This window comes from Sebastes fasciatus, chromosome 1, assembly GCF_043250625.1.
Source record: "Sebastes fasciatus isolate fSebFas1 chromosome 1, fSebFas1.pri, whole genome shotgun sequence".
NCBI classification, from domain to species: Eukaryota; Metazoa; Chordata; class Actinopteri; order Perciformes; family Sebastidae; genus Sebastes; species Sebastes fasciatus.
The window spans coordinates 37,271,230-37,415,408 of NC_133795.1; the positions used below are offsets into that span (position 1 = coordinate 37,271,230).

A 144,179-nucleotide genomic window follows, 5' to 3' on the forward strand; every position below is an offset into this window, starting at 1 on the left:
TATTTTAACCAGGAGTAGTTGTTTCCGTACATGTTTTACTTAGTTAACTTACTTATTTTAACCAGGAGTAGTTGTTTCCGTACATGTTTTACTTAGTTAACTTACTTATTTTAACCAGGAGTAGTTGTTTCCGTAGTTGTTTCCGTACGTGTTTTACTTAGTTTACTTATTTATTTTAACCAGGAGCAGTAGTTTCCGTAGTTTTTTCCGTACGTGTTTTAGTTAGTGTACGTACTTATTTTAAGCGCAACCGTGACATTTTTCCCTTACCCTAACTAAATGGTTTTCTTGCCTGAAGCTAACTGCGGACGTTTGCGTGGTGTACAAATGACACGCGAAAATGCTAAAATGCATACTCATGACGCGCGGAATGTCCGTGTAACGTCGTGGTATTTATACGCCTTCCCGTGAGACCGGGTTGAGTAGCCTAATCTTCATGGTTCTTTAGATGTGGTGGAAATGCTAACAGGAATGAGCAAAAGGAACTTTTAGTTCCTGAGATCAGTTCCTTTGGCTCCATAGTTCCTGGAACTTTTTAGTCGAAAATGTGTTAATGTTACGTCACACAGATGTAGAGCGTCATCCCTGCAAGGTGATAACACGGTATAAGATGCCTTCATGGCAACAAAAACAATCTAAACAAAACAGAAACAAACAAAATCCACTACAACAAACACATGTACGGTTGCTTTCCTCTTTGATGTCTGCGATTCATCACTCAAGCTGAGACTTCAGCTTTTACTTGTAAATGTTCTTCCCACCAGCAGGTTGTAAATAACTAATACATCACAATGAATCACAGCCAGTCTTTATAAACACCAATCAACTCTGCATGTGTGTGTTTGTTCTACAAACCCCTTAAACGTATAATATCTCTATCTTATCTGTGTTTTCTTTCCAGATTGGCTGGCAGTCCCACCGATCACCAACACACACTCATAAACCACAAAAACACACTCAGCTATTGTTCCATGTTTCACTTGGAGCAGATGACAAACGTTATCAAACCCACATTAGGGTTTCGTGAAAGAAGGCGGGTGTCCCTCCCAGTTCACACAGCCAAGATACCCGGAGAGGACTGTCAGGAACAATGATCTGTGTGATTAGTACTGAGAGATGAACTTAAATTACAGCTTTAAACACAACCGAATCAATCTGATGCTGTGTGGAGGTCAGCGTGAGGACGTTCTGGTACCAACTCATCACAGACTGTATATAAAGGTGGACGACGCATCTCCACTTCCTCCCACTGCACTAAAGTGAAGCCAAAATATTCCGGATATGGGAGCTGCCACCTTGAGATTTTGACGTCATTTGGAGCCAGAAGGTGCGTTCCGATCGCCTAGCAGTTCCCTGCGAAGTGGACTGATCAGGGCATTTGGCCACGTTAAGTAAGATTTCAAACCGTCGGGTGTAAATATGCTCAGTTCAAAGAGAACTGTGAACTGTGTCGGGAAGAACTGAACAACGGCTCTTCACTTCACCATAAACTGACAAGCAAGTTAATCTAGGATTGTTTTCAGGCTCCTGCTGGCTCTGTTGCATGTTTGGGCTGATACAGAGTTCCTCTGCATCTGAGTTTGTTGACACTTGCTGACACAGCTCCTCACAACTTGAGTGTTTGTGACTCTCAAAATTGATAATTTTTCAGCCGTTTCTTTTGTAATAAAATTGAATGGAAACAAAAAATTTGGCCTAGTGTGAGTCAACATCACCTCACAGGTTAGAACTAAGGCTGGCAATCGATTAATCGCATATTTTTTTCTGTTCAAAATGTATTATAAAGGGAGATTTAAAGCAGCATTAGGCGAGATAAGAGCAAATATGATTTAAAAAAGTTATTTTTATAAAACGGTCGCTATATCCTGACAGTGCATGTGCAGGTAACCTGAAAACAATCATGTGCCTCTGTGTCCTCCGGTGCTCCTAACGGCATCTGCAAGATTTCACAGACTGGAGGAAAACAACCAATCAGAGCCGATCTGGAGCCTTGCCTCTCTGAGCAGCTGTCAATCACTCACCAACTCCGACCAAACGGTCAAACTAGGCAGCGCTGATCAAATATGAATCAATATGCTGTTGCTGTAATGCCTATTTCTCTCCTCAAATGTTTTCAGAAACATCTTGTAGTGTACTGTTTAGCTGTGAAATGAGGAAGTCTGTGACCCGACAGCCATGTTGAGATCAGCTGAGGAAATACCAAGCACCGCCCACCAGCCGGAGCAAACTTTCTCATTTTACAGCTAAACAGTACACTACAAGATGATTCTGAAAACATTTGAGGAGAGACATAGGCATTACAGTTTGCGAGTGATTGACAGCTGCCTCCGTTGAATGAACAGCCAATAGGAACGCTCTCTCTCTGAAAAGACCTGTGATTGGTCAAAGTCTCCCGTCAAGGGCTAAATTTTTTAAAGCCTGTAAACAGAGCCATGATGAGGTGCAGAAGTCTAGTTTTCTTTCAGAACACTTGAATTACAATATGCTGAAATGTTATTATGGAATTTTTGCACATTGATGCCAAAAATATTCTGCATACTGAAGCTTTATCAAGTACTTAATACTCTTATCAACATGGGAGTGGACAAATATGCTGCTTTAGGCAAATGTATGTATATATTTATTAATTGAAATCAATTAACAACACAAAACAATGACAGATATTGTCCAGAAACCCTCACAGGTACTGCATTTAGCATAAAACAATATGCTCAAATCATAACATGGCAAACTGCAGCCCAACAGGCAACAACAGCTGTCAGTGTGTCAGTGTGCTGACTTGACTATGACTTGCCCCAAACTGCATGTGATTATCATAAAGTGGGCATGTCTGTAAAGGGGAGACTAGTGGGTACCCATAGAACCCATTTACATTCACACATCTGGAGGTCAGAGGTCAAGGGACCCCTTTGAAAATGGTGACAGTTTTTCCTCGCAAAAATGTAACGCAAGTAAGGAGCGTAATTTAACCTCCTTCATGACAAGCTAGTATGACATGGTTGGTATCGATGGATTCATTAGGTTTGCTAGTTTCAGATGATACCCGTATCTTCATTCTAGCTTTAAAATCGAGCCCGCTACAACCTAAAAATCGCAAGTTGCTTTAAATAAATTAGTGGCGTTAAAACGAATTTGCATTAACGCGTTATAATCACGTTAACTTTGACAGCTCTAGTTAGGACACGTACTATATAACCACAGCAGCCCTGGTTGGACTCCGGCCGGTGACCTTTGCTGCAGGACATACTCCTTATATCCTGTCTGTCTCTCTACTATCAAACGTCCATTAAAAGTGACACTGTTGTTGTTGTTGGCTTTATTATAGCTGGCATGACTGATGATGCAATGGTGTAAAATACCCGTAGACAGCGGAAGATGAATCATCATCACTATCATTGTCATAGTCATACTTATAGTCAGAACAACTGTTGTTGCTTATAGCAGCTGCTGGTTTAAAACGGATGATCTCTCGATGCTGAAATCCCCAGTTTCCTCTTTATGGATTAATAAAACCTCTTGCTTCCATTTGTCATTTTATTTCCCCACTCACCTGATTTCACATTTAGGAACTTGCGAATGAGCAAGGTAAAATGAGGAAGGAGTTGTGACTAAGAAGAAGAAGAAGAAAAAAGGGAAGTATGGACAGAAAGGTGGGGGTGAGATGTTTTTAGGTTTTTAGTTTAAATGTAACACACAACAGGAATTGAAGAAACACAACGCTTGAGGCCAACCAGCCGTAGAGACACACCGATGAGAGGAAAGTGAAATAACCAGCTGGAGGTTAACAATCTGACGGAGGATCTCAGCATCATGAAGATCTTTCTTCTTCTCCTCCTCCCTCTGATGACAGGTAAAAAGATCAATAATACCTCATTACTGATATTACAAGTAAGGGATAATGTACAGCTAGCGGGTCATTGTTGTGAAAGAATCCCCGACAGGGTGATGCCGCAGGTCTCTCATCGCCCTGAAGAGGATTCTTTCACAACAATGACCCGCTAGCTGTACATTATCCCGCTTATTACACAGCTACTTACTGAAGAAATCAATATTTTGACACATAAACGGTCCGCCAGAGTCCAACATCAGAGCTGCGCTCATAGCAACGGTCTGCTGTAAAGAAATTACAGAACGCTGTGATTAACCAATCAGAATCGAGTATTCAACACAGCTGTGTGATAAATGTTTTCAACACATTCTGTGGTTTAGTTTGAGCTAATTGTTGTGTGTTAATGTGCTTTAGTACAGTAATATGAGTAGAAATCCTACAGCAATACACAGTACTGTAATACTGTACTGCTCCTGTAGTACTGTACGGTACTCCTCCATAACTCCGGCCGTTGCAACAAAATACAAAACTCAGGTTCACAAACTCAAAGCAACAGTGTCAACTATATCTTCTTTTGAATAAACATTTGTTTTGCTTTCACTACGACTCATTTATATGTAACACAGATTTTTTTAGATTATATATATATAAACTCATTTTTTTTTATTATTATATTTGAACAACGAAAGAAAATCTTCATATTTGTCAAGGATGTAATACAAAGTCAGATTTTTTTTTTTTTCTTTCATTTTTATTCTGAATCTTAAAGCCACTAAGATTTGAAAATGTCTGTGACGACTCCTGGTGGTATCATGTAAAAACACACTGTGGTAGCCTCTAACTGAGCATATTGGCACCAATGGATTCATTAGGTTTTCTAGTTTCATATGATATCAGTATCTTCACTCTAGCTTTAAAACTGAGCCCGCTACAACCTAAAAATCACAAGTTGCGATAATGCGTTAAAGGAATTTGTGGCGTTAAAACAAATTAGCGTTAACGTGTTATTATCACATTAACTTTGACAGCCCTAGAAAAAACACAATCAAGCAGTTTGACTGGATAAATGTGTGATCTACTGATTAATCCTGAAAGTGTGTCCTGATATAGTTTGAGAATCTGACATGATGTGAACTTTTCTCTCTGATCTACAGGCTGTGGGGACACCCCTTGTGTGAAGGGATGCAGAAAGGGATGGGTTGAATTCATCTGCGAATATCCTCAAAAATATAAAACATATAAAAGTGTTGCTGTAGTTAAGGATCAAACGCTCATACAAAGCACTGAGGAGAATGTGTGGGAAAGCAATGACAGATATTCTGTGTATAATGATAAAAAGAAAAACAATGTCAGGGTGGCCATCAGACAACTTCAAAGACAGGACTCTGGGAAATATAAGTGTGTATTTAAACCTGGCTCTTCTAAAGAAAAGATGAAGAGAAAAGTGAAATTGAAAGTTGGTAAGAAATGCTGAATCTTTTTTGATTACCGTCTCTCATGTCTTTTGTTAAAGTAAATAACGACACCCTCAACTTCTGCTAGAACCCTCCCAAATTATTTTTAAAATGCAACAGAGGACACATTATGTAAATGATGGTTAACAGGAATAAAGCTGCAGATTCATGTTTTTTGAGTCATACCAGTGCTGCGTCGCTGCATGGGTATCGGTATCAGCCCAGAATTTCACAATTGGTGCATCTCTAAACTTTTTCAAATATTCATTCACACACACACACACACACACACACACACACACATACGGGCATTTGAGGTCTCTGTCATTGTTGTTGGAGGTGGAAACACTGAAGGCTGAGCTGAATTGTAGCAGACGGCGGTCTCAGCATGACGTCACTGTGTGTAAAAGAATAAAAACTCCATAATCTTTACTCTGCTTTCATGCCATAATTTGCTACACCGCCTTTATTAGCGGACTGGAGGAGAACCTGAAATTAGCCCCCCGATGTACTGAATGTAGAATCCATTTTGAATCGAATCATGAGATACCGAAAGATTCACACCTCTAGATTTCACATCTTACTTTTCTTTTTTTATTTGCAGAGAAAAATGAATGCCAGGAACCATTCATTCAAACTGCGTACAGAACAGCTAAAACCACCATCTCATGTCGTTACAAAGGAAAGTCCACTGTTTCAAAGTTTTACTGCAAAGACAACGGATCAATCTGTGAGAATATTGTATCAACTAGATCTTCTCTGAGGTCAAACGGGACGTTCATTCTCACAGAAAGCAGCAGTAGCTTTAGCATGTCCATCAGTAATGTGTCCTCACAGCATGCTGGTGTCTACTGGTGTGGAGTGGAACGTAAAGGAGGATGTAACCGAGCTGCACTCAGAAATATAACACTGAAGGTTGAAGGTGAGAAGCTCACATCTGACACTTTGATTTACTCACACAGAGAATTAAGATGTCTCTGAAATATGTTGTTAAAGACCGTCACTGATAGGAAACGCTGTCTGTCTGTTTACAGCTACTATTACTAACTTCACAAGGTCTCCTACGATTGGACAGAATTTCACATACTGGTGTGATTACTCAGGACAACCAGACATTAAATTCATCTGTAAGGGAGAAGATCCATCCATATGTGAACCTCTAGTGACCACCAAACAGAACACTGGGAGGTTTTCCATGGAGGACGACAAAAAGAAAAAAATCACCATTACAGTGAGAGACGTAACATCAGAGGACACTGGGACATACTGGTGTGGAGCTAAAACCAGTGACACAACACGCAGCAACCCATTCTTCCACAGATTGGTGATGACTGTCGGTGAGTTGTCGGATTATTTTATGGTTTGTAATCTGAACCTTGTTCAGATTGTAGAAGGTTTACACCCCCCTCCAGTGTATTTTGGCATTTCTATGATATTTCATATTTATTTGAGTCATTTCCTGACTAAGTTGATCAGCCACACTGTTTTGTTTTGGACAAAAAACTTCATTTTGTGCTCAACGTAAAAAAGAAAAGAAAAAAAAGAAGGTTGTTGGTAAAATGTGAATATGAGGTCTGACTATAGTAGAAGCTGCAGGTCAAAGGTCATCCTCCAAGCTGCAGGTTCACTCATGATCGTTTGAGTGATCTGAGCAGCAAATGGATAAATCTGTTTATCTGTCTGTCAGTTTGTCTTTCTAGTTAGTTAACTAGTTAGGTGTAGTTAACTGGTTAGGTGTAGTTAACTAGTTAGGTGTAGTTAACTGGTTAGGTGTAGTTAACTAGTTAGGTGTAGTTAACTAGTTAGGTGTAGTTAGCTAGTTAGGTGTAGTTAGCTAGTTAGGTGTAGTTAGCTAGTTAAGTGTAGTTAGCTAGTTAGGTGTAGTTAGCTAGTTAGGTGTAGTTAGCTAGTTAAGTGTAGTTAGCTAGTTAGGTGTAGTTAACTAGTTAGGTGTAGTTAACTAGTTAGGTGTAGTTAACTAGTTAAGTCTAGTTAACTAGTTAGGTGTAGTTAACTAGTTAGGTGTAGTTAACTAGTTAGGTGTAGTTAGCTAGTTAGGTGTAGTTAACTAGTTAAGTCTAGTTAACTAGTTAGGTGTAGTTAACTAGTTAGGTGTAGTTAGCTAGTTAAGTGTAGTTAGCTAGTTAGGGACTTTTGGACTTTTTGGAACGAGTCGCACAGTGAAGAGCCTACTTTAGCCTCTCAGCGGCTTTTTAATTGATAGTAGTCGAGACAATACACACCGTCAGTGCCCGGCCCGTCCTGCACTGACACACACACACACAAAAACATAACGCCAACCTCTGACCTCACAACAGCCGCAGTGGCAACGTGGAATTATTCCTAAATCAATGAAGTAAACTTTCTAGTGTTAACGTTACCAGTTAGTTAACGTTAGACTGTTTGATGTTAACCGTAACGATACGGCTTGTCCAGACCGCCCACGTGCCTATTTTAACGCGAGCCGCGCGGTTCACAGCAACAACAGACAGCGAAAGTGATCTATTGACTGTATATTGAAATAATACCAGCAACATTACTACAGTTTCAACGTCTAGACATCTGTAGAATATGTCACAGGTCATGAAAAAAAGTAAAGATTTATTTTTAAATCAACACTTCCTGCTTTCATTTCAAAGTAAAAGCCCTCAAGCATTTTTTCAGTGGACAGAATTCCTTCATTTGTTAACACAAGGCTTTTATTCTGAAATATTTGCAGGACAGTGTTTAGAACATGCAGTGACTTGCATGGCTCCATGAATGAATATAGTACGGGTTTTAATTGTGGATTATTACTATTATTTACAAATTACCACACGTTTCTTAACCTTTCTCTGTCTGAAATAAATATAAATGACATTTATAATGAAATGAAATGGCCATTATGAAAGGCAAACTCTATGTAGAAAGAAAGGGCTGACAGCAGCAGCGGCAGCATCAGAAATGCAGGTGGTCTGAACACCCGACTTGTGAATCACGCAGCCGTTCGGCGAGGCAGCCGTTCGGCGAGGCAGCCGTTCGGCGAGGCAGCCGTTCGGCGAGGCAGCCGTTCAGGGAGGCAGTCGTCACACGCTCCTGACGTTCCCTGTGTGGACATGGCTTTACAGTTAACGCTCGCTAACCAGTCAGCCACCGATATTTGCATTTACAGTGAGTGAGCTGATGACAACGTTGCGTTAACTATGAGGAGTCCAAACTCCGTCAGGGCTCAAATCATGTTACTAAACTAATAAAATTACTTTTTTAAAATGAAAATAAAAATAATATTTTGGATAAATTATTAAATTATTAACAAAAATAAACCACTTTTGATGTTCAATTTATGTGTAAGGTCACTTTGAATGATTAACTAATGATGTAAAAAAAGAAATTCGGGACGATTTCGGAAGGATGGTGAATAAAGTGAGTTGAGAGCCCTGGTCTTATTTGAAGAGGAAAATTGATGCTCCAAAACTAAAAGAGTTACAGTATATATGTTTGTATGAGACCCTGATGAGTCAGTTACAGTCTCAGACTCATGATCTAATATTAATTTAATGTAATTTTGTTTTAGCTAAGTTCTGCCAAATTCTATTTCTTATTTTGCTGCTATAGATCTGTAATCTATTCTTTCTGTTTTCAGTGCCTCCAACTACACCCTCTATTATCTCATCAGCACCACCTCATCCTGTTACATCTTCCGTTTCATCAACCCAGTCCACGACTGCATCTGCTGAGAGCAGTGGTGATGGTGAGAAAGGTTTGTTTTTGAAACCTACTGCAGCCGAAGCAGCAGGAGGAGGATGACGATGTTTAAATGATTCCCCTTAACATCCCTTAAACAGACAGGTCTGGATGAGCTCTGCGTGTTAATGGAGGTTTAAATAAGGCTGTTTTGTTGTGTGGTTTTGTCTCCTGCAGGTGAATCCTGGGTAACTGTAGTCGTTGCTGTGGTCGTCTGTGTGGCTTTTCTGGTGCTTCTGATTATTTTGGTTCTCAGCTACAAACGTAAGAGATTTCCTGAAACACGTACCGTACGTGCATACACACATTTATTCTTACTGGAAGTAGGTGGGCTGGCAGTGATTCCATAAATTAATTAATCAATAAATAAAACAAATAAAAAGGTCCCGACTACCGTTTTCATGTCTAGCTTTTCAGTATTTTACTCAATATAAAGCTAACTATCAAAGAAATCACATCAACTCAAGTATAGGGGACATCAGATTACTGCGTACAATTTCATTTGTTTAATGAAGAAATTTAACATTCAAATATTTTTAAGTAATAAATGTTTTCTTTTTTAAATTCCCTGTTCTGTCATCTATTATTTCATTACTTTTCCTGATGTTTTAGATTTTTACCGTGGTATCGTTTCAGTATCGGTAGGCAGGGTATCGAATCGAAGTCAGAATTTTGGTCGTGATTGTGATAACACTAAAACAAACATCAACAGGTGTGAATGTGTCAGTTCTTTCCTCAGTTCAACAGCAGCTCCTGGTTGTGAATGAGACAGACTTCCTGTCCTTCTGCTTGTTCATTTCTTTTCCTTCTCCTTTCTTACATTTTTTTCATTTTTTCTGACAGGATTTCAGCGTTCAAAAAACACAAGAATTGGAGAACTACCGAACAACGAGGTTAGTGTACATTTGTACAAATGCAATGTATTCATTCATGTATGATGCCAGAGGCACTCAGTGTTTGGGTTACAGTATTAGTTATTCAGCATATTTAATGCTGAAATGATCACATAGCAAATTTACTATATATTCCATGATTTATAGGAATGATTGAATGACGCAGACGCCCGCGTTTGCTTCCTGATTAGGGATGTCACGAGAACCGATACTTCGGTACCAAGTCGATGCCCAAATTCTAAAAACGTGACGGTACTCTTTTTCTACAGTACCCAAGATACCGTACGATGCCTGTAACGGTCATTGGTAGTGATGTGAAATTTTCCCTTTGGTTAATAAACTTGTGACAACACCGGTGTCACCGATTACACCAGACTTTTTACAAACAAGATGACGGTCAATATGTGCAGAGAGCTGACTCTGATCTGTAGCGTCGGGTGGCGGTGTGTCTGGCCTCTCCTGTAGCGCTTTTGCTGCGTCTGTCAACTCTCTCGTCCCGTGTGTGACTCCTGCTATTCTGAGATGACGGACCAGATGCTTTCACGTTCGTATGTAGTGTCCGTCGTCTGACTATCGATGGATAACATGCTGCTGATACGCCAAAATGAACGAAATGGGTCAATTCTTTTTATTTATTACTTAAAGGCTACATGCCTCTTTTTTGCAATTTTCAAATGTTTTTAATAAAAAAGTGCATGTTGAATTATATGGGATTTATTGTTGTTGTTGTTTTGTACCGTGGTATTGAATTGGGTAACAAGAATCGTGGAAATTCACTGGTATTGGTATCGACTACTAGATTTCTGGTATCGTGACATCCCTATTCCTGATTGGGTCTTTTCAGTCACGATGTGTCCTTCCATGATTTGTCACGCCCCGTCACGTGACCATCAGCCTTGACAGTTACGAAAGAGTAAAACGCTTATTATATTTATGATCATTTTATTGTTCAACACGGGCGATTTCTGTAGAATATGACAATAGAATAGAATAATTCAGTTTTACTTTTATACAGCAAATCGTTAGCGGACGTTTTACTGGCGTCCTGTTGTCGCTTTCAGTCCAAAATGGTGGAAGCGTAGCTCTGCTGCTGGGCGATGATGTTGCAATGAAACAAACTATTGACTTTTACTTCTTATCAATTTACGTTCTTTGCAGTTACTTTCAATAACAGTTCAACCTCATCGTCAGTCCAAGCAAATACAATTCTGGTTTTACTTTTCTCCATTGCTGTTCTTCATCCGTTGTAATTTCTGCAACTAAGCAGTTGCCAGAAAACATCTGTAGTGATGTCCAACCAGAACCACCAGTACAGAAAGAGCTAAATGCTAACGTTAGCATGCTAGAACTTGTGCTTATTGTTAGGATTGAAATGTTATGATACTGTTATACGAACTGTTCATACTGTGTTTCTCCTTCTGCTCTGGAAGGATCGTGCCTATGATGAGATACAGGTGCCCGCCCAGAAGCCCGGCGCTGGAACTGCTCTTCAAACTATTTATGTCACTGCCAACGCTCCCACAATCCCCTCTGTCCCGCAGTATTACTCCACCGTCAACTTTCACACCGGCTCCGGTGAAGCCGGCGACGACACATATTCTACTGTGAAGGACAACGACCAAAGTCCCGCCTACTCAACTGTCAATCATCCATCCAGACTTCCTGAAGACCCGTTCTATTCTACTGTCAACAAGCCGCAGTAGCACTGAGACCAGTCACGACACTATTCAGGTCATTCTTTATGGGATTTATGTTTTCATTCAAACCAGGCTTCGGGCTTCAGGATTCATTACATCGTTCACTTCCTCGTTCGGATCGAGGTTTAGTCACCAAGCTACCAGTTCTGTAACCAACACTGCAGTTCAATACAACATGTCAATAAGGACCATAGAAGTGAATCAACGCTTGAATAATATCCACTAAAATACGAGTTAATACAGGACAGTTGGATTGGATTACATCCAGGTGTGCTTGATAGCATGTATAGTAAGTAGGGCTGTCAATCGATTCATATATCTAATTACGATTAATCGCAAATTAACCACACATTTTTTATCTGTTCAAAATGTACCTTAAAGTGAGATTTGTATTTAATACTCTTATCAACATGGGAGTGGGCAAATATGCTGCTTTATGCAAACATATGTATATATTTATTATTGTAAATCAATTAACAACATAAAACAATGACAGATATTGTCTAGAAACCCTCACAAGTACTGCATTTAGCATAAAAAATAAGACTAGATCATAACATGTCAAACTGCAGCCCAACAGGCAACAACAGCTGTCAGTGTGTCAGTGTGCTGACTTGACTATGACTTGCCCCAAACTGCATGTGATTATCATAAAGTGGGCATGTCTGTAAAGGGGAGACTCGTGGGTACCCATAGAACCCATTTACATTCAAATATCTGGAGGTCAGAGGTCAAGGGACCCCTTTGAAAATGGTCATGACAGATTTTCCTCGCCAAAATTTAGCGTAAGTTTGGAGCGTTATTTAACCTCCTTCATGATAAGCTAGTATAACATGGTTGGTACCAATGGATTCATTAGGTTTTCTAGTTTCATATGATTCCAGTATCTTCACTCTAGTTCTGAGCCCGCTACTACCTCCAAAAGATCTGCAGCCAGTCAGATTTTTAAGAGGCTAATTAAAAAAATCGCAAATTGCGTTAATGCGTTAAAGAAATGAGTGGTGTTAAAACAAATTTGCGTTAACGTGTTATTATCATGTTAACTTTGACAGACTTAACATTAAGAAAATGATTTGTCATTATTGCAGTAAGTTTGTTATTTTATTATGTTTAAAGGGGATCGGGGGCCTGAAGGAACATATGAATGAGTCAATCCTAATTTAACTGGTCCAGATTAGGGGCAGGTTTAGGGATCATTTTGTGACAATGATAGTACTGTAAATCAGGCGTTAGAGGGATAGTTGATCTGAATTAAAGACTTAGTTTTCTAGTCCAGCCTCCACTGTTAAACACTCTTCATGTGTGTTATTCTAGCAAAAATGTGTTTATTTACACAAATTACAGCTGCTCCATGGATGTACCCTTTAGATTAAAGTAATGACCACAGTCATTACCTCACCAATGTGCACTTCTACTGCAGCTGGTTTTGCATTAGTCTTTTCAGCCGTGATGCCATAACATCACCCCGCACCATCAGCCTCACACTGATGTAATATATATATATATATATTGTATATACAGAATACACCATGTGCAATGTGTTATGCAGCGTCTAATTGTTTCATCATTTTGAAAACCTTCCTGTTTTTATCAACATTTGTACATTGTGTCACTTTTCTTTTCAGCATCTTTCATTATTGTATTTGATTTAACCAAAAAAATATTTTTATAGTGATATTAAAGAAGGTTTACTTTTGCATCGAGTGGTCATCTTCATTATATAACTGACATTACACAATCCACGTGTTTATATCGCACAAAACAATAATTACAAAGTGTTTTACTGACAGAGACCACGGCTTTATCCAAAATCTCATACTCTGCCGTACATATTCAATATGTGTATTATCGTTCCAACATACTTTTGTGTGAATAAACAGCAGTATGGATCTTTTCAGACGCACTGAACTGTAATTTACGTCGTCACTTCCTGAGAGACTCCTCGTCGATTGGAGACGTGTAACCATGGTAACCTGTACCAACCTCATGTGACCAAAACGACGGTTTGTGAGAATCAAAGTCTGAATTCATTTAAAACTATATTAGGTCTAGCAAAGCGAAATCTGATACTTACAGTTAAATTGAAGTGATAGTGATGTTACAGAGCTGTCCGTCAACGTCTGTTATGAACGTTGTCGTCACTACCGCATCGCATTGTGGGATATTTATGCCGCCATAGTGTCCAGGGTTGCATTCTGTAATATTTCACCAGATATAGTATGTAATTCACGTACTATTGGTTTCATACTGAGGTTTCGGACATAATAAAATATGTCACATACTATTTTAGAGACTACATAGCACGTTAGTTTCAGACGCAAACCCCCAAAAAAGAAAAACAAGACACAGAAAATATAACATAAATTCAGGAAAATGCAAAGTTCCTAACATTTGCTCTAGTTTGGCTCCTTTGAGACGTTGAATGAGGCTGTTCCAAAGCAAAATAATAACCTTATTTTTAATTATTTATTAGCCTTAGCCGTCAACAGCCAACAGCCTCGGCTCTGAGGAGTTCAGGCTCAACCTACTGCAGGTGTTTGTGTTTGTATTGTTTTTGTAACTTCATGTTTTCAGGGGTTTAAGTTGTTAAATATACATTCCAGATATCACATTAAGTTTTCTTCAAAACAGTGAGGGAAAGATCTTTTCTCCTACGCTCTCGTCTAGCTGTCGTTGCGACTGATAGGGTTAATGCTGTAAAAACTCAGAGACAACATATGAAAGATGGAGGAAGAAGATAAGAAGAGGGGGCAGGTAACTTTTAAGCAACCTGAAATGTTATCTGTGGAAACTCGACTGTGCAGACGCTGAATAGCCACCAACAGATGAAAAGAGGAACGGAGAAATGATTTCAGCATCCAAGATCAACACAATGAGGAACTTTCTTCTGCTCTTCCTCTCTCTGATTACAGGTAAAATATTACTGCTGTCTGACTTCTGATATTACAGATCTGATAGATAACTGTTCAAAGAAATTAACCAGTTTTCATACATCCTGTGGTGTGGTCGGTCACAGTAGCAGTGTTACTGCAGCACTGGTTCACAGACTAAAACCAACAAGGTTAAAGAACACTTTTAAATACATGTTCGAAAAATCTAAAATCATGACCCAGCCCTACTAATTTGGTTAGTTATAGTTACCCAACACTGACTGGCTTAGACAGACATAGCTCGAAATATAACAACAGGATAGTTTTCTACGGCGTTATTGTAATATAATAACTAGGGCTGTCAAAGTTAACGTGATGATAACACGTTAACGCAAATTTGTTTTAACGCCGTAATTTATTTAACGCATTAACGCAATTTTTTGTTTGTAGCGGCTCAGTTTTAAAGCTAGAGTGGAGATACTGGTATCATATGAAACTAGAAAACCAAAAGAATCCATCGGTACCAACCGTGTTAATGGAAGTTAAATAACGCTCCAAACTTACGCTAAATTTTGTTGAGAAAAAACTGTCATGGCCATTTTCAAAGGGGTCCCTTGACCTCTGACCTCCAGATATGTGAATATAAATGGGTTCTATGGGTACCCACGAGTCTCCCCTTTACAGACATGTCCACTTTATGATAATCACATGCAGTTTTGGGGCAAGTCATAGTCAAGTCAGCACACTGACACACTGACAGTTGTTGTTGCCTGTTGGGCTGCAGTTTGTCATGTTATGATTTGAGCATATTGTTTTATGCTAAATGCAGTACCTGTGAGGGTTTCTGGACAATATCTGTCATTGTTTTGTGTTGTTAATTAATTTCCAATAATAAATATATACACACATTTGCTAAAAGCAGCATATTTGTCCACTCCCATGTTGATAAGAGTATTAAATACTTGACAAATCTCCCTTTAAGGTACATTTTGAACAGATAAAAAATGTGTGATTAATTTGCGATGAAATATTTTAATTGATTGACAGCCCTACATTACAGTTGATGTTATAGCAGGGCTCATCCTCTACTCTGACCTACTGATGTATAAAGTGTAGGTTGTATTGATACAGAGCTGATTCAGATTACTACAGTCCTTCTAATTGTTTCTGACATGATGTGACCTTTTGTCTTTGTCTGATCTACAGGTTGTCAGGCCCATTCTGAAGTGAAGGGATGCAGAGAAGGATGGGTTGAATTCACCTGCAAATATCCTGAAACAAATGAAACATATACAAATATTGTCAAGTATTTAATACTTGTCAAGAATTTAATACTTGATTTAATACTTGATACCAGCGGCCATGACAGGTTTTCCTATTACTCCGTACGGAGTAATAAGACCGATGTGTGGGAGAATGAAGGCAGGTTTTCCTCCATACGGAGTAATAAGACCGATGTGTGGGAGACAAAAGACAGGTTTTCCCTGTACCATGATACAAAAAATAAAAAACTCAAGGTGACCATCAGACGACTTCAACACAACGACTCTGGTGAATACCCGTGTATGTTTCAAGGATCAAAACGTGACACAGTGAAACTACAACTGGAAAATGGTAAGAGACACTCACTATTAATGTGTTTTTACATAAACTCAAAATTAAAACTTGGTCAAACTAAGAAAACATAAATAAAACAAGTAATCATAAAAATTATAACTTAACATTTGGGCTGTTAAAGTTAACTCAATAATAAAGGGTTAAGGCAAATTTGTTTTAACGTCACTAATTATTTAAGGCTTGCAATTTTGAATCAACCTCTTAAATATCTGACAGGCTGTTGATATTTCAGAGGTTGTAGCAGCTCAGTTTTAAAGCTAGAGTGAAGATACTGGCATCATATAAAACTAGAAAAACATAATGAATCCATTGGTACCAACCATGTCATACTAGCTTGTTAACTAAATGATGCTCTAAACTTAAGCTAAATTTTGACAATAAGAAAACCTGTCATGGCCGTTGTCAAAGGGGTCCCTTGACCTCTGACCTCAAGTATTAAATCAAGTATTAAATACTTGACATTTTGAATAGATACAAAATGTGCGATTAATTGCAATTAGCTGTGGACAATCATGCAATTAATCACGATTAAGTATTTTAATCGATTGACAGCCCTACATAAAATACAACAACACAATGCACATGTGATTAATCACATTTTCAGAGCCTATGTCTTTGAGGTACACATCAAGCCATAGATGGATGATAACAAATACAATACCTCAGATATCAGAAATGTATTGTTTGGTACCACTTTCTTATACTCCAATGGCTTTATGTTGTTTTTATTATATTTTGTTTTATATTTCTCTCTGTTTGACCATGGTTTTGTATTTTCTGTGCACCAGTGCAGCACACTGTAATTCTGGTTTCTAAGTTGCTATAGAAATAAAGCCTACTTACTTACATTCTACATGTTTTTTATTTGCAGAGAAAAATGAATGCCAGGAACCATTCATTCAAACTGCATACAGAACAGCTAATACCACCATCTCATGTCGTTACAAAGGAAAGTCCAAAGTCAAGTTTTTCTGCAGAGACAACGGATCAATCTGTGAGGATATTGTATCAACTAGATCTTCTCTGAGGTCAAACGGGACGTTCACTCTCACAGAAAGCAACAGTAGCTTCACCATGTCCATCAGTAATGTGTCCTCACAGCATGCTGGTGTCTACTGGTGTGGAGTGGAACGTAAAGGAGGATGTAACCGAGCTGCACTCAGAAAAATAACACTGAAGGTTGAAGGTGAGAAGCTCATATCTGACACTTTGATTTACTCACACAGAGAATTAAGATGTCTCTGAAATATGTTGTTAAATACCGTCACTGATAGGAAACGCTGTCTGTCTGTTTACAGATACTATTACTAACTTAACAAAGTCTCCTACGATTGGACAGAGTCTCACATAGCCTACTGGTGTGTATACTCAAAAGAGACAACCAACAGGATCGCGAGTGTTAGTTGAGAAAGTTACTGTAACATTAACCAGTGGGACTAGGGCTGGGCGATTTGGCCTAAAAATAATATTGGCGGATGAAGCAGCTTTTGTTTACTGTAGGGTTTTTTTTGCTGTGGTGGTGAAAACGTTACCAGCGGTAACACTGCTGCTCCCGCTTTGCAGCGATCCGACCGAAAACCAAAACAGACGGCTCGTTTCTTCCTCTCAGCGGCTTCTCTGGTTCACTGTGCTGTTTGTTACAGCGCCAACACAATGACGTAATGCCGCACATGCACTTACAAATGACTAAAATCCATCAAGTGCAATGCTTGTTAGAAAATAGTGTTTTCCATGAAGAGTTTTGTCGCGAGCTGGAGGCGGGGCGAAATTTAACGGAGGCGACCGCCTGGTAATTCTCTATGCAGGTAAAACCCTGCACACAGTCTCCTCCCCGTGAAGTAGTTTCCTAGCGGCGAGGAGTGAGGCTGAGTGCCCGTGACCAGGCGCTGTCCGCTGTTGGGCTCAATTTCTGTAGCATGGTGGAATTAGCAAGGTAGCTAGCTAACTAGCTGGACACTAAATGAGTAAAAATGAACAACTTAATGCTTCATCCACACACTCTTGTCACAGCGTAGGAAAGCACAGTGCTATCCCCAGATGATCGACAACTTTGTTCAGCTCATTTTCTGTGTTAAGCTAAGCTAAGCTAGCTAAGTAGCCAGCCGTCCGACCAGCGGGCTCTCTCTATATATATATATATTGATCCCTTATAAATTAAAAAGAAAATACCACTAATTAGTGAGGGAAATGTATCTATTCTTTTATCTGACTGATATATTTGACTTCAGGACAACTCTGATTACATACATGCTGAAAATCATTTTTACTGGATTAATTTAGATATTTTCCAAAGTAAAAGTCCCTAAAAGTGTATGATTGAACTTTCTCCCCACGGTCTAGTGTTAAAAAGGTTCACAAAAATCACAATTAATCCTAATATCAGATCGCAATACTTCAATACATACTGAATCAGCCCCCAAGTATCGTGATAGTATTGAATCAGGAGATAGATGAATGGTCCAGCGCTATAACTTATTTACATTTTTATTTTTTTTCTTTCTTTTGATGAGACGTTCATTTGTGTATTCTTTGATGTACAACTTTAATTCACGTTTGTTTGCTTTCAGTCAGCAATTCACCAGCAGCAGTTCCGGTCGTCATTATTGTGATCGTCTGTGTGGCTGCACTGCTGCTGCTGTTGGTGCTCATTGGGATCCTTATCTACAAACGTAAGGCGCTTATTACCGGTTTGCACAACACGAAACATGCACATATAGTACACACAAAACCACATTGACGACATCTCCATCCTGCACGGATGTGAAGCAAAGCAGACGTACAGGACTAGACTTTACTTTTTATGTCTGGAAGTTGATTTGTTTTCTTGCTTTCATCTTTGCTCATTTCTGGGGATACACAGTGGTGGTTAAGTCTGACTCAATGAAACCAAACTGGAAAATATAAAATCATCAACCAGTGGAACTCTGTTAGTTCTTAACTGGACAGCAGAGCAGGCACTGGTTGTAAATTAGGTAGATAGAGAGGCAACTGTGTCTCAATTTGATGAGAAGTGGTGAAATTAATCAACTTCATGTCCGTTACTTTTTGTTCTCTTCTGTTTCTTTCTGCCAGGACATTCAAAAAACAAAAGAAATGCAGCAGCAGCAGCAGCAGCACAACACAACACAGAGGTCAGTGCACAAATTAGTTTTAACGCCACTATTTTCTTTACCGCATTAACACAATCGATATTTTGGAGGTTGTAAAACTAGAGTGAAGACACTGGTATCATATGAAACTAGAAAATGTAAGGAACCCCCTGTCATGCTAGCTAAATGAATAACTAATGCTAAATGACGCTCCAAACCTGCGCTAAATCTTGGCGAGGAAAAACTGGCAAGGCCATTTTCAAAGGGGACCCTTGACCTCTGACCTCCAGATATGTGAATGAAAATGGGTTCTATAGGTACCCACGAGTCTCCCCTTTACAGACATGCCCACTTTATGATACTATTTCAATCATTTGACGGCCCTAATATAATTGTATGTCTTTGTGTGTGTGTGTGTGTGGTGGTACAGTATAGCTAGAAACATTGAGCAATAGTTAGATTACTCATACCCAAATGATGCCAGACATTAAAGTATTTTGGTTGCAAATACAAGAAAAAAGTCGAGGGATTTAGATTCAGGTTCAGGTGCATCACCACCTCTGACAGCCAACTGAAACACTCGAGAAGGCCTCTGAACAGAATCCATATTCTGAGTTGGCAAAATACATAAAACCCAGGAGGATACCTAATATACAAAATAGGGCTGTCAATCAATTAAAATAGTTCATTGTGATTAATTGCAAATGAATTACACATTTTTTATCTGTTCAAAATGTACCTTAAAGGGAGATTTGAAGTATTTAATACTCTTATCAACATGGGAGTGGACAAATATGCTGCTTTATGCAAATGTATATATATATATTTATTATTGTAAATCAATTAACAACACAAAACAATGATAAATATTTTACAGAAACCCTCACAGGTACTGCATTTAGCATAAGAAATATGCTCAAATCATAACATGGCAAACTGCAGCCCAACAGGCAACAACAGCTGTCAGTGTGTCAGTGTGCTGACTTGACTATGACTTCTCCCAAACTGCATGTGATTATCATAAAGTGGGCATGTCTGTAAAGGGGAGACTCGTGGGTACCCTTAGAACCCATTTACATTCACATATCTGGAGGTCAGAGGTCAAGGGACCCCTTTGAAAATGGACATGACAGTTTTTCCTCACCAAAGTTTAGCGCAAGTTTGGAGCGTTATTTAACCTCCTTCCTGACAAGCTGGTACCAATGGATTCATTAGGTTTTCTAGTTTCATATGATACCAATATCGACACTCTAGCTGTAAAACTGAGCCGCTACAACCTCAAAATCACAATTTGCATTAATGCGTTAAAGAAATTAGTGCGGATAAAACATATTTGCGTAAACTTTGACAGCCCTAATTATAATATTTTATGCAGGCCTGGTAAACTGATCTCGTTTTTACAACGTAGAAGTATAATAGTGTAAAGTCTAACACATTTCTGTTAAGTTATTATTTGATTTATGAAACTGAAATGTACAGATCTCAAATAAAGTTATGTTAAACTTGGAAAAAGTACATTGTTTTTTTATTTTATTTTGTTGGAGACATCTATTAAATCACTTCCTGCTGGCTTTGTACACTGATGTTATCTCTAGGAATGAATGTCTGCAACTAATATTCTGTTTGTAATTTGTGTTCAATGTTGACCATTAGTTTGGTTAGTGCTTATTGTGTGGTTTGGATAAGAGCTGTTCAGACTGTATTTTCCTTTCTTCCCTGAAGGAATATATGTACGAGGAGCTACGGGTGCGCCCCCAGGAACCAGATTCAGGACCTGCAATGGACAATATTTATGACACCGCCAACTTTCCCACAAACCCCTCTGCCTCAATGCATTACTCTACCATCAACTTTCCTCACTGCTCTGGCGAAGCTGGTGGTGAGGCGCTGACCACCAAACCCAGTTCCTCTATGTGTGAATATTCTACTGTGAAGGACAGCCACCGTCCAACCGACTCTACTGTCAACCAACCGTCTTCAGAGAACCCTCTCTACGCCACAGTCAACAAACCACAGGAGCCCTGAGGAACCACCAGACAGGACTTTATCACAGTTACCAAATGTACGGCCATTAGGGGTGGGAAAAAAATTTATTCATGTATTCTTTTTTTTTACAAATTTGATATATATTTTTTAATGCCAGAATCTAAATATTGCTTCATTTGAGTCTATGTGGAGGTAGAAGGAAGTTACCGTGTTTATTGTTGTAGTCTGAGTAACGTGACGTCATATCCGTTCCGTATCAGTCAACCAAAACAAACCACAGCGATTATATTCACCAGAGGTATAAAACGTTACATGTCCCTTATAAATTAAAAAGAAAATACCACTCATTTGTGAGCCATGATGTCTAGCTCTGCTCTTCCTGCAATGTGTGAAAGACAAATTGTTTCCATACTTTACTGGATGTGTAGTGTTTACCACTTTGGATTTAAAATCGGAGAGTGCAGGTCGTATCCACGCAGACCCTCCAACGTTTTATACCTTCTGGTTTGTTACAACTACAACAATAAAGGGGGAACTTCCTTCTATCTCCACATAGACTCAAATGAAGCAAATATATCGATTCTGGCATTAAAAAATCTATTTCAAAATTGTATTAAAAAAAAAACGCGATACATAGGGGAATCAATTTTTTTTTCCATCCCTAATCGACATGACCGATATTATCAGCTTATAATCACAGATACTGTTTATTGTTGTTTGTATCAGACTGTGATGGTCACAGCCACACAGGGTAATATCATTCCGGTTCACACTCTCTCATCTCATTAGTTTACTACCTACACAGGTTCATTTAATTTGCAGCCAACTACACCTGAACAATTAACATCACATCGTTGTTTTTATTTGTGTTTAACCTTATATAGTTTAGATTCACACATTAACACTGTGAGGTTACACATATTATTATTTGTTATATTAATCACTTGTTCCTTTGTTTGAGTTGGCTGTTGGGGGAGCTGACTTCCTGGTGGAGATAGGGGCGTGGCTGAAGGCTGAGGACTCTTGGATCCTGGAGTCAGCTCGTTGGGCCAAACCAAGTGCTGCCATGTCATGGGGGGGATTTGGGTTTAGTTAGTTCTGCTTAGTATTTCATTATAGTTAGTGTCCATCTTGGTTACCCCTTTGTTTGCTATTTGGTTTGGCCAAGCCCCTACATATATCTGCCCTCATGTGTCATTGTGGAGGTTAGTTTTGTTCAGTTAACATCTTGTTTAATAGTGAGAATAAGTATTGTTATATTGCTTTATCCTCTTTTATAGACCTAGGTATTCAATGATTGGTTTATAATGTTTTGTTATTTTTTGGCTGAATAAAAAGCCCAATTACTTCAACAACTCCCGTTTCCTTGTTGCCTCACTGTCCCTTACACAGACGATACAAGAAATTGCTGTACAGAAATGTCAAAGATATGTTTAATGTTTTGATGTTTTTACAGTCGCCCTTACACAGTTTGTCCACCAGCGACGTGGCTCTAAGGATGGCAACGTCAGTCTGTCGGTTGGTTGGTTCGTCCGTCACTTTAGTCCAGACTGAAATATCTCTACTGTTGGATTGTCATAAAATCTTGTTGAGACATTCATGGCTCCCAGACGATGAATCCTAGTGACTTTGCCGATCTCATGACTTTTCCTCTTGCACCACCATGTTGTTGATGTTTGTGGTTTCGAGTGAAATATCTCAACAACTGTTGGCTGGATGGACACGACATTTAGTTCAGATGTTCATGTTCCCCTCAGAATGAATTGTAATAACTTTGGTGATCCCCTGACTTTTCGTCTTTTGTCATCATCAGGTTTAATTTGTCCAGTACTTTGATGCCCTTTACACCTGGCATTAAAATGTGATTTGGGTGATTGGATTGTAATCTGATAGTGCTTGACCACATGACAGTACAGATGTAAATGCACCTGAAATGCATTGAGGACGGATTGTGATCCAATCGGCCAAACCACCTCTGGAGGTGTCAGGGACCACAGGTAGTTTTTAATTTTGCAGATAAAAAATGAGGACACACATTAAGAAAAATAATAGACATCAGTGACAGTCTGACAGAAAATCTGAGTAAAAATAGGGCTCATTCATTTTCTGTCGATCGATTAATCAACAAATTGGTGCAACTCTAAAAGATTGTTTAATAGACTTTGTGTCTGAAATATGCTCTGGTAAAGTCTGCAATGCTCATTTCTCTTGGATGTGCATACGTCTTTGTGCTTCCTCTCTAAACCACAGCTATTTTTCAACAGTATTTAGATTTAGCTTAGTTTTGGCCACACAAACGTCACCATCTTTTTTTCTATATTCTTCGTCTGCACGCAAACACGCAGCTGCAATTTCTTCAATATTTGAGTCATTTCCTCTATCAGGGTTAGATCAGGTCTTCCTGTTAATGCTTCAACACCAACCCAACTTCCTCTGTTTGGACTGAACACACACCAATGATGCAACCGTACGCTGACTGACAGGGATTGTGAGATTAGACTTAAATTAGCTTGGTTAGAGAGTCATAAAGTAATTGTTAATTTGGTCAAATTTAGGTTAATCACCCAGCCCTAAATTAAAAGTGATAAAGATGTGTCTTTGTTCAGAGTCCTGCGGATTACATTCAGATACCAAAAGAAAATACTCTGGTAGTTTAAATACAACTTATTTATGACCCTTGTTTGGCATTATCCCTGATAGGGCTGGGAGAATACACCTATCTCCTGATTCAATACTATCACGATACTTGGGTGCCGATTCAACATGTATTGCGATTCAATATTACGATTTATTGTGATTTTTGTTAACTTTTTTTACACTAGACCATGGGAAAAAGTTGAATCATACACTTCTAGGGACTTTTACTTTGGAAAATCTCTAAATGAATCAAGTAATAATGTTTGATTTTCAGCATGTATGTAGTCAGAGATGTCCTGAAGTCAAATATATCAGTCATTGTCAGGAAGTATTCATTACATTTTTTATCCAGCAACCCAAATATCAAAGAATAAAGACATTTCCCTCACAAATTAGTGGCATTTTCTTTTGAATTTATAAGGGACATGTACTGTTTTATACATCTGGTGAATATTATCCAATCAATCTTTATTTTATTTCCATATATATATTTTGTATATACAGTTCCCTTTGTTAACACCTTATTTTGAAAACCGGACGTAGTTACACATGTGTACTTCCTCTAACTTCTCCGAGGTGGTCTCCAGCTCTCCCGTCAGCTCCGTTCTCTTCATACATCCATGGTCAGCTCCATCGGGATGCCAATGCATTTAACATAAATGTCAGTATATGGGTGCTCTAAAGTTGTAGCGTCGGCCCATTTGACAACGGAGATGAGAGTTAGCATGCAGCTTTAGCTGGACATCATGGCTTCCTTCTACCTCCACATCCCTAATATATTTTAATTCAGTTCAGTTATGTCAGTAAGGCGTAGTTTAGTTCACTATGTAGTTTTAAATCAATTAGGGGCCCTTAACAGTTATTCTCAAGCTTACCTGGCATCCAGGTGAAAGATTCAGTGCGTCCTCGGCTCCTCTACATACATCAACAGTGATCGTCTGGCCTCCTGCCCACTAAAGCTTCTCACAGAGTTTGACCATGAAGAAAACCACCTGCAGACTGCAAATAAAATGCAATTAATATCCAGTTATACTGTATGCACATTAAATAAGATGTTGCACTAGTGATGACATATAATTCTCCTTTGTAACTGAAATGTAGGACGTAATAGGCGTCTAGTTTCAGGGCAGGGTATGCTGGAGGACAGACCAGCTGGCAGTGACAGGGTGTGTTTAATTATTGTAGGTGTAACTAATTACAAATAATGACCTACAGCCTCCAGACCAACAAATAACTATTTACAGCTCATCAGAAATCTGACGAGAAATTATTATTATTATTATTCAGTCATCTTAAAAATTGTTTCCACTACGGCGTCTTTGAATTGTATTTCTAAAGTGTGCATAAAAATAGGGTGACAAGGTTTCCCACTTAACGAGGGACTGCATAGCATTTTTATCCCATGTCCCACGTCGCACATATTGAGACGATGTCCCACATTTTCATTGGCTCTAGTTTTCAAAAGTCAAACCACTGCAGTCACAATCTATGCAGATTTAGGAGGAATATGATGGAAACTACCACAAAAAAAGGAAGAGCAGCTACAAGAAAGACTGTGAAACTACTTAGAAGTATTTAAAAGACGGCTGAAAGTGATTCTCATTATTTTTCAATTTCACACAAGGGGGATACGAAATGAAGCGCCACAGTTCATGTAAGTCTCAAAAAGAGATGTGGTGATCTCTGGATGCATTCAGGCATTAAAACATAGAGATGTTACAAGATAAGGGGCAGAATAGAAATGTTTATTATTTAAGTTAGATAGACATTATATCTAAATCGTAGACGACCTCTCAGCCTTGGTAATGTGTCCCACACAAACATACTCTTTGCCCCACATGTGGTTAGGTGAGATCTGGTTACCCTGGCATACAAATAGCAAGCTTGAACTGAAATCTGTTATTGATTATGCCAAATATATTTTATAAGGCAGGAGACGTATTACATCATTCGCCAGTAAAAATGAATGCAATTAGGAAACAATCATAGTATCAGGTATTAACAAACTCGGGCACTAGTTTATCAAATCCATTATCTTCTATGTAGCCTAACTAATGTCACTATAATGTAACCTAACTAATGTCACTATAATGTAGCCTAACTAATGTCACTATAATGTAGACTAACTAATGTCACTATAACGTAGTCTAACTAATGTCACTATAACGTAACCTAACTAATGTCACTATAATGTAGACTAACTAATGTCACTATAATGTAGTCTAACTAATGTCACTATAATGTAGACTAACTAATGTCACTATAATGTAGACTAACTAATGTCACTATAATGTAGCCTAACTAATGTCACTATAATGTAGACTAACTAATGTCACTATAATGTAGTCTAACATCTAATGTCACTATAATGTAGACTAACTAATGTCACTATAATGTAGTCTAACATCTAATGTCACTATAATGTAGCCTAACTAATGTCACTATAACGTAGACTAACTAATGTCACTATAACGTAACCTAACTAATGTCACTATAATGTAGACTAACTATTGTCACTATAATGTAGCCTAACTAATGTCACTATAACATAACCTAACTAATGTCACTATAATGTAGTCTAACTAATGTCACTATAATGTAGACTAACTAATGTCACTATAATGTAGACTAACTAATGTCACTATAATGTAGCCTAACTAATGTCACTATAATGTAACCTAACTAATGTCACTATAATGTAGACTAACTAATGTCACTATAATGTAGACTAACTAATGTCACTATAATGTAGTCTAACATATAATGTCACTATAATGTAGACTAACTAATGTCACTATAATGTAGCCTAACATCTAATGTCACTATAATGTAGACTAACTAATGTCACTATAATGTAGACTAACTAATGTCACTATAATGTAGCCTAACTAATGTCACTATAATGTAGCCTAACTAATGTCACTATAATGTAGCCTAACATCTAATGTCACTATAATGTAGTCTAACTAATGTCACTATAATGTAGCCTAACTAATGTCACTATAATGTAGACTAACTAATGTCACTATAATGTAGACTAACTAATGTCACTATAATGTAGACTAACTAATGTCACTATAATGTAGTCTAACATCTAATGTCACTATAATGTAGACTAACTAATGTCACTATAATGTAGTCTAACTAATGTCACTATAATGTAGTCTAACATCTAATGTCACTATAATGTAGTCTAACATCTAATGTCACTATAATGTAGACTAACTAATGTCACTATAATGTAGTCTAACTAATGTCACTATAATGTAGTCTAACTAATGTCACTATAATGTAGTCTAACATCTAATGTCACTATAATGTAGCCTAACTAATGTCACTATAATGTAGACTAACTAATGTCACTATAATGTAGCCTAACTAATGTCACTATAATGTAGACTAACTAATGTCACTATAATGTAGCCTAACTAATGTCACTATAATGTAGCCTAACTAATGTCACTATAATGTAGACTAACTAATGTCACTATAATGTAGTCTAACATCTAATGTCACTATAATGTAGCCTAACTAATGTCACTATAATGTAGCCTAACTAATGTCACTATAACGTAGTCTAACTAATGTCACTATAACGTAACCTAACTAATGTCACTATAATGTAACCTAACTAATGTCACTATAATGTAGTCTAACTAATGTCACTATAATGTAGACTAACTAATGTCACTATAATGTAGTCTAACTAATGTCACTATAATGTAGACTAACTAATGTCACTATAATGTAGACTAACTAATGTCACTATAATGTAGCCTAACTAATGTCACTATAATGTAGACTAACTAATGTCACTATAATGTAGTCTAACATCTAATGTCACTATAATGTAGACTAACTAATGTCACTATAATGTAGTCTAACATCTAATGTCACTATAATGTAGCCTAACTAATGTCACTATAACGTAGACTAACTAATGTCACTATAACGTAACCTAACTAATGTCACTATAATGTAGACTAACTATTGTCACTATAACGTAACCTAACTAATGTCACTATAATGTAGACTAACTATTGTCACTATAATGTAGCCTAACTAATGTCACTATAACATAACCTAACTAATGTCACTATAATGTAGTCTAACTAATGTCACTATAATGTAGACTAACTAATGTCACTATAATGTAGACTAACTAATGTCACTATAATGTAGCCTAACTAATGTCACTATAATGTAACCTAACTAATGTCACTATAATGTAGACTAACTAATGTCACTATAATGTAGACTAACTAATGTCACTATAATGTAGTCTAACATATAATGTCACTATAATGTAGACTAACTAATGTCACTATAATGTAGCCTAACATCTAATGTCACTATAATGTAGACTAACTAATGTCACTATAATGTAGACTAACTAATGTCACTATAATGTAGCCTAACTAATGTCACTATAATGTAGCCTAACTAATGTCACTATAATGTAGCCTAACATCTAATGTCACTATAATGTAGTCTAACTAATGTCACTATAATGTAGCCTAACTAATGTCACTATAATGTAGACTAACTAATGTCACTATAATGTAGACTAACTAATGTCACTATAATGTAGACTAACTAATGTCACTATAATGTAGTCTAACATCTAATGTCACTATAATGTAGACTAACTAATGTCACTATAATGTAGTCTAACTAATGTCACTATAATGTAGTCTAACATCTAATGTCACTATAATGTAGTCTAACATCTAATGTCACTATAATGTAGACTAACTAATGTCACTATAATGTAGTCTAACTAATGTCACTATAATGTAGTCTAACTAATGTCACTATAATGTAGTCTAACATCTAATGTCACTATAATGTAGCCTAACTAATGTCACTATAATGTAGACTAACTAATGTCACTATAATGTAGCCTAACTAATGTCACTATAATGTAGACTAACTAATGTCACTATAATGTAGCCTAACTAATGTCACTATAATGTAGCCTAACTAATGTCACTATAATGTAGACTAACTAATGTCACTATAATGTAGTCTAACATCTAATGTCACTATAATGTAGCCTAACTAATGTCACTATAATGTAGCCTAACTAATGTCACTATAACGTAGTCTAACTAATGTCACTATAACGTAACCTAACTAATGTCACTATAATGTAACCTAACTAATGTCACTATAATGTAGTCTAACTAATGTCACTATAATGTAGACTAACTAATGTCACTATAATGTAGTCTAACTAATGTCACTATAATGTAGACTAACTAATGTCACTATAATGTAGACTAACTAATGTCACTATAATGTAGCCTAACTAATGTCACTATAATGTAGACTAACTAATGTCACTATAATGTAGTCTAACATCTAATGTCACTATAATGTAGACTAACTAATGTCACTATAATGTAGTCTAACATCTAATGTCACTATAATGTAGCCTAACTAATGTCACTATAACGTAGACTAACTAATGTCACTATAACGTAACCTAACTAATGTCACTATAATGTAGACTAACTATTGTCACTATAATGTAGCCTAACTAATGTCACTATAACATAACCTAACTAATGTCACTATAATGTAGTCTAACTAATGTCACTATAATGTAGACTAACTAATGTCACTATAATGTAGACTAACTAATGTCACTATAATGTAGCCTAACTAATGTCACTATAATGTAACCTAACTAATGTCACTATAATGTAGACTAACTAATGTCACTATAATGTAGACTAACTAATGTCACTATAATGTAGTCTAACATATAATGTCACTATAATGTAGACTAACTAATGTCACTATAATGTAGCCTAACATCTAATGTCACTATAATGTAGACTAACTAATGTCACTATAATGTAGCCTAACTAATGTCACTATAATGTAGCCTAACTAATGTCACTATAATGTAGTCTAACTAATGTCACTATAATGTAGCCTAACTAATGTCACTATAATGTAGACTAACTAATGTCACTATAATGTAGACTAACTAATGTCACTATAATGTAGACTAACTAATGTCACTATAATGTAGTCTAACATCTAATGTCACTATAATGTAGACTAACTAATGTCACTATAATGTAGTCTAACTAATGTCACTATAATGTAGTCTAACATCTAATGTCACTATAATGTAGACTAACTAATGTCACTATAATGTAGTCTAACTAATGTCACTATAATGTAGTCTAACTAATGTCACTATAATGTAGTCTAACATGTAATGTCACTATAATGTAGACTAACTAATGTCACTATAATGTAGTCTAACATCTAATGTCACTATAATGTAGCCTAACTAATGTCACTATAATGTAGACTAACTAATGTCACTATAATGTAGTCTAACATCTAATGTCACTATAATGTAGCCTAACTAATGTCACTATAACGTAGACTAACTAATGTCACTATAACGTAACCTAACTAATGTCACTATAATGTAGACTAACTAATGTCACTATAACGTAACCTAACTAATGTCACTATAATGTAGACTAACTAATGTCACTATAATGTAGTCTAACTAATGTCACTATAATGTAGTCTAACTAATGTCACTATAATGTAGTCTAACATCTAATGTCACTATAATGTAGACTAACTAATGTCACTATAATGTAGTCTAACATCTAATGTCACTATAATGTAGCCTAACTAATGTCACTATAATGTAGACTAACTAATGTCACTATAATGTAGTCTAACATCTAATGTCACTATAATGTAGCCTAACTAATGTCACTATAACGTAGACTAACTAATGTCACTATAACGTAACCTAACTAATGTCACTATAATGTAGACTAACTAATGTCACTATAATGTAGACTAACTAATGTCACTATAATGTAGTCTAACTAATGTCACTATAATGTAGACTAACTAATGTCACTATAATGTAGCCTAACATCTAATGTCACTATAATGTAGACTAACTAATGTCACTATAATGTAGACTAACTAATGTCACTATAATGTAGTCTAACTAATGTCACTATAATGTAGACTAACTAATGTCACTATAATGTAGTCTAACATCTAATGTCACTATAATGTAGCCTAACTAATGTCACTATAATGTAGACTAACTAATGTCACTATAATGTAGTCTAACATCTAATGTCACTATAATGTAGCCTAACTAATGTCACTATAACGTAGACTAACTAATGTCACTATAACGTAACCTAACTAATGTCACTATAATGTAGACTAACTAATGTCACTATAACGTAACCTAACTAGTGTCACTATAATGTAGACTAACTAATGTCACTATAATGTAGTCTAACTAATGTCACTATAATGTAGTCTAACTAATGTCACTATAATGTAGTCTAACATCTAATGTCACTATAATGTAGACTAACTAATGTCACTATAATGTAGTCTAACATCTAATGTCACTATAATGTAGCCTAATTAATGTCACTATAACGTAGACTAACTAATGTCACTATAACGTAACCTAACTAATGTCACTATAATGTAGACTAACTAATGTCACTATAACGTAACCTAACTAATGTCACTATAATGTAGTCTAACTAATGTCACTATAACGTAGACTAACTAATGTCACTATAACGTAACCTAACTAATGTCACTATAATGTAGACTAACTAATGTCACTATAATGTAGCCTAACTAATGTCACTATAATGTAGTCTAACTAATGTCACTATAATGTAGACTAACTAATGTCACTATAATGTAGCCTAACTAATGTCACTATAATGTAGACTAACTAATGTCACTATAATGTAGACTAACTAATGTCACCATAATGTAGCCTAACTAATGTCACTATAATGTAGACTAACTAATGTCACTATAATGTAGACTAACTAATGTCACTATAATGTAGACTAACTAATGTCACTATAATGTAGACTAACTAATGTCATTATAATGTAGTCTAACTAATGTCACTATAATGTAGACTAACTAATGTCACTATAATGTAGTCTAACTAATGTCACTATAATGTAGACTAACTAATGTCACTATAATGTAGACTAACTAATGTCACTATAATGTAGCCTAACTAATGTCACTATAATGTAGACTAACTAATGTCACTATAATGTAGTCTAACATCTAATGTCACTATAATGTAGACTAACTAATGTCACTATAATGTAGTCTAACATCTAATGTCACTATAATGTAGCCTAACTAATGTCACTATAACGTAGACTAACTAATGTCACTATAACGTAACCTAACTAATGTCACTATAATGTAGACTAACTAATGTCACTATAATGTAGCCTAACTAATGTCACTATAACGTAGACTAACTAATGTCACTATAATGTAGTCTAACTAATGTCACTATAATGTAGTCTAACTAATGTCACTATAATGTAGACTAACTAATGTCACTATAATGTAGACTAACTAATGTCACTATAATGTAGCCTAACTAATGTCACTATAATGTAACCTAACTAATGTCACTATAATGTAGACTAACTAATGTCACTATAATGTAGACTAACTAATGTCACTATAATGTAGACTAACTAATGTCACTATAATGTAGACTAACTAATGTCACTATAATGTAGACTAACTAATGTCACTATAATGTAGTCTAACATCTAATGTCACTATAATGTAGACTAACTAATGTCACTATAACGTAACCTAACTAATGTCACTATAATGTAACCTAACTAATGTCACTATAATGTAGTCTAACTAATGTCACTATAATGTAGTCTAACTAATGTCACTATAATGTAGACTAACTAATGTCACTATAATGTAGACTAACTAATGTCACTATAATGTAGCCTAACTAATGTCACTATAATGTAACCTAACTAATGTCACTATAATGTAGACTAACTAATGTCACTATAATGTAGACTAACTAATGTCACTATAATGTAGACTAACTAATGTCACTATAATGTAGTCTAACATCTAATGTCACTATAATGTAGACTAACTAATGTCACTATAATGTAGCCTAACATCTAATGTCACTATAATGTAGACTAACTAATGTCACTATAATGTAGCCTAACTAATGTCACTATAATGTAGACTAACTAATGTCACTATAATGTAGACTAACTAATGTCACTATAATGTAGTCTAACATCTAATGTCACTATAATGTAGACTAACTAATGTCACTATAATGTAGCCTAACATCTAATGGCACTATAATGTAGCCTAACTAATGTCACTATAATGTAGCCTAACTAATGTCACTATAATGTAGTCTAACTAATGTCACTATAATGTAGTCTAACATCTAATGTCACTATAATGTAGCCTAACTAATGTCACTATAATGTAACTTAACTAATGTCACTATAATGTAGACTAACTAATGTCACTATAATGTAGCCTAACTAATGTCACTATAATGTAACCTAACTAATGTCACTATAATGTAGACTAACTAATGTCACTATAATGTAGACTAACTAATGTCACTATAATGTAGACTAACTAATGTCACTATAATGTAGACTAACTAATGTCACTATAATGTAGTCTAACATCTAATGTCACTATAATGTAGACTAACTAATGTCACTATAATGTAGTCTAACATCTAATGTCACTATAATGTAGCCTAATTAATGTCACTATAACGTAGACTAACTAATGTCACTATAACGTAACCTAACTAATGTCACTATAATGTAGACTAACTAATGTCACTATAACGTAACCTAACTAATGTCACTATAATGTAGTCTAACTAATGTCACTATAACGTAGACTAACTAATGTCACTATAACGTAACCTAACTAATGTCACTATAATGTAGACTAACTAATGTCACTATAATGTAGCCTAACTAATGTCACTATAATGTAGACTAACTAATGTCACTATAATGTAGACTAACTAATGTCACTATAATGTAGCCTAACTAATGTCACTATAATGTAGACTAACTAATGTCACTATAATGTAGACTAACTAATGTCACTATAATGTAGCCTAACTAATGTCACTATAATGTAGACTAACTAATGTCACTATAATGTAGACTAACTAATGTCACTATAATGTAGACTAACTAATGTCACTATAATGTAGACTAACTAATGTCATTATAATGTAGTCTAACTAATGTCACTATAATGTAGACTAACTAATGTCACTATAATGTAGTCTAACTAATGTCACTATAATGTAGACTAACTAATGTCACTATAATGTAGACTAACTAATGTCACTATAATGTAGCCTAACTAATGTCACTATAATGTAGACTAACTAATGTCACTATAATGTAGTCTAACATCTAATGTCACTATAATGTAGACTAACTAATGTCACTATAATGTAGTCTAACATCTAATGTCACTATAATGTAGCCTAACTAATGTCACTATAACGTAGACTAACTAATGTCACTATAACGTAACCTAACTAATGTCACTATAATGTAGACTAACTAATGTCACTATAATGTAGCCTAACTAATGTCACTATAACGTAGACTAACTAATGTCACTATAATGTAGTCTAACTAATGTCACTATAATGTAGTCTAACTAATGTCACTATAATGTAGACTAACTAATGTCACTATAATGTAGACTAACTAATGTCACTATAATGTAGCCTAACTAATGTCACTATAATGTAACCTAACTAATGTCACTATAATGTAGACTAACTAATGTCACTATAATGTAGACTAACTAATGTCACTATAATGTAGACTAACTAATGTCACTATAATGTAGACTAACTAATGTCACTATAATGTAGTCTAACATCTAATGTCACTATAATGTAGACTAACTAATGTCACTATAACGTAACCTAACTAATGTCACTATAATGTAACCTAACTAATGTCACTATAATGTAGTCTAACTAATGTCACTATAATGTAGTCTAACTAATGTCACTATAATGTAGACTAACTAATGTCACTATAATGTAGACTAACTATTGTCACTATAATGTAGCCTAACTAATGTCACTATAATGTAACCTAACTAATGTCACTATAATGTAGACTAACTAATGTCACTATAATGTAGACTAACTAATGTCACTATAATGTAGACTAACTAATGTCACTATAATGTAGACTAACTAATGTCACTATAATGTAGTCTAACATCTAATGTCACTATAATGTAGACTAACTAATGTCACTATAATGTAGCCTAACATCTAATGTCACTATAATGTAGACTAACTAATGTCACTATAATGTAGCCTAACTAATGTCACTATAATGTAGACTAACTAATGTCACTATAATGTAGACTAACTAATGTCACTATAATGTAGTCTAACATCTAATGTCACTATAATGTAGACTAACTAATGTCACTATAATGTAGCCTAACATCTAATGGCACTATAATGTAGCCTAACTAATGTCACTATAATGTAGCCTAACTAATGTCACTATAATGTAGTCTAACTAATGTCACTATAATGTAGTCTAACATCTAATGTCACTATAATGTAGCCTAACTAATGTCACTATAATGTAACCTAACTAATGTCACTATAATGTAGACTAACTAATGTCACTATAATGTAGCCTAACTAATGTCACTATAATGTAACCTAACTAATGTCACTATAATGTAGACTAACTAATGTCACTATAATGTAGCCTAACTAATGTCACTATAATGTAGACTAACTAATGTCACTATAATGTAGACTAACTAATGTCACTATAATGTAGTCTAACATCTAATGTCACTATAATGTAGACTAACTAATGTCACTATAATGTAGCCTAACATCTAATGGCACTATAATGTAGCCTAACTAATGTCACTATAATGTAGCCTAACTAATGTCACTATAATGTAGTCTAACTAATGTCACTATAATGTAGTCTAACATCTAATGTCACTATAATGTAGCCTAACTAATGTCACTATAATGTAACTTAACTAATGTCACTATAATGTAGACTAACTAATGTCACTATAATGTAGCCTAACTAATGTCACTATAATGTAACCTAACTAATGTCACTATAATGTAGACTAACTAATGTCACTATAATGTAGACTAACTAATGTCACTATAATGTAGACTAACTAATGTCACTATAATGTAGACTAACTAATGTCACTATAATGTAGTCTAACATCTAATGTCACTATAATGTAGACTAACTAATGTCACTATAATGTAGTCTAACATCTAATGTCACTATAATGTAGCCTAATTAATGTCACTATAACGTAGACTAACTAATGTCACTATAACGTAACCTAACTAATGTCACTATAATGTAGACTAACTAATGTCACTATAACGTAACCTAACTAATGTCACTATAATGTAGTCTAACTAATGTCACTATAACGTAGACTAACTAATGTCACTATAACGTAACCTAACTAATGTCACTATAATGTAGACTAACTAATGTCACTATAATGTAGCCTAACTAATGTCACTATAATGTAGACTAACTAATGTCACTATAATGTAGACTAACTAATGTCACTATAATGTAGCCTAACTAATGTCACTATAATGTAGACTAACTAATGTCACTATAATGTAGACTAACTAATGTCACTATAATGTAGCCTAACTAATGTCACTATAATGTAGACTAACTAATGTCACTATAATGTAGACTAACTAATGTCACTATAATGTAGACTAACTAATGTCACTATAATGTAGACTAACTAATGTCATTATAATGTAGTCTAACTAATGTCACTATAATGTAGACTAACTAATGTCACTATAATGTAGTCTAACTAATGTCACTATAATGTAGACTAACTAATGTCACTATAATGTAGACTAACTAATGTCACTATAATGTAGCCTAACTAATGTCACTATAATGTAGACTAACTAATGTCACTATAATGTAGTCTAACATCTAATGTCACTATAATGTAGACTAACTAATGTCACTATAATGTAGTCTAACATCTAATGTCACTATAATGTAGCCTAACTAATGTCACTATAACGTAGACTAACTAATGTCACTATAACGTAACCTAACTAATGTCACTATAATGTAGACTAACTAATGTCACTATAATGTAGCCTAACTAATGTCACTATAACGTAGACTAACTAATGTCACTATAATGTAGTCTAACTAATGTCACTATAATGTAGTCTAACTAATGTCACTATAATGTAGACTAACTAATGTCACTATAATGTAGACTAACTAATGTCACTATAATGTAGCCTAACTAATGTCACTATAATGTAACCTAACTAATGTCACTATAATGTAGACTAACTAATGTCACTATAATGTAGACTAACTAATGTCACTATAATGTAGACTAACTAATGTCACTATAATGTAGACTAACTAATGTCACTATAATGTAGACTAACTAATGTCACTATAATGTAGTCTAACATCTAATGTCACTATAATGTAGACTAACTAATGTCACTATAACGTAACCTAACTAATGTCACTATAACATAACCTAACTAATGTCACTATAATGTAGTCTAACTAATGTCACTATAATGTAGACTAACTAATGTCACTATAATGTAGACTAACTAATGTCACTATAATGTAGCCTAACTAATGTCACTATAATGTAACCTAACTAATGTCACTATAATGTAGACTAACTAATGTCACTATAATGTAGACTAACTAATGTCACTATAATGTAGTCTAACATATAATGTCACTATAATGTAGACTAACTAATGTCACTATAATGTAGCCTAACATCTAATGTCACTATAATGTAGACTAACTAATGTCACTATAATGTAGCCTAACTAATGTCACTATAATGTAGCCTAACTAATGTCACTATAATGTAGTCTAACTAATGTCACTATAATGTAGCCTAACTAATGTCACTATAATGTAGACTAACTAATGTCACTATAATGTAGACTAACTAATGTCACTATAATGTAGACTAACTAATGTCACTATAATGTAGTCTAACATCTAATGTCACTATAATGTAGACTAACTAATGTCACTATAATGTAGTCTAACTAATGTCACTATAATGTAGTCTAACATCTAATGTCACTATAATGTAGACTAACTAATGTCACTATAATGTAGTCTAACTAATGTCACTATAATGTAGTCTAACTAATGTCACTATAATGTAGTCTAACATGTAATGTCACTATAATGTAGACTAACTAATGTCACTATAATGTAGTCTAACATCTAATGTCACTATAATGTAGCCTAACTAATGTCACTATAATGTAGACTAACTAATGTCACTATAATGTAGTCTAACATCTAATGTCACTATAATGTAGCCTAACTAATGTCACTATAACGTAGACTAACTAATGTCACTATAACGTAACCTAACTAATGTCACTATAATGTAGACTAACTAATGTCACTATAACGTAACCTAACTAATGTCACTATAATGTAGACTAACTAATGTCACTATAATGTAGTCTAACTAATGTCACTATAATGTAGTCTAACTAATGTCACTATAATGTAGTCTAACATCTAATGTCACTATAATGTAGACTAACTAATGTCACTATAATGTAGTCTAACATCTAATGTCACTATAATGTAGCCTAACTAATGTCACTATAATGTAGTCTAACATCTAATGTCACTATAATGTAGCCTAACTAATGTCACTATAACGTAGACTAACTAATGTCACTATAACGTAACCTAACTAATGTCACTATAATGTAGACTAACTAATGTCACTATAATGTAGACTAACTAATGTCACTATAATGTAGTCTAACTAATGTCACTATAATGTAGACTAACTAATGTCACTATAATGTAGCCTAACATCTAATGTCACTATAATGTAGACTAACTAATGTCACTATAATGTAGACTAACTAATGTCACTATAATGTAGTCTAACTAATGTCACTATAATGTAGACTAACTAATGTCACTATAATGTAGTCTAACATCTAATGTCACTATAATGTAGCCTAACTAATGTCACTATAATGTAGACTAACTAATGTCACTATAATGTAGTCTAACATCTAATGTCACTATAATGTAGCCTAACTAATGTCACTATAACGTAGACTAACTAATGTCACTATAACGTAACCTAACTAATGTCACTATAATGTAGACTAACTAATGTCACTATAACGTAACCTAACTAGTGTCACTATAATGTAGACTAACTAATGTCACTATAATGTAGTCTAACTAATGTCACTATAATGTAGTCTAACTAATGTCACTATAATGTAGTCTAACATCTAATGTCACTATAATGTAGACTAACTAATGTCACTATAATGTAGTCTAACATCTAATGTCACTATAATGTAGCCTAATTAATGTCACTATAACGTAGACTAACTAATGTCACTATAACGTAACCTAACTAATGTCACTATAATGTAGACTAACTAATGTCACTATAACGTAACCTAACTAATGTCACTATAATGTAGTCTAACTAATGTCACTATAACGTAGACTAACTAATGTCACTATAACGTAACCTAACTAATGTCACTATAATGTAGACTAACTAATGTCACTATAATGTAGCCTAACTAATGTCACTATAATGTAGTCTAACTAATGTCACTATAATGTAGACTAACTAATGTCACTATAATGTAGCCTAACTAATGTCACTATAATGTAGACTAACTAATGTCACTATAATGTAGACTAACTAATGTCACCATAATGTAGCCTAACTAATGTCACTATAATGTAGACTAACTAATGTCACTATAATGTAGACTAACTAATGTCACTATAATGTAGACTAACTAATGTCACTATAATGTAGACTAACTAATGTCATTATAATGTAGTCTAACTAATGTCACTATAATGTAGACTAACTAATGTCACTATAATGTAGTCTAACTAATGTCACTATAATGTAGACTAACTAATGTCACTATAATGTAGACTAACTAATGTCACTATAATGTAGCCTAACTAATGTCACTATAATGTAGACTAACTAATGTCACTATAATGTAGTCTAACATCTAATGTCACTATAATGTAGACTAACTAATGTCACTATAATGTAGTCTAACATCTAATGTCACTATAATGTAGCCTAACTAATGTCACTATAACGTAGACTAACTAATGTCACTATAACGTAACCTAACTAATGTCACTATAATGTAGACTAACTAATGTCACTATAATGTAGCCTAACTAATGTCACTATAACGTAGACTAACTAATGTCACTATAATGTAGTCTAACTAATGTCACTATAATGTAGTCTAACTAATGTCACTATAATGTAGACTAACTAATGTCACTATAATGTAGACTAACTAATGTCACTATAATGTAGCCTAACTAATGTCACTATAATGTAACCTAACTAATGTCACTATAATGTAGACTAACTAATGTCACTATAATGTAGACTAACTAATGTCACTATAATGTAGACTAACTAATGTCACTATAATGTAGACTAACTAATGTCACTATAATGTAGACTAACTAATGTCACTATAATGTAGTCTAACATCTAATGTCACTATAATGTAGACTAACTAATGTCACTATAACGTAACCTAACTAATGTCACTATAATGTAACCTAACTAATGTCACTATAATGTAGTCTAACTAATGTCACTATAATGTAGTCTAACTAATGTCACTATAATGTAGACTAACTAATGTCACTATAATGTAGACTAACTAATGTCACTATAATGTAGCCTAACTAATGTCACTATAATGTAACCTAACTAATGTCACTATAATGTAGACTAACTAATGTCACTATAATGTAGACTAACTAATGTCACTATAATGTAGACTAACTAATGTCACTATAATGTAGTCTAACATCTAATGTCACTATAATGTAGACTAACTAATGTCACTATAATGTAGCCTAACATCTAATGTCACTATAATGTAGACTAACTAATGTCACTATAATGTAGCCTAACTAATGTCACTATAATGTAGACTAACTAATGTCACTATAATGTAGACTAACTAATGTCACTATAATGTAGTCTAACATCTAATGTCACTATAATGTAGACTAACTAATGTCACTATAATGTAGCCTAACATCTAATGGCACTATAATGTAGCCTAACTAATGTCACTATAATGTAGCCTAACTAATGTCACTATAATGTAGTCTAACTAATGTCACTATAATGTAGTCTAACATCTAATGTCACTATAATGTAGCCTAACTAATGTCACTATAATGTAACTTAACTAATGTCACTATAATGTAGACTAACTAATGTCACTATAATGTAGCCTAACTAATGTCACTATAATGTAACCTAACTAATGTCACTATAATGTAGACTAACTAATGTCACTATAATGTAGACTAACTAATGTCACTATAATGTAGACTAACTAATGTCACTATAATGTAGACTAACTAATGTCACTATAATGTAGTCTAACATCTAATGTCACTATAATGTAGACTAACTAATGTCACTATAATGTAGTCTAACATCTAATGTCACTATAATGTAGCCTAATTAATGTCACTATAACGTAGACTAACTAATGTCACTATAACGTAACCTAACTAATGTCACTATAATGTAGACTAACTAATGTCACTATAACGTAACCTAACTAATGTCACTATAATGTAGTCTAACTAATGTCACTATAACGTAGACTAACTAATGTCACTATAACGTAACCTAACTAATGTCACTATAATGTAGACTAACTAATGTCACTATAATGTAGCCTAACTAATGTCACTATAATGTAGACTAACTAATGTCACTATAATGTAGACTAACTAATGTCACTATAATGTAGCCTAACTAATGTCACTATAATGTAGACTAACTAATGTCACTATAATGTAGACTAACTAATGTCACTATAATGTAGCCTAACTAATGTCACTATAATGTAGACTAACTAATGTCACTATAATGTAGACTAACTAATGTCACTATAATGTAGACTAACTAATGTCACTATAATGTAGACTAACTAATGTCATTATAATGTAGTCTAACTAATGTCACTATAATGTAGACTAACTAATGTCACTATAATGTAGTCTAACTAATGTCACTATAATGTAGACTAACTAATGTCACTATAATGTAGACTAACTAATGTCACTATAATGTAGCCTAACTAATGTCACTATAATGTAGACTAACTAATGTCACTATAATGTAGTCTAACATCTAATGTCACTATAATGTAGACTAACTAATGTCACTATAATGTAGTCTAACATCTAATGTCACTATAATGTAGCCTAACTAATGTCACTATAACGTAGACTAACTAATGTCACTATAACGTAACCTAACTAATGTCACTATAATGTAGACTAACTAATGTCACTATAATGTAGCCTAACTAATGTCACTATAACGTAGACTAACTAATGTCACTATAATGTAGTCTAACTAATGTCACTATAATGTAGTCTAACTAATGTCACTATAATGTAGACTAACTAATGTCACTATAATGTAGACTAACTAATGTCACTATAATGTAGCCTAACTAATGTCACTATAATGTAACCTAACTAATGTCACTATAATGTAGACTAACTAATGTCACTATAATGTAGACTAACTAATGTCACTATAATGTAGACTAACTAATGTCACTATAATGTAGACTAACTAATGTCACTATAATGTAGACTAACTAATGTCACTATAATGTAGTCTAACATCTAATGTCACTATAATGTAGACTAACTAATGTCACTATAACGTAACCTAACTAATGTCACTATAATGTAACCTAACTAATGTCACTATAATGTAGTCTAACTAATGTCACTATAATGTAGTCTAACTAATGTCACTATAATGTAGACTAACTAATGTCACTATAATGTAGACTAACTATTGTCACTATAATGTAGCCTAACTAATGTCACTATAATGTAACCTAACTAATGTCACTATAATGTAGACTAACTAATGTCACTATAATGTAGACTAACTAATGTCACTATAATGTAGACTAACTAATGTCACTATAATGTAGACTAACTAATGTCACTATAATGTAGTCTAACATCTAATGTCACTATAATGTAGACTAACTAATGTCACTATAATGTAGCCTAACATCTAATGTCACTATAATGTAGACTAACTAATGTCACTATAATGTAGCCTAACTAATGTCACTATAATGTAGACTAACTAATGTCACTATAATGTAGACTAACTAATGTCACTATAATGTAGTCTAACATCTAATGTCACTATAATGTAGACTAACTAATGTCACTATAATGTAGCCTAACATCTAATGGCACTATAATGTAGCCTAACTAATGTCACTATAATGTAGCCTAACTAATGTCACTATAATGTAGTCTAACTAATGTCACTATAATGTAGTCTAACATCTAATGTCACTATAATGTAGCCTAACTAATGTCACTATAATGTAACCTAACTAATGTCACTATAATGTAGACTAACTAATGTCACTATAATGTAGCCTAACTAATGTCACTATAATGTAACCTAACTAATGTCACTATAATGTAGACTAACTAATGTCACTATAATGTAGCCTAACTAATGTCACTATAATGTAGACTAACTAATGTCACTATAATGTAGACTAACTAATGTCACTATAATGTAGTCTAACATCTAATGTCACTATAATGTAGACTAACTAATGTCACTATAATGTAGCCTAACATCTAATGGCACTATAATGTAGCCTAACTAATGTCACTATAATGTAGCCTAACTAATGTCACTATAATGTAGTCTAACTAATGTCACTATAATGTAGTCTAACATCTAATGTCACTATAATGTAGCCTAACTAATGTCACTATAATGTAACTTAACTAATGTCACTATAATGTAGACTAACTAATGTCACTATAATGTAGCCTAACTAATGTCACTATAATGTAACCTAACTAATGTCACTATAATGTAGACTAACTAATGTCACTATAATGTAGACTAACTAATGTCACTATAATGTAGACTAACTAATGTCACTATAATGTAGACTAACTAATGTCACTATAATGTAGTCTAACATCTAATGTCACTATAATGTAGACTAACTAATGTCACTATAATGTAGTCTAACATCTAATGTCACTATAATGTAGCCTAATTAATGTCACTATAACGTAGACTAACTAATGTCACTATAACGTAACCTAACTAATGTCACTATAATGTAGACTAACTAATGTCACTATAACGTAACCTAACTAATGTCACTATAATGTAGTCTAACTAATGTCACTATAACGTAGACTAACTAATGTCACTATAACGTAACCTAACTAATGTCACTATAATGTAGACTAACTAATGTCACTATAATGTAGCCTAACTAATGTCACTATAATGTAGACTAACTAATGTCACTATAATGTAGACTAACTAATGTCACTATAATGTAGCCTAACTAATGTCACTATAATGTAGACTAACTAATGTCACTATAATGTAGACTAACTAATGTCACTATAATGTAGCCTAACTAATGTCACTATAATGTAGACTAACTAATGTCACTATAATGTAGACTAACTAATGTCACTATAATGTAGACTAACTAATGTCACTATAATGTAGACTAACTAATGTCATTATAATGTAGTCTAACTAATGTCACTATAATGTAGACTAACTAATGTCACTATAATTTAGTCTAACTAATGTCACTATAATGTAGACTAACTAATGTCACTATAATGTAGACTAACTAATGTCACTATAATGTAGCCTAACTAATGTCACTATAATGTAGACTAACTAATGTCACTATAATGTAGTCTAACATCTAATGTCACTATAATGTAGACTAACTAATGTCACTATAATGTAGTCTAACATCTAATGTCACTATAATGTAGCCTAACTAATGTCACTATAACGTAGACTAACTAATGTCACTATAACGTAACCTAACTAATGTCACTATAATGTAGACTAACTAATGTCACTATAATGTAGCCTAACTAATGTCACTATAACGTAGACTAACTAATGTCACTATAATGTAGTCTAACTAATGTCACTATAATGTAGTCTAACTAATGTCACTATAATGTAGACTAACTAATGTCACTATAATGTAGACTAACTAATGTCACTATAATGTAGCCTAACTAATGTCACTATAATGTAACCTAACTAATGTCACTATAATGTAGACTAACTAATGTCACTATAATGTAGACTAACTAATGTCACTATAATGTAGACTAACTAATGTCACTATAATGTAGACTAACTAATGTCACTATAATGTAGACTAACTAATGTCACTATAATGTAGTCTAACATCTAATGTCACTATAATGTAGACTAACTAATGTCACTATAACGTAACCTAACTAATGTCACTATAATGTAACCTAACTAATGTCACTATAATGTAGTCTAACTAATGTCACTATAATGTAGTCTAACTAATGTCACTATAATGTAGACTAACTAATGTCACTATAATGTAGACTAACTATTGTCACTATAATGTAGCCTAACTAATGTCACTATAATGTAACCTAACTAATGTCACTATAATGTAGACTAACTAATGTCACTATAATGTAGACTAACTAATGTCACTATAATGTAGACTAACTAATGTCACTATAATGTAGACTAACTAATGTCACTATAATGTAGTCTAACATCTAATGTCACTATAATGTAGACTAACTAATGTCACTATAATGTAGCCTAACATCTAATGTCACTATAATGTAGACTAACTAATGTCACTATAATGTAGCCTAACTAATGTCACTATAATGTAGACTAACTAATGTCACTATAATGTAGACTAACTAATGTCACTATAATGTAGTCTAACATCTAATGTCACTATAATGTAGACTAACTAATGTCACTATAATGTAGCCTAACATCTAATGGCACTATAATGTAGCCTAACTAATGTCACTATAATGTAGCCTAACTAATGTCACTATAATGTAGTCTAACTAATGTCACTATAATGTAGTCTAACATCTAATGTCACTATAATGTAGCCTAACTAATGTCACTATAATGTAACCTAACTAATGTCACTATAATGTAGACTAACTAATGTCACTATAATGTAGCCTAACTAATGTCACTATAATGTAACCTAACTAATGTCACTATAATGTAGACTAACTAATGTCACTATAATGTAGACTAACTAATGTCACTATAATGTAGACTAACTAATGTCACTATAATGTAGACTAACTAATGTCACTATAATGTAGCCTAACATCTAATGTCACTATAATGTAGACTAACTAATGTCACTATAATGTAGACTAACTAATGTCACTATAATGTAGACTAACTAATGTCACTATAATGTAGACTAACTAATGTCACTATAATGTAGCCTAACATCTAATGTCACTATAATGTAGACTAACTAATGTCACTATAATGTAGCCTAACTAATGTCACTATAATGTAGACTAACTAATGTCACTATAATGTAGACTAACTAATGTCACTATAATGTAGACTAACTAATGTCACTATAATGTAGTCTAACTAATGTCACTATAATGTAGACTAACTAATGTCACTATAATGTAGCCTAACATCTAATGTCACTATAATGTAGACTAACTAATGTCACTATAATGTAGACTAACTAATGTCACTATAATGTAGACTAACTAATGTCACTATAATGTAGACTAACTAATGTCACTATAATGTAGACTAACTAATGTCACTATAATGTAGACTAACTAATGTCACGATAATGTAGACTAACTAATGTCACTATAATGTAGACTAACTAATGTCACTATAATGTAGACTAACTATTGTCACTATAATGTAGTCTAACATCTAATGTCACTATAATGTAGCCTAACTAATGTCACTATAATGTAGCCTAACATCTAATGTCACTATAATGTAGACTAACTAATGTCACTATAATGTAGCCTAACTAATGTCACTATAATGTAGTCTAACTAATGTCACTATAATGTAGCCTAACTAAAGTGAAGCTTCATCCTGTTGATCGATGAGTCACTTTGATGTCACTAAAAAATGTGTGAAAAATGTGGTCGAAACTCACTGCCCACATTGAAGATGTTTGTGTTGACGTCACGTTCATGTTGTAATCTGATGGAAAGACCAACCAGCAGATTTTACATGATGATTAAAACCTAGTGGCAACATATCAGACACAAACTGCACTGAGACACCTCACAGTGTTGCTCCCACTTTATTTCATGTGAACTACATTAAACCCAGTTCTGACTGGGAAGAACACAAAATGGGTCAAAAGAAACCGTTTAAGTCCACAGTGTATATTAAATATATCGAGGGAATTCATACTAAAACACCCAGTTTTCAAAATACAGCTGTGATTGTTGAACACATTTGAACAGCTTCTTTAAAAAGGCTTTTACCTATAAAACCATCATAACAAAACATGTCCTCCTCTATCATCCATCGTCTAGCTCACATCCATGCTCTCTGCGGGCCCTAAGCCCCCTCCCTCCCCTCCCTGGATGCTCTGGTAGATGGACGCCATGTCGGCGTTGGTTCTGATCTGGTTGGCGAAGTCGGCCATGCTGGGGCTCCTCTCCACCTCGGGCACGGCCAGCAGGGCTGCGACGGCGCGCATGGCCGAGCGCCTCAGCTCCTCCTGCTTCTCGAACTCCTTCTTCACTGAACCGGCCTTCACCTGCAGGTCCACGTTCATTTCATTGACGTGGGAATCGTCATCACGTGCTTATTAATAATGTACTCCTCATGCATTATTTTTACAATAAATATATAGATTTTTTGGGGGAAATGTAATATAAATGTGTTAACTCCAATGTTATATCTCAAATTAAGCAACCTTTTTTAAAAAATGATTTACTTTACAAACTGAAATGGGGGCTGTTTTAAAACTTTAAAACAGTACCAATGTTACAAATCGGTGTTCAAGTGGAAAACGCTGCTCTTTTCAAAGATACAGTTAAAGCCCCCCCCTTCCAGTGTATTTTGTCATTTCTTTGATATTTTATATTTCTTTGAGTCATTTCCTGACTAAGTTGATCAGCAACACTGTTTCCAATTCTGTTTTGACAAATAATTTTGTGCTCAAAGTTAAAAACAGAAGGTTATTGGTAAAATGTGAATATGATGTCTGACTATAGTAGAAGCTGCAGGCCAAAGGTCATCCTCCAAGCTGCAGGAGCACTCATGATCGTTTGAGTGATCTGAGCAGCAGTAAACTGATGAATCTGTTTATCTGTCCGTCAGTTTTTTCTTTCTAGTTAGTGAGCTAGTTAGCTGTAGTTAGCTAGCACAACTTCTTTCATCAACTAACTGAGTGTTTTCATTTTATTTTTTAGTTTAGTGTGTTTATTTTTACCGTGGCATTTGTGTGTGTACGGTGAACGGGTGAAATCAACACACTGAATTACACAAAATCCCACCGTCAGAATTAACCCGACACACTGACTGTCTCTCTCACTCGCTCTCTTCTTCACCGTCTCCTCCTGCTGAAGGTAAATTAACAGAAAGCAGCGGATACCGGAGGTTTGTGGGCCTCTAACAGGTCCGAACGACGGGGAGCACAACTTTCAGCTCAACAGAAAACCAGAGAAAAGTCCCGTTAGAGAAGTAAACGGATCTCAGTGCAGCCCGGTGCGGTGTCGGTGCTGGAGCTGAGGAGAGACCGGTCGGTGCTGGTGGACGGTGAACCTCCAAAACGTCCCCGAAACTACATTTCAAACGGCGGACCTCGGCAACATGTCTATCCGTTCTCTGGTGCTCTGGTCACCAGGAGGAGACGGTGAAGAAGAGAGAGAGTGAGAGAGAGTAGGTGTGTTGAGATAATTCTGGTCTCATTTGTGGTCTGATAAACAGTAAATTCATCTAAACTGGTTTGAAAAACGATGCAATCTGGTTGCCATGGTGATGAATTACGTCTGACTATTAACTACACCCCCATTCTCTGTTTGAGAAAGAACGTTAACCAAAAAACAGGAAGTAACACTCGCTGGAGGTGGAGTGGGCGGGGGGGCTTTAAAGCTTCATCCTGTTGATCGATGTGTTTGATATGACTGAAAAATTCAACATGTGGTCAAAACTCACAGCCCACATTTCTTCCTGAGTAAAAGATAAAGATGTTTCTGTGGACGTTATATTATCATATATACTCATGTTGTAATCTGATGGAAAGACGAGCTGTGTAGAGAACCTTTAACAAAGTACAGTTGGTAATATATAAACGACTTATTTTGAAGTTAAAAGAAAAGTGAATAGAAATCTATAAGATAAGAAATAGTCTCTATTTAAAAAGCCCGTGGACGTGTAATGTAAAGCTGTGCTGTACGTTAGTGTTTATATGAATGATAACATGAATACTATGAATGATGTGCTGGTACCTTGGTAGTGCACGTAGCTTTAAGAGGCTCTATCAGTCGGTCCAGTCTTTGGAGAACAGCTGCAGGACACAGAGAGGCCAGTCTGGCTAGCATCAGGAAAGTCAGCATCTACAACACACACACACACACACACACACACACACACACACACACACACACACCGGCGGTCCAACCCACGTGAGTAAAAGGAGGTGAAAATTTGCTTTGCTCTTGGTGTGAATGCAACATAAGTTGATATTTTCAGTATTTTCAACCCACCCTGATATCATAGTGATCTTTGAGTCCTTCCTCCACATGATCCAGGAACTGCAGGACGTTCAGCCCCTCCAGGCAGCTGTCCAGCAGAGTGTACATACACTCGAACGCCGCTTTACGCACATCCAGACCGTCATCCACAGTGTGTTTGAACGGACCCATCTCCACCTGCTCTACACACACACACACAGTCATTAACACATGAACGTCAGACATGAACAGACATGAAACCAGCCAAACCCACCTCTCTGATGAGGTCCTTCCTGATCTGGGTCTCCTTGTAGAGGTGAGGCAGCACGGTTGCTAGGAGACCACGGATCAGAGAGGGCTTGTTGTGAGCTGCAGAGTTAAACATCACCAAAGAGACGCGGCGCACGTTGATGTCCTCGTCCTGCAGGGTCTTCAGGAAGTCGCCTGAAAAACACCCACATGTTCATATGTCCATTGAAAAGGTGAGTTTAGTACTAAAAAGACTAACTTTAGGAGACACACACTTGATTTGGTTAACGCATATTAATGATTTTTAACGTGTGGATTTTGTCCCCCATCACTTCCAGTACAACAGGATCTCTTCACAGCCAGTATGTACAGGAGGAATGAGTACAGCATTAACTCTTTCAGTGTGCATATGTGCGTTACATTAATACAAATCTTTACTGCACACTATATTATTATATTATATTATTATTATATTCTTTATACTGTGAAACACAGATACTGTACACTAACTCATTTAAAAACAGGTATATTTTACACATTTTTTATTGTAAATTTCTGTTTTATATGAAAGATTCTCATTTTCCAAGTAAAACTGCAGATATTGTTTTAAATATATGTGTTTATTAGGGCTGTCAAAGTTAACAAGAAAATAACACGTTAATGCAACTTGGTTTTAACTTCACTAATTTCTTTAACGCATTAACGCAACTTGTGATTTTTAGGTCGTAGCGGCTCAGTTTTAAAGCTAGAGTAAAGATACTGGTATCATATGAAACTAGAAAACCTAAGGAAGCCAAGATGGCGACGACCAAAAACCAAGATGGTGACGGACAAAAACCAAGATGGCGACGGACAAAAACCAAAGATGGCGACGGTCAAAAACCAAGATGGAGACAGCCAAAAACCAAGATGGAGACAGCCAAAAACCAAGATGGCGACGGCCAAAACCAAGATGGCGACGGACAAAAACCAAGATGGCGACGGTCAAAAACCAAGATGGAGACAGCCAAAAACCAAGATGGCACCGGCCAAAACCAAGATGGCGACGGTCAAAACCAAGATGGCGACGGACAAAAACCAAGATGGCGACGGTCAAAAACCAAGATGGCGACGGTCAAAACCAAGATGGTGACGGCAAAAACCAAGATGGCGACGGACAAAAACCAAGATGGCGACGGACAAAAACCAAGATGGCGACGGTCAAAAACCAAGATGGCGACGGTCAAAACCAAGATGGTGACGGCAAAAACCAAGATGGCGACGGTCAAAACCAAGATGGCGACGGTCAAAACCAAGATGGCGACGGACAAAAACCAAGATGGCGACGGTCAAAACCAAGATGGTGACGGCCAAAGACCAAGATGGCGACGGACAAAAACCAAGATGGCGACGGTCAAAACCAAGATGGCGACGGACAAAAACCAAGATGGCGACGGACAAAAACCAAGATGGTGACGGTCAAAACCAAGATGGCGACGGACAAAAACCAAGATGGAGAGGGACAAAATGCCAAACTCAAGATTCAAAGCTGCAGTCCACAAACCAATGGGTGACGTCATGGTGACTACGTCCACTTCTTAGTCTGGTTTAAAGTAGCCTAACAGTTCAATTTAAAGGGACCGTTTGTAACTTTTTAAGCGTATAAATGTACCGGGTCGGGACACATGTGCGCTCGCGTGTGGCCGGAGCCTCTCCTCCTCTGCCTGCTCGCCTTCACTCAGACAACGCGCGCACGTTCTCGCTCAGCTCGCTCCACCTCTAGACGTGAACGCGCGCTCACTCCTCACTGCAGGAGAGTTAGTTTAGCTCTGAGAATATCTAGTGCAGAAATAACTGCTGCAGCTCCTCCAGACCAACAGAGGTTTTCCGTGTCTTGTGAAGTGACGGGGCTTCGCAGAGAGAAACGTTATCAGCGGCACCCGGACGGAGACGTTAACGTTTCTCTTCCTGCTCAGCCCCGGCACCGACCCTCTTTTCCTGCTCGGCAGGAAAAGCCAACACTAGGATCAGCAGTGATTCATGGAGAGACCTTCGTCTGGTCAGCTAACATTACTGCCAAGCAGCTGAAATATAGAGTGATATTGTGGTTTTAGCTGACGTGTGTCGCCTCACTGTGTTGAGAGATGCTCCTTCATGTCTATGTAGAGCGAGCACAAGCGCAAGCCCGACGCTGACTTTCGTTGACTTCACGGCCACAGGTGTCGCTGTTAAGAAGCATTTCTGAAAGTTACAAATAGTCCCTTTAAGCATTTCATTTCCAAACACTGAATTATAATAATAATAATAATATCTTGGATTTATATAGTGCCTTTCATGAAACCCAAGGACGCTTAACAAAGACATAAATAAATACAACAAATGTAACAGTAGCTAGAGGCCATAGGCCTTGGTGAAGAGGTGGGTTTTGAGGAGTCTTTTGAAGGTGTCCAGAGATGGTGCGTTGCGGAGCTCTATGGGGAGAGAGTTCCAAAGTGTGGGGGCTGTCACACTGAAGGCTCTGTCCCCAAAAGTTCTCATTCTTGTGTGAGGGACGGAGAGCTGACCCGTGCCTGAGGATCTAAGGTTCCGGGGCTGTGTGTAAGGGTGGAGGAGGTCAGATAAATACTGAGGAGCCAGGGCGTTGAGGGATTTGTAGGTGAGGAGGAGGATTTTGTAGGTGATGCGGGACTTGACCGGGAGCCAGTGGAGGTGGATGAGGGTTGGGGTGATGTGCTGCCAGGGCTTGGTGCGGGTGAGAACCCTGGCAGCCGAGTTTTGCACATACTGGAGCCTGTCCAGGGCTTTGCTGGGAACCCCGGACAGAACTCCATTGCAGTAGTCCAAACGGGAGGTGACGAAAGCGTGGATGAGGGTTTCTGCCACAGAGTCAGAGAGTGATTGCCGGAGACGTGAGATGTTTTTGAGGTGGAAGAAGGCGGATTTGGTGATGAACCTGATATGAGACTGGAATGATAGTGTTGGGTCCAGGATGACACCCAGGTTGCGGACTTCCGAGGATGGGGAGAAGGAACAGCCATCAACATCCAGGTGGAGATCTCCAACCTTCCGGAGCAGGGCCTTGGGAGCCACAACCATGAGCTCGGTTTTGTTGCTGTTTAGTTTTAAGAAGTTAGATGACATCCAGATTTTTATTGCATGTAGGCAGTTTACAAGTGACTGTGGGGGTAGCTGGGTGGATGGTTTGGTGCTGAGATATAGTTGTGTGTCGTCAGCATATGAATGAAAGCTGAGACCGTGGTGGCGGATGATCTGACCAAGGGGGAGCATGTAGATGGTGAAGAGGAGGGGTCCCAGCACAGAGCCTTGAGGTACGCCATGGTTGACTGAGGCCGGGGTGGAACTGGAGTCTCTGATGGTGACAAACTGTTTTCTGTTTGTGAGGTAGGACTGAAACCAAGAGACAGCTGAACCGGTGAGGCCAATTCATTAATTTGACCATTTATCCTCCTGATCTCACAACGTGGGTGAGGGAGGTGTTGGTGGAGGTCAGCTCGCTCTCTTCTAAGCCTCATCAAATCTGTAGATTTAATTTAAATCTCTCTCATGACTAAATCCCGCCACAAATACGTCACATTACTGAAGCTAAACATGCTCTAACTTCAACTTCACTGTGACTTTAAGACAGACATGTGGATAAAATGAGGATTCGGTTCAGTTTGTCCTCAAAGTAAACTTAAAGAAGAGTGTGTGTTTTGTACCTATGCAGTCTTTCAGCAGTGAGTCTATGGGGGCAGGTTGGTCAACGGTGGTGAACTTGATCGCTGTCACCACCGTGCTGCGAGCCAGAGGAGAACCTGTAGCAGGCAGGATGACATCTATTTTAATTATTAACCCCTGAATTAACCTTTAACAGAACAATGGAACATTAACATAATCACAATAACTCAGTAGAGAGACAACTACAAAACACAAGGCTGGAAGAAAACACCTATAACACCAAAACACTTGTACTTTATCAGTATTTTCACAGTGTGGTATTAGTACTTTTACTGGTTTCTGTTTTCTAGATATATTTAAGTGTTGGACGGACAGACAGACTTAATCTCCATCATCAGAAACATCTTGTGAGTGAATCAATGAAAGAAACTTGGTACCAGCTCTGAGCTGCTGTTTCAGTCGTGGTAACAGCTGGGCGGCGTTGACCAGGGTCAGTTTCCCCAGACATTCAGCCACCAGGTTCCTGGTTCCCTCCTCCTGACACTCACAGTTTTGAAACAGCAGAGTCCAGATGGACTCCACATGGGGCGACAGACTGGAGGCTGGACAGGCACTGGCAGAGACACAGGGAGAGAAGAAGAAGTACACTAATGTCAGGTACATAATAAAAGTCCATCCTGGACGCACCGATCTCAAATGGTAAATATTAAACATGTTGAATATTTCCGATGGGATATCCTGTTGTGTGTGGGGAACCCGGAGGACAGCCGATGACGCAGTCACGTGGGAAAGAACAATAGCCAATAGAGAACCAAGCTGACTGAAGAAGGAAGGACAACCACCGGCGTCATGGCGGCCGCGACTAATGCATGAGCTAATGCTGAACATGAAGCATAAAGTAGTAGTAAGATGGAACTCAGAGATGGAGGAGCAACTTGTTGATAAGTGTTTATTTAACGTGTCTCCATGACTTCATCCATCCATCCTTTCCTCATTCTTCACTACAAAGTAAAAACTAACATCTCTAATTCTTCCTGCCCGTCGTCCGCCATGTTTATTTACACTAAAGTCACGTTTGATCGCCAGAGATTTAGAGAGATTTCTGTTTCTTTTAGTGGGGACTCTTGTTGTTGATGAATGAATCTGTTAGTGTGTGGTGTTGCTGTTTCTCTCCACACACTATAGGAACTAAACTGTTCAATTTAACACAACATGTCGTTATGTTTGGGCTCTCTCACATTTTACAGTGTGGGCCAGCCCTAAGAAAAAAAAATGTAGACATGAAGGTTAAAAGATTTCACTTCTGCATGATTCTATAATTATTTTATTATATATATTCTATGATCTTCTATTAAAGCCTCTGATCACCCACCAGGTGTTCTCAGTTACTATGTCTGATTAGACCTCTGCTCAGGACTCTGTGGGCCTGTTAGACTAACTGATTGACCTCTTCCAGAGTCTCCTGTTAGCTTTGTTAGGGCGGGGGGGGACAAATCACACCTGTGTCATTCTTATTGGTAGATGAAGAGTTGTGAATTAATAAATTCCCATCAAAGCTTCAACCTGAGCAGAGCTCTGATCAGTCAGAATAACACCCGTGTGGCTGTTCAGAGGCTTTACGTTTTGTCACTTGAGGGCACCATAGAGTGACGTTCTCTGGTGCAACTTTGTAAAATAATGGATTCAGAAAATATGAGGAGAAAAAAGAGAAAAGATGCATTGAGAGAGGAAGAGTGGAATAAAAGCAGACACCTGATGACCTCTTTGAGGGAGTGCAGCAGCAGGTATTGTCTCCGCGGCTGGGAGGAGATCTCCTTCAGCAGGAAGGGCAGGTAGTCCTTCAGGCTGCCGACCGCCATGCTGCCTAGAGCGCAGGACGCCGCCGTCTTCACCTGAAACCACAAACTAGATACTATTAATATTAAAAATAAATATGTTCATTCATCCAGGAAGAGTTCATTGTTGAAGAGAAAACTCACTTTCAGCAAATATATTCAAATTTCACAAGAGAACATATCATTAATATATGAATCAATAATGCAAATAATGGTTGTTTGTAACCTGGGAGCCATGTTGGTCTTACCTCCTCATTGGTGGAGGAGATGGCCTCCAGGAGGACTCCCTGCACCTCCTTACTTCCTCCCAGGCTGCCACTCCTCCCCACCTCCCCCAGACACAACAGAGCCAGGACTCTAGTAGACTATGGAGAACCAGGATTCTTCACCTGAGAGGAGAAGAGAGGAGAAGAGAAGAGAGGAGAGGAGAGGAGAGGAGAGGAGAGGAGAGGAGAGTAGAGGAGAGGAGAGGAGAGGAGAGGAGAGGAGAGGAGAGGAGAGGAGAGGAGAGGAGGGGAGGGGAGGGGAGGGGAGAGGAGAGGAGAGGAGAGGAGAGGGGTCCATTGATCTACTGATACAACCCGTCACTCACCATCACATTTCAACAAGAACACACATCATGAAAACATCTCCGAGTGCCATTCTAGTTTTCTAATAAATTGCTTCTAAATTGTTCCCGTGTCAGTGTGTTTGTGTCCTGCACAGACCTGCAGGCGATGATGGTGGTGTCTGAAGTCTTGGAGCTGTGAGAGACTTCAGCAACTGACTGAGAGGAGGAGGAGAGGATTCAATCAAAACCTGCTCAAACTTGATTGGTCAATAGACTACTACTCGGACTACAAATGGAAACTAGAACTCTTCCGGTACCAAAATCTTGTCCCGTTGCTGCTACAGATTCTACTTGTGAATCTGTTTATAGAGATTATGAGTGTGTTCCAATCCACCTACTTCCAGAAGTACACTTCAATGTAGTGCACTTTGTACTCACTTGAGTAGTAACATTTGCAACATTTGACCGTGGCTCGCTACCCGCCAAAATATCTTCTGAAAAAAAATTAAAGCAGAGTGGAAATTACGTTTCCAACGTCGTCGCCTACGCCTACGATGTGTCCTCCTGTTGGCTGAAAATGCACCGGTATGTTTACGTATTGTATTGTTTTATTCTGTTCTCTACATATGTTTGAATAGTGGTCGTGGCTCCGCCCCTTCCGCTATGTAGCCAAGATGGCGACAGTTGAGTGTGGAACGTGTCCAGCGTTCCTCACTCAACGATCTGACCGTTTTGAGTACAGCATCCGGGTACTTTGAGTGCACTGCATTTTGCCGTACTTCCCAGTGAACGCACTTATGCACTCAAAGTAGTAAGTGTAAGTACAGAAGTACGCGGATTGGAACACACTGTATGTCTTTCAGGCTCCACGCCCCCAGTTCGTAACGCAGACGGCATAATCGTAACCTCTGATGGCATAATCTGAATTATTTTCTCAAATTTTACAAAGCTCCTCCTGAGCTACGGAGGGACATATTATAACTGATCTTTATGTATAAAATAAATCTGTAGAATTGACCTTTAAGGGTCCGTTTGTAATCAGTTGGATATCAGTATCTTTACTCCACACCCTGGAGCCTTGATTCTAACAACACGTTTATGCTTTTACAGGCTCTTAACATGCTGTTTTAGTCCTCTATTGTGTTTTAATGGGCTTCTAATCACCTCAAATAATTTCAACATTGTGGGTTTTGGAAAGTTTCATTATCACTTTAGCTAACTATGTCAACTGTTTTACACATTACTTTTAGCTAATGTTTAGCTATCTATGTTAACTGTGCATCCATTACTTTTTTGAATTTTAGTACCATGTTCTTGAATTGTTTTTGAACATCTGTAACAGCTCTAACAACTGTTTGATTTGTGCTGTTTTTTTCCCGCTTCTGTCTTATTTCACCCATAATGCATTGCAGGGCAGGCTATCTAAGTCAGTCTTACATTAGTCACTCGTAGGGAAGTTTTATGCAACAGACAAATTGAAGTGGCTATTGCAAGTCTGACCTAAAGTCAAGACAAAGCTAGGTCTACTTTAATGCAACTGGCCCCATGGTACCTGTAGCCCAGGTTACTGGTTTTGGACAGCACCAGTGCCTGTAGGAAGTCCAGTATGGCTGCCAGCGCTCCACCCTGCAGCAGAGGAGAGTGGACGAGTCTGAAGACTCCCGGCAGCACGGAGGAGCTGATCTTAGCCAGAGACGAGGGGCAGGCTTTGGCCATGCAGGTCAACAAGGTCACGGATACCTACACAGAGACACGCAACATGTTAAAATACTACATGTATTATATAACAATATCTATATACACAGCACTGGTCAACAGGACTGGAAGATAATACTTACCTCAGCCAAGGAGGTTTTATTTTTTAAATATTTTTTTTGTCTATTTTAGTTTCGTTTATTTGAGGGATAAAGAAAATGTATAAATACACATATAAAAAATGCCAGAATGCTATTTTTCATCTGTTGTCCCTGGTCAAGGTGTTACAAAAGTCTTCCTAAAATTCATCAAAAGCAGAAACCGTGGCGAATATGTAGTGTCTGAGTGCCTTCTAGTCTGTAATAGGTGAGGTAGTGTATATCCATGTCTCTTGATTACTCCTTTAAATAATATCTACCCTTGTCCAGGTCACCAGACTCTTCATCAATGTTTGCCATCATGTATTCTCTAAATGTCACAGTGAGCACGGTGGAAGGAGCCTGATTAATGAGTGCTGGTGTTAAGTCCAGTACCTGTGATACGTGCATGTCGCTCTCGTCCACCAGAGCAGGCAGCTCGCTCAGAACGGGCTCCAGCGCTGCAGTTTTGATGCTGGCAGAGTGATGCGTGACCAACGAGGTCAGACACGCCAGCGTGCCGAGCTTCAGAGCACGCTGGTTCTTCCGCAAGAAAGACCCCAACACAGACAGAGTCTCTGGCAGGATGGACGACAGGTTGATCTGGACGAGACGGAGACGGAAAGTTATTTATCAGTCACTGCTTTCCAGAGGTGGAAGAAGCATTCACATCCTGTACTGCAGTAAAAGTACTAACACCACACTGTGGAAATACTCAACTGAACTGAATACTTAATGAAGTAGTTAAAGTAATTAAAGTAAAAGTATTGATTGTGCAGTAAAATGTTGTGTTTCACACTGAACCTTTAGTGGAGATGCAGAGATAAGGGTGATGCTCCTGACTGCTGTCAACCTTGTGATCTCATTCTTCAACCTCTCCAGGAAGATCACCAAAACGCCCTGCAGCTCCGCCCCCGGGTGGTCGCCAAGGTGACACACCATGTGACCCATACAGGAAATAGCCCTCTCTTTCACTTCCTGGTCGATGTCTGTTGCTTTCAGCCTCTTCAGAGTTACACAAAACACCTTGGAGAAACAACATGTGGTGATTCTTTTATGCTACGAATGCACATGCAATTTCAATATAGAAATCATACCTTGTAATAGTGAACTTACTTGGGGGGAATCTATTTCTTTATTGGAAAACATTTATTTTATAAATTAGTTGTTCACTTTAACCTAGAGATGCAAAGATCCGACTTTTCAAGTCCTGATACCGATAGTGAAACCTGGGCTACCAGTGATAGCAGCGATACCAGTGTTTAATTAGCTGCATGCCTCACTGTGTGGACGTCACTGTTATTTTATGTGTAAGGAAACATCATGCTTGCCTATTGTTTTCTTAACTTTGTCAAAAAATATAACAAATAAATACAAACATTTATTTTATTTATACATTATTTAAACAATTTTTATTTATTATTAGAATAATAAATTGTACACTAGCAACTTGGTAAAAAATCTTCAAAATTAACAGGAATTATAATTCAACTGTAACCCTTTTTAAAGCAGCAACAAATTGGTCAAAACATAAACAGGAATTAAATGTATATAGTATATAAACATAGAACTGACTAGAATAGATCGGATCCAATGTCACCGATACCTGATCCAGCTGTTTGAGTCAGTATCGGCCCGATATCTGATCCGCTATCGGTGCATCTCTACTAAGTTTGCACACAGCCCACATTGTCCTTGTTCAATTAGTTAACTCACCACATAGCACATTTGTTTTTATTTGACAAATTAATGTATTTTGTCCCATATGATGGTAAAAGGTTAGTTTCTATCTGCATGGTAAATAAAGTCTGAGCAGATAACCTTTATATTCTCATTTCATTCCCGTTGATTTCCATGGAAAGTTTCCACTTTGAATATTCCTGGAACTCCACAGTCATCATGACCCTCAAACTGAACATCAAACTACAACTGATCTGTCAGAGCTTCAGGTTGAATCTGTACAGACAAACTAACAGACTGTACTAACATTTACCGGTGTTCTGGGTGTTAATAATGACGACAGGATATTACATCTCTACGGTGATATTATAGAGCCAAAGCACCAAACAGCCGGTTAACCCCCCCGACCCTTCTCACCTCTCTGACAAACGGTTTGGGGTCGAATCCTGCGGCGGTGGCGGTCTGTCCCTGCGGCCTCATCACTCTGACAAGCTGCTGGGTGACCAGCAGAGCCTCCGACGTGATCTTATAGAAAGAATCTTCTACACACGCCACAACTGGAGGCAGCAGCACCTGCAGCCACGAAGACAAGGCTTCATTTGTTCATCTTCAGACTGAGCCTCAAACTTATTCATATCAGCAAATAGTCCTTTTAAACAATATGCACATTATCATGAAGCAGAGCTTTAAAGAGGTTTAGAGGACCTGCATGTGTGTCTGAAAGGCCTGAGGAGGGTGGGAGAGGAGGAGGACGTGGAAGAAGGAGAGAGCATCGATCCTCATGGTGGAGGAGGTGGACCTGTCTGTCAGGGAGAAGATGATGCCTGGAGGAGGAAGGAGGAAGGAAGGAAGGAAGGAGGAAGGAAGGGAAAACAGAAGAGGTGAGAGCAAGGGGATGCAGGGAAGCAACTGAACGTAAGAAAGGGATAACGTACAACGAGCCGGTACACTGTACATTATCCCACTTATAACACGGCTACGTACTAAATTAATCAATAATTTGATGCAAAATATTGAGTTAAAACATTATTTTAATTGATATAAAACTGATTTGAATTCTTCCGCTAGTAAAATTAGTCCGTTTGACACGGTTGGAACCGAGTCCGTAGCAACGTAAATGTAGTTTAAGATTAGCTGACTCAACATTATACTGAACATTTCCATTGATGGTGAAGTGAGACGAGGTGAGTGGGACGTCTCTGGGAATATTAATTAATTATTCATTATTAATTAATGTTGATGTTTCTGTCCTTATTCAACTGGATGTGTCCTTCTTGTCGATGCATAAAATGACCGCAGCATCTGATTGAGGTTTTCTGTCCCGTAAATGTCATTTTCTTTTCCATTAACCAGTCTTTAAACGCTGCCGTAGCCCGTACTGTAGCCCGTACCGTATTCCATTTAGTGTTAACTTCATGTCTGTCGATTCCTTTGTCGTCCTGCTCTTTGTGTCTTTTAACCCGTCTCGCTTTTTCTGCTCTGTTTTCTTGTTCACTGCCGTGCAACAGTCTGTTATACATAGCAACGGTCTGTTATACATAGCAACGGTCTGTTATACATAGCAACGGTCCCTTATACATAGCAACGGTCTGTTATACATAGCAACGGTCTGTTATACGTAGCAACGGTCTGCTATACATAGTCTGTTATAAGTAGCAATGGTCTGTTATACGTAGCAGCGGTCTGTTATACATAGTCTGTTATACGTAGCGACGGTCTGTTATACTTAGCATCGGTCTATTATACATAGCAACGGTCTGTTATACGTAGCAACGGTCTGTTATACATAGCAACAGTCTGCTATGAAAAAAATATCAGACCGTATAACGCCGTGACTGACCAATCAGAATCAATTATTCAACAGAGCCGTGTAATAAAGACGTATAGATGTTAGGAGGGTTGAGCGAGAAATAAAAAGCAAGAAAGAGGCAGTGTGTGTGTGTGTGTGTGTGTGTGTGTGTGTGTTACCAGGTATCAGTGCAGGTATGTGCGGCTCCAGAGCTCCAGGTACAGTGTGAGCCAGTTCAGTGAGCAGAAGGAAGCAGCCCTGTCGAGATTTAATGCTCTTCTCCTTCAGCTGTCGGTGGAGAGTCTTCACTATCAGGGGCACCTGGACACACACACGCACGCACGCACGCACGCACGTAGTTCAGTAACTGAATAGTGAAAACTCGTAGAGGTACCAAGGGAAGCCCTTGAATGTTTTTCTGAAGGAGCTACAGTTTATGTGCAACTAATAATGTCACATTGTTGTTGTTTTGGTTTTATTGTTTGTTGATACGTATATGTATATATATATTTACATCTTTACTTTACTTTTAATGTTATCAACAAAGAGAAATGTTCTCCCCTCGTCCTAAGATGGTCCTAAATTGATACTAGAGTATACTTCTTTTATGAATGATGCGGTACAGTTGAAGCAGTGGCGCTGTGTGTGTTTGACAATCAGCGACGGTCATCCCTACAAACTCCACCCAGAAAGTTCAAGTACTTTCTGTACCTGTTTCTCTGTGTACTGGTAGTAAAATGTTTCAGTACCTGTTCCTCCAGCATGGCGACGGCTGGCTCCTCCTCCCCGCTCCCCGCTGAGTCGGACGCGGCCGTGATGAGGCCGTGGTGACTCGGTCCAGCTCGTGTTTGTCTCAGCAGCGTTGAGAAGGCGGCGAAGACGTCGGCCCTGACGTTCTCCTCCCGCTCCTTGAAGCGGGCCAGCAGGGCGGGGCAGATGGAGGTGTAGAAGGAGAGGATGAGGTCCCGCCTCGTGGTGAGCAACGCCTCCAGACACTTGATGGAGGAGCGCCGCACCTTCCAGCTCATGTCGTCATCGTCGCTGTACTCGTCGTCTGATTCTGGAGTCAAGAGACCAGACAGTTATCTCTAAGTATAAGTACATATTTGAGGTACTTGAGTATTTCCATTTGATACCACTTTATACTTCTACTCCACTCCATCTTTAGTTACTTTACAGACGAGAGTAAAGTAAACATGTTCTGGTATAAACCCAAAATAAAGTATGAACTTGTAATTTAATTAGGAGATGAAAACAGTAAACAAATAACCTTCATCCAGCCCGTCCTCTATGTCCATGCTGTCCTCTTGCTCCTCTTGCTCGTTATCATAGTTGTAGTTAGGGTCAAAGGTCATGAACTTCAGACAAAGCTGTGTTACTGTGGCAATATGAGGGGACATCTCCTTTGGACACCTGTCAATCAACGGACACGACATGAATAATAGAGTGTGTGTGTGTGTGTGTGTGTGTGTGTGTGTGTGTGCGTGTGTGCGTGTGTGTGTGTGTGTACCTGCGTATGAAGGCTTCAAAGGCCTGGAAACAAAACTCTCTCAGCTCGTCGTCCTCCACAGCGGTGAACTTCACCACCATCGGGATCAGCTTCTCTAAATGCTCACCTACATAACACACACACGCACACGCACGCTAATGTCCATCCATCCATCTGCAACCGCTTATCCCGTTAGGGGTCGCGGGGGGGCTGGAGCCGATCCCAGCCGACATTGGGCGAAGGCAGGGTACACCCTGGACAGGTCGCCAGTCCATCGCAGGGCTGACACATAGAGACAGACAACCATTCACGCTCACACTCACACTTACGGGCAATTTAGAGTCCACAATTAACCTAACCTGCATGTCTTTGGACTGTGGGAGGACTACGGATGCAATATATCTTTGGCCGCTATTGTTTGTTTGGCGCCCTTTTTCCGAGGAGAGGAGTTGTTGTTTCCTTCGCCACTCTGGCAGTGTTGGTCTGGATGAGCTACACTTCACATCGACTTGAGCTTGAGCTGCGCTCTGTGGACATTACGCCAAACGGTGAGTTATATTTAGATAAATAAAGATTACCGACATGTTACTATAATGTATCCTTGCTTGTGTGGACGCTATAAAGTTAACGTTAGCCGTGTTTCTTCAGTTTATTGTGTCGCCAACGAACCAACATGTTACTATAATGTATCCTGGCGCTGTCTGACGTGTTATAAAGTTGTCATTAGCCGTGTTTCCTCAGTTTATTGTGTCGAGCTGCTGCGGTACTTTGGGATGAATTACAAGCTAACGAAACTTAACATTCCTTAGGTTGAAAGCATCACGTTGTTAGTGAACATTAATGTCTAATGTAGCGTTAACTACGGTATATCAGCAGCTTACATCAGCAGTAAGGTTAGATATAACGTTACTCTGGACACACTAACGTTACTTTACATACACACATTGACAGAATGATAAATGAACAAGCTTCATATGAATCATAAAGTCGTCGTGTTTGCACTTAACGCTGTTGTCACAGCATGTACTTATACTTAAGGTTTTTAATGCAGGACTTTTACTTGTAGCAGAGTATTTCTACACTGTGGTATCAGTACTATCACTGAAGTACAAGATCAGAGTACTTCTTCCACCTCTGTTAAAATGAGAGAACACCAGAATATTGTTTATGAATTGAGAACCAATGTCTCAGGGTTTTTCATACTTTGTCATGTTGTGTACAACGCTTATTATATGCTTCTATACCATATTACAATTTTCAAAATACTAAATAGGCCACGTTTGTCTGAGCTTGTCAAAAGCAGAATATATCAAATATAGTCTAATGCATGTCTGTTTGGGATAGGAAAGGTGAATTGAATGCAGGGCGTTGCTGGATAAGACACTTCACACTTCAGTGTTACTTGAGTCAGAATCACTGGTTGGGGGTGGGAGGGCTGATCTGCCTCAACAACCAGAGCTCATCGTTAAGACATACACAAAGGCAGGCACTTAATCAAGGTACTATACAAAGTAGTAAAGGTAATATTAAAGTAAAGGTATTTGATATCATTTGTTTTTCCTTCAAAACCCTGATAAATACAGTGAGAATATGTAGACAGTAAAGGGGCTACAGCTGAGATGTGAACCGCCTAATTCCTGCTCTCCCTTGAGACCCTCACTATTAACATTTGTTATGAAAACAATGCCTGTCTATAACATATTAATAGATCAATATGCTTTTCTTCATTACAGGTAAAATGCAGAAAACGTTTTTTTTCCCTGGGAGAATGAGTGTCACATTCCGCAAGGGACCACTCGGATATCTCCGTCAGGATCCAACGGATGCAGCCAAACTCCTTAAAGACAACCCCTCTCTACAGGACAAGTCTGCACCCGTGAAGGAGGAGCTGGTCAGGAAAAATGCACTGTCTGTGATCATTTTAAGAGGAGGGGATGCTTCAGATAAAACTGAGGTGGCTGGAGAATACATCCTGCAGTTTGGGAAATATAAAGGGAAGTCCTTCCGCTGGCTCCTTGAAAATGACATTGGGTATACCATCTACCTAATCAAGAACCAGCAAAAGGAGGAGACTGCAGGAGTGTTCATGGCAGGGGGGCACAGCAAGGACAGCCTGCTGTCATTTGTGAGCTATGCCCTCAGCTTTCAAGAAATCCAGTCTCTTCTCAATTATGAGAAACAAAAGCCAGTTGTGACAGCAGCAGCAGCAGCAGCAGCATCAGAGGATGACCAGCTGGTTGGTTTTGGCTCTCGTGCCAAAAGCACCTGGAGAGAGATTTGGGACAGCAGGCAGGGATGATGGCTATGCAGCCTTTATTATGAGGAAAAGCTGTGCTCCAGGAACAAAGATGCACAAACTACAAGTGTACCTGCAGAAGAAGCTGCCCTCCCCCTCTGGCTCCTCTCTGGTGACACATGCCTCACAGGCCCCTGCTGAAGCCATGGGTGGGTCTTGTTTTCCATTTGTTTTGTCAAAAAAATGTATATGCTGTCATGGTATCCAGTGTATTTTAGTACACCAAAGGGAGTAAACTTCGTCTTAAATTATTTTAGTGGTGATTTTATTCATACTATCCTAAGTACAGTAAAGCCATATTTTTAGTACATTCTAATTCTTGTCTGTTTGCATCACAGTGATGGATGAAGATGAAGAGCTGGAGAGAGCGATGCTGGGTATCTGTCCTTCTAAGCAACATGTGCAGAGCTGTGAGTAAACATTTGTTGTCTTATATTGGTTTGTTTCTACTGCCTGAAGATTCAAAATAATTTACAGTTCAGCCTGTTTAATATTAATTGTGTATTCTATATAGTTTATATTTAATTGTTTTTGTTTGTGTTTTACAGCTGTTTCTGCACCATCAGCATCAACTGCCAGACGACAGGCTTCGGGAACAGAAAGAGGTTCTTAACCAAACAAAAACGTCCTGTCGTCGACAGAGACTCTGGGACCATGAATTCTTATCCCAAACCGAAGCATGACATAAACCGTTCCTTCTCATGTTGACCATGTTCTGGTCATGTTTGTGTTTTGCTGTTCAACTTGTTGTCCTAGTGACTATGAATTGATTCCAGTCATGGCGAGGGTAAGTAGCACTCTTTATTCCAGTTTTTAGACTTATATGATGAATATATATATATATATATATATATATGTATATATACATACATACATATATATAGGACTGCTGTGGTTACTAACACTTGTATGCATGTGTTTGCAGTGTGCCATGTTGCTTCCCCTGCTTAGGCTAAATTGTAATGACTGACTACTAAATATTTATCCATACAGAACTAAACTGCATGTGTATGAATGAAATTCTTTATACTTTAATGTAACAAACAGTCTGTTTAACTATATAAGGCTGAGATAAGCAGGTGAAGTAAAAGATGGATAATGTATGCCTTTACTAACACCAGTTTTTTTTATATTGTCAAAATATAAATGACTGACAAGATTTTTTCTGTTGTAGTACCATCTGCTACACTGTCCACACCAACTGAACTGACGGGTTCACAAGTAGATGGTAAATGCATTATATTTCTTTTTATCCATTTAAACCTTTCTGTCATATTCCCTCTGATTATGTCTGTTATAAACCAATAATTGATTACTTTTTGTGGTCCTTATCTCCTTGCAGCCCCTGCTCTGCCGATGGTAAAGAGACCTGTGCCCCTTCCTCAGGAGCTGATGTTCCTGATGCCAGAAACACCAGGACCCTTGCCAACAGAGACAACTGTCACTGTTCCAGGTGTGTATTATTTTAACTGTATTTGCATCTTAAAAATATCCATATGTAGTGTCCATCGGAACTGTTCTCATTGATGTAAATCAGATACTGGTGCACAATGTCATAGTCAAGTTTTTTATTTATCTTACTGTGAATAATAATGAAATGTTTAATATTCTATATAGTGTCAGAGGCACTTCCGATTTCTCCTGAGACGTCTGCAGAGCCCATTCAACCGCCGCTGCAACCGCCAAGAGCTCAAAGTAAGTATTTGAATGTTCTTGATTTGGCTGTGTGCGTGTCAAAGAGATAGAATCAAGTCAACACACAATCTTAATAATTTGCTATGTCTTTCTTCTTGCCTGACCAGGTCAGCCATTACCCAGGCCATCAGCTGTCCCCAGCTGTCCTCCTCCACAGCTTAAACAGCATTTGCATAGGAATGATTCTGTCCCAAGCTTTTTGATCCATATTTTATTTATTTGTTTTTACCTTTATTTTATTCAGGGGGAGGTTCACTGAGGGCAATGCTCTCTTTTTCAGGAACGCCCTGATCACATTCACACAGTTACACATTCACACCTGGAAGCTGCCCAGTACAACCACAGTCTGATCTGCTGGTCACTGAGCAACTCCACTGGAGCGGTTGGGGGGGCCTTGCTCAAGGGCATCTCAGTGGTGGTAATGAGGGAGGGCCACCACTGCCCCATATAAGCGGTTTATCAATGTAACTGTGATCACTGTAACCGGTTTCCACTGTATATACTGTATATTTTGCTCATGTAAATAATTATTACATTTATTATATACAATATTATATTTACTTTACCTTACATTTTTGTGTGATATATGTGTGACCTTGCAATATGGGCTCTGTTGAATATTTACTGTTACAGTTGTGGTTAATAAATACATTTAATTCACTAATGTCTACATGTCTCATTAATAAATTAATAATTTATAATGAACAGTAAAGTCTCTAATTGAAGTAATTAAGTAATTGCAATTTAAATGTTACACATAGGAAGAAAACTAATATAATTGGTTAATAGCTTTAAGTAAGTCAAGAACTTGATATAACCAGACTAGTCTAATCTAATGATAATCAGAAGAAGTAAATAACAAACTAAGACTCACATTTCTTGATTCCCAAATAGCTCATTATCTTTGACAATGTATCACAGACTTTGTACCAAGTGGGATTCGAACCAGCTCCAGATAATAATTCTTAAATATTCAGGAGAAAACTGCTGGACCAGAGCGGCGTTTTCAGCACCTTGGACAGCGTTAATAAGTCTGCAATTTCATTGGCTGTCAGTGTATGCCGCCTATATGCGACTTGCCCTCCCGAGTACCCGGAGAAAACCCACGCTAACACGGGGAGAACATGCAAACTCCACACAGAAGGGTCCCAAGGCGGATTCGAACCTGCAACCCTCTAGCTGTGAGGCGCCAGTGCTAACCACTGCACCACCGTGCAGCCCCCCTGCATGCTAATGTTTAAAGACAAAAAAAGTTATCTTGTTTCTTGGTTTTTAAATCTAAAATATAAACCCAATATTTAACTTGGGAATCTGTTGAGCTTCTGTGTTTTGTTTTGTGTTAAAGGCCAGTGATTAAAGCCTGGTGTCGTAAGGAATCAGGTGATTTAGTCACCTAACCATCCATCATCCGGTCCAAAGACTCAGACTAAACTAAACTAAACTAAACTCCACCAGAGGTTTTTGTCCGGAACTCAAAGACTTGAGGACCTGAGTGGCTGTCCTGGTTTAGAAGCAGTTCAGACAAATACTGCTGGTGCAAGACGAGGAAGTGCTTTAATAATAATAAATAAAATAAAAATCAACATGATAACTGACCAGAGTTATGACGTTAAACTGGTCACATGAACGCAGCTACAGATCTCACCGACTCGATGGCCGCCCTGACGGCTGATGGTTGCTAGGCACTGGATGTACGTCCTCGTCATGGAAGTGGGCGGGGCCTTGGCCAACTCCGTCAACAGGTGTTCAGTCAGCTGGGAGAAGAGGGCGGGGCTACAGCAGGGCACCAGGTGACCGAGAGCCAAGATGGAGCGCTTCCTGACCGCCATCCTGGGGCTGGTTAACTGACGGGGCATCAGGGGGAAGAGTGAGTGAGTGAGTAAATGAATGAATGAATGAACGAATGAATTAATTAATGAATTAATGAATGAATGAGTGAGTGAGTGAATGAATGAATGCACAGATGGACAGAAGAAAAGACAGATGGATAAAAAATAAATAAGATCCATTAAAATAAAATATAGCACAGTGTGACGACCCCTCCACTCCACTAGGTGTCCTGTGTCTCTTTGCTGGTTCTCCTTTGTTTTGCAGGAGAGAGGGTCGTCAGGCTAATGAGCCACACCTGGCCTTGGTGTGGTTGGGATAAAAGCTCTATACCTTTCAACAGATGTGGCTCTCTTCCTTGGCTGGCACACCTGTTTTGGTTTTGTTTGCAGGAGACATTTTCACACACCCACGCATGCCTACATCACTGATTACTGACTTTCCACGTTTATTTAGTTATTTATTGTTAGTTTTTTAAATAAATGCCTGTTACTATTTTTAAACTCGTCTGGTCTCCCATTTTTGTTGCAACCTTTGAGCCGGGTTGTAACAACAATATGCCACAATGACTGAAAATGAAAATAAAATAAAAATTGTACACTTTGCATGCAAAAAGCAATACTACAAATACTACAACTACTGCTGCTACTACTACTCTGTGTACTCCTACAGCGAGGAGAGAATTAAATGTACCACATTCACATTTGTCTTTGTCATGTGGAGTCTCGGTTTCTCACCTGAGGCAGCAGACTGGAGAGCAGAGAGCTGTGGAAACTGACCAGAGCACCACTCAGCCTGGAGAATCAAAAATATCAATAAAATATCAATAAATTAAAAAAATAAAAAGAATATAGCATATAAATATAAAAGATTATATTCCAGTCTGTGCTAGCAGCTCTGTGAGGCTGTATTTGGTGTGTTCACCATTGTAGTGTAGCATGTTAGCATGCTAACATTACCTAATTATCAGTAAATCACTATGTTACCTAAACCTAATTATCACTAGGGCTGTCAATCGATTAAAATATTTAATCGCACATTTTTTATCTGTTCAAAATGTACCTTAAAGAGAGATTTGTCAAGTATTTAATACTCTTATCAACATGGTAGTGGGAAAATATGCTGCTTTATGCAAATGTATGCATATATTTATTATTGTAAATCAATTAACAACACAAAACAATGACAGATATTGTCCAGAAACCCTCACAGGTACTGCATTTAGAATAAAAAAGCAAGTTTGGAGCGTTATTTAACCTCCTTCCTGACAAGCTAGTATGACATGGTTGGTATAATGTAATAATATATATTCCACTAACTGACTCAATGACCTGAATACTAGCTTGTCAAGAAGGAGGCTAAATAACGCTCCAAACTTACACTAAATTTTGGTGACGAAAAGGGGTCCCTTGACCTCTGACCTCCAGATATGTGAATGAAAATGGGTTCTCTGGGTACCCACGAGTCTCCCCTTTACAGACATGCCCACTTTATGATAATCACATGCAGTTTAGGGCAAGTCATAGTCAAGTCAGCACACTGACACACTGACAGCTGTTGTTGCCTGTTGGGCTGCAGTTTCCATGTTATGATTTGAGCATATTTCTTATGCTAAAAGCAGTACCTGTGAGGGTTTCTGGACAATATCTCTCATTGTTTTGTGTTGTTAATTGATTTACAGTAATAACTATATACACCGATTGCAAAAAGCAGCATTTTTGTCCACTCCCATGTTGATAAGAGTATTAAATACTTGACAAATTTCCCTTTAAGGTACATTTTGAACAGATAAAAAATGTGTGATGTAGTGTCCAGCGTTGCATTCTGTAATATTTCACCAGATATAGTTTGTAATTCACGTACTATTGGGTTCATACTGAGGTTTCGGACATAATAAAATATGTCATATACTATTTTAGAGACTACATAGCACGTTAGTTTCGAACGCAAACCCCCAAAAAAGAAAAACAAGACACAGAAAATATAACATAAATTCAGGAAAATGCAAAGTTCCTAACATTTGCTCTAGTTTGGCTCCTTTGAGACGTTGAATGAGGCTGTTCCAAAGCAAAATAATAACCTTATTTTTAATTATTTATTAGCCTTAGCCGTCAACAGCCAACAGCCTCGGCTCTGAGGAGTTCAGGCTCAACCTACTGCAGGTGTTTGTGTTTGTATTGTTTTTGTAACTTCATGTTTTCAGGGGTTTAAGTTGTTAAATATACATTCCAGATATCACATTAATTTTTCTTCAAAATAGTGAGGGAAAGATCTTTTCTCCTACGCTCTCGTCTAGCTGTCGTTGCGACTGATAGGGTTAATGCTGTAAAAACTCAGAGACAACATATGAAAGATGGAGGAAGAAGATAAGAAGAGGGGGCGGGTAACTTTTAGGCAACCTGAAATGTTATCTGAGGAAACTCGACTGTGCAGACGCTGAATAGCCACCAACAGATGAAAAGAGGAACGGAGAAATGATTTCAGCATCCAAGATCAACACAATGAGGAACTTTCTTCTGCTCTTCCTCTCTCTGATTACAGGTAAAATATTACTGCTGTCTGACTTCTGATATTACAGATTTGATAGATAACTGTTCGAAGAAATTAACCAGTTTTCATACATCCTGTGGTGTGGTCGGTCACAGTAGCAGTGTTACTGCAGCACTGGTTCACAGACTAAAACCAACAAGGTTAAAGAACACTTTTAAATACATATTCGAAAAATCTAAAATCATGACCCAGCCCTACTAATTTGGTTAGTTATAGTTACCCAACACTGACTGGCTTAGACAGACATAGCTCGAAATATAACAACAGGATAATTTTCTACGGCGTTATTGTAATATAATAACTAGGGCTGTCAAAGTTAACGTGATGATAACGCGTTAACGCAAATTTGTTTTAACGCCGCTAATTTATTTAACGCATTAACGCAACTTGCAATTTTTTGGTTGTAGCGGCTCAGTTTTAAAGCTAGAGTGGAGATACTGGTATCATATGAAACTAGAAAACATAAAGAATCCATCGGTACCAACCGTGTTAATGGAAGTTAAATAACGCTCCAAACTTACGCTAAATTTTGTTGAGAAAAAACTGTCATGGCCATTTTCAAAGGGGTCCCTTGACCTCTGACCTCCAGATATGAGAATGAAAATGGGTTCTATGGGTACCCACGAGTCTCCCCTTTACAGACATATCCACTTTATGATAATCACATGCAGTTTAGGTGCAAGTCATAGTCAAGTCAGCACACTGACACACTGACAGCTGTTGTTGCCTGTTGGGCTGCAGTTTGCCACGTTATGATTTGAGCATATTGTTTTATGCTAAATGCAGTACCTGTGAGGGTTTCTGGACAATATTTATCATTGTTTTGTGTTGTTAATTGATTTCCAATAATAAACATATACACACATTTGCTAAAAGCAGCATATTTGCCCACTCCCATGTTGATAAAAGTATTAAATACTTGACAAATCTCCCTTTAAGGTACGTTTTGAACAGATAAAAAATGTGTGATTACTTTGCGATTAAATATTTTAATTGATTGACAGCCCTACATTACAGTTGATGTTATAGCAGGGCTCATCCTCTACTCTGACCTACTGATGTATAAAGTGTAGTATGTATTGATACAGAGCTGATTCAGATTACTACAGTCTTTCTAATTGTTTCTGACATGATGTGACTTTTTGTCTTTGTCTGATCTACAGGTTGTCAGGCCTATTCTGAAGTGAAGGGATGCAGAGACGGATGGGTTGAATTCACCTGCAAATATCCTGAACCAAATGAAACATATAAAAATATTACTGTAGGTCTTCCATGGGGACCCATACGGAGTAATAAGACCGATGTGTGGGAGAACAAAGGCAGGTTTTCCCTGTACCATGATACAAAAAATAAAAAACTCAACGTGAACATCAGACGACTTCAACACAACGACTCTGGGAAATACCAGTGTATGTTTCAAGGATCCAAACGTGAAACAGTGAAACTACAACTGGAAGATGGTAAGAGACACTCACTATTAATGTGTTTTTAATAAACTCAAAATTAAAACTTGGTCAAACTAAGAAAACATAAATAAAACAAGTAAACATAATGATAGTGATGATAACGCGTTAACGCAAATTCGTTTTAACGCCGCTAATTTATTTAACGCATTAACGCAACTTGCAATTTTTTGGTTGTAGCGGCTCAGTTTTAAAGCTAGAGTGGAGATACTGGTATCATATGAAACTAGAAAACATAAAGAATCCATCGGTACCAACCGTGTTAATGGAAGTTAAATAACGCTCAAAACCTACGCTAAATTTTGTTGAGAAAAAACTGCCATGGCAATTTTCAAAGGGGTCCCTTGACCTCTGACCTCCAGATATGTGAATGAAAATGGATTCTATGGGTACCGATACATCTCCCCTTTACAGACATGCCCACTTTATGATAATCACATGCAGTTTCTGGCAAGTCATAGTCAAGTCAGCACACTGACACACTGACAGCTGTTGTTGCCTGTTGGGCTGCAGTTTGCCATGTTATGATTTGAGCATATTGTTTTATGCTAAATGCAGTACCTGTGAGGGTTTCTGGACAATATCTGTCATTGTTTTGTGTTGTTAATTGATTTACAGTAATAACTATATACACCGATTGCAAAAAGCAGCATATTTGTCCACTCCCATGTTGATAAGAGTATTAAATACTTGACAAATCTCCCTTTAAGGTACGTTTTGAACAGATAAAAAATGTGTGATTACTTTGCGATTAAATATTTTAATTGATTGACAGCCCTACATTACAGTTGACGTTATAGCAGGGCTCATCCTCTACTCTGATCTACTGATGTATAAAGTGTAGGTTGTATTGATACAGAGCTGATTCAGATTACTACAGTCCTTCTAATTGTTTCTGACATGATGTGACCTTTTGTCTTTGTCTGATCTACAGGTTGTCAGGCCCATTCTGAAGTGAAGGGATGCACAGACGGAGAAGAAAACATAAATAAAACAAGTAAATATAAAACTTATAACTTAACATTTGGGCTGTCAAAGTTAACTCAATAATAAAGGGTTAAGGCAAATTTGTTTTAACGTCACTAATTTATTTCCATCCATCCATCCATCCATCTTCAACCGCTTATCCGGGATCGGGTCGCGGGGGCAACAGCTCCAGCAGGGGACCCCAAACTTCCCTTTCCCGGGCCACATTAACCAGCTCTGACTGGGGGATCCCGAGGCGTTCCCAGGCCAGAGTAGAGATATAATCTCTCCACCTAGTCCTGGGTCTTCCCCGTGGTCTCCTCCCAGCTGGTCGTGCCTGGAACATCTCCCAAGGGAGGCGCCCAGGGGGCATCCGTGCTAGATGCCCGAACCTCCTCAACTGGCTCCTTTCGATGCACTAATTTATTTAACGCTTGCAATTTTGAATCAACCTCTTAAATATCTGACAGGCTGTTGATATTTCAGAGGTTGTAGCAGCTCAGTTTTAAAGCTAGAGTGAAGATACTGGCATCATATAAAACTAGAAAACATAATGAATCCATTGATACCAACCATGTCATACTAGCTTGTTAACTAAATAATGCTCTAAACTTAAGCTAAATTTTGACAATAGGAAAACCTGTCATGGCCGTTGTCAAAGGGGTACCTTGACCTCTGACCTCAAGTATTAAATCAAGTATTAAATACTTGACATTTTGAATAGATACAAAATGTGCGATTAATTACAATTAACTGTGGACAATCATGCAATTAATCACGATTAAGTATTTTAATCGATTGACAGCCCTACATAAAATACAACAACACAATGCACATGTGATTAATCACATTTTCAGAGCCTATGTCTTTGAGGTACACATCAAGCCATAGATGGATGACAACAAATACAATACCTCAGATATCAGAAATGTATTGTTTGGTACCACTTTCTTATACTCCAATGGCTTTATGTTGTTTTTATTATATTTTGTTTTATATTTCTCTCTGTTTGACCATGGTTTTGTATTTTCTGTGCACCAGTGCAGCACACTGTAATTCTGGTTTTGAAGTTGCTATAGAAATAAAGCCTACTTACTTACATTCTACATGTTTTTTATTTGCAGAGAAAAATGAATGCCAGGAACCATTCATTCAAACTGCATACAGAACAGCTAATACCACCATCTCATGTGGTTACAAAGGAAACTCCACTGTTTCAAAGTTTTACTGCAAAGACAACGGATATATCTGTGAGAATATTGTATCAACTAGATCTTCTCTGAGGTCAAACGGGACGTTCACTCTCACAGAAAGCAACAGTAGCTTCACCATGTCCATCAGTAATGTGTCCTCACAGCATGCTGGTGTCTACTGGTGTGGAGTGGAACGTAATGGAGGATGTAACCGAGCTGCACTCAGAAATATAACACTGAAGGTTGAAGGTGAGAAGCTCACATCTGACACTTTGATTTACTCAAACAGAGAATTAAGATGTCTCTGAAATATGTTGTTAAATACCGTCACTGATAGGAAACGCTGTCTGTCTGTTTACAGATACTATTACTAACTTCAGAAGGTCTCCTATGATTGGACAGAATTTCACATACTGGTGTGATTACTCAAAAGAACAACCAGACAACCAGATTAAATTCATCTGCAAGGGAGAAGATCCATCCATATGTGAACCTCTAGTGACCACCAAACAGAACACTGGGAGGTTTTCCATGAAGGACAACAAAGAGATGAAAAATATCACCATTACAGTGAGAGACGTAACATCAGAGGACACCGGGACATACTGGTGTGGAGCTAAAACCAGTAGCACAACACGCAGCAACCCATTCTTCCACAGATTTGTGATGACTGTCGGTGAGTTGTCGGATTATTTTATGGTTTGTAATCTGACCCCTGTTCAGATTGTAGGAGGCATGAATATGATATGATGATATAATGTATGAATATGACGTCTGACTATAGTAGAAGCTGCAGGTCAAAGGTCATCCTCCAAGCTGCAGGTCAAAGGTCATCCTCCAAACTGCAGGAGCACTCATGATCATTTGAGTCTGAACAATAATCTGATAAATCTGTTACACTGACTGTAATATGTATGTAATATGTTGTTAAATACCGTCACTGATAGGAAACGCTGTCTGTCTGTTTACAGCTACTATCACTAACTTCACAAAGTCTCCTACTACTGGACAGAGTCTCACATACTGGTGTGAATACTCAAAAGAGACAACCAACAGGACCACGAGAGTTAGTTGAGAGAGTTCACATTAACCAACGGGACCAGATTAGCCGACCCCTACTCCGCTGGAGACTACTGCAGGAGGAGGAGACGGCTGGCTAACGCTAGTTAGCTAGCTAGCTTGTCCGCAGACTGAGACGCTAGCTAGCTAACGCCTGCTCTCCTCCCGGTGAAGTAGTCTCCTGGCGGTGAGGAGGGAGGCAGAGGGACCGTGACCCAGCGCTGACCTCTGTTGGGCTCATTTTCTGTAGCAGGGTGGAATTAGCGAGATAGCTAGCTACCTAGCTGGTTGCTAAATGAGTAAAATCTAACATTTGAATGCTTCATCCACACACTCTGGTCACAGCGTAGGAAAGCTCAGTGCTATCACCAGATGAGCGACCACTTTGTTTGGCTCATATTCTGTGTTGCCTGACAGCGTGGTGGAATTAGCAAACTAAGCTAGCTAAGTAGCCACTGTGGCAGGTCACTGAACATTTCTACCGGACACTCAACTTTGTGTCTGCCACTGAAATGAAATCTATGTAGAACACTTTAGACTTGTAAACATGAGTCAGTGGTGCCAGACAGTAGAAATATGGATCATCTAACATTAATCCCTGACTATTTTAAACTTAGGAATTGTTTTTTTAAATAATATTTCTTAATATAAGGAAACATATCTGCCATGGTGGCAGGTGACCAAACATTTTGACCTGCCACAGCCAACATTTACCCTGTAGGCTATTTGGCAGGTGGCAGATGTCAATTTCATTCCCTGCCTACATTACAGTTGATGTTATAGCAGGGCTCATCCTCTACTCTGATCTACTGATGTATAAAGTGTAGGTTGTATTGATACAGAGCTGATTCAGATTACTACAGTCTTTCTAATTGTTTCTGACATGATGTGACCTTTTGTCTTTGTCTGATCTACAGGTTGTCAGGCCTATTCTGAAGTGAAGGGATGCAGAGACGGATGGGTTGAATTCACCTGCAAATATCCTGAACCAAATGAAACATATAAAAATATTACTGTAGGTCTTCCATGGGGACCCATACGGAGTAATAAGACCGATGTGTGGGAGAACAAAGGCAGGTTTTCCCTGTACCATGATACAAAAAATAAAAAACTCAACGTGAACATCAGACGACTTCAACACAACGACTCTGGGAAATACCAGTGTATGTTTCAAGGATCCAAACGTGAAACAGTGAAACTACAACTGGAAGATGGTAAGAGACACTCACTATTAATGTGTTTTTAATAAACTCAAAATTAAAACTTGGTCAAACTAAGAAAACATAAATAAAACAAGTAAACATAATGATAGTGATGATAACGCGTTAACGCAAATTCGTTTTAACGCCGCTAATTTATTTAACGCATTAACGCAACTTGCAATTTTTTGGTTGTAGCGGCTCAGTTTTAAAGCTAGAGTGGAGATACTGGTATCATATGAAACTAGAAAACATAAAGAATCCATCGGTACCAACCGTGTTAATGGAAGTTAAATAACGCTCAAAACCTACGCTAAATTTTGTTGAGAAAAAACTGCCATGGCAATTTTCAAAGGGGTCCCTTGACCTCTGACCTCCAGATATGTGAATGAAAATGGATTCTATGGGTACCGATACATCTCCCCTTTACAGACATGCCCACTTTATGATAATCACATGCAGTTTCTGGCAAGTCATAGTCAAGTCAGCACACTGACACACTGACAGCTGTTGTTGCCTGTTGGGCTGCAGTTTGCCATGTTATGATTTGAGCATATTGTTTTATGCTAAATGCAGTACCTGTGAGGGTTTCTGGACAATATCTGTCATTGTTTTGTGTTGTTAATTGATTTACAGTAATAACTATATACACCGATTGCAAAAAGCAGCATATTTGTCCACTCCCATGTTGATAAGAGTATTAAATACTTGACAAATCTCCCTTTAAGGTACGTTTTGAACAGATAAAAAATGTGTGATTACTTTGCGATTAAATATGTTAATTGATTGACAGCCCTACATTACAGTTGACGTTATAGCAGGGCTCATCCTCTACTCTGATCTACTGATGTATAAAGTGTAGGTTGTATTGATACAGAGCTGATTCAGATTACTACAGTCCTTCTAATTGTTTCTGACATGATGTGACCTTTTGTCTTTGTCTGATCTACAGGTTGTCAGGCCCATTCTGAAGTGAAGGGATGCACAGACGGAGAAGAAAACATAAATAAAACAAGTAAATATAAAACTTATAACTTAACATTTGGGCTGTCAAAGTTAACTCAATAATAAAGGGTTAAGGCAAATTTGTTTTAACGTCACTAATTTATTTCCATCCATCCATCCATCCATCTTCAACCGCTTATCCGGGATCGGGTCGCGGGGGCAACAGCTCCAGCAGGGGACCCCAAACTTCCCTTTCCCGGGCCACATTAACCAGCTCTGACTGGGGGATCCCGAGGCGTTCCCAGGCCAGAGTAGAGATATAATCTCTCCACCTAGTCCTGGGTCTTCCCCGTGGTCTCCTCCCAGCTGGTCGTGCCTGGAACATCTCCCAAGGGAGGCGCCCAGGGGGCATCCGTGCTAGATGCCCGAACCTCCTCAACTGGCTCCTTTCGATGCACTAATTTATTTAACGCTTGCAATTTTGAATCAACCTCTTAAAATCTGACAGGCTGTTGATATTTCAGAGGTTGTAGCAGCTCAGTTTTAAAGCTAGAGTGAAGATACTGGCATCATATAAAACTAGAAAACATAATGAATCCATTGGTACCAACCATGTCATACTAGCTTGTTAACTAAATGATGCTCTAAACTTAAGCTAAATTTTGACAATAAGAAAAACTGTCATGGCCGTTGTCAAAGGGGTACCTTGACCTCTGACCTCAAGTATTAAATCAAGTATTAAATACTTGACATTTTGAATAGATACAAAATGTGCGATTAATTACAATTAACTGTGGACAATCATGCAATTAATCACGATTAAGTATTTTAATCGATTGACAGCCCTACATAAAATACAACAACACAATGCACATGTGATTAATCACATTTTCAGAGCCTATGTCTTTGAGGTACACATCAAGCCATAGATGGATGATAACAAATACAATACCTCAGATATCAGAAATGTATTGTTTGGTACCACTTTCTTATACTCCAATGGCTTTATGTTGTTTTTATTATATTTTGTTTTATATTTCTCTCTGTTTGACCATGGTTTTGTATTTTCTGTGCACCAGTGCAGCACACTGTAATTCTGGTTTTGAAGTTGCTATAGAAATAAAGCCTACTTACTTACATTCTACATGTTTTTTATTTACAGAGAAAAATGAATGCCAGGAACCATTCATTCAAACTGTGTACAGAACAGCTAATACCACCATCTCATGTGGTTACAAAGGAAACTCCGAAGTCAAGTTTTTCTGCAGAGACAACGGATCAATCTGTGAGAATATTGTATCAACTAGATCTTCTCTGAGGTCAAACGGGACGTTCACTCTCACAGAAAGCAACAGTAGCTTCACCATGTCCATCAGTAATGTGTCCTCACAGCATGCTGGTGTCTACTGGTGTGGAGTGGAACGTAAAGGAGGATGTAACCGAGCTGCACTCAGAAATATAACACTGAAGGTTGAAGGTGAGAAGCTCACATCTGACACTTTGATTTACTCACACAGAGAATTAAGATGTCTCTGAAATATGTTGTTAAATACCGTCACTGATAGGAAACGCTGTCTGTCTGTTTGTCTATATATTAACAAAGTCTCCTACGATTGGACAGAGTCTCACATAGCCTATTGGTGTGTATACTCAAAAGAGACAACCAACAGGATCGCGAGTGTTAGTTGAGAAAGTTACTGTAACATTAACCAGTGGGACTAGGGCTGGGCGATTTGGTCTAAAAATAATATTGCGATATTTTTAGGCTATATCATGATACACGATATATATCATGATATTTTCAAATATCCTCTAAGCACTTCATAAATGCTCAATTTAACCCTTTGATACATACAATCACACCAGTATGATGATTCTTGTAGTCACTGCAGCACACTGTATGTCTGCATTAAAACATTCTTGTTTATATTCATTAGTGGTTTCTTTTGGAACAATTTTAATCTCGTGCTCTAGCAGTGGTGGACTGTAGGCTACTCAAGTACTATACTATAGTACGGAGCAGGGAACCGCCCCTCCCCGCAGCGAGAGAGGGAACAGCGAGCCCTCACTCAACGACCCCGCGGAGCCACGAGCCACTCCCCCCCCCCCCCCCCGGCCCTGGGCCTTACCGAGCCAGACTAGAGCAGTGTGCGGACTGTTGCGGAGGAAATGCGCCCGGTGAAGGCCAGCTCACTGAGAAGTGTAAAAGTATTTTCGGTTCATTATGAAACTGTTCATGGCACTCATGTAAAGAGGCAAATGGAGCAGCTTTCACAAACGCAGACTGCCGCTTGCAACATTTATAAATGCCAACTGGCGATATCAAACTATATTAAAACATCAAACGGGAGGGAAAAGGAATTTTGTTTACTGTAGGGTTTTTTTTGCTGTGGTGGTGAAAACGTTACCAGCGGTAACACTGCTGCTCCCGCTTTGCAGCGATCCGACCGAAAACCAAAACAGACGGCTCGTTTCTTCCTCTCAGCGGCTTCTCTGGTTCACTGTGCTGTTTGTTACAGCGCCAACACGATGACGTAATGCCGCACATGCACTTACAAATGACTAAAATCCATCAAGTGCAATGCTTGTTAGAAAATAGTGTTTTCCATGAAGAGTTTTGTCGCGAGCTGGAGGCGGGGCGAAATTTAACGGAGGCGACCGCCTGGTAATTCTCTATGCAGGTAAAACCCTGCACACAGTCTCCTCCCCGTGAAGTAGTTTCCTAGCGGCGAGGAGTGAGGCTGAGGGCCCGTGACCAGGCGCTGTCCGCTGTTGGGCTCAATTTCTGTAGCATGGTGGAATTAGCAAGGTAGCTAGCTAACTAGCTGGACACTAAATGAGTAAAAATGAACAACTTAATGCTTCATCCACACACTCTTGTCACAGCGTAGGAAAGCACAGTGCTATCCCCAGATGATCGACAACTTTGTTCAGCTCATTTTCTGTGTTAAGCTAAGCTAAGCTAGCTAAGTAGCCAGCCGTCCGACCAGCGGGCTCTCTATATATATATATATATTGATCCCTTATAAATTAAAAAGAAAATACCACTAATTAGTGAGGGAAATGTATCTATTCTTTTATCTGACTGATATATTTGACTTCAGGACAACTCTGAATACATACATGCTGAAAATCATTTTTACTGTATTCATTTAGATATTTTCCAAAGTAAAAGTCCCTAAAAGTGTATGATTGAACTTTCTCCCCACGGTCTAGTGTTAAAAAGGTTCACAAAAATCACAATTAATCGTAAAATCAAATCGCAATACTTCAATACATACTGAATCAGCCCCCAAGTATCGTGATAGTATTGAATCAGGAGATAGATGAATGGTCCAGCGCTATAACTTATTTACATTTTTTTTTTTAATTTTCTTTCTTTTGATGAGACGTTCATTTGTGTATTCTTTGATGTACAACTTTAATTCACGTTTGTTTGCTTTCAGTCCCACCAGCAGCAGTTCCGGTCGTCATTATTGTGATCGTCTGTGTGGCTGCACTGCTGCTGCTGCTGTTGGTGCTCATTGTGATCCTCATCTACAAACGTAAGGCGCTTATTACCGGTTTGCACAACACGAAACATGCACATATAGTACACACAAAACCACATTGACGACATCTCCATCCTGTACGGATGTGAAACAAAGCAGACGTACAGGACTAGACTTTACTTTTTATGTCTGGAAGTTGATTTGTTTTCTTGCTTTCATCTTCATCTTTGCTCATTTCTGGGGATACACAGTGGTGGTTAAGTCTGACTCAATGAAACCAAACTGGAAAATATAAAATCATCAACCAGTGGAACTCTGTTAGTTCTTAACTGGACAGTAGAGCAGGCACTGGTTGTAAATTAGGTAGATAGAGAGGCAACTGTGTCTCAATTTGATGAGAAGTGGTGAAATTAATCAACTTTATGTCCTTTACTTTTTGTTCTCTTCTGTTTCTTTCTGCCAGGACATTCAAAAAACAAAAGAAATGCAGCAGCAGCAGCAGCAGCAGCAGCACAACACAACACAGAGGTCAGTGCACAAATTAGTTTTAACGCCACTATTTTCTTTACCGCATTAACACAATCGATATTTTGGAGGTTGTAAAACTAGAGTGAAGACACTGGTATCATATGAAACTAGAAAATGTAAGGAACCCCCTGTCATGCTAGCTAAATTAATAACTAATGCTAAATGACGCTCCAAACCTGCGCTAAATCTTGGCGAGGAAAAACTGGCAAGGCCATTTTTAAAGGGGACCCTTGACCTCTGACCTCCAGATATGTGAATGAAAATGGGTTCTATAGGTACCCACGAGTCTCCCCTTTACAGACATGCCCACTTTATGATACTATTTCAATCATTTGACGGCCCTAATATAATTGTATGTCTTTGTGTGTGTGTGTGTGTGTGTGGTGGTACAGTATAGCTAGAAACATTGAGCAATAGTTAGATTACTCATACCCGAATGATGCCAGACATTTAAGTATTTTGGTTGCAAATACAAGAAAAAAGTCGAGGGATTTAGATTCAGGTTCAGGTGCATCACCACCTCTGACAGCCAACTGAAACACTCGAGAAGGCCTCTGAACAGAATCCATATTCTGAGTTGGCAAAATACATAAAACCCAGGAGGATACCTAATATACAAAATAGGGCTGTCAATCAATTAAAATAGTTCATTGTGATTAATTGCAAATGAATTACACATTTTTTATCTGTTCAAAATGTACCTTAAAGGGAGATTTGAAGTATTTAATACTCTTATCAACGTGGGAGTGGACAAATATGCTGCTTTATGCAAATGTATATATATATATTTATTATTGTAAATCAATTAACAACACAAAACAATGATAAATATTGTCCAGAAACCCTCACAGGTACTGCAGTTAGCATAAGAAATATGCTCAAATCATAACATGGCAAACTGCAGCCCAACAGACAACAACAGCTGTCAGTGTGTCAGTGTGCTGACTTGACTATGACTTCTCCCAAACTGCATGTGATTATCATAAAGTGGGCATGTCTGTAAAGGGGAGACTTGTGGGTACCCATAGAACCCATTTACATTCACATATCTGGAGGTCAGAGGTCAAGGGACCCCTTTGAAAATGGACATGACAGTTTTTCCTCACCAAAGTTTAGCGCAAGTTTGGAGCGTTATTTAGCCTCCTTCCTGACAAGCTGGTACCAATGGATTCATTAGGTTTTCTAGTTTCATATGATACCAATATCTACACTCTAGCTGTAAAACTGAGCCGCTACAACCTCAAAATCACAATTTGCATTAATGCGTTAAAGAAATTAGTGCGGATAAAACATATTTGCGTAAACTTTGACAGCCCTAATTATAATATTTTATGCAGGCCTGGTAAACTGATCTCGTTTTTACAACGTAGAAGTATAATAGTGTAAAGTCTAACACATTTCTGTTAAGTTAGTATTTGATTTATGAAACTGAAATGTACAGATCTCAAATAAAGTTATGTTAAACTTGGAAAAAGTACATTGTTTTTTTATTTTATTTTATTGGAGACATCTATTAAATCACTTCCTGCTGGCTTTGTACACTGATGTTATCTCTAGGAATGAATGTCTGCAACTAATATTCTGTTTGTAATTTGTTTTCATTGTTAACCATTAGTTTGGTTAGTGCTTATTGTGTGGTTTGGATAAGAGCTGTTCAGACTGTATTTTCCTTTCTTCCCTGAAGGGATATATGTACGAGGAGCTACGGGTGCGCCCCCAGGAACCAGATTCAGGACCTGCAATGGACAATATTTATCACACCGCCAACTTTCCCACAAAACCCTCTGCCTCAATGCATTACTCTACCATCAACTTTCCTCACTGCTCTGGCGAAGCTGGTGGTGAGGCGCTAACCACCAAACCCAGTTCCTCTATGTGTGAATATTCTACTGTGAAGGACAGCCACCGTCCAACCGACTCTACTGTCAACCAACCGTCTTCAGAGAACCCTCTCTACGCCACAGTCAACAAACCACAGGAGCCCTGAGGAACCACCAGACAGGACTTTATCACAGTTACCAAATGTACGGCCATTAGGGGTGGGAAAAAAATTTATTCATGTATTCTTTTTCTTTTACAAATTTGAAATATATTTTGTAATGCCAGAATCTAAATATTGCTTCATTTGAGTCTATGTGGAGGTAGAAGGAAGTTACCGTGTTTATTGTTGTAGTCTGAGTAACGTGACGTCATATCCGTTCCGTATCCGTCAACCAAAACAAACCACAGCGATTATATTCACCAGAGGTATAAAACGTTACATGTCCCTTATAAATTAAAAAGAAAATACCACTCATTTGTGAGCCATGATGTCTAGCTCTGCTCTTCCTGCAATGTGTGAAAGACAAATTGTTTCCATCCTTTACTGGATGTGTAGTGTTTACCACTTTGGATTTAAAATCGGAGAGTGCAGGTCGTATCCACGCAGACCCTCCAACGTTTTATACCTTCTGGTTTGTTACAACTACAACAATAAAGGGTGAACTTCCTTCTATCTCCACATAGACTCAAATGAAGCAAATACATCGATTCTGACATTAAAAAATCTATTTCAAAATTGTATTAAAAAAAAAAACGCAATACGTAGGGGAATCAATTTTTTTTCCCATCCCTAATCGACATGACCGATATTATCAGCTTATAATCACAGATACTGTTTATTGTTGTTTGTAAAGTCTGCAATGCTCTTTTCTCTTGGATGTGCATACGTCTTTGTGCTTCCTCTCTAAACCACAGCTATTTTTCAACAGTATTTAGATTTAGCTTAGTTTTGGCCACACAAACGTCACCATCTTTTTTTCCATACCAGCTCTTCTTCGCCTGCACGCAAACACGCAGCTGCAATTTCTTCAATATTTGAGTCATTTCCTCTATCAGGGTTAGATCAGGTCTTCCTGTTAATGCTTCAACACCAACCCAACTTCCTCTGTTTGGACTGAACACACACCAATGATGCAACCGTACGCTGACTGACAGGGATTGTGAGATTAGACTTAAATTAGCTTGGTTAGAGAGTCATAAAGTAATTGTTAATTTGGTCAAATTTAGGTTAATCACCCAGCCCTAAATTAAAAGTGATAAAGATGTGTCTTTGTTCAGAGTCCAAGAATTACATTCAGATACCAAAAGAAAATACTCTGGTAGTTTAAATACAACTTATTTATGACCCTTGTTTGGCATTATCCCTGATAGGGCTGGGAGAATACACCTATCTCCTGATTCAATACTATCACGATACTTGGGTGCCGATTCAACATGTATTGCGATTCAATATTACGATTTATTGTGATTTTTGTTAACTTTTTTTACACTAGACCATGGGAAAAAGTTTAATCATACACTTCTAGGGACTTTTACTTTGGAAAATCTCTAAATGAATCAAGTAATAATGTTTGATTTTCAGCATGTATGTAGTCAGAGATGTCCTGAAGTCAAATATATCAGTCATTGTCAGGAAGTATTCATTACATTTTTTATCCAGCAACCCAAATATCAAAGAATAAAGACATTTCCCTCACAAATTAGTGGCATTTTCTTTTGAATTTATAAGGGACATGTACTGTTTTATACATCTGGTGAATATTATCCAATCAATCTTTATTTTATTAGTTAGTTAGCATGCAGCTTTAGCTGGACATCATGGCTTCCTTCTACCTCCACATCCCTAATATATTTTAATTCAGTTCAGTTATGTCAGTAAGGCGTAGTTTAGTTCACTATGTAGTTTTAAATCAATTAGGGGCCCTTAACAGTTATTCTCAAGCTTACCTGGCATCCAGGTGAAAGATTCAGTGCGTCCTCGGCTCCTCTACATACATCAGCAGTGATCGTCTGGCCTCCTGCCCACTAAAGCTTCTCACAGAGTTTGACCATGAAGAAAACCACCTGCAGACTGCAAATAAAATGCAATTAATATCCAGTTATACTGTATGCACATTAAATAAGATGTTGCACTAGTAATGACATATAATTCTCCTTTGTAACTGAAATGTAGGACGTAATAGGCGTCTAGTTTCAGGGCAGTATATGGTGGAGGACAGACCAGCTGGCAGTGACAGGGTGTGTTTAATTACTGTAGGTGTAACTAATTACAAATAATGACCTACAGCCTCCAGACCAACAAATAACTATTTACAGCTCATCAGAAACGTGACGAGAAATTATTATTATTATTATTCAGTCATCTTAAAAATTGATCCACTACGGCGTCTTTGAATTGTATTTCTAAAGTGTGCATAAAAATAGGGTGACAAGGTTTCCCACTTAACGAGGGACTGCATAGCATTTTTATCCCACGTCCCACATATTGAGACGATGTCCCACATTTTCATTGGCTCTAGTTTTCAAAAGTCAAACCACTGCAGTCACAATCTATGCAGATTTAGGAGGAATATGATGGAAACTACCACAAAAAAAGGAAGAGCAGCTACAAAAAAGACTGTGAAACTACTTAGAAGTATTTATAAGACGGCTGAAAGTGATTCTCATTATTTTTCAATTTCACACAAGGGGGATACGAAATGAAGCGCCACAGTTCATGTAAGTCTCAAAAAGAGATGTGCTGATCTCTGGATGCATTCAGGCATTAAAACATAGAGATGTTACAAGATAAGGGGCAGAATAGAAATGTTTATTATTTAGGTTAGATAGACATTATATCTAAATCGTAGACGACCTCTCAGCCTTGGTAATGTGTCCCACAGAAACATACTCTTTGCCCCACATGTGGTTAGGTGAGATCTGGTTACCCTGGCATACAAATAGCAAGCTTGAACTGAAATCTGTGATTGATTATGCCAAATATATTTTATAGAGGCAGGAGACGTATTACGTCATTGAGCAGTAAAAATGAATGCAATTAGGAAAAAATTATTAACAAACACTACAGAGATGTAGTGTAAAGTCACTATAATGTAGTCTAACTAAAGTCACTATAATGTAGTCTAACTAATGTCACTATAATGTAGCCTAACTAAAGTCACTATAATGTAGACTAACTAATGTCACTATAATGTAGTCTAACTAAAGTCACTATAATGTAGACTAACTAATGTCACTATAGTGTAGACTAACTAATGTCACTATAATGTAGACTAACAAATGTCACTATAATGTAGCCTAACTAATGTCACTATAGTGTAGACTAACTAATGTCACTATAATGTAGACTAACTAATGTCACTATAATGTAGACTAACTAAAGTCACTATAATGTAGACTAACTAATGTCACTATAATGTAGCCTAACTAAAGTCACTATAATGTAGCCTAACTAATGTCACTATAATGTAGACTAACTAATGTCACTATAATGTAGCCTAACTAATGTCACTATAATGTAGCCTAACTAATGTCACTATAATGTAGCCTAACTAATGTCACTATAATGTAGCCTAACTAATGTCACTATAATGTAGCCTAACTAATGTCACTATAATGTAGACTAACTAATGTCACTATAATGTACCCTAACTAATGTCACTATAATGTAGACTAACTAAAGTCACTATAATGTAGACTAACTAATGTCACTATAATGTAGTCTAACTAATGTCACTATAATGTAGACTAACTAAAGTCACTATAATGTAGACTAACTAATGTCACTATAATGTAGACTAACTAATGTCACTATAATGTAGACTAACTAAAGTCACTATAATGTAGACTAACTAATGTCACTATAATGTAGACTAACTAATGTCACTATAATGTAGCCTAACTAAAGTCACTATAATGTAGCCTAACTAATGTCACTATAATGTAGACTAACTAATGTCACTATAATGTAGACTAACTAATGTCACTATAATGTAACCTAACTAATGTCACTATAATGTAGACTAACTAAAGTCACTATAATGTAGACTAACTAATGTCACTATAATGTAGTCTAACTAATGTCACTATAATGTAGACTAACTAAAGTCACTATAATGTAGACTAACTAATGTCACTATAATGTAGACTAACTAATGTCACTATAATGTAGACTAACTAAAGTCACTATAATGTAGACTAACTAATGTCACTATAATGTAGCCTAACTAATGTCACTATAATGTAGACTAACTAATGTCACTATAATGTAGACAAACTAATGTCACTATAATGTAGTCTAACTAATGTCACTATAATGTAGACTAACTAAAGTCACTATAATGTAGACTAACTAATGTCACTATAATGTAGACTAACTAATGTCACTATAATGTAGACTAACTAAAGTCACTATAATGTAGACTAACTAAAGTCACTATAATGTAGACTAACTAAAGTCACTATAATGTAGACTAACTAATGTCACTATAATGTAGACTAACTAATGTCACTATAATGTAGCCTAACTAAAGTCACTATAATGTAGCCTAACTAATGTCACTATAATGTAGCCTAACTAATGTCACTATAATGTAGACTAACTAATGTCACTATAATGTAGACTAACTAAAGTCACTATAATGTAGACTAACTAAAGTCACTATAATGTAGACTAACTAATGTCACTATAATGTAGACTAACTAATGTCACTATAATGTAGACTAACTAATGTCACTATAATGTAGACTAACTAATGTCACTATAGTTTTAATACTTCAGAGTAACTGAAGTTATCAGATAAATGTGGTGCCTAAAAAGTATATTTCCTCTCTGAGATGTAGTGTAAAGTAGCATAAAATGGAAATAACCAAGTAAAGCAAGTACCTCAACATGGTAGTAACGTCACAGTACTTGAATACATGTAACGTTACTCAGTTACTTCCCAGCAGGTCACCGCCATGGACCAAAGCTAACGGCCCCCGCTGAGCCTCAACAGCCGTTAAACGTCAACGTTAGCATCCAACATGGCTGCCGCTCCACAATAAAATCATACTTGTCTTTTTGCTGGCAGAATCTCATTTCAATTATTTAAAACATATCTTGTTAATTCTACAATAATGCAACTTTTTATTAATGTAATTGCAGTTATGTTGACAGACCTAGCTAAGTTCTCTTAATACCTTTCATGAGCTAAGCTACCGTCTTGGTTAAGCTACCGTTAGCTAAAACAAATACTCACCACCGAACTACTCATCAAATCACACTAATGATGACCCTCAGTGTCTTCATGAATCACAGGATCCCGAACACTGTAACCGAGGTCCGCTGCTGCGTAACTTCAACTATTATATCACCTTTTACTCATAATTATTATTGCTAACTTGCCTCCGTGTTGAATTCAGCTCGTCGTCTCCTCCACAGCTGAGACGCTGCATAGGACGCTTCAGCCCGCTGCGGCGATACGTCAACATGGGCGCCGTATTGGACCGGGCAAGACTGGCCTGTAACCCTATACAAGTGAACGGGGAGCTGCCGTTTTTCTGGATAAAAAGCACTATAACATCGACATTTCTCAACCGATTTCAACGAGTCGTTATTATATTAAAGGTCCCATGTTATAAAAAAGGGAGATTTTCATGTTTTTTTTATTATAAAACAGGTTTAAGTTCTATATAAATACTGTGAAAGTATCGAAACGCTTAATCCACAGAGAAATACACACAGCCCGTATTCAGAAACTCTGCATTTGAAACAAGCTGTCAGGATTTCTGTCCATTGTGATGTCACAAATATACAATATTTAGACCCTTGACACAGATTTAAACGTAAACATTCTAAATGTGTCCCAGTTTATTCCTGGTTGCAGTGTATGTGAATGTCATCAGCTGACAGGAAGTAAACATGGACCCAAGCTGTTGCCCAGCAGCAATTCTGTTGCAATTCTGTCAAAATGAACTAAAACGGAGCGTTTCAGACAGAGGGTAAATACAGGCATATTCAGGCTGAAAGTATGAGGAAAATTAAGTTTTTTTTTTAACATTACAGCATGTAAACATGTTCTATTGGAAACACAAAATACAAGTATGAACCTGAAAATGAGCACAATATGGGACCTTTAAAGGGACTGTTTGTAACTTTTTAAGGTATAAATGTACCGGGTCAGCACACATGCGCGTTCGCATATGCGCGCTTGCGTGTTGCCGGAGCCTCGTCTCCGCCGCCTGCTCTCCTTCACTCAGACAGCGCGCGCGTCCTCGCTGTCTCGCTCCACCTCTAGACGTGAACGCGCGCTCACTCCACGCTGCAGAAGAGTTAGTTTAGCTCTGAGAATATCTAGTGAATGTAGAGTGGACGTTTGTGCAGAAATAACTGCTGCAGTTCCTCCAGACCAACAGAGGTTTTCCGTGTCTTGTGAAGTGACGGGGCTCCTCAACGAGTTACGTTAACGTCTCGTTACCGACCGGGTGCCGGTAGGCGATAACGTAACTCGTTGAGGAGCCCCGCTGCTGAAGCCTGCGCTGAGCAGGAAAAGCCAACACTAGGATCAGCAGTGATTCATGGAGAGACCTTCGTCTGGTCAGCTAACATTACTGCCAAGCAGCTGAAACATAGAGTGATATTGTGGTTTTAGCTGACGTCTGTCGCCTCACTGTTTTGAGCGATGCTCGTTCATGTCTATGTAGATCGAGCTAGCGCGAGCTCGACGCTGACTTTCGTTGATTTCAAGGCCACAGGTGTCGCTGTTAAGCAGCATTTCTGAATCTTTACTTTTTTATAGTCTGCTCCATTTGTTCTGACTTCTTCTCCTCTTCCTCATGGACATGGACATGGACATGTACGAAAACTGTAATATCCCATTTAACTGGTTCCTTCTAAAATAATAGGCTGTGTTTGTGTGTTTGTTTGTGGAAGAAGTATTCAGATCTTAAAGTAACTATATCTGTCAAATGCATGTAGGAGAGTAAAAAGTACAACATATCCCTCTGAGTTTTAGTGATGGAGAATAAAGAAGTGAAATGGGGGCCGTTTTAAAACTTTGAACCAGTATCAACGTTACAAAGTGAAGCTTCATCCTGTTGATCGATGAGTCACTTTGATATCACTAAAAAATGTGTGAAAAATGTGGTCGAAACTCACTGCCCACATTGAAGATGTTTGTGTTGACGTTACGTTCATGTTGTAATCTGATGGAAAGACCAACCAGCAGATTTTACATGATGATTAAAACCTAGTGGCAACATATCAGACACAAACTGCACTGAGACACCTCACAGTGTTGCTCCCACTTTATTTCATGTGAACTACATTAAACCCAGTTCTGACTGGGAAGAACATAAAATGGGTCAAAAGAAACCGTTTAAGTCCACAGTGTATATTAAATATATCGAGGGAATTCATACTAAAACACCCAGTTTTCAAAATACAGCTGTGATTGTTGAACACATTTGAACAGCTTCTTTAAAAAGGCTTTTACCTATAAAACCATCATAACAAAACATGTCCTCCTCTATCATCCATCGTCTAGCTCACATCCATGCTCTCTGCGGGCCCTAAGCCCCCTCCCTCCCCTCCCTGGACGCTCTGGTAGATGGACGCCATGTCGGCGTTGGTTCTGATCTGGTTGGCGAAGTCGGCCATGCTGGGGCTCCTCTCCACCTCGGGCACGGCCAGCAGGGCTGCGACGGCGCGCATGGCCGAGCGCCTCAGCTCCTCCTGCTTCTCGAACTCCTGCTTCACTGAACCGGCCTTCACCTGCAGGTCCACGTTCATTTCAGTGACGTGGGAATCGTCATCACGTGTTTATTAATAATGTACTCCTCATGCATTATTTTTACAATAAATATATAGATTTTTTGGGGGAAATGTAATATAAATGTGTTAACTCCAATGTTTTATCTCAAATTAAGCAACCTTTTTTAAAAAATGATTTACTTTACAAACTGAAATGGGGGCTGTTTTAAAACTTTAAAACAGTACCAATGTTACAAATCGGTGTTCAAGTGGAAAACGCTGCTCTTTTCAAAGATACAGTTAAAGCCCCCCTCCAGTTTATTTTGTCATTTCTTTGATATTTTATATTTCTTTGAGTCATTTCCTGACTAAGTTGATCAGCAACACTGTTTCCAATTCTGTTTTGACAAATAATTTTGTGCTCAAAGTAAAAAAAAAAAGAAGCTTGTTGGTAAAATGTGAATATGATGTCTGACTATAGTAGAAGCTGCAGGCCAAAGGTCATCCTCCAAGCTGCAGGAGCACTCATGATCGTTTGAGTGATCTGAGCAGCAGTAAACTGATGAATCTGTTTATCTCTCCGTCATTTTTTTCTTTCTAGTTAGTAAGCTAGTTAGCTGTAGTTAGCTAGCACAACTTCTTTCATCAACTAACTGAGGGTTTTCATTTTATTTTTTAGTTTAGTGTGTTTATTTTTACCGTGGCATTTGTGTGTGTACGGTGAACGGGTGAAATCAACACACTGAATTACACAAAATCCCACCGTCAGAATTAACCCGACACACTGACTGTCTCTCTCACTCGCTCTGTTCTTCACCGTCTCCTCCTGCTGAAGGTAAATTAACAGAAAGCAGCTGATACCGGAGGTTTGTGGGCCTCTAACAGGTCCGAACGACGGGGAGTACAACTTTCAGCTCAACAGAAAACCAGAGAAAAGTCCCGTTAGAGAAGTAAACGGATCTCAGTGCAGCCCGGTGCGATGTCGGTGCTGGAGCTGAGGAGAGACCAGTCGGTGCTGGTGGACGGTGAACCTCCAAAACGTCCCCGAAACTACATTTCAAACGGCGGACCTCGGCAACACGTCTATCCGTTCTCTGGTGCTCTGGTCACCAGGAGGAGACGGTGAAGAAGAGAGAGAGTGAGAGAGAGTCGGTGTGTTGAGATAATTCTGGTCTCATTTGTGGTCTGATAAACAGTAAATTCATCTAAACTGGTTTGAAAAACGATGCAATCTGGTTGCCATGGTGATGAATTACGTCTGACTATTAACTACACCCCCATTCTCTGTTTGAGAAAGAACGTTAACCAAAAAACAGGAAGTAACACTCGCTGGAGGAGGAGTGGGCGGGGGGGCTTTAAAGCTTCATCCTGTTGATCGATGTGTTTGATATGACTGAAAAATTCAACATGTGGTCAAAACTCACAGCCCACATTTCTTCCTGAGTAAAAGATAAAGATGTTTCTGTGGACGTTATATTATCATATATATTCATGTTGTAATCTGATGGAAAGACGAGCTGTGTAGAGAACCTTTAACAAAGTACAGTTGGTAATATATAAACGACTTATTTTGAAGTTAAAAGAAAAGTGAATAGAAATCTATAAGATAAGAAATAGTCTCTATTTAAAAAGCCCGTGGACGTGTAATGTAAAGCTGTGCTGTACGTTAGTGTTTATATGAATGATAATATGAATACTATGGATGATGTGCTGGTACCTTAGTAGTGCACGTAGCTTTAAGAGGCTCTATCAGTCGGTCCAGTCTTTGGAGAACAGCTGCAGGACACAGAGAGGCCAGTCTGGCTAGCATCAGGAAAGTCAGCATCTACAACACACACACACACACACACACACACACACATACACACACACACATACACACACACACCGGCGGTCCAACCCACATGAGTAAAAGGAGGTGAAAATTTGCTTTGCTCTTGGTGTGAATGCAACATAAGTTGATATTTTCAGTATTTTCAACCCACCCTGATATCATAGTGATCTTTGAGTCCTTCCTCCACATGATCCAGGAACTGCAGGACGTTCAGCCCCTCCAGGCAGCTGTCCAGCAGAGTGTACATACACTCGAACGCCGCTTTACGCACATCTAGACCGTCATCCACAGTGTGTTTGAACGGACCCATCTCCACCTGCTCTACACACACACACAGTCATTAACACATGAACGTCAGACATGAACATACATGAAACCAGCCAAACCCACCTCTCTGATGAGGTCCTTCCTGATCTGGGTCTCCTTGTAGAGGTGAGGCAGCACGGTTGCTAGGAGACCGCGGATCAGAGAGGGCTTGTTGTGAGCTGCAGAGTTAAACATCACCAAAGAGACGCGGCGCACGTTGATGTCCTCGTCCTGCAGGGTCTTCAGGAAGTCGCCTGAAAAACACCCACATGTTCATATGTCCATTGAAAAGGTGAGTTTAGTACTAAAAAGACTAACTTTAGGAGATACACACTTGATTTGGTTAACGCATATTAATGATTTTTAACGTGTGGATTTTGTCCCCCATCACTTCCAGTACAACAGGATCTCTTCACAGCCAGTATGTACAGGAGGAATGAGTACAGCATTAACTCTTTCAGTGTGCATATGTGCGTTACATTAATACAAATCTTTACTGCACACTATATTATATTATATTATTATTATATTCTTTATACTGTGAAACACAGATACTGTACACTAACTCATTTAAAAACAGGTATATTTTACACATTTTGTTTTATAAATTTCTGTTTTATATGAAAGATTCTCATTTTCCAAGTAAAACTGCAGATATTGTTTTAAATATATGTGTTTATTAGGGCTGTCAAAGTTAACAAGAAAATAACACGTTAATGCAACTTGGTTTTAACTTCACTAATTTCTTTAACACATTAACGCAACTTGTGATTTTTAGGTCGTAGCGGCTCAGTTTTAAAGCTAGAGTAAAGATACTGGTATCATATGAAACTAGAAAACCTAAGGAAGCCAAGATGGTGACGGCCAAGAACCAAGATGGAGATGGACAAAATGCCAAACTCAAGGCTTCAAAACTGCAGTCCACAAACCAATGGGTGGCATCATGGTGACAACGTCCACTTCTTAGTCTGGTTTAAAGTAGCCTAACAGTTAAAATTAAACATTTAATTTCCAAACATTGAATTCATTAATTTGACCATTTATCCTCCTGATCTCACAACGTGGGTGAGGGAGGTGTTGGTGGAGGTCAGCTCGCTCTCTTCTAAGCCTCATCAAATCTGTAGATTTCATTTAAATCTCTCGCATGACTAAATCCCGCCACAAATACGTCACATTACTGAAGCTAAACATGCTCTAACTTCAACTTCACTGTGACTTTAAGACAGACATGTGGGACGATCCTTTAAAATGAGGATTCGTTTTCAGGTTTGTCCTCAAAGTAAACCTAAAGAAGAGTGTGTGTGTGTTTTGTACCTATGCAGTCTTTCAGCAGTGAGTCTATGGGGGCAGGTTGGTCAACGATGGTGAACTTGATCGCTGTCACCACCGTGCTGCGAGCCAGAGGAGAACCTGTAGGGGGCAGGATGACATCTATTTTAATTATTAACCCCTAAATTAACCTTTAACAGAACAATGGAACATTAACATAATCACAATAACTCAGTAGAGAGACAACTACAAAACACAAGGCTGGAAGAAAACACCTATAACACCAAAACACTTGTACTTTAACAGTATTTTCACAGTGTGGTATTAGTACTTTTACTGGTTTCTGGTTTCTAGATATATTTAGGTGTTGGATGGACAGACAGACTTAATCTCCATCATCAGAAACATCTTGTGAGTGAATCAATGAAAGAAACTTGGTACCAGCTCTGAGCTGCTGTTTCAGTCGTGGTAACAGCTGGGCGGCGTTGACCAGGGTCAGTTTCCCCAGACATTCAGCCACCAGGTTCCTGGTTCCCTCCTCCTGACACTCACAGTTCTGAAACAGCAGAGTCCAGATGGACTCCACATGGGGCGAGAGACTGGAGGCTGGACAGGCACTGGCAGAGACACAGGGAGAGAAGAAGAAGAGGAGGAGGAGGAGGAGGAAGAAGGCTTTTACCAAACTTTACAGGGAATCTGGTTCAAGTTGCACAAAATACAGGTTTTACCATCTTAGATAATAAAGTGGAGCTGCAGAAGGAAGAAACACATACCCACTTAAAAATAGTTAATTTTGCCAAAATTATATTCTGGTTGGTTTAAAAAACCAAAACCAAAAAAAAAAAAAAAATCCTCTTATCTTACTTCTGTACACTAATGTCAGGTCCACACTACACAGGACATGTAGACATGAAGGCTACATGATTTGATTTCTGCATGATTCTATAATTATTTTATTATATATATTCTATGATCTTCTATTAAAGCCTCTGATCACCCACCAGGTGTTCTCAGTTAATCTGTCTGATTAGACCTCTGCTCAGGACTCTGTGGGCCTGTTAGACTAACTGATTGACCTCTTCCAGAGTCTCCTGTTAGCCTTGTTAGGGCGGGGGGGACAAATCACACCTGTGTCATTCTTATTGGTAGATGAAGATTTGTGAATTAATAAATTCCCATCAAAGCTTCAACCTGAGCAGAGCTCTGATCAGTCAGAATAACACCCGTGTGGCTGTTCAGAGGCTTTACGTTTTGTCTTTAACTGCCACTTGAGGGCACCATAGAGTGACGTTCTCTGGTGCAACTTTGTAAAATAATGGATTCAGAAAATATGAGGAGAGAAAGAGAAAAGATGCATTGAAAGAGGAAGAGTGGAATAAAAGCAGACACCTGATGACCTCTTTGAGGGAGTGCAGCAGCAGGTATTGTCTCCGCGGCTGGGAGGAGATCTCCTTCAGCAGGAAGGGCAGGTAGTCCTTCAGGCTGCCGACCGCCATGCTGCCTAGAGCGCAGGACGCCGCCGTCTTCACCTGAAACCACAAACTAGATACTATTAATATTAAAAATAAATATGTTCATTCATCCAGGAAGAGTTCATTGTGGAAGAGAGAAGGACGTTTTTTTCTCACTTTCAGCAAATATATTCGAAGCTCACAAGAGAACATTTTCAACCTTTCTTTTTTTACTTTTCTACATAATTAATACATTAATCAATAATGCAAATAATGGTTATTTGTAACCTGGGAGCCATGTTGGTCTTACCTCCTCATTGGTGGAGGAGATGGCCTCCAGGAGGACTCCCTGCACCTCCTTACTTCCTCCCAGGCTGCCACTCCTCCCCACCTCCCCCAGACACAACAGAGCCAGGACTCTAGTAGACTCTGGAGAACCAGGATTCTTCACCTGAGAGGAGAGGAGAGGAGAAGAGAGAGGAGGAGAGAGGAGTAGAGGAGAGGAGAGGAGAGGAGAGGAGAGGAGAGGAGAGGAGAGGAGAGGAGAGAGGAGTAGAGGAGAGGAGAGGAGAGGAGAGAGGAGAGGAGAGGAGAGGAGATGGGAGAGGAGAGGGGTCCATTGATCTACTGATACAACCCGTCACTCACCATCACATTTCAACAAGAACACACATCATGAAAACATCTCCGAGTGCTATTCTAGTTTTCTAATAAATTGCTTCTAAATTGTTCCCGTGTCAGTGTGTTTGTGTCCTGCACAGACCTGCAGGCTTTAAATCTGGGCTTGCTGCTTTTCCGAAACTGTTTGGTTGCTGGCAAACGTCAACTTCTGCTGCAGCCGCAGCAGAAGTTGACTGATATCGAGTGTTGTGGGTTTTTGACAAGCATGAATATCTTGCAAAAATCTCCTAAGTAAAATGACAGATTTCTGTAGCTCTGCTGGCGTAACAGTGTGCACATCTTTACTTCCTAAACACACACTGTGCTCGTAAATGAATTTAGTTGTAATTTTCTTCTAATTTAATACAAAAACAAATTGTTATGATTTTGAAAGTTTTGTCAACATTCACAAATTATTCTGTGACACTTCCACCATTTAAATAAATAATTAGCTCTACATGATGCATGAAGTTGGAGGTTGGAATGAGAACAACATGAAGCGATGGAGGTTGGGTTAGTAGTACTGGCAAAAACTTCAGTCTACTTTGGACCGTGTATTTTACCAGTGTACAGACTCCCACTCACCTCCTGCAGGAGTCCGGCTACAGTGGCTGGTGTCTCTGTGGGGCAGGAGGAGGACAGAGCAGCCACACAGCGAGCTACAGACTGGTACGACTGTCTGTGGATGATGGTGGTGTCTGAAGTCTTGGAGCTGTGGAACGGAGCTGTGAGAGACTTCAGCAACTGACTGAGAGGAGGAGGAGAGGAGGAGGAGGAGGAGGAGAGGATTCAATCAAAACCTGCTCAAACTTGATTGGTCAATTGGCTACTACTCGGACTACAAATGGAAACTAGAACTCTTCCGGTACCAAAATCTTGTCCCGTTGCTGCTACAGATTCTACTTGTGAATCTGTTTATAGAGATTATGTCTTTCAGGCTCCACGCCCCCAGTTCGTAACGCAGACGGCATAATCGTAACCTCTGATGGCATAATCTGAATTATTTTTCTAAGATTTGACAAAGCTCCTCCTGAGCTACAGAAGACATATTATAACTGATCTTTATGTATAAAATAAATCTGTAGAATTGACCTTTAAGGGTCCGTTTGTAATCAGTTGGATATCAGTATCTTTACTCCACACCCTGGAGCCTTGATTCTAACAACACGTTTATGCTTTTACAGGCTCTTAACATGCTGTTTTAGTCCTCTATTGTGTTTTAATGGGCTTCTAATCACCTGAAATAATTTCAACATTGTGGGTTTTGGAAAGTTTTCATTATCACTTTAGCTAACTATGTCAACTGTTTTACACATTACTTTTAGCTAATGTTTAGCTAACTATGTTAACTGTGCTTCCATTACTTTTTTGAATTTTAGTACCATGTTCTTGAATTGTTTTTGAACATCTGTAACAGCTCTAACAACTGTTGGATTTGTGCTGTTTTTTTTTCATCTTCTGTCTTATTTCACCCATAATGCATTGCACGGCAGGCTATCTAAGTCAGTCTTACATTAGTCACTCGTAGGGAAGTTTTATGCAACAGACAAATTGAAGTGGCTATTGCAAGTCTGACCTAAAGTCAAGACAAAGCTAGGTCTACTTTAATGCAACTGGCCCCATGGTACCTGTAGCCCAGGTTACTGGTTTTGGACAGCACCAGTGCCTGTAGGAAGTCCAGTATGGCTGCCAGCGCTCCACCCTGCAGCAGAGGAGAGTGGACGAGTCTGAAGACTCCCGGCAGCACGGAGGAGCTGATCTTAGCCAGAGACGAGGGGCAGGCTTTGGCCATGCAGGTCAACAAGGTCACGGATACCTACACAGAGACACGCAACATGTTAAAATACTACATGTATTATATAACAATATCTATATACACAGCACTGGTCAACAGGACTGGAAGATAATACTTACCTCAGCCAAGGAGGTTTTATTTTTTAAATATTTTTTTTGTCTATTTTAGTTTAGTTTATTTGAGGGATAAAGAAAATGTATAAATACACATATAAAAAATGCCAGAATGCTATTTTTCATCTGTTGTCCCTGGTCAAGGTGTTACAAAAGTCTTCCTAAAATTCATCAAAAGCAGAAACCGTGGCGAATATGTAGTGTCTGAGTGCCTTCTAGTCTGTAATAGGTGAGGTAGTGTATATCCATGTCTCTTGATTACTCCTTTAAATAATATCTACCCTTGACCAGGTCACCAGACTCTTCATCAATGTTTGCCATCATGTATTCTCTAAATGTCACAGTGAGCACGGTGGAAGGAGCCTGATTAATGAGTGCTGGTGTTAAGTCCAGTACCTGTGATACGTGCATGTCGCTCTCGTCCACCAGAGCAGGCAGCTCGCTCAGAACAGGCTCCAGCGCTGCAGGTTTGATGCTGGCAGAGTGATGCGTGACCAACGAGGTCAGACACGCCAGCGTGCCGAGCTTCAGAGCACGCTGGTTCTTCCGCAAGAAAGACCCCAACACAGACAGAGTCTCTGGCAGGATGGACGACAGGTTGATCTGGACGAGACGGAGACGGAAAGTTATTTATCAGTCACTGCTTTCCAGAGGTGGAAGAAGCATTCACATCCTGTACTGCAGTAAAAGTACTAACACCACACTGTGGAAATACTCAACTGAACTGAATACTTAATGAAGTAAAAGTATGTAATCAGCTAACTGTAGTTAAAGTAGTTAAAGTAAAAGTATTGATTGTGCAGTAAAATGTTGTGTTTCACACTGAACCTTTAGTGGAGATGCAGAGATAAGGGTGATGCTCCTGACTGCTGTCAACCTTGTGATCTCATTCTTCAACCTCTCCAGGAAGATCTCCAAAACGCCCTGCAGCTCCGCCCCCAGGTGGTCGCCAAGGTGACACACCATGTGACCCATACAGGAAATAGCCCTCTCTTTCACTTCCTGGTCGATGTCTGTTGCTTTCAGCCTCTTCAGAGTTACACAAAACACCTTGGAGAAACAACATGTGGTGATTTTTCGATGTAGATGAAACACTTCCAACAGATGGTTGTTGACCATCTCTAAAGCTGGACAGACACTGATCTTGTAAACATGTTTTAATTGACATTTCTGCACGACAGAACCTTTATGCTACGAATGCACAATTTCAATATAAAAATCATACCTTGTAATAGTGAACTTACTTGGGGGGAATCTATTTCTTTATTGGAAAACATTTATTTTATAAATTAGTTGTTCACTTTAACCTAGAGATGCAAAGATCCAACTTTTCAAGTCCTGATACCGATAGCGAAACCTGGGCTACCAGTGATAGCAGCGATACCAGTGTTTAATTAGCTGCATGCCTCACTGTGTGGACGTCACTGTTCTTTTATGTGTAAGGAAACATCACGCTTGACTATTGTTTTCTTAACTTTGTCAAAAAATATAACAAATAAATACAAACTTTTATTTCATTTTTTACATTATTTAAACAATTTTTATTTATTATTGAAATAATAAATTGTACACTAGCAACTTGGTAAAAAATCTTCTAAATTAACAGGAATTATAATTCAACTGTAACCCTTTTTAATGCAGCAACAAATTGGTCAAAACATAAACAGGAATTAAATGTATATAGTATATAAACATAGAACTGACTAGAATAGATCGGATCCAATGTCACTGATACCCGATCCAGCTGTTTGAGTCATTATCGGCCCGATATCTGATCCGCTATCGGTGCATCCCTACTTTAAACCCTAAGTTTGCACACAGCCCACATTGTCCTCATTCCATTAGTTAACTCACCACATAGCACATTTGCTTTTATTTGACAAATTAATGTATTTTGTAAAAGGTTAGTTTCTATCTGCATGGTAAATAAACTCTAAACAGATAACCTTTATATTCTCATTTCATTCCCGTTAATTCCCATGGAAAGTTTCCACTTTGAATATTCCTGGCATTCCACAGTCATCATGACCCTTAAACTGCACATCAAACTACAACTGATCTGTCAGAGCTTCAGGTTGAATCTGTACAGACAAACTAACAGACTGTACTAACATTTACCGGTGTTCTGGGTGTTAATAATGACAACAGGATATTACATCTCTACGGTGATATTATAGAGCCAAAGCACCAAACAGCCGGTGAACCCCCCCGACCCTTCTCACCTCTCTGACAAACGGTTTGGGGTCGAATCCTGCGGCGGTGGCGGTCTGTCCCTGCGGCCTCATCACTCTGACAAGCTGCTGGGCGACCAGCAGAGCCTCCGACGTGATCTTATAGAAAGAGTCTTCTATACACGCCACCACCGGAGGCAGCAGCACCTGCAGCCACGAAGACAAGGCTTCATTTGTTCATCTTCAGACTGAGCCTCAAACTTATTCATATCAGCAAATAGTCATTTTAAACAATATGCACATTATCATGAAGCAGAGCTTTAAAGAGGTTTAGAGGACCTGCATGTGTGTCTGAAAGGCCTGAGGAGGGTGGGAGAGGAGGAGGACGTGGAAGAAGGAGAGAGCATCGATCCTCATGGTGGAGGAGGTGGACCTGTCTGTCAGGGAGAAGATGATGCCTGGAGGAGGAAGGAGGAAGGAAGGAAGGAAGGAAGGAAGGAGGAAGGAAGGGAAAAAAGAAGAGGAGAGAGCAAGGGGATGCAGGGAAGCAGCTGAACGTAAGTAAGAGATAACGTACAACGAGCCGGTCGTTATCGCGTCGATCCCGACGTGAAGCGAAAGATTCATTTCGCAATAACGACCGGCTCACTGTACATTATTACACTTATTACACGGCTACGTACTAAATTAATCAATAATTTGACACAAAATATTAATTTAAAACATTATTTTAATTGATATAAAAATGTTTTGAATTCTTCCGCTAGTAAAATTAGTCCGTTTGACACGGTTGGAACCGAGTCCGTAGCAACGTAAATGTAGTTTAAGATTTGCTGACTCGTTAGCTGTAATTCACATTAAACTGAACATTTCCATTGATGGTGAAGTGAGACGAGGTGAGTGGGACGTCTCTTGGAATATTAATGTTGATGTTTCTGTCCTCATTCATCTGGATGTGTCCTTCTTGTCGATGCATAAAATGGCCGCGGCATCTGATTGAGGTTTTCTGTCCAGTAAATTACATTTTCTTTTCGATTTAAACGCGCCCGTACCGTATTCCGTTTAGTGTTAACTTCATGTCTGTCGATTCCTTTGTCGTCCTGCTCTTTGTGTTTTTTAACCCGTCTCGCTTTTTCTGCTCTGTTTTCTTGTTCTCTCTTTCTTTTCTTCACTGGGGACTCTTCTGCCGTTAACCATGAATCTAAAGTTCCGTGCTCTCCAAATATATAAAAATTCATATCAGAAAAATACTCCATGGTGTTTTCTGATGGAGGAACGGAAACCTAACGTCTATTTTGTGCCGCAGTTAAATTTACCGGACTTCTTTCTGTGCATTGATATGATCGGACGTGGTCCTCCAGAGTCTGTGATCAGAGCGTCCGTAGCAACATTCTGCTATAAAGAAATAACAGACCGTAGAACGCTGTGATTGACCAATCAGAATCGAGTATTCAACAGAGCCGTGCAACAGTCTGTTATACATAACAACGGTCTGTTATACATAGCAACGATCTGTTATACATAGCAACGGTCCCTTATACATAGCAACGGTCTGTTATACATAGCAACGGTCTGCTTTACATAGCAACGGTCCGTTATACATAGCAACGGTCTGCTATACATGGTCTGTTATAAGTAGCAATGGTCTGTTTTACGTAGCAACGGTCTGTTATACATAGCAACGGTCTGTTATACGTAGCAACGGTCTGCTATACATAGTCTGTTATAAGTAGCAATGGTCTGTTTTACGTAGCAACGGTCTGTTATACATAGTCTGTTATACGTAGCAACGGTCTGTTATACTTAGCAACGGTCTGTTATACATAGCAACGGTCTGTTATACGTAGCAACGGTCTGTTATATTGGACCAAACAGGTCATGCAACTTTCCACAAAGTTTAACTGAAATACTTCAAGTAGTTCTGAGATATCTTGCTAACTAACAATTAATAATAGATAATGTACAGCGAGCCGGTCATTGATGTGAAAGAATCCCCGACAGGCCGATGCAATGACCCGCTAGCTGTCCCGCTTATTACACGGCTACTTACCGAAGAAATCAATAATTTGACACAAAAACGATCCTCCAGAGTCCGACATCAGAACTGCTATACGTAGCAACAGTCTGCTATACATAGCAACGGTCTGCTATACGTAGCAACGGTCTGCTATACATAGTCTGTTATAAGTAGCAATGGTCTGTTTTATGTAGCAACGGTCTGTTATACATAGCAACGGTCTGTTATACATAGCAACGGTCTGTTATACATAGCAACGGTCTGTTATACGTAGCAACGGTCTGTTATACTTAGCAACGGTCTGTTATACATAGCAACGGTCTGTTATACGTAGCAACGGTCTGTTATACATAGCAACGATCTGTTATACATAGCAACAGTCTGCTATAAAAAAAATATCAGACCGTAAAACGCCGTGATTGACCAATCAGAATCAATTATTCAACAGAGCCGTGTAATAAAGACGTATAGATGTTAGGAGGGCTGAACGAGAAATAAAAAGAAAGAAAAAGGCAATTTGTGTGCGTGGGTGTGTGTGTGTGTGTGTGCGTGCGTGCGTGCGTGTGTTACCAGGTATCAGTGCAGGTATGTGCGGCTCCAGAGCTCCAGGTACAGTGTGAGCCAGTTCAGTGAGCAGAAGGAAGCAGCCCTGTCGAGATTTAATGCTCTTCTCCTTCAGCTGTCGGTGGAGAGTCTTCACTATCAGGGGCACCTGCACACACACACACACACACACACACACACACACACACACACACACACACACACACACACACACACACACACACACACACACACACACACACACACACACACACACAGATCATGCATTTGCTATTTGAGTTTCTGTTTTACTTATTATTCACTGATCTGTTTGAGAGAACCTCAGCTGGTAACCAGAACACAAGCTGCAAAACGTACCTCCCAATCCTTTTGTTTATGTGTTATATTTGTTGAAATTCTCATTACACTCCGACAGCAATCAATAAATCAAATACTCTGTAATAAACCATCCAATCATTTCATTCAGCCCAAACTTTCACTGGAGAACAGTTTGCAACACTGGGCTGTTTTTAGGTTGGATCATTTTGCTGGTTTCTCAACATTACCGACTCTGCCTTTAACTTCCAAATTTAACATCGCATCCACACGTAGTTCAGTAACTGAATAGTGAAAACTCGTAGAGGTACCAAGGGAAGCCCTTGAATGTTTTTCTGAAGGAGCTACAGTTTATGTGCAACTAATAATGTCACATTGTTGTTGTTTTGGTTTTATTGTTTGTTGATACGTATATGTATATATATATTTACATCTTTACTTTACTTTTAATGTTATCAACAAAGAGAAATGTTCTCCCCTTGTCCTAAGATGGTCCTAAATTGATACTAGAGTATACTTCTTTTATGAATGATGCGGTACAGTTGAAGCAGTGGCGCTGTGTGTGTTTGACCATCAGCGACGGTCCAACTCCACCCAGAAAGTTCAAGTACTTTCTGTACCTGTTTCTATGTGTACTGGTAGTAAAATGTTTCAGTACCTGTTCCTTCAGCATGGCGACGGCTGGCTCCTCCTCCCCGCTCCCCGCTGAGTCGGACGCGGCCGTGATGAGGCCGTGGTGACTCGGTCCAGCTCGCGTTTGTCTCAGCAGTGTTGAGAAGGCGGCGAAGACGTCGGCCCTGACGTTCTCCTCCCGCTCCTTGAAGTGGGCCAGCAGGGCGGGGCAGATGGAGGCGTAGAAGGAAAGGATGAGGTCCCGCCTCGTGGTGAGCAACGCCTCCAGACACTTGATGGAGGAGCGCCGCACCTTCCAGCTCATGTCGTCATCGTCGCTGTACTCGTCGTCTGATTCTGGAGTCAAGAGACCAGACAGTTATCTCTAAGTATAAGTACATATTTGAGGTACTTGAGTATTTCCATTTGATACCACTTTATACTTCTACTCCACTACATCTTTAGTTACTTTACAGACGAGAGTAAAGTAAACATGTTCTGGTATAAACCCAAAATAAAGTATGAACTTGTAATTTAATTAGGAGATGAAAACAGTAAACAAATAACCTTCATCCAGCCCGTCCTCTATGTCCATGCTGTCCTCTTCCTCCTCTTGCTCGTTATCATAGTTGTAGTTAGGGTCAAAGGTCATGAACTTCAGACAAAGCTGTGTTACTGTGGCAATATGAGGGGACATCTCCTTTGGACACCTGTCAATCAACGGACACGACATGAATAATAGAGAGTGTGTGTGTGTGTGTGTGTGTGTGTGTGTGTGTGTGTGCGTGTGTGCGTGTGTGTGTGTGTGTACCTGCGTATGAAGGCTTCAAAGGCCTGGAAACAAAACTCTCTCAGCTCGTCGTCCTCCACAGCGGTGAACTTCACCACCATCGGGATCAGCTTCTCCAAATGCTCACCTACATAACACACACACACACGCACACACACACACGCGCACACACACACACACACACACACACACAGACATAAAAGACAAACAAAATGAACGTACAGTTTATGATTTTTTATCTAAATAATTAAAACGTCAATTAAAAAGTCAGGTTTTTGGCCGTCGCCATCTTGGTTTTTTCAACCAGAAGTGACATCAGAGGGTGGAGCTAAGTACAACCGAACGCTGAATAAGACAAAAATGTTATAATTAACTCCGATGAATGAAAACACACTGTGAAAGGGTTAAAGTTCTAAAACGAAAACACGGACAACTCCCAGACCGGACAACGCCGTGGTAGCGACCTGTCAATCACAATGTAGCCCCGCCCTAAAGCATCCCCTGCTTTATGGTCTATTTGACTCTAAATTTACTAAATGAACATCATGCTGTATTGAAGAAGACTTGAAACTAGTGATTGAGACCATAAACTCATGTTTACAATGTTTACTGAGGTAATAAATCAAGAGAGAAGTAGGCTCATTTTCTCATAGACTTCTATACAACCAGAGGAGTCGCCTCCTGCTGGCTGTTAGACAGAATGCAGGTTTAAGGCACTTCAGCATTGGCTTCACTTCTCAGACCCGGAGGTTGATGCCTGGTTTTAAGTTAACGTTTAGAGACAAAAAAGTTATCTTGTTTCTTGGTTTTTCAATCTAAAATATAAACCCAATATTTCACTTGGAAATCTGTTGAGCTTCTGTGTTTAGTGTTTTATTTTGTTTTAAAGGCCAGTGATTAAAGCCTGATGTCGTAAGGAACCAGGTGATTTAGTCACCTAACCATCCATCAGCCGGTCCAAAGACTCAGACTAAACTAAACTAAACACCTCCAGAAGTTTTTGTCCTGAACTCAAAGACTTGAGGACCTGAGTGGCCGTCCTGGTTTAGAAGCAGTTCAGACAAATACTGCTGGTGCAAGACGAGGAAGTGCTTTAATAATAATAAATAAAATAAAAATCAACATGATAACTGACCAGAGTTATGACGTTAAACTGGTCACATGAACGCAGCTACAGATCTCACCGACTCGATGGCCGCCCTGACGGCTGATGGTTGCTAGGCACTGGATGTACGTCCTCGTCATGGAAGTGGGCGGGGCCTTGGCCAACTCCGTCAACAGGTGTTCAATCAGCTGGGAGAAGAGGGCGGGGCTACAGCAGGGCACCAGGTGACCGAGAGCCAAGATGGAGCGCTTCCTGACCGCCATCCTGGGGCTGGTTAACTGACGGGGCATCAGGGGGAAGAGTGAACGAATGAATGACCGAATTAATGAATGAATGAATGAATGAATGAATGAATGAGTGAATGAATGAATGAATGAATGAATGAATGAATGAATGAATGAATGAATGAACGAATGCACAGATGGACAGAAGACTAAGACAGATAAAATATAAATAAGATCCAGTAAAATAAAATATAGCACAATATGTCACAATGACTGAAAATTTAAATATAAAAATCGTACACTTTGTATGCAAAAAGGCAATATTACATATACTACAACTACTGCTGCTACTACTACTCTGTGTACTCCTACAACGAGAAGAGAATGAAATGTACCACATTCACATTTGTCTTTGTTATTTGGAGTCTCAGTTTCTCACCTGAGGCAGCAGACTGGAGAGCAGAGAGCTGTGGAAACTGACCAGAGCACCACTCAGCCTGGAGAATCAAAAATATCAATAAAATATCAATAAATTAAAAAAAATAAAAAGAATATAGCATATAAATATAAAAGATTATATTCCAGTCTGTGCTAGCAGCTCTGTGAGGCTGTATTTGGTGTGTTCACCATTGTAGTGTGGCATGTTAGCATGCTAACATTACCTAATTATCAGTAAATCACTATGTTACCTAAACCTAATTATCACTAGGGCTGTCAATCGATTAAAATATTTAATTGCACATTTTTTATCTGTTCAAAATGTACCTTAAAGGGAAATTTGTCAAGTATTTAATGCTCTTGTCAACATGGGAGTGGACAAATATGCTGCTTTATGCAAATGTATGTATATATTTATTATTGTAAATCAATTAACAACACAAAACAATGACAGATATTGTCCAGAAACCCTCACAGGTACTGCATTTAGAATAAAAAAGCAAGTTTGGAGCGTTATTTAACCTCCTTCATGACAAGCTAGTATGACATGGGTGGTATAATGTAATAATATATATTCCACTAACTGACTCAATGACCTGAATACTAGCTTGTCAAGAAGGAGGCTAAATAACACTCCAAACTTACACTAAATTTTGGTGACAAAAAGGGGTCCCTTGACCTCTGACCTCCAGATATGTGAATGAAAATGGGTTCTATGGGTACCCACGAGTCTCCCCTTTACAGACATGCCCACTTTATGATAATCACATGCAGTTTAGGGCAAGTCATAGTCAAGTCAGCACACTGACACCCTGACAGCTGTTGTTGTCTGTTGGGCTGCAGTTTCCATGTTATTATTTGAGCATATTTCTTATGCTAAATGCAGTACCTGTGAGGGTTTCTGGACAATATCTCTCATTGTTTTGTGTTGTTAATTGATTTACAGTAATAACTATATACACCGATTGCAAAAAGCAGCATTTTTGTCCACTCCCATGTTGATAAGAGTATTAAATACTTGACAAATTTCCCTTTAAGGTACATTTTGAACAGATAAAAAATGTGTGATGTAGTGTCCAGCGTTGCATTCTGTAATATTTCACCAGAAATAGTATGTAATTCACGTACTATTGGGTTCATACTGAGGTTTCGGACATAATAAAATATGTCACATACTATTTTAGAGACTACATAGCACGTTAGTTTCGAACGCAAACCCCCAAAAAAGAAAAACAAGACACAGAAAATATAACATAAATTCAGGAAAATGCAAAGTTCCTAACATTTGCTCTAGTTTGGCTCCTTTGAGACGTTGAATGAGGCTGTTCCAAAGCAAAATAATAACCTTATTTTTAATTATTTATTAGCCTTAGCCGTCAACAGCCAACAGCCTCGGCTCTGAGGAGTTCAGGCTCAACCTACTGCAGGTGTTTGTGTTTGTATTGTTTTTGTAACTTCATGTTTTCAGGGGTTTAAGTTGTTAAATATACATTCCAGATATCACATTCATTTTTCTTCAAAACAGTGAGGGAAATATCTTTTCTCCTACGCTCTCGTCTAGCTGTCGTTGCGACTGATAGGGTTAATGCTGTAAAAACTCAGAGACAACATATGAAAGATGGAGGAAGAAGATAAGAAGAGGGGGCGGGTAACTTTTAGGCAACCTGAAATGTTATCTGTGGAAACTCGACTGTGCAGACGCTGAATAGCCACCAACAGATGAAAAGAGGAACGGAGAAATGATTTCAGCATCCAAGATCAACACAATGAGGAACTTTCTTCTGCTCTTCCTCTCTCTGATTACAGGTAAAATATTACTGCTGTCTGACTTCTGATATTACAGATTTGATAGATAACTGTTCGAAGAAATTAACCAGTTTTCATACATCCTGTGGTGTGGTCGGTCACAGTAGCAGTGTTACTGCAGCACTGGTTCACAGACTAAAACCAACAAGGTTAAAGAACACTTTTAAATACATATTCGAAAAATCTAAAATCATGACCCAGCCCTACTAATTTGGTTAGTTATAGTTACCCAACACTGACTGGCTTAGACAGACATAGCTCGAAATATAACAACAGGATAATTTTCTACGGCGTTATTGTAATATAATAACTAGGGCTGTCAAAGTTAACGTGATGATAACGCGTTAACGCAAATTTGTTTTAACGCCGCTAATTTATTTAACGCATTAACGCAACTTGCAATTTTTTGGTTGTAGCGGCTCAGTTTTAAAGCTAGAGTGGAGATACTGGTATCATATGAAACTAGAAAACATAAAGAATCCATCGGTACCAACCGTGTTAATGGAAGTTAAATAACGCTCCAAACTTACGCTAAATTTTGTTGAGAAAAAACTGTCATGGCCATTTTCAAAGGGGTCCCTTGACCTCTGACCTCCAGATATGAGAATGAAAATGGGTTCTATGGGTACCCACGAGTCTCCCCTTTACAGACATGTCCACTTTATGATAATCACATGCAGTTTAGGTGCAAGTCATAGTCAAGTCAGCACACTGACACACTGACAGCTGTTGTTGCCTGTTGGGCTGCAGTTTGCCACGTTATGATTTGAGCATATTGTTTTATGCTAAATGCAGTACCTGTGAGGGTTTCTGGACAATATTTATCATTGTTTTGTGTTGTTAATTGATTTCCAATAATAAACATATACACACATTTGCTAAAAGCAGCATATTTGCCCACTCCCATGTTGATAAAAGTATTAAATACTTGACAAATCTCCCTTTAAGGTACGTTTTGAACAGATAAAAAATGTGTGATTACTTTGCGATTAAATATTTTAATTGATTGACAGCCCTACATTACAGTTGACGTTATAGCAGGGCTCATCCTCTACTCTGACCTACTGATGTATAAAGTGTAGTATGTATTGATACAGAGCTGATTCAGATTACTACAGTCTTTCTAATTGTTTCTGACATGATGTGACTTTTTGTCTTTGTCTGATCTACAGGTTGTCAGGCCTATTCTGAAGTGAAGGGATGCACAGACGGATGGGTTGAATTCACCTGCAAATATCCTGAAACAAATGAAACATATACAAATATTTCTGTACGTCCTCCAAGGCGACCCGATCGGTCTGATTACTCCGTATGGAGTAATGGTAAGAGACACTCACTATTAATGTGTTTTTACATAAACTCAAAATTAAAACTTGGTCAAACTAAGAAAACATAAATAAAACAAGTAAACATAAAATTATAACTTAACATTTGGGCTGTCAAAGTTAACTCAATAATAAAGGGTTAAGGCAAATTTGTTTTAACGTCACTAATTATTTAACGCTTGCAATTTTGAATCAACCTCTTAAATATCTGACAGGCTGTTGATATTTTGGAGGTTGTAGCAGCTCAGTTTTAAAGCTAGAGTGAAGATACTGGCATCATATAAAACTAGAAAACATAATGAATCCATTGGTACCAACCATGTCATACTAGCTTGTTAACTAAATAATGCTCTAAACTTAAGCTAAATTTTGACAATAGGAAAACCTGTCATGGCCGTTGTCAAAGGGGTCCCTTGACCTCTGACCTCAAGTATTAAATCAAGTATTAAATACTTGACATTTTGAACAGATACAAAATGTGCGATTAATTACAATTAACTGTGGACAATCATGCAATTAATCACGATTAAGTATTTTAATCGATTGACAGCCCTACATAAAATACAACAACACAATGCACATGTGATTAATCACATTTTCAGAGCCTATGTCTTTGAGGTACACATCAAGCCATAGATGGATGATAACAAATACAATACCTCAGATATCAGAAATGTATTGTTTGGTACCACTTTCTTATACTCCAATGGCTTTATGTTGTTTTTATTATATTTTGTTTTATATTTCTCTCTGTTTGACCATGGTTTTGTATTTTCTGTGCACCAGTGCAGCACACTGTAATTCTGGTTTCTAAGTTGCTATAGAAATAAAGCCTACTTACTTACATTCTACATGTTTTTTATTTGCAGGGAAAAATAAATGCAAGAAACCATTCATTCAAACTGCATACAGAACAGCTAAAACCACCATCTCATGTGGTTATGAAGGAAAGTCCAAAGTTTCAACGTTTTTCTGCAAAGACAACGGATCAATCTGTGAGAATATTGTATCAACTAGATCTTCTCTGAGGTCAAACGGGACGTTCACTCTCACAGAAAGCAGGCGTAACTTTAGCATGTCCATCAGTAATGTGTCCTCACAGCATGCTGGTGTCTACTGGTGTGGAGTGGAACGTAATGGAGGATGTAACCGAGCTGCACTCAGAAAAATAACACTGAAGGTTGAAGGTGAGAAGCTCACATCTGACACTTTGATTTACTCAAACAGAGAATTAAGATGTCTCTGAAATATGTTGTTAAATACCGTCACTGATAGGAAACGCTGTCTGTCTATTTACAGATATCATCACTAACTTCAGAAGGTCTCCTATGATTGGACAGAATTTCACATACTGGTGTGATTACTCAGGACAACCAGACAACCAGATTAAATTCATCTGTAAGGGAGAAGATCCATCCATATGTGAACCTCTAGTGACCACCAAACAGAACACTGGGAGGTTTTCCATGGAGGACGACAAAGAGAAGAGAAATATCACCATTACAGTGAGAGACGTAACATCAGAGGACACCGGGACATACTGGTGTGGAGCTAAAACCAGTGACACAACACGCAGCAACCCATTCTTCCACAGATTGGTGATGACTGCCGGTGAGTTGTCGGATTATTTTATGGTTTGTAATCTGACCCCTGTTCAGATTGTAGGAGGCATGAATATGATATGATGATATAATGTATGAATATGACGTCTGACTATAGTAGAAGCTGCAGGTCAAAGGTCATCCTCCAAGCTGCAGGTCAAAGGTCATCCTCCAAACTGCAGGTCAAAGGTCATCCTCCAAGCTGCAGGAGCACTCATGATCGTTTGAGTCTGAACAATAATCTGATAAATCTGTTACACTGACTGTAATATGTATGTAATATGTTGTTAAATACCGTCACTGATAGGAAACGCTGTCTGTCTGTTTACAGCTACTATCACTAACTTCACAAAGTCTCCTACTACTGGACAGAGTCTCACATACTGGTGTGAATACTCAAAAGAGACAACCAACAGGACCACGAGAGTTAGTTGAGAGAGTTCACATTAACCAACGGGACCAGATTAGCCGACCCCTACTCCGCTGGAGACTACTGCAGGAGGAGGAGACGGCTGGCTAACGCTAGTTAGCTAGCTAGCTTGTCCGCAGACTGAGACGCTAGCTAGCTAACGCCTGCTCTCCTCCCGGTGAAGTAGTCTCCTGGCGGTGAGGAGGGAGGCAGAGGGACCGTGACCCAGCGCTGACCTCTGTTGGGCTCATTTCTGTAGCAGGGTGGAATTAGCAAGGTAGCTAGCTACCTAGCCGCACGCTAAATGAGTAAAATCTAACATTTGAATGCTTCATCCTCACACTCTGGTCACAGCGTAGGAAAGCTCAGTGCTATCACCAGATGAGCGACCACTTTGTTTGGCTCATATTCTGTGTTGCCTGACAGCGTGGTGGAATTAGCAAGCTAAGCTAGCTAAGTAGCCACTGTGGCAGGTCACTGAACATTTCTACCGGACACTCAACTTTGTGTCTGCCACTGAAATGAAATCTATGTAGAACACTTTAGACTTGTAAACATGAGTCAGTGGTGCCAGACAGTAGAAATATGGATCATCTAACATTAATCCCTGACTATTTTAAACTTAGGAATTGTTTTTTTAAATAATATTTCTTAATATAAGGAAACATATCTGCCATGGTGGCAGGTGACCAAACATTTTGACCTGCCACAGCCAACATTTACCCTGTAGGCTATTTGGCAGGTGGCAGATGTCAATTTCATTCCCTGCCTACATTACAGTTGATGTTATAGCAGGGCTCATCCTCTACTCTGATCTACTGATGTATAAAGTGTAGGTTGTATTGATACAGAGCTGATTCAGATTACTACAGTCCTCCTAATTGTTTCTGACATGATGTGACCTTTTGTCTTTGTCTGATCTACAGGTTGTCAGGCCTATTCTGAAGTGAAGGGATGCAGAGATGGATGGGTTGAATTCACCTGCAAATATCCTGAACCAAATGAAACATATAAAAATATTACTGTAGGTCTTCCATGGCGACCCATACGGAGTAATAAGACCGATGTGTGGGAGAACAAAGGCAGGTTTTCCCTGTACCATGATACAAAAAATAAAAAACTCAACGTGAACATCAGACGACTTCAACACAACGACTCTGGGAAATACCAGTGTATGTTTGAAGGATCCAAACGTGAAACAGTGGAACTAGAACTGGAAGATGGTAAGAGACACTCACTATTAATGTGTTTTTAATAAACTCAAAATTAAAACTTGGTCAAACTAAGAAAACATAAATAAAACAAGTAAACATAATGATAGTGATGATAACGCGTTAACGCAAATTCGTTTTAACGCCGCTAATTTATTTAACGCATTAACGCAACTTGCAATTTTTTTTTTGTAGCGGCTCAGTTTTAAAGCTAGAGTGGAGATACTGGTATCATATGAAACTAGAAAACATAAAGAATCCATCGGTACCAACCGTGTTAATGGAAGTTAAATAACGCTCAAAACTTACGCTAAATTTTGTTGAGAAAAAACTGTCATGGCCATTTTCAAAGGGGTACCTTGACCTCTGACCTCCAGATATGTGAATGAAAATGGGTTCTATGGGTACCGATACATCTCCCCTTTACAGACATGCCCACTTTATGATAATCACATGCAGTTTGGGGCAAGTCATAGTCAAGTCAGCACACTGACACACTGACAGCTGTTGTTGCCTGTTGGGCTGCAGTTTGCCATGTTATGATTGGAGCATATTTTTTTATGCTAACTGCAGTACCTGTGAGGGTTTCTGGATAATATTTGTAATTGTTTTGTGTTGTTAATTGATTTACAGTAATAACTATATACACCGATTGCAAAAAGCAGCATATTTGTCCACTCCCATGTTGATAAGAGTATTAAATACTTGACAAATCTCCCTTTAAGGTACATTTTGAACAGATAAAAAATGTGTGATTACTTTCAATTCAATATTTTAATTGATTTACAGCCCTACATTACAGTTGATGTTATAGCAGGGCTCATCCTCTACTCTGACCTACTGATGTATAAAGTGTAGGTTGTATTGATATAGAGCTGATTCCGATTACTACGGTCTTTCTACTTGTTTCTGACATGATGTGACCTTTTGTCTTTGTCTGATCTACAGGTTGTCAGGCCCATTCTGAAGTGAAGGGATGCACAGACGGAGAAGAAAACATAAATAAAACAAGTAAATATAAAAATTATAACTTAACATTTGGGCTGTCAAAGTTAACTCAATAATAAAGGGTTAAGGCAAATTTGTTTTAACGTCACTAATTTATTTAAGGCTTGCAATTTTGAATCAACCTCTTAAAATCTGACAGGCTGTTGATATTTCGGAGGTTGTAGCGGCTCAGTTTTAAAGCTAGAGTGAAGATACTGGCATCATATAAAACTAGAAAACATAATGAATCCATTGGTACCAACCATGTCATACTAGCTTGTTAACTAAATGATGCTCTAAACTTAAGCTAAATTTTGACAATAAGAAAAACTGTCATGGCCGTTGTCAAAGGGGTCCCTTGACCTCTGACCTCAAGTATTAAATCAAGTATTAAATACTTGACATTTTGAATAGATACAAAATGTGTGATTAATTGCAATTAGCTGTGGACAATCATGCAATTAATCACAAGTAAGTATTTTAATCGATTGACAGCCCTACATAAAATACAACAACACAATGCACATGTGATTAATCACATTTTCAGAGCCTATGTCTTTGAGGTACACATCAAGCCATAGATGGTTGATAACAAATACAATACCTCAGATATCAGAAATGTATTGTTTGGTACCACTTTCTTATACTCCAATGGCTTTATGTTGTTTTTATTATATTTTGTTTTATATTTCTCTCTGTTTGACCATGGTTTTGTATTTTCTGTGCACCAGCGCAGCACACTGTAATTCTGGTTTTGAAGTTGCTATAGAAATAAAGCCTACTTACTTACATTCTACATGTTTTTTATTTACAGAGAAAAATGAATGCCAGGAACCATTCATTCAAACTGTGTACAGAACAGCTAGAACCACCATCTCATGTGGTTATGAAGGAAACTCCACTGTTTCAAAGTTTTACTGCAAAGACAACGGATATATCTGTGAGAATATTGTATCAACTAGATCTTCTCTGAGGTCAAACGGGACGTTCACTCTCACAGAAAGCAACAGTAGCTTCACCATGTCCATCAGTAATGTGTCCTCACAGCATGCTGGTGTCTACTGGTGTGGAGTGGAACGTAAAGGAGGATGTAACCGAGCTGCACTCAGAAAAATAACACTGAAGGTTGAAGGTGAGAAGCTCACATCTGACACTTTGATTTACTCACACAGAGAATTAAGATGTCTCTGAAATATGTTGTTAAATACCGTCACTGATAGGAAACGCTGTCTGTCTATTTGTCTATATATTAACAAAGTCTCCTACGATTGGACAGATTCTCACATAGCCTACTGGTGTGTATACTCAAAAGAGACAACCAACAGGATCGCGAGTGTTAGTTGAGAAAGTTACTGTAACATTAACCAGTGGGACTAGGGCTGGGCGATTTGGCCTAAAAATAATATTGGCGGATGAAGCAGCTTTTGTTTACTTTAGTGTTTTTTTTGCTGTGGTGGTGAAAACGTTACCAGCGGTAACACTGCTGCTCCCGCTTTGCAGCGATCCGACCGAAAACCAAAACAGACGGCTCGTTTCTTCCTCTCAGCGGCTTCTCTGGTTCACTGTGCTGTTTGTTACAGCGCCAACACAATGACGTAATGCCGCACATGCACTTACAAATGACTAAAATCCATCAAGTGCAATGCTTGTTAGAAAATAGTGTTTTCCATGAAGAGTTTTGTCGCGAGCTGGAGGCGGGGCGAAATTTAACGGAGGCGACCGCCTGGTAATTCTCTATGCAGGTAAAACCCTGCACACAGTCTCCTCCCCGTGAAGTAGTTTCCTAGCGGCGAGGAGTGAGGCTGAGGGCCCGTGACCCGGCGCTGTCCGCTGTTGGGCTCAATTTCTGTAGCATGGTGGAATTAGCAAGGTAGCTAGCTAACTAGCTGGACACTAAATGAGTAAAAATGAACAACTTAATGCTTCATCCACACACTCTGGTCACAGCGTAGGAAAGCACAGTGCTATCCCCAGATGATCGACAACTTTGTTCAGCTCATTTTCTGTGTTAAGCTAAGCTAAGCTAGCTAAGTAGCCAGCCGTCCGACCAGCGGGCTCTATAAATATATATATATATTGATCCCTTATAAATTAAAAAGAAAATACCACTAATTAGTGAGGGAAATGAATCTATTCTTTTATCTGACTGATATATTTGACTTCAGGACAACTCTGACTACATACATGCTGAAAATCATTTTTACTGGATTCATTTAGATATTTTCCAAAGTAAAAGTCCCTAAAAGTGTATGATTGAACTTTCTCCCCACGGTCTAGTGTTAAAAAGGTTCACAAAAATCACAATTAATCGTAATATCAGATCGCAATACTTCAATACATACTGAATCAGCCCCCAAGTATCGTGATAGTATTGAATCAGGAGATAGATGAATGGTCCAGCGCTATAACTTATTTACATTTTTTTTTTTAATTTTCTTTCTTTTGATGAGACGTTCATTTGTGTATTCTTTGATGTACAACTTTAATTCACGTTTGTTTGCTTTCAGTCCCACCAGCAGCAGTTCCGGTCGTCATCATTGTGATCGTCCGTGTGGCTGCACTGCTGCTGCTGCTGTTGGTGCTCATTGTGATCCTCATCTACAAACGTAAGGCGCTTATTACCGGTTTGCACAACACGAAACATGCACATATAGTACACACAAAACCACATTGACGACATCTCCATCCTGTACGGATGTGAAGCAAAGCAGACGTACAGGACTAGACTTTACTTTTTATGTCTGGAAGTTGATTTGTTTTCTTGCTTTCATCTTTGCTCATTTCTGGGGATACACAGTGGTGGTTAAGTCTGACTCAATGAAACCAAACTGGAAAATATAAAATCATCAACCAGTGGAACTCTGTTAGTTCTTAACTGGACAGTAGAGCAGGCACTGGTTGTAAATTAGGTAGATAGAGAGGCAACTGTGTCTCAATTTGATGAGAAGTGGTGAAATTAATCAACTTCATGTCCGTTACTTTTTGTTCTCTTCTGTTTCTTTCTGCCAGGACATTCAAAAAACAAAAGAAATGCAGCAGCAGCAGCACAACACAACACAGAGGTCAGTGCACAAATTAGTTTTAACGCCACTATTTTCTTTACTGCATTAACACAATCGATATTTTGGAGGTTGTAAAACTAGAGTGAAGATACTGGTATCATATGAAACTAGAAAATGTAAGGAACCCCCTGTCATGCCAGCTAAATGAATAACTAATGCTAAATGACGCTCCAAACCTGCGCTAAATCTTGGCGAGGAAAAACTGGCAAGGCCATTTTCAAAGGGGACCCTTGACCTCTGACCTCCATATATGTGAATGAAAATGGGTTCTATAGGTACCCACGAGTCTCCCCTTTACAGACATGCCCACTTTATGATACTATTTTAATAGTTTGACGGCCCTAATATAATTGTTTGTCTGTGTGTGTGTGTGTGTGTGGTGGTACAGTATAGCTAGAAACATTGAGCAATAGTTAGATTACTCATACCCGAATGATGCCAGACATTTAAGTATTTGGGTTGCAATACAAGACAGAAGTCGAGGGATTTAGATTCAGGTTCAGGTGCATCACCACCTCTGACAGCCAACTGAAACACTCGAGAAGGCCTCTGAACAGAATCCATATTCTGAGTTGGCAAAATACATAAAACCCAGGAGGATACCTAATATACAAAATAGGGCTGTCAATCGATTAAAATAGTTCATTGTGATTAATCGCAAATGAATTACACATTTTTTATCTGTTCAAAATGTACCTTAAAGGGAGATTTTAAGTATTTAATACTCTTATCAACATGGGAGTGGACAAATATGCTGCTTTATGCAAATGTATATATATATATTTATTATTGTAAATCAATTAACAACACAAAACAATGATAAATATTGTCCAGAAACCCTCACAGGTACTGCAGTTAGCATCAAGAAATATGCTCAAATCATAACATGGCAAACTGCAGCCCAACAGGCAACAACAGCTGTCAGTGTGTCAGTGTGCACAGAGGTCAGTGTATAAATTAGGACTATTGAAGTTAACGTGATAATAGCGCGTTAACACAAATTAGATTTAACGCAACTTTTTTCTTTACCGCATTAACACAATCGATCTTCTGGAGGTTGTAAAACTAGAGTGAAGATACTGGTATCATATGAAACTAGAACATTTAAGGAACCCCCTGTCATGCTAGCTAGCTAAATGAATAACTAATGCTAAATAACGCTCCAAACCTGCGCTAAATCTTGACGAGGAAAAACTGGCAAGGCCATTTTCAAAGGTGTCCCTTGACCTTTGACCTCCAGATATGTGAATGAAAATGGGTTCTATGGGTACCCACGAGTCTCCCCTTTACAGACATGCCCACTTTATGATCATCACATGCAGTTTGGGGCAAGTCATAGTCAAGTCAGCTCACTGACACACTGACAGCTGTTGTTACCTGTTGGGCTGCAGATTGCCATGTTATGATTTGAGCATATTTTTTATGCTAAATGCAGTAACTGTGAGGGTTTCTGGACAATATTTGTCATTGTTTTGTGTTGTTAATTGATTTACAATAATAAATATATATATATACATTTGCATAAAGCAGCATATTTGTCCACTCCCATGTTGATAAGAGTATTAAGTACTTCAAATCTCCCTTTAAGGTACATTTTGAACAGATAAAAAATGTGCGATTCATTTGCGATTAATCACAATTAGCTATTTTAATCGATTGACAGCCCTATTTTGTATATTAGGTATCCAACTCAGAATATGGATTCTGTTCAGAGGCCTTCTCGAGTGTTTCAGTTGGCTGTCAGAGGTGGTGATGCACCTGAACCTGAATCTAAATCCCTCGACTTCTTTCTTGTATTTGCAACCAAAATACTTAAATGTCTGGCATCATTCGGGTATGAGTAATCTAACTATTGCTCAATGTTTCTAGCTATACTGTACCACCACACACACACACACACACACACACACACACACACACACACACACACACACACACACACACACACACACACACACACACACACACACACACACACACACACACACAAAGACATACATTTATATTAGGGCCGTCAAACACATTTCTGTTAAGTTATTATTTGATTTATGAATCTGAAATGTACAGATCTCAAATAAAGTTATGTTAAACTTGGAAAAGGTACATTGTTTTTTTATTTTATTTTACTGGAGACATCTATTAAATCACTTCCTGCTGGCTTTGTACACTGATGTTATCTCTAGGAATTAATGTCTCCAACTAATATTCTGTTTGTAATTTGTGTTCAATGTTGACCATTAGTTTGGTTAGTGCTTATTGTGTGGTTTGGATAAGAGCTGTTCAGACTGTATTTTCCTTTCTTCCCTGAAGGAATATATGTACGAGGAGCTACGGGTGCGCCCCCAGGAACCAGATTCAGGACCTGCAATGGACAATATTCATGACACCGCCAACTTTCCCACAAACCCCTCTGCCTCAATGCATTAACCTACCATCAACTTTCCTCACTGCTCTGGCGAAGCTGGTGGTGAGGCGCTGACCACCAAACCCAGTTCCTCTATGTGTGAATATTCTACTGTGAAGGACAGCCACCGTCCAACCGACTCTACTGTCAACCAACCGTCTTCAGAGAACCCTCTCTACGCCACAGTCAACAAACCACAGGAGCCCTGAGGAACCACCAGACAGGACTTTATCACAGTTACCAAATGTACGGCCATTAGGGGTGGGAAAAAAATGTATTCATGTTTTTTTTTTTTTTACAAATTTGATATAGATTTTTTAATGCCAGAATCTAAATATTTGCTTCATTTGAGTCTATGTGGAGGTAGAAGGAAGTTACCGTGTTTATTGTTGTAGTCTGAGTAACGTGAGCCATGATGTCTAGCTCTGCTCTTCCTGCAATGTATGAAAGACAAATTGTTTCCATACTTTACTGGATGTGTAGTGTTTACCACTTTGGATTTAAAATCGGAGAGTGCAGGTCGTATCCACGCAGACCCTCCAACGTTTTATACCTTCTGGTTTCGGCTCGCTGCGGTTTGTTACAACTACAACAATAAAGGGGGAACTTCCTTCTATCTCCACATAGACTCAAATGAAGCAAATATATCGATTCTGGCATTAAAAAATCTATTTCAAAATAGTAAAAAAAAAAAAAAAAAAAAAAACGCGATACATAGGTGAATCGATTTTTTTTTCCATCCCTAATCGACATGACCGATATTATCAGCTTATAATCACAGATACTGTTTATTGTTGTTTGTATCAGACTGTGATGGTCACAGCCACACAGGGTAATATCATTCCGGTTCACACTCTCTCATCTCATTAGTTTACTACCTACACAGGTTCATTTAATTTGCAGCCAACTACACCTGAACAATTAACATCACATCGTTGTTTTTATTTGTGTTTAACCTTATATAGTTTAGATTCACACATTAACACTGTGAGGTTACACATATTATTATTTGTTATATTAATCACTTGTTCCTTTGTTTGAGTTGGCTGTTGGGGGAGCTGACTTCCTGGTGGAGATAGGGGCGTGGCTGAAGGCTGAGGACTCTTGGATCCTGGAGTCAGCTCGTTGGGCCAAACCAAGTGCTGCCATGTCATGGGGAGGATTTGGGTTTAGTTAGTTCTGCTTAGTATTTCATTATAGTTAGTGTCCATCTTGGTTACCCCTTTGTTTGCAAACATTTTGACCTGCCACAGCCAACATTTACCCTGTAGGCTATTTGGCAGGTGGCAGATGTCAATTTCATTCCCTGCCTACATTACAGTTGATGTTATAGCAGGGCTCATCCTCTACTCTGATCTACTGATGTATAAAGTGTAGGTTGTATTGATACAGAGCTGATTCAGATTACTACAGTCCTCCTAATTGTTTCTGACATGATGTGACCTTTTGTCTTTGTCTGATCTACAGGTTGTCAGGCCTATTCTGAAGTGAAGGGATGCAGAGACGGATGGGTTGAATTCACCTGCAAATATCCTGAACCAAATGAAACATATAAAAATATTACTGTAGGTCTTCCATGGCGACCCATACGGAGTAATAAGACCGATGTGTGGGAGAACAAAGGCAGGTTTTCCCTGTACCATGATACAAAAAATAAAAAACTCAACGTGAACATCAGACGACTTCAACACAACGACTCTGGGAAATACCAGTGTATGTTTGAAGGATCCAAACGTGAAACAGTGGAACTAGAACTGGAAGATGGTAAGAGACACTCACTATTAATGTGTTTTTAATAAACTCAAAATTAAAACTTGGTCAAACTAAGAAAACATAAATAAAACAAGTAAACATAATGATAGTGATGATAACGCGTTAACGCAAATTCGTTTTAACGCCGCTAATTTATTTAACGCATTAACGCAACTTGCAATTTTTTTTTTGTAGCGGCTCAGTTTTAAAGCTAGAGTGGAGATACTGGTATCATATGAAACTAGAAAACATAAAGAATCCATCGGTACCAACCGTGTTAATGGAAGTTAAATAACGCTCAAAACTTACGCTAAATTTTGTTGAGAAAAAACTGTCATGGCCATTTTCAAAGGGGTACCTTGACCTCTGACCTCCAGATATGTGAATGAAAATGGGTTCTATGGGTACCGATACATCTCCCCTTTACAGACATGCCCACTTTATGATAATCACATGCAGTTTGGGGCAAGTCATAGTCAAGTCAGCACACTGACACACTGACAGCTGTTGTTGCCTGTTGGGCTGCAGTTTGCCATGTTATGATTGGAGCATATTTTTTTATGCTAACTGCAGTACCTGTGAGGGTTTCTGGATAATATTTGTAATTGTTTTGTGTTGTTAATTGATTTACAGTAATAACTATATACACCGATTGCAAAAAGCAGCATATTTGTCCACTCCCATGTTGATAAGAGTATTAAATACTTGACAAATCTCCCTTTAAGGTACATTTTGAACAGATAAAAAATGTGTGATTACTTTCAATTCAATATTTTAATTGATTTACAGCCCTACATTACAGTTGATGTTATAGCAGGGCTCATCCTCTACTCTGACCTACTGATGTATAAAGTGTAGGTTGTATTGATATAGAGCTGATTCCGATTACTACGGTCTTTCTACTTGTTTCTGACATGATGTGACCTTTTGTCTTTGTCTGATCTACAGGTTGTCAGGCCCATTCTGAAGTGAAGGGATGCACAGACGGAGAAGAAAACATAAATAAAACAAGTAAATATAAAAATTATAACTTAACATTTGGGCTGTCAAAGTTAACTCAATAATAAAGGGTTAAGGCAAATTTGTTTTAACGTCACTAATTTATTTAAGGCTTGCAATTTTGAATCAACCTCTTAAAATCTGACAGGCTGTTGATATTTCGGAGGTTGTAGCGGCTCAGTTTTAAAGCTAGAGTGAAGATACTGGCATCATATAAAACTAGAAAACATAATGAATCCATTGGTACCAACCATGTCATACTAGCTTGTTAACTAAATGATGCTCTAAACTTAAGCTAAATTTTGACAATAAGAAAAACTGTCATGGCCGTTGTCAAAGGGGTCCCTTGACCTCTGACCTCAAGTATTAAATCAAGTATTAAATACTTGACATTTTGAATAGATACAAAATGTGTGATTAATTGCAATTAGCTGTGGACAATCATGCAATTAATCACAAGTAAGTATTTTAATCGATTGACAGCCCTACATAAAATACAACAACACAATGCACATGTGATTAATCACATTTTCAGAGCCTATGTCTTTGAGGTACACATCAAGCCATAGATGGTTGATAACAAATACAATACCTCAGATATCAGAAATGTATTGTTTGGTACCACTTTCTTATACTCCAATGGCTTTATGTTGTTTTTATTATATTTTGTTTTATATTTCTCTCTGTTTGACCATGGTTTTGTATTTTCTGTGCACCAGCGCAGCACACTGTAATTCTGGTTTTGAAGTTGCTATAGAAATAAAGCCTACTTACTTACATTCTACATGTTTTTTATTTACAGAGAAAAATGAATGCCAGGAACCATTCATTCAAACTGTGTACAGAACAGCTAGAACCACCATCTCATGTGGTTATGAAGGAAACTCCACTGTTTCAAAGTTTTACTGCAAAGACAACGGATATATCTGTGAGAATATTGTATCAACTAGATCTTCTCTGAGGTCAAACGGGACGTTCACTCTCACAGAAAGCAACAGTAGCTTCACCATGTCCATCAGTAATGTGTCCTCACAGCATGCTGGTGTCTACTGGTGTGGAGTGGAACGTAAAGGAGGATGTAACCGAGCTGCACTCAGAAAAATAACACTGAAGGTTGAAGGTGAGAAGCTCACATCTGACACTTTGATTTACTCACACAGAGAATTAAGATGTCTCTGAAATATGTTGTTAAATACCGTCACTGATAGGAAACGCTGTCTGTCTATTTGTCTATATATTAACAAAGTCTCCTACGATTGGACAGATTCTCACATAGCCTACTGGTGTGTATACTCAAAAGAGACAACCAACAGGATCGCGAGTGTTAGTTGAGAAAGTTACTGTAACATTAACCAGTGGGACTAGGGCTGGGCGATTTGGCCTAAAAATAATATTGGCGGATGAAGCAGCTTTTGTTTACTTTAGTGTTTTTTTTGCTGTGGTGGTGAAAACGTTACCAGCGGTAACACTGCTGCTCCCGCTTTGCAGCGATCCGACCGAAAACCAAAACAGACGGCTCGTTTCTTCCTCTCAGCGGCTTCTCTGGTTCACTGTGCTGTTTGTTACAGCGCCAACACGATGACGTAATGCCGCACATGCACTTACAAATGACTAAAATCCATCAAGTGCAATGCTTGTTAGAAAATAGTGTTTTCCATGAAGAGTTTTGTCGCGAGCTGGAGGCGGGGCGAAATTTAACGGAGGCGACCGCCTGGTAATTCTCTATGCAGGTAAAACCCTGCACACAGTCTCCTCCCCGTGAAGTAGTTTCCTAGCGGCGAGGAGTGAGGCTGAGGGCCCGTGACCCGGCGCTGTCCGCTGTTGGGCTCAATTTCTGTAGCATGGTGGAATTAGCAAGGTAGCTAGCTAACTAGCTGGACACTAAATGAGTAAAAATGAACAACTTAATGCTTCATCCACACACTCTGGTCACAGCGTAGGAAAGCACAGTGCTATCCCCAGATGATCGACAACTTTGTTCAGCTCATTTTCTGTGTTAAGCTAAGCTAAGCTAGCTAAGTAGCCAGCCGTCCGACCAGCGGGCTCTCTATATATATATATATATTGATCCCTTATTAATTAAAAAGAAAATACCACTAATTAGTGAGGGAAATGAATCTATTCTTTTATCTGACTGATATATTTGACTTCAGGACAACTCTGACTACATACATGCTGAAAATCATTTTTACTGGATTCATTTAGATATTTTCCAAAGTAAAAGTCCCTAAAAGTGTATGATTGAACTTTCTCCCCACGGTCTAGTGTTAAAAAGGTTCACAAAAATCACAATTAATCGTAATATCAGATCGCAATACTTCAATACATACTGAATCAGCCCCCAAGTATCGTGATAGTATTGAATCAGGAGATAGATGAATGGTCCAGCGCTATAACTTATTTACATTTTTTTTTTTAATTTTCTTTCTTTTGATGAGACGTTCATTTGTGTATTCTTTGATGTACAACTTTAATTCACGTTTGTTTGCTTTCAGTCCCACCAGCAGCAGTTCCGGTCGTCATCATTGTGATCGTCCGTGTGGCTGCACTGCTGCTGCTGCTGTTGGTGCTCATTGTGATCCTCATCTACAAACGTAAGGCGCTTATTACCGGTTTGCACAACACGAAACATGCACATATAGTACACACAAAACCACATTGACGACATCTCCATCCTGTACGGATGTGAAGCAAAGCAGACGTACAGGACTAGACTTTACTTTTTATGTCTGGAAGTTGATTTGTTTTCTTGCTTTCATCTTTGCTCATTTCTGGGGATACACAGTGGTGGTTAAGTCTGACTCAATGAAACCAAACTGGAAAATATAAAATCATCAACCAGTGGAACTCTGTTAGTTCTTAACTGGACAGTAGAGCAGGCACTGGTTGTAAATTAGGTAGATAGAGAGGCAACTGTGTCTCAATTTGATGAGAAGTGGTGAAATTAATCAACTTCATGTCCGTTACTTTTTGTTCTCTTCTGTTTCTTTCTGCCAGGACATTCAAAAAACAAAAGAAATGCAGCAGCAGCAGCACAACACAACACAGAGGTCAGTGCACAAATTAGTTTTAACGCCACTATTTTCTTTACTGCATTAACACAATCGATATTTTGGAGGTTGTAAAACTAGAGTGAAGATACTGGTATCATATGAAACTAGAAAATGTAAGGAACCCCCTGTCATGCCAGCTAAATGAATAACTAATGCTAAATGACGCTCCAAACCTGCGCTAAATCTTGGCGAGGAAAAACTGGCAAGGCCATTTTCAAAGGGGACCCTTGACCTCTGACCTCCAGATATGTGAATGAAAATGGGTTCTATAGGTACCCACGAGTCTCCCCTTTACAGACATGCCCACTTTATGATACTATTTTAATAGTTTGACGGCCCTAATATAATTGTTTGTCTGTGTGTGTGTGTGTGTGTGGTGGTACAGTATAGCTAGAAACATTGAGCAATAGTTAGATTACTCATACCCGAATGATGCCAGACATTTAAGTATTTGGGTTGCAATACAAGACAGAAGTCGAGGGATTTAGATTCAGGTTCAGGTGCATCACCACCTCTGACAGCCAACTGAAACACTCGAGAAGGCCTCTGAACAGAATCCATATTCTGAGTTGGCAAAATACATAAAACCCAGGAGGATACCTAATATACAAAATAGGGCTGTCAATCGATTAAAATAGTTCATTGTGATTAATCGCAAATGAATTACACATTTTTTATCTGTTCAAAATGTACCTTAAAGGGAGATTTTAAGTATTTAATACTCTTATCAACATGGGAGTGGACAAATATGCTGCTTTATGCAAATGTATATATATATATTTATTATTGTAAATCAATTAACAACACAAAACAATGATAAATATTGTCCAGAAACCCTCACAGGTACTGCAGTTAGCATCAAGAAATATGCTCAAATCATAACATGGCAAACTGCAGCCCAACAGGCAACAACAGCTGTCAGTGTGTCAGTGTGCACAGAGGTCAGTGTATAAATTAGGACTATTGAAGTTAACGTGATAATAGCGCGTTAACACAAATTAGATTTAACGCAACTTTTTTCTTTACCGCATTAACACAATCGATCTTCTGGAGGTTGTAAAACTAGAGTGAAGATACTGGTATCATATGAAACTAGAACATTTAAGGAACCCCCTGTCATGCTAGCTAGCTAAATGAATAACTAATGCTAAATAACGCTCCAAACCTGCGCTAAATCTTGACGAGGAAAAACTGGCAAGGCCATTTTCAAAGGTGTCCCTTGACCTTTGACCTCCAGATATGTGAATGAAAATGGGTTCTATGGGTACCCACGAGTCTCCCCTTTACAGACATGCCCACTTTATGATCATCACATGCAGTTTGGGGCAAGTCATAGTCAAGTCAGCTCACTGACACACTGACAGCTGTTGTTACCTGTTGGGCTGCAGATTGCCATGTTATGATTTGAGCATATTTTTTATGCTAAATGCAGTAACTGTGAGGGTTTCTGGACAATATTTGTCATTGTTTTGTGTTGTTAATTGATTTACAATAATAAATATATATATATACATTTGCATAAAGCAGCATATTTGTCCACTCCCATGTTGATAAGAGTATTAAGTACTTCAAATCTCCCTTTAAGGTACATTTTGAACAGATAAAAAATGTGCGATTCATTTGCGATTAATCACAATTAGCTATTTTAATCGATTGACAGCCCTATTTTGTATATTAGGTATCCAACTCAGAATATGGATTCTGTTCAGAGGCCTTCTCGAGTGTTTCAGTTGGCTGTCAGAGGTGGTGATGCACCTGAACCTGAATCTAAATCCCTCGACTTCTTTCTTGTATTTGCAACCAAAATACTTAAATGTCTGGCATCATTCGGGTATGAGTAATCTAACTATTGCTCAATGTTTCTAGCTATACTGTACCACCACACACACACACACACACACACACACACACACACACACACACACACACACACACACACACACACACACACACAAAGACATACATTTATATTAGGGCCGTCAAACACATTTCTGTTAAGTTATTATTTGATTTATGAATCTGAAATGTACAGATCTCAAATAAAGTTATGTTAAACTTGGAAAAGGTACATTGTTTTTTTATTTTATTTTACTGGAGACATCTATTAAATCACTTCCTGCTGGCTTTGTACACTGATGTTATCTCTAGGAATTAATGTCTCCAACTAATATTCTGTTTGTAATTTGTGTTCAATGTTGACCATTAGTTTGGTTAGTGCTTATTGTGTGGTTTGGATAAGAGCTGTTCAGACTGTATTTTCCTTTCTTCCCTGAAGGAATATATGTACGAGGAGCTACGGGTGCGCCCCCAGGAACCAGATTCAGGACCTGCAATGGACAATATTCATGACACCGCCAACTTTCCCACAAACCCCTCTGCCTCAATGCATTAACCTACCATCAACTTTCCTCACTGCTCTGGCGAAGCTGGTGGTGAGGCGCTGACCACCAAACCCAGTTCCTCTATGTGTGAATATTCTACTGTGAAGGACAGCCACCGTCCAACCGACTCTACTGTCAACCAACCGTCTTCAGAGAACCCTCTCTACGCCACAGTCAACAAACCACAGGAGCCCTGAGGAACCACCAGACAGGACTTTATCACAGTTACCAAATGTACGGCCATTAGGGGTGGGAAAAAAATGTATTCATGTTTTGTTTTTTTTTACAAATTTGATATAGATTTTTTAATGCCAGAATCTAAATATTTGCTTCATTTGAGTCTATGTGGAGGTAGAAGGAAGTTACCGTGTTTATTGTTGTAGTCTGAGTAACGTGAGCCATGATGTCTAGCTCTGCTCTTCCTGCAATGTATGAAAGACAAATTGTTTCCATACTTTACTGGATGTGTAGTGTTTACCACTTTGGATTTAAAATCGGAGAGTGCAGGTCGTATCCACGCAGACCCTCCAACGTTTTATACCTTCTGGTTTCGGCTCGCTGCGGTTTGTTACAACTACAACAATAAAGGGGGAACTTCCTTCTATCTCCACATAGACTCAAATGAAGCAAATATATCGATTCTGGCATTAAAAAATCTATTTCAAAATAGTAAAAAAAAAAAAAAAAAAAAAACGCGATACATAGGTGAATCGATTTTTTTTTCCATCCCTAATCGACATGACCGATATTATCAGCTTATAATCACAGATACTGTTTATTGTTGTTTGTATCAGACTGTGATGGTCACAGCCACACAGGGTAATATCATTCCGGTTCACACTCTCTCATCTCATTAGTTTACTACCTACACAGGTTCATTTAATTTGCAGCCAACTACACCTGAACAATTAACATCACATCGTTGTTTTTATTTGTGTTTAACCTTATATAGTTTAGATTCACACATTAACACTGTGAGGTTACACATATTATTATTTGTTATATTAATCACTTGTTCCTTTGTTTGAGTTGGCTGTTGGGGGAGCTGACTTCCTGGTGGAGATAGGGGCGTGGCTGAAGGCTGAGGACTCTTGGATCCTGGAGTCAGCTCGTTGGGCCAAACCAAGTGCTGCCATGTCATGGGGAGGATTTGGGTTTAGTTAGTTCTGCTTAGTATTTCATTATAGTTAGTGTCCATCTTGGTTACCCCTTTGTTTGCTATTTGGTTTGGCCAAGCCCCTACATATATCTGCCCTCATGTGTCATTGTGGAGGTTAGTTTTGTTCAGTTAACATCTTGTTTAATAGTGAGAATAAGTATTGTTATATTGCTTTATCCTCTTTTATAGACCTAGGTATTCAATGATTGGTTTATAATGTTTTGTTATTTTTTGGCTGAATAAAAAGCCCAATTACTTCAACAACTCCTGTTTCCTCGTTGCCTCACTGCTTGGTCCCTTACACAGACGATACAAGAAATTGCTGTACAGAAATGTCAAAGATATGTTTAATGTTTTGATGTTTTTACAGTCGCCCTTACACAGTTTGTCCACCAGCGACGTGGCTCTAAGGATGGCAACGTCAGTCTGTCGGTTGGTTGGTTCGTCCGTCACTTTAGTCCAGACTGAAATATCTCTACTGTTGGATTGTCATAAAATCTTGTTGAGACATTCATGGCTCCCAGACGATGAATCCTAGTGACTTTGCCGATCTCATGACTTTTCCTCTTGCGCCACCATGTTGTTGATGTTTGTGGTTTCGAGTGAAATATCTCAACAACTGTTGGCTGGATGGACACGACATTTAGTTCAGATGTTCATGTTCCCCTCAGAATGAATTGTAATAACTTTGGTGATCCCCTGACTTTTCGTCTTTTGTCATCATCAGGTTTAATTTGTCCAGTACTTTGATGCCCTTTACACCTGGCATTAAAATGTGATTTGGGTGATTGGATTGTAATCTGATAGTGTTTGACCACATGACAGTACAGATGTAAATGCATCTGAAATGCATTGAGGACGGATTGTGATCCAATCGGCCAAACCACCTCTGGAGGTGTCAGGGACCACAGGTAGTTTTTAATTTTGCAGATAAAAAATGAGGACACACATTAAGAAAAAATAATAGACATCAGTGACAGTCTGACAGAAAATCTGAGTAAAAATAGGGCTCATTCATTTTCTGTCGATCGATTAATCAACAAATTGGTGCAGCTCTAAAAGATTGTTTAATAGACTTTGTGTCTGAAATATGCTCTGGTAAAGTCTGCAATGCTCTTTTCTCTTGGATGTGCATACGTCTTTGTGCTTCCTCTCTAAACCACAGCTATTTTTCAACAGTATTTAGATTTAGCTTAGTTTTGGCCACACAAACGTCACCATCTTTTTTTCTATATTCTTCGTCTGCACGCAAACACGCAGCTGCAATTTCTTCAATATTTGAGTCATTTCCTCTATCAGGGTTAGATCAGGTCTTCCTGTTAATGCTTCAACACCAACCCAACTTCCTCTGTTTGGACTGAACACACACCAATGATGCAACCGTACGCTGACTGACAGGGATTGTGAGATTAGACTTAAATTAGCTTGGTTAGAGAGTCATAAAGTAATTGTTAATTTGGTCAAATTTAGGTTAATCACCCAGCCCTAAATTAAAAGTGATAAAGATGTGTCTTTGTTCAGAGTCCAAGAATTACATTCAGATACCAAAAGAAAACACTTTGGTAGTTTAAATACAACTTATTTATGACCCTTGTTTGGCATTATCCCTGATAGGGCTGGGAGAATACACCTATCTCCTGATTCAATACTATCACGATACTTGGGTGCCGATTCAACATGTATTGCGATTCAATATTACGATTTATTGTGATTTTTGTTAACTTTTTTTACACTAGACCATGGGAAAAAGTTTAATCATACACTTCTAGGGACTTTTACTTTGGAAAATCTCTAAATGAATCAAGTAATAATGTTTGATTTTCAGCATGTATGTAGTCAGAGATGTCCTGAAGTCAAATATATCAGTCATTGTCAGGAAGTATTCATTACATTTTTTATCCAGCAACCCAAATATCAAAGAATAAAGACATTTCCCTCACAAATTAGTGGCATTTTCTTTTGAATTTATAAGGGACATGTACTGTTTTATACATCTGGTGAATATTATCCAATCAATCTTTATTTTATTAGTTAGTTAGCATGCAGCTTTAGCTGGACATCATGGCTTCCTTCTACCTCCACATCCCTAATATATTTTAATTCAGTTCAGTTATGTCAGTAAGGCGTAGTTTAGTTCACTATGTAGTTTTAAATCAATTAGGGGCCCTTAACAGTTATTCTCAAGCTTACCTGGCATCCAGGTGAAAGATTCAGTGCGTCCTCGGCTCCTCTACATACATCAGCAGTGATCGTCTGGCCTCCTGCCCACTAAAGCTTCTCACAGAGTTTGACCATGAAGAAAACCACCTGCAGACTGCAAATAAAATGCAATTAATATCCAGTTATACTGTATGCACATTAAATAAGATGTTGCACTAGTAATGACATATAATTCTCCTTTGTAACTGAAATGTAGGACGTAATAGGCGTCTAGTTTCAGGGCAGTATATGGTGGAGGACAGACCAGCTGGCAGTGACAGGGTGTGTTTAATTATTGTAGGTGTAACTAATTACAAATAATGACCTACAGCCTCCAGACCAACAAATAACTATTTACAGCTCATCAGAAACGTGACGAGAAATTATTATTATTATTATTCAGTCATCTTAAAAATTGATCCACTACGGCGTCTTTGAATTGTATTTCTAAAGTGTGCATAAAAATAGGGTGACAAGGTTTCCCACTTAACGAGGGACTGCATAGCATTTTTATCCCATGTCCCACATATTGAGACGATGTCCCACATTTTCATTGGCTCTAGTTTTCAAAAGTCAAACCACTGCAGTCACAATCTATGCAGATTTAGGAGGAATATGATGGAAACTACCACAAAAAAAGGAAGAGCAGCTACAAAAAAGACTGTGAAACTACTTAGAAGTATTTATAAGACGGCTGAAAGTGATTCTCATTATTTTTCAATTTCACACAAGGGGGATACGAAATGAAGCGCCACAGTTCATGTAAGTCTCAAAAAGAGATGTGCTGATCTCTGGATGCATTCAGGCATTAAAACATAGAGATGTTACAAGATAAGGGGCAGAATAGAAATGTTTATTATTTAGGTTAGATAGACATTATATCTAAATCGTAGACGACCTCTCAGCCTTGGTAATGTGTCCCACAGAAACATACTCTTTGCCCCACATGTGGTTAGGTGAGATCTGGTTACCCTGGCATACAAATAGCAAGCTTGAACTGAAATCTGTGATTGATTATGCCAAATATATTTTATAGAGGCAGGAGACGTATTACGTCATTGAGCAGTAAAAATGAATGCAATTAGGAAAAAATTATTAACAAACACTACAGAGATGTAGTGTAAAGTCACTATAATGTAGTCTAACTAAAGTCACTATAATGTAGTCTAACTAATGTCACTATAATGTAGCCTAACTAATGTCACTATAATGTAGACTAACTAAAGTCACTATAATGTAGTCTAACTAATGTCACTATAATGTAGCCTAACTAATGTCACTATAATGTAGACTAACTAAAGTCACTATAATGTAGACTAACTAATGTCACTATAATGTAGCCTAACTAATGTCACTATAATGTAGCCTAACTAATGTCACTATAATGTAGCCTAACTAATGTCACTATAATGTAGACTAACTAAAGTCACTATAATGTAGCCTAACTAATGTCACTATAATGTAGACTAACTAAAGTCACTATAATGTAGTCTAACTAATGTCACTATAATGTAGCCTAACTAAAGTCACTATAATGTAGTCTAACTAATGTCACTATAATGTAGCCTAACTAAAGTCACTATAATGTAGACTAACTAATGTCACTATAATGTAGTCTAACTAAAGTCACTATAATGTAGTCTAACTAATGTCACTATAATGTAGCCTAACTAAAGTCACTATAATGTAGACTAACTAATGTCACTATAATGTAGACTAACTAAAGTCACTATAATGTAGACTAACTAATGTCACTATAATGTAGACTAATGTCACTATAATGTAGACTAACTAATGTCACTATAATGTAGACTAACTAATGTCACTATAATGTAGCCTAACTAATGTCACTATAATGTAGCCTAACTAATGTCACTATAATGTAGACTAACTAATGTCACTATAATGTAGCCTAACTAATGTCACTATAATGTAGCCTAACTAATGTCACTATAATGTAGACTAACTAATGTCACTATAATGTACCCTAACTAATGTCACTATAATGTAGACTAACTAAAGTCACTATAATGTAGACTAACTAATGTCACTATAATGTAGACTAACTAAAGTCACTATAATGTAGACTAACTAATGTCACTATAATGTAGACTAACTAATGTCACTATAATGTAGCCTAACTAATGTCACTATAATGTAGACTAACTAATGTCACTATAATGTAGCCTAACTAATGTCACTATAATGTAGCCTAACTAATGTCACTATAATGTAGACTAACTAATGTCACTATAATGTAGACTAACTAATGTCACTATAATGTAGCCTAACTAATGTCACTATAATGTAGACTAACTAATGTCACTATAATGTAGACTAACTAATGTCACTATAATGTAGCCTAACTAATGTCACTATAATGTAGACTAACTAATGTCACTATAATGTAGCCTAACTAATGTCACTATAATGTAGCCTAACTAATGTCACTATAATGTAGACTAACTAATGTCACTATAATGTACCCTAACTAATGTCACTATAATGTAGACTAACTAAAGTCACTATAATGTAGACTAACTAATGTCACTATAATGTAGACTAACTAAAGTCACTATAATGTAGACTAACTAATGTCACTATAATGTAGCCTAACTAATGTCACTATAATGTAGACTAACTAATGTCACTATAATGTAGACTAACTAATGTCACTATAATGTAGACTAACTAATGTCACTATAATGTAGACTAACTAATGTCACTATAATGTAGTCTAACTAATGTCACTATAATGTAGACTAACTAATGTCACTATAATGTAGTCTAACTAAAGTCACTATAATGTAGTCTAACTAATGTCACTATAATGTAGCCTAACTAAAGTCACTATAATGTAGACTAACTAATGTCACTATAATGTAGACTAACTAAAGTCACTATAATGTAGACTAACTAATGTCACTATAATGTAGACTAACTAAAGTCACTATAATGTAGACTAACTAATGTCACTATAGTTTTAATACTTCAGAGTAACTGAAGTTATCAGATAAATGTGGTGCCTAAAAAGTTTATTTCCTCTCTGAGATGTAGTGTAAAGTAGCATAAAATGGAAATAACCAAGTAAAGCAAGTACCTCAACATGGTAGTAACGTCACAGTACTTGAATACATGTAACGTTACTCAGTTACTTCCCAGCAGGTCACCGCCATGGACCAAAGCTAACGGCCCCCGCTGAGCCTCAACAGCCGTTAAACGTCAACGTTAGCATCCAACATGGCTGCCGCTCCACAATAAAATCATACTTGTCTTTTTGCTGGCAGAATCTCATTTCAATTATTTAAAACATATCTTGTTAATTCTACAATAATGCAACTTTTTATTAATGTAATTGCAGTTATGTTGACAGACCTAGCTAAGTTCTCTTAATACCTTTCATGAGCTAAGCTACCGTCTTGGTTAAGCTACCGTTAGCTAAAACAAATACTCACCACCGAACTACTCATCAAATCACACTAATGATGACCCTCAGTGTCTTCATGAATCACAGGATCCCGAACACTGTAACCGAGGTCCGCTGCTGCGTAACTTCAACTATTATATCACCTTTTACTCATAATTATTATTGCTAACTTGCCTCCGTGTTGAATTCAGCTCGTCGTCTCCTCCACAGCCGAGACGCTGCATAGGACGCTTCAGCCCGCTGCGGCGATACGTCAACATGGGCGCCGTATTGGACCGGGCAAGACTGGCCTGTAACCCTATACAAGTGAACGGGGAGCTGCCGTTTTTCTGGATAAAAAGCACTATAACATCGACATTTCTCAACCGATTTCAACGAGTCGTTATTATATTAAAGGACCCATGTTATAAAAAAGGGAGATTTTCATGTTTTTTTTTATTATAAAGCAGGTTTAAGTTCTATATAAATACTGTGAAAGTATCGAAACGCTTAATCCACAGAGAAATACACACAGCCCGTATTCAGAAACTCTGCATTTGAAACAAGCTGTCAGGATTTCTGTCCATTGTGATGTCACAAATATACAATATTTAGACCCTTGACACAGATTTAAACGTAAACATTCTAAATGTGTCCCAGTTTATTCCTGGTTGCAGTGTATGTGAATGTCATCAGCTGACAGGAAGTAAACATGGACCCAAGCTGTTGCCCAGCAGCAATTCTGTTGCAATTCTGTCAAAATGAACTAAAACGGAGCGTTTCAGACAGAGGCTAAATACAGGCATATTCAGGCTGAAAGTATGAGGAAAATTAAGTTTTTTTTTTAACATTACAGCATGTAAACATGTTCTATTGGAAACACAAAATACAAGTATGAACCTGAAAATGAGCACAATATGGGACCTTTAAAGGGACTGTTTGTAACTTTTTAAGGTATAAATGTACCGGGTCAGCACACATGCGCGTTCGCATATGCGCGCTTGCGTGTTGCCGGAGCCTCGTCTCCGCCGCCTGCTCTCCTTCACTCAGACAGCGCGCGCGTCCTCGCTGTCTCGCTCCACCTCTAGACGTGAACGCGCGCTCACTCCACGCTGCAGAAGAGTTAGTTTAGCTCTGAGAATATCTAGTGAATGTAGAGTGGACGTTTGTGCAGAAATAACTGCTGCAGTTCCTCCAGACCAACAGAGGTTTTCCGTGTCTTGTGAAGTGACGGGGCTCCTCAACGAGTTACGTTAACGTCTCGTTACCGACCGGGTGCCGGTAGGCGATAACGTAACTCGTTGAGGAGCCCCGCTGCTGAAGCCTGCGCTGAGCAGGAAAAGCCAACACTAGGATCAGCAGTGATTCATGGAGAGACCTTCGTCTGGTCAGCTAACATTACTGCCAAGCAGCTGAAACATAGAGTGATATTGTGGTTTTAGCTGACGTCTGTCGCCTCACTGTTTTGAGCGATGCTCGTTCATGTCTATGTAGATCGAGCTAGCGCGAGCTCGACGCTGACTTTCGTTGATTTCAAGGCCACAGGTGTCGCTGTTAAGCAGCATTTCTGAATCTTTACTTTTTTATAGTCTGCTCCATTTGTTCTGACTTCTTCTCCTCTTCCTCATGGACATGGACATGGACATGTACGAAAACTGTAATATCCCATTTAACTGGTTCCTTCTAAAATAATAGGCTGTGTTTGTGTGTTTGTTTGTGGAAGAAGTATTCAGATCTTAAAGTAACTATATCTGTCAAATGCATGTAGGAGAGTAAAAAGTACAACATATCCCTCTGAGTTTTAGTGATGGAGAATAAAGAAGTGAAATGGGGGCCGTTTTAAAACTTTGAACCAGTATCAACGTTACAAAGTGAAGCTTCATCCTGTTGATCGATGAGTCACTTTGATATCACTAAAAAATGTGTGAAAAATGTGGTCGAAACTCACTGCCCACATTGAAGATGTTTGTGTTGACGTTACGTTCATGTTGTAATCTGATGGAAAGACCAACCAGCAGATTTTACATGATGATTAAAACCTAGTGGCAACATATCAGACACAAACTGCACTGAGACACCTCACAGTGTTGCTCCCACTTTATTTCATGTGAACTACATTAAACCCAGTTCTGACTGGGAAGAACACAAAATGGGTCAAAAGAAACCGTTTAAGTCCACAGTGTATATTAAATATATCGAGGGAATTCATACTAAAACACCCAGTTTTCAAAATACAGCTGTGATTGTTGAACACATTTGAACAGCTTCTTTAAAAAGGCTTTTACCTATAAAACCATCATAACAAAACATGTCCTCCTCTATCATCCATCGTCTAGCTCACATCCATGCTCTCTGCGGGCCCTAAGCCCCCTCCCTCCCCTCCCTGGACGCTCTGGTAGATGGACGCCATGTCGGCGTTGGTTCTGATCTGGTTGGCGAAGTCGGCCATGCTGGGGCTCCTCTCCACCTCGGGCACGGCCAGCAGGGCTGCGACGGCGCGCATGGCCGAGCGCCTCAGCTCCTCCTGCTTCTCGAACTCCTGCTTCACTGAACCGGCCTTCACCTGCAGGTCCACGTTCATTTCAGTGACGTGGGAATCATCATCACGTGTTTATTAATAATGTACTCCTCATGCATTATTTTTACAATAAATATATAGATTTTTTGGGGGAAATGTAATATAAATGTGTTAACTCCAATGTTTTATCTCAAATGAAGCAACCTTTTTTAAAAAATGATTTACTTTACAAACTGAAATGGGGACTGTTTTAAAACTTTAAAACAGTACCAATGTTACAAATCGGTGTTCAAGTGGAAAACGCTGCTCTTTTCAAAGATACAGTTAAAGCCCCCCCTTCCAGTGTATTTTGTCATTTCTTTGATATTTTATATTTCTTTGAGTCATTTCCTGACTAAGTTGATCAGCAACACTGTTTCCAATTCTGTTTTGACAAATAATTTTGTGCTCAAAGTTAAAAACAGAAGGTTATTGGTAAAATGTGAATATGATGTCTGACTATAGTAGAAGCTGCAGGCCAAAGGTCATCCTCCAAGCTGCAGGAGCACTCATGATCGTTTGAGTGATCTGAGCAGCAGCAAACTGATGAATCTGTTTATCTCTCCGTCAGTTTGTCTTTCTAGTTAGTAAGCTAGTTAGCTGTAGTTAGCTAGCACAACTTCTTTCATCAACTAACTGAGGGTTTTCATTTTATTTTTTAGTTTAGTGTGTTTATTTTTACCGTGGCATTTGTGTGTGTACGGTGAACGGGTGAAATCAACACACTGAATTACACAAAATCCCACCGTCAGAATTAACCCGACACACTGACTGTCTCTCTCACTCGCTCTCTTCTTCACCGTCTCCTCCTGCTGAAGGTAAATTAACAGAAAGCAGCTGATACCGGAGGTTTGTGGGCCTCTAACAGGTCCGAACGACGGGGAGTACAACTTTCAGCTCAACAGAAAACCAGAGAAAAGTCCCGTTAGAGAAGTAAACGGATCTCAGTGCAGCCCGGTGCGATGTCGGTGCTGGAGCTGAGGAGAGAACGGTCGGTGCTGGAGCTGAGGAGAGACCAGTCAGTGCTGGTGGACGGTGAACCTCCAAAACGTCCCCGAAACTACATTTCAAACGGCGGACCTCGGCAACACGTCTATCCGTTCTCTGGTGCTCTGGTCACCAGGAGGAGACGGTGAAGAAGAGAGAGAGTGAGAGAGAGTCGGTGTGTTGAGATAATTCTGGTCTCATTTGTGGTCTGATAAACAGTAAATTCATCTAAACTGGTTTGAAAAACGATGCAATCTGGTTGCCATGGTGATGAATTACGTCTGACTATTAACGACACCCCCATTCTCTGTTTGAGAAAGAACGTTAACCAAAAAACAGGAAGTAACACTCGCTGGAGGTGGAGTGGGCGGGGGGGCTTTAAAGCTTCATCCTGTTGATCGATGTGTTTGATATGACTGAAAAATTCAACATGTGGTCAAAACTCACAGCCCACATTTCTTCCTGAGTAAAAGATAAAGATGTTTCTGTGGACGTTATATTATCATATATACTCATGTTGTAATCTGATGGAAAGACGAGCTGTGTAGAGAACCTTTAACAAAGTACAGTTGGTAATATATAAACGACTTATTTTGAAGTTAAAAGAAAAGTGAATAGAAATCTATAAGATAAGAAATAGTCTCTATTTAAAAAGCCCGTGGACGTGTAATGTAAAGCTGTGCTGTACGTTAGTGTTTATATGAATGATAACATGAATACTATGAATGATGTGCTGGTACCTTGGTAGTGCACGTAGCTTTAAGAGGCTCTATCAGTCGGTCCAGTCTTTGGAGAACAGCTGCAGGACACAGAGAGGCCAGTCTGGCTAGCATCAGGAAAGTCAGCATCTACAACACACACACACACACACACACACACACACATACACATACACACACACACATACACACACACACCGGCGGTCCAACCCACGTGAGTAAAAGGAGGTGAAAATTTGCTTTGCTCTTGGTGTGAATGCAACATAAGTTGATATTTTCAGTATTTTCAACCCACCCTGATATCATAGTGATCTTTGAGTCCTTCCTCCACATGATCCAGGAACTGCAGGACGTTCAGCCCCTCCAGGCAGCTGTCCAGCAGAGTGTACATACACTCGAACGCCGCTTTACGCACATCTAGACCGTCATCCACAGTGTGTTTGAACGGACCCATCTCCACCTGCTCTACACACACACACACAGTCATTAACACATGAACGTCAGACATGAACAGACATGAAACCAGCCAAACCCACCTCTCTGATGAGGTCCTTCCTGATCTGGGTCTCCTTGTAGAGGTGAGGCAGCACGGTTGCCAGGAGACCACGGATCAGAGAGGGCTTGTTGTGAGCTGCAGAGTTAAACATCACCAAAGAGACGCGGCGCACGTTGATGTCCTCGTCCTGCAGGGTCTTCAGGAAGTCGCCTGAAAAACACCCACATGTTCATATGTCCATTGAAAAGGTGAGTTTAGTACTAAAAAGACTAACTTTAGGAGATACACACTTGATTTGGTTAACGCATATTAATGATTTTTAACGTGTGGATTTTGTCCCCCATCACTTCCAGTACAACAGGATCTCTTCACAGCCAGTATGTACAGGAGGAATGAGTACAGCATTAACTCTTTCAGTACATTAATACAAATCTTTACTGCACACTATATTATTATATTATATTATTATTATATTCTTTATACTGTGAAACACAGATACTGTACACTGACTCTCATTTAAAAACAGGTATATTTTACACATTTTGTTTTATAAATTTCTGTTTTATATGAAAGATTCTCATTTTCCAAGTAAAACTGCAGATATTGTTTTAAATATATGTGTTTATTAGGGCTGTCAAAGTTAACAAGAAAATAACACGTTAATGCAACTTGGTTTTAACTTCACTAATTTCTTTAACGCATTAACGCAACTTGTGATTTTTAGGTCGTAGCGGCTCAGTTTTAAAGCTAGAGTAAAGATACTGGTATCATATGAAACTAGAAAACCTAAGGAAGCCAAGATGGTGACGGCCAAGAACTAAGATGGAGATGGACAAAATGCCAAACTCAAGGCTTCAAAACTGCAGTCCACAAACCAATGGGTGGCATCATGGTGACAACGTCCACTTCTTAGTCTGGTTTAAAGTAGCCTAACAGTTAAAATTAAACATTTAATTTCCAAACATTGAATTCATTAATTTGACCATTTATCCTCCTGATCTCACAACGTGGGTGAGGGAGGTGTTGGTGGAGGTCAGCTCGCTCTCTTCTAAGCCTCATCAAATCTGTAGATTTCATTTAAATCTCTCGCATGACTAAATCCCGCCACAAATACGTCACATTACTGAAGCTAAACATGCTCTAACTTCAACTTCACTGTGACTTTAAGACAGACTTTAAAAACATGTGGAACGATCCTTTAAAATGAGGATTCGTTTTCAGGTTTGTCCTCAAAGTAAACTTAAAGAAGAGTGTGTGTGTTGTACCTATGCAGTCTTTCAGCAGTGAGTCTATGGGGGCAGGTTGGTCAACGATGGTGAACTTGATCGCTGTCACCACCGTGCTGCGAGCCAGAGGAGAACCTGTAGCAGGCAGGATGACATCTATTTTAATTATTAACCTATCAATCCTAAATTAATCTTTAACAGAACAATGGAACATTAACATAATCACAATAACTCAGTAGAGAGACAACTACAAAACACAAGGCTGGAAGAAAACACCTATAACACCAAAACACTTGTACTTTAACAGTATTTTCACAGTGTGGTATTAGTACTTTTACTGGTTTCTGTTTTCTAGATATATTTAAGTGTTGGATGGACAGACAGACTTAATCTCCATCATCAGAAACATCTTGTGAGTGAATCAATGAAAGAAACTTGGTACCAGCTCTGAGCTGCTGTTTCAATCGTGGTAACAGCTGGGCGGCGTTGACCAGGGTCAGTTTCCCCAGACATTCAGCCACCAGGTTCCTGGTTCCCTCCTCCTGACACTCACAGTTCTGAAACAGCAGAGTCCAGATGGACTCCACATGGGGCGAGAGACTGGAGGCTGGACAGGCACTGGCAGAGACACAGGGAGAGAAGAAGAAGTACACTAATGTCAGGTACATAATAAAAGTCCATCCTGGCTGCACCGATCTCAAATGGTAAATATTAAACATGTTGAATATTTCCGATGGGATATCCTGTTGTGTGGGGGGAACCCGGAGGACAGCCGATGACGCAGTCACGTGGGAAAGAACAATAGCCAATAGAGAACCGAGCTGACTGAAGAAGGAAGGACAACCACCGCCGTCATGGCGGCCGAGGCTAATGCATGAGCTAATGCTGAACATGAAGCATAAAGTAGTAGTAAGATGGAACTCAGAGATGGAGGAGCAACTTGTTGATTAGTGTTTATTTAACGTGTCTCCATGACTTCATCCATCCATCCTTTCCTCAGTCTTCACTACAAAGTAAAAACTAACATCTCTAATTCTTCCTGCCCGTCGTCCGCCATGTTTATTTACACTAAAGTCACGTTTGATCGCCAGAGATTTAGAGAGATTTCTGTTTCTTTTAGTGGGGACTCTTGTTGTTGATGAATGAATCTGTTAGTGTGTGGTGTTGCTGTTTCTCTCCACACACTATAGGAACTAAACTGTTCAATTTAACACAACATGTCGTTATGTTTGGGCTCTCTCACATTTTACAGTGTGGGCCAGCCCTAAGAAAAAAAAATGTAGACATGAAGGTTAAAAGATTTCACTTCTGCATGATTGTGTAATTATTTTATTATATATATTCTATGATCTTCTATTAAAGCCTCTGATCACCCACCAGGTGTTCTCAGTTACTATGTCTGATTAGACCTCTGCTCAGGACTCTGTGGGCCTGTTAGACTAACTGATTGACCTCTTCCAGAGTCTCCTGTTAGCTTTGTTAGGGCGGGGGGGGACAAATCACACCTGTGTCATTCTTATTGGTAGATGAAGATTTGTGAATTAATAAATTCCCATCAAAGCTTCAACCTGAGCAGAGCTCTGATCAGTCAGAATAACACCCGTGTGGCTGTTCAGAGGCTTTACGTTTTGTCACTTGAGGGCACCATAGAGTGACGTTCTCTGGTGCAACTTTGTAAAATAATGGATTCAGAAAATATGAGGAGAAAAAAGAGAAAAGATGCATTGAGAGAGGAAGAGTGGAATAAAAGCAGACACCTGATGACCTCTTTGAGGGAGTGCAGCAGCAGGTATTGTCTCCGCGGCTGGGAGGAGATCTCCTTCAGCAGGAAAGGCAGGTAGTCCTTCAGGCTGCCGACCGCCATGCTGCCTAGAGCGCAGGACGCCGCCGTCTTCACCTGAAACCATAAACTAGATACTATTAATATTAAAAAATAAATATGTTCATTCATCCAGGAAGAGTTCATTGTGGAAGAGAGAAGGAAGGTTTTTTCTCACTTTCAGCAAATATATTCGAAGCTCACAAGAGAACATTTTCAACCTTTCTTTTTTTACTTTTCTACATAATTAATACATTAATCAATAATGCAAATAATGGTTGTTTGTAACCTGGGAGCCATGTTGGTCTTACCTCCTCATTGGTGGAGGAGATGGCCTCCAGGAGGACTCCCTGCACCTCCTTACTTCCTCCCAGGCTGCCACTCCTTTAAATAATATCTACCCTTGACCAGGTCACCAGACTCTTCATCAATGTTTGCCATCATGTATTCTCTAAATGTCACAGTGAGCACGGTGGAAGGAGCCTGATTAATGAGTGCTGGTGTTAAGTCCAGTACCTGTGATACGTGCATGTCGCTCTCGTCCACCAGAGCAGGCAGCTCGCTCAGAACAGGCTCCAGCGCTGCAGTTTTGATGCTGGCAGAGTGATGCGTGACCAACGAAGTCAGACACGCCAGCGTGCCGAGCTTCAGAGCACGCTGGTTCTTCCGCAAGAAAGACCCCAACACAGACAGAGTCTCTGGCAGGATGGACGACAGGTTGATCTGGACGAGACGGAGACGGAAAGTTATTTATCAGTCACTGCTTTCCAGAGGTGGAAGAAGCATTCACATCCTGTACTGCAGTAAAAGCACAACACCACACTGTGGAAATACTCAACTGAACTGAATACTTAATGAAGTAAAAGTATGTAATCAGCTAACTGTAGTTAAAGTAGTTAAAGTAAAAGTATTGATTGTGCAGTAAAATGTTGTGTTTCACACTGAACCTTTAGTGGAGATGCAGAGATAAGGGTGATGCTCCTGACTGCTGTCAACCTTGTGATCTCATTCTTCAACCTCTCCAGGAAGATCTCCAAAACGCCCTGCAGCTCCGCCCCCAGGTGGTCGCCAAGGTGACACACCATGTGACCCATACAGGAAATAGCCCTCTCTTTCACTTCCTGGTCGATGTCTGTTGCTTTCAGCCTCTTCAGAGTTACACAAAACACCTTGGAGAAACAACATGTGGTGATTCTTCGATATAGATGAAACACTTCCAACAGATGGTTGTTGACCATCTCTAAAGCTGGACAGACACTGATCTTGTAAACATGTTTTAATTGACATTTCTGCACGACAGAACCTTTATGCTACGAATGCACAATTTCAATATAAAAATCATACCTTGTAATAGTGAACTTACTTGGGGGGAATCTATTTCTTTATTGGAAAACATTTATTTTATAAATTAGTTGTTCACTTTAACCTAGAGATGCAAAGATCCAACTTTTCAAGTCCTGATACCGATAGCGAAACCTGGGCTACCAGTGATAGCAGCGATACCAGTGTTTAATTAGCTGCATGCCTCACTGTGTGGACGTCACTGTTCTTTTATGTGTAAGGAAACATCACGCTTGACTATTGTTTTCTTAACTTTGTCAAAAAATATAACAAATAAATACAAACATTTATTTTATTTATACATTATTTAAACAATTTTTATTTATTATTGAAATAATAAATTGTACACTAGCAACTTGGTAAAAAATCTTCAAAATTAACAGGAATTA

The 144,179-nt window shown here is 38.5% G+C and overlaps 4 protein-coding genes and 1 pseudogene across 8 annotated transcripts; 2 read left to right on the forward strand and 3 right to left on the reverse strand.

The window, feature by feature from the left end:
• Positions 1-3,574: 3,574 nt before the first annotated feature.
• LOC141774647 (polymeric immunoglobulin receptor-like) lies at positions 3,575-13,294 on the forward strand. 5 transcript variants are annotated; one of them, XM_074647494.1, is made up of 8 exons: positions 3,575-3,850; positions 4,984-5,289; positions 5,888-6,205; positions 6,318-6,620; positions 8,906-9,013; positions 9,184-9,296; positions 9,875-9,899; positions 11,330-11,489. In XM_074647494.1, exons 1-8 carry the CDS (start codon positions 3,811-3,813, stop codon positions 11,341-11,343), a joined length of 1,227 nt encoding a protein of 408 aa, XP_074503595.1. In that variant the 5' UTR covers positions 3,575-3,810; the 3' UTR covers positions 11,344-11,489. The 5 variants fall into 5 exon arrangements, with proteins under 5 accessions (XP_074503595.1, XP_074503590.1, XP_074503596.1 ...); XM_074647489.1 differs by having other exon boundaries at positions 3,577-3,850; positions 8,906-9,022; XM_074647482.1 differs by having other exon boundaries at positions 3,667-3,850; positions 9,184-9,270; positions 9,850-9,899; positions 11,330-13,294.
• A 33,682-nt stretch (positions 13,295-46,976) lies between these two features.
• LOC141778324 (cullin-associated NEDD8-dissociated protein 1-like) lies at positions 46,977-70,475 on the reverse strand. Its single transcript, XM_074652518.1, has 21 exons — positions 70,438-70,475; positions 69,018-69,075; positions 68,099-68,297; positions 62,484-62,589; positions 62,244-62,386; positions 61,723-62,033; positions 61,153-61,294; positions 59,890-60,008; positions 59,602-59,757; positions 58,309-58,530; positions 57,901-58,107; positions 57,225-57,412; positions 55,834-55,888; positions 55,371-55,487; positions 55,040-55,179; positions 53,725-53,900; positions 53,329-53,424; positions 49,656-49,825; positions 49,415-49,579; positions 49,157-49,264; positions 46,977-47,460 (listed from the first exon to the last, which is right to left on the reverse strand). Exons 1-21 carry the CDS (start codon positions 70,473-70,475, stop codon positions 47,230-47,232), a joined length of 3,147 nt encoding a protein of 1,048 aa, XP_074508619.1. The 3' UTR covers positions 46,977-47,229.
• Positions 70,476-70,729: 254 nt separating this feature from the next.
• Positions 70,730-113,251, forward strand: LOC141774637 (polymeric immunoglobulin receptor-like). The gene is made up of 10 exons (XM_074647462.1): positions 70,730-70,821; positions 71,994-72,290; positions 73,228-73,290; positions 74,384-74,701; positions 74,814-75,128; positions 76,429-76,725; positions 77,663-77,725; positions 78,818-79,132; positions 111,322-111,753; positions 111,806-113,251. The coding sequence occupies exons 1-9, from the start codon at positions 70,755-70,757 to the stop codon at positions 111,705-111,707; spliced, it is 2,121 nt and encodes a 706-aa protein (XP_074503563.1). The 5' UTR covers positions 70,730-70,754; the 3' UTR covers positions 111,708-111,753; positions 111,806-113,251.
• On the reverse strand, positions 90,773-108,351 carry LOC141776574 (cullin-associated NEDD8-dissociated protein 1-like). Its single transcript, XM_074650272.1, has 21 exons — positions 108,314-108,351; positions 106,893-106,950; positions 106,309-106,507; positions 105,146-105,251; positions 104,902-105,044; positions 104,381-104,691; positions 103,414-103,555; positions 101,166-101,284; positions 100,878-101,033; positions 99,484-99,705; positions 99,052-99,258; positions 98,376-98,563; positions 97,333-97,495; positions 96,398-96,538; positions 96,026-96,165; positions 95,078-95,253; positions 94,682-94,777; positions 93,452-93,621; positions 93,213-93,377; positions 92,945-93,052; positions 90,773-91,248 (listed from the first exon to the last, which is right to left on the reverse strand). The coding sequence occupies exons 1-21, from the start codon at positions 108,349-108,351 to the stop codon at positions 91,018-91,020; spliced, it is 3,279 nt and encodes a 1,092-aa protein (XP_074506373.1). The 3' UTR covers positions 90,773-91,017.
• A 23,473-nt stretch (positions 113,252-136,724) lies between the features above and the next one.
• LOC141778333 (cullin-associated NEDD8-dissociated protein 1-like) overlaps positions 136,725-144,179 on the reverse strand; it is a 14,580-nt pseudogene continuing 7,125 nt past the window's right edge.

Bases quoted from the DNA above. Each gene is read 5' to 3' on its own strand.
- LOC141774647 (XM_074647474.1), top strand. From the start codon at position 3,811: ATGAAGATCTTTCTTCTTCTCCTCCTCCCTCTGATGACAG. The intron at 9,271-9,849 runs GTAAGAGATTTC...TTTTTCTGACAG, and splicing joins TTTGGTTCTCAGCTACAAAC to GATTTCAGCGTTCAAAAAAC. The intron at 9,900-11,329 runs GTTAGTGTACAT...CTGCTCTGGAAG, and splicing joins GAGAACTACCGAACAACGAG to GATCGTGCCTATGATGAGAT.
- LOC141778324 (XM_074652518.1), bottom strand. From the start codon at position 70,475: ATGAAGTTACAAAAACAATACAAACACAAACACCTGCA. The intron at 68,298-69,017 runs GTGAGAAACCGA...ATGCCCCGTCAG, and splicing joins TCTCCAGTCTGCTGCCTCAG to TTAACCAGCCCCAGGATGGC. The intron at 61,295-61,722 runs GTACTGAAACAT...GTGTGTGTCCAG, and splicing joins TCGCCATGCTGGAGGAACAG to GTGCCCCTGATAGTGAAGAC.
- LOC141774637 (XM_074647462.1), top strand. From the start codon at position 70,755: ATGATTTCAGCATCCAAGATCAACACAATGAGGAACTTTCTTCTGCTC. The intron at 73,291-74,383 runs GTAAATATAAAA...TTTTATTTGCAG, and splicing joins AGAAAACATAAATAAAACAA to AGAAAAATGAATGCCAGGAA. The intron at 76,726-77,662 runs GTAAGAGACACT...TCTGATCTACAG, and splicing joins GAAACTACAACTGGAAGATG to GTTGTCAGGCCCATTCTGAA.
- LOC141776574 (XM_074650272.1), bottom strand. From the start codon at position 108,351: ATGAAGTTACAAAAACAATACAAACACAAACACCTGCA. The intron at 99,706-100,877 runs GTGAGAAGGGTC...TGTTTCTCCAAG, and splicing joins CCAAACCGTTTGTCAGAGAG to GTGTTTTGTGTAACTCTGAA. The intron at 93,622-94,681 runs GTACAAAACACA...GGTGTTTTTCAG, and splicing joins ACTGCTGAAAGACTGCATAG to GCGACTTCCTGAAGACCCTG.